This window comes from Homo sapiens, chromosome 3 (assembly GCF_000001405.40).
Source record: "Homo sapiens chromosome 3, GRCh38.p14 Primary Assembly".
Lineage (NCBI taxonomy): Eukaryota > Metazoa > Chordata > Mammalia > Primates > Hominidae > Homo > Homo sapiens.
The window spans coordinates 103,904,768-104,048,946 of NC_000003.12; the positions used below are offsets into that span (position 1 = coordinate 103,904,768).

Genomic DNA, 144,179 nt, shown 5'->3' on the forward strand with positions numbered 1-144,179 from the left:
GTCTGGCCAATAATCCTGAAGAACTTAACTGAGATTGGACAGTTATGTAAGATACGGAAAAAGAGGCAAAAATTTAAAATGGGTATACCTTTTTCAGACTTACTGATAAATTACATGTGGATGAGAATGGACACAAGAAGAGTAAATGGTTTTGAATTTTGAGTTTAGGCAACCAGAGAAGAATCATACCAGTGACAGAAAAAGGAAAAGTAAGAAGGGCAATATCTAGATCAGAACTTCTTACGGGAAATAGGGCAGATTCAATTTTAAATGTCAATGTTAAGGTTTAACAGCATGTTAAAATTAAACTAACATCCTGACTGAGAAAAAAATATAAACAGAAACTAGTAATGATGTATATGAGGGAAGATAAAACCTGTCTTCCTGTCCATAAACCTCCAGGCAAATCAAACTGTCTGGCTGTCCATTACCATTATCTTCCTTTTAAGCCACATTTTTATTTCATTACAGGATATCAGATATGTGCTAAGTACTCTTCGGCACTCTTAAAAATGTATTTAACTTACTAAGGACACCATTTTGCTAGTAATTTTATTATGTACGTGAGCTACAGTACAGTAATGAGGTAGTTGCTGTGTCCAGTCACTGCCTCCTTTCTCATCATAAGCAAAGTTGTAGGCTTCAGGACTATTCCTCTTCAAACAGCTTGGCTTTCCTTTAAAACACCATTTTATTTTATCAGAATTCAGAAATCACCGTGCTTCTCCCTTATTTCTTGCTGCCAAATTCTGAAGCATCCCCTAAATCAGTGTTTTCATGAGTATTGATAAAAAAAATCACCGTTTAACAAAAGGAAGATGATTTTGTCTAGATATTTCTGTTTTAAGTGTTTAGATTTTGACTCATAAATTTAGGATTTTGAATGTTTTAATCTTTGAGATTTTGATTCATTCAGATGCTCACACATACACCCATATACAGCATAACACAGATAAATATTTTATCATAGAACTACAAAGTGATTGACTTTAGAAAAGAACAAAAAATCTAAAGCAATGGAACAGTATACAGTATACATGAAACAGTAAACAGCTCTCCATATTTGCAGGTTCTGAGTGGTGGATCCAATCACAATAGAAATAAATAAAAATTAAAATGAAAAATAAAACAATAAAGTATAACGCAAGTTTTAAAGCAACATACTATAACAACTATTTATATATCATATACATTGTATTAGGTATTATAAGAAATATAGAGATGAATTAAAGTATATGAAAAATATAAGTTATATGCAAATACTATATTACTTTATGTAAGGGAGTAGAGCATCCACAAATTTTAGTATTTCTATGGGGGTCTTGGAACTAATCCCTCTGTGATACCAAGGGATGACTATGTTTACTCTGAGATTTTGTTGGAAATTCAGTACATAAAGCAAAAATTGCACTTAGTTTAAATGATACTCAAAAATCTCTCAGAGTCCATGTTTCTTACCAACACAATTTTTTATTTAGTGTATCTAATCATTATTTCTTTATTTGGCAATCCAATGTTTTTGTTGCTTTATATTTAGATATTTATCTGAAATCCATTTTTAATTATTCAACATTTTATGCATAATAAACACAAACTTTTTATAACCAAGATAAAAAACGCCAGTCTGCACAGATGGTTTCTCTCCATGATCTGTACTGTATTCTGTGATTCATGGGTTACATGCCCCAGAGAAAAGTGCTTTTTATAAACACTGGATTAACACCATAATTGCACTTAGTTTGGAGAAATGCTGATGTCATGGAGGTAAAAGATAGCTATGACAACTGATAAAATAGGAGATCCAGAGATTCCATCTCACATACTGGGGGATAAGCTTATTTAATAAAGGGTCAGGTAAAGTCAATGGCATTGCATACATTATTCTCTTTTCCTCTTTCTCTTCGTCAAGGGTATCAGGTTAAATTTACATTATTTACCTCCTTGTAATTTTGGTTTCCCATTTTCCCAAATCAAGCTATTGTATATTATGACAATATATTTCAATCTATTCTTAAAAGACCAATAACATATTAGAGGATGGAATTTGGGAAAAGTAGAAGATATTATTTAGATAACTAGAGAAACTTTAGAACCAGAGAGCGATATGGAACTGTTGAGTCAGGCAAGCTATAAAATTCCCCAGATTCAAGAGATGTTGTGGGTGTTTATGGAAATCATTTCCTGTAGTGCATGAGAAACAATGCATAGAAAGACAGACACATTCAGTCCATGTTCTAATGAAAGGAGGGTCACTATATCACTCCTCACTTCCTTTCCCTTTCATGTTATGCTTTGTACACTCATTCACTATTGATTTATTGATCCGATTATGCTCCTTACACTGATGCTTGCAACATGAATATGTTTGTATCCTGACCTTGAGTAGTTTTCAGTCTACTCAGGGAATATGGAATGTAAACTAATAACTGCACTTAAATATGAAAAGTTTAAATGGCTTTGGAAACAGGGGGTTTGGGTGATATTTGTCCAACTGAAGTGCCTCTAGTTGTGAGAATTGGCACTTGAAAATCCAGGAGAGAGAATGAGTAATTTACTATTAAGGGCTGACTAAAATTGGTGATTTGAAGAATTATTCTAAGAATTTTATACCAAATATTTCCCCTGGTATTAGGTTCCCCTAGAAAGAACTATTTTTGTTTAATAAAAGAGAGTATCTGTGTATAAAAAGATAGATCTTGGATCAGGGACTGGGAACTCATAGGAGAGGTCAAAACTGAAAGAGAGGTGGGTTCTTCTCTAAACAAATAAAATAAATGTTAGAAAAATTATTTCTTTTTTCTCTCTCTCTCTTTTATATTTGAAATGTCAAAGAGATAAAAGGTAAAGAGACAGACTGATAAAGAAATATGAAGACACTGATGCCCAAATTTTGTCATTTCAGAAGTTTGGATGTGAAATATTCAATTTTAAGTTATTTGTGTTGCTGCAAGCCATAGGTTGCAAAATGGACTGACAACGATCTGCTTGCACAAATGCCGTAAGCAAATACAGTTGGCCCTTGGTATATATGCGGGCTGAGTCTGAGATCCCCCTAACTACTGGAGATACCAAAGTCCATAAATGCTTGACTTATTTATATTAAATATTTTGGTGTTTGCATGCAGCCTATGAACATCAATCCATAACTTTAAATCATCTCTAGATTATTTATATTTTCTAAAGCAATATAAATGCTATATAGTTGTTATGCTGTATTATTTAGAGAACAACAACCCACCCCCCCTCAAAAAAAAAAAAAAGTTTGTAGATGTTCGGTAAAGACAGAACCATCCGTTTTTTTTCCCCAAATATTTATGATATGCGGTTTGTTGAATCTAAAGATGCAGAACTCACAGATATGGAGAGACAACTACTTTGTTTTGTGTAAGAAAGAAGAAGGTCCTGGGATAGAAGCAGAAGCAGCAGTTTCAAGATGAGATTTCCATACATTTGTCTAAAACCAATGGAAGCAGGATATCAGACCCAATGGTGACACAAGAACACAAATCTTCTGAAAATTTACACTGTATTTGTTACAGGATATTGTATTGGGTATGAGCTTATCTTCTCTAGATATTAAAGTATGGAGTGACTCCAACTTGTATCTACATTGTTACTGTTGACCATTAAAAATATAATTTAGGTCACACCTCTATAGCTCCTGAAATTAAAATGTTAATACAAGCAGTTACTTAGTACTTGTCTTGATGTTATTATGCCCCAGCTATACTTTTTTGTATTTCATTTCTAAACCTTCCAAGTAGTAGAGCACAAAGATTGCATCTATCTAATCTCTGCCTACATTGCCCTTAATTTTTTCTCTCACACCATGTTATCTACTCTCACAAAAGTAAACAATGTTATCGTAATTACCAAATATAACAATCTCTATTAGACCTCAATTTCTACAGCTTTGACACCCTTCTAGATAAAGGAAAAGACAGAAAGTTTAGCCTTCAGGGACCACCATAATCTGTCCTCAAATTATTTTACCTCTGATCAGTCTCCTACATGAACTATTAATATCTGTTCCAAACATATTTTATGCTCACTATTGGCCAAAACACATTGTTTATGGTTTTTTTTGTTTTTTTTTTTTTGTGTTTTTGCTGTCCACTCATTGTTTTATTCCATTGCCTTTCTTTACCATTGTCCCTATCAAATACATTCTCTTTACTCCAAACATCCAAATATTCTCTGATCTTTCAAATATATCTACAAAACATTTTATAAAATATGTCATTGTCATCTCTGAAGCTAGAGCACTTAAGATTCTGACTACTTGGATTCTTCATCATATCCATCCAATAAAATTATATTGATTAATAAATATAAGTTGATTTTATAAATATTTTGGATAACTTCAATGTGAGTGAGTTTGAAGGAGTTTAGAAGAATGCTTTTTTTTTCTTTTATTCCCAGAAACCACTACCAAATACTTTTCTAAAACACTAATCCAAACCTAGAAGAAAATCTAAAACTTAAATCAATTAATTCAAATTTTCCTCAAATTATGAAAGATTCAAAACAAGGATAAATATCCTCAATGTTTATAAACACAAAAAATTCAAAAAAATGAACTCAGTATATGATGAAGAACATAAAGCATTTAATTTTTTACTTTATAAACAATTGCGTCACTAAAAAAAAAAAAAAGAGAATTTATTGTGAAAATATGTTTCTGCAATGTTAAGTGGTTTTTATGTTTACAAAATCATCAAAGCCTAATTTTCTTTATGGAGAATATGTCACCCTTTCATATCATCAGCCAACCACTTTTACAATTCCTATTGCTTTGATGTTGTCACAGCATTTTGATATATAAGAAGATTTCTAACTTGACAGAAAATTCCTAACAAATTGCTAAATGTTAAATGGAAAAAAAAATCAGTATTTGACAGATGAGTATATAAAAAGCACTCTCCTGGCATGCCTCACCTTATAGCATTTGAAAAAATGACTAATTGGGCTATAAATTAAATCATCAGTAAAATTATATGAAATGGAAATTCTAAGAAGCAAGCTTCATATAATCATTCTGTCACATCTGAAATCATATTGAAATCATTGCAAATAAAATCTGATCTTTCACAAACCTTCATTACTGATTTTCTCATTTAATATCATTTAATTCTCATCTGTGATAATCATTATGGTTTTCTCTGATTAAATGTCAAATCTATAGACAAATATAAATACCTTAAAATGTTGTCCTTTAAAAAGTGACAATTATCTCAGTGTTGATTCTTTATATACGTAGTCCAAAGAAAATATAAATACTAACTCACATATCGACAAAGTTTCTATGTAACAAAGAAATAACAATTATACCTATTAATATTATTGTTTTCAATTTTACTTTGTTCAAGTAGCATTTTGTAAAACATTTTCTTCCTTAAATAATTCTGTCTTTACCAAGCTCATGCAATCTTTCCAATCTGTCATTAGTTATGGCTGATTTGAACACAGATAGTGAAATAATAAATGTGTTATATGCTTTCCTTTAGAATGATGATAGAAATGATCATGACAATAAAACCAACAGCCTAAAATGTTAAATATGCATTGTTATGTTGTGTGCTATAATCCAAGTTTATCTGGCTTTCAATTATTTTATCCTAGTTATATTTTTCCAGGTTAGTATTTATATGCATCAATAATTAAAACTGATTATTAACATATTCATAAATTTTAAGAGATATCTGGTTACTCTGCTTTAAGCTGGTGACATATTCTTGTAAATTCTACAATTTATGCTTCAAGTCTGAGTTTTTATTATATCTTCATATATTTAGTATTTTAAAATTTGGAGTATAAAAAATGTGTTTCAGGAACAACCTGGACAAAAATGATTTTACCTTTAGGATCACATTTTTTAAAGGAAATTTAAAAGCCGTTTTTATTGCTGTTAATTATTTGGCTTATGCAATTACAAAATTTGCTTTTTACCAGATGTTACTAAATAGAGATCCATTCGAAGAATAGATGGGGAGAATGTCATTTGTTTGTTTATTTATTTATTTGTGACAACCGCACAAAAGGCCAGTGTTGGTTTTCTGTTCTTTCAATGGTTTGTGACCTTGGGCAAGCCACAGAAAGATTCAGCAGCTTGCCCCGTAATTAAAGGATACTAGGGCCTTCACTTCGCATCTTACTTATGACAATACTGAATGGAGTGATACAAAGCTATGAAAGTAGGGCAGTCACTCACTGAGAGCATGTCACCAGTCTTTACACATCTTTTTTTGGTGCTCTTCTTGAAAGAGAATATCTCTTGTGATACAAAAATCGAGGTGTCCTGTTTATTCTTGTTCCTGTTATTGTTATCTTGTCAGTCTCTCTGGAACTTGCATTGATTCTCTCTTGTCTATAGCAAAAACATTAAAATTCCAAGTAATGGTCTTCTAAATGATTAATAAAATGTCTTCCTCATTTCATAGCTATTTACCTGTACTCTCAATTTACAATCAAATTATTGAGATAAAGTAGTTCATCTTGGGAAAGACCCCTTCCTTTATATTCATTAAATTTTTATTTCTAGACAATCCATCCAAGATTCCTGTTAATCAGCAAGTATTTACTGGGAAGGTACTAGATTTTTATACCTATGAAGTCATTAAAGAAGATAGGAAGATATTTAAGATGGCCCCTATAGCTTAAAATCCTGATTGGTAAAATCAGATTATACAGAAAACCCCCAAATGACAGTGTAAATAAATTCTGAGTTATTATAGACATAATAGGACTTGAGTTGTGCTCATAAAAAAACACGGTCTGCATAAAGAATAAGGAAGAGGAGAGCATTCTAAACATTTAGAATAGCAAAATATGCTCAGGGTACAAAGAGAACAATAAGAGAGAAGCTGTCTGGAGCTAGTGCAGGGAGAACAGGCAGAGGTGATGAAAAAGACCTGAGTTCCAGTTGCATAGATGTTTTTTAATTCATATTTTAAAAACTGCATTGACTCAGAATAATTAAACTTTTTCATGATAATCCTATACTCCTTATTTGAAAGTATTTTTCCCACATAACAAATTATGTCATATTACCCTTCAGCTCAAAAGCACCATTTGATTTCTTATTATATCTTTGTTTAAGCTACTTAAAATATGAAATTTTCCTTATTTATTAGATAACCTAGCAGGCTTTCAGATAGAAATGTATCAAACTGAATTCGTCCATCATATTACCTCTTATCTATTTTCTCTTCTTGTCTTTGCTACATATAATTCTGCATGTAATGCTTTATAGAATTACATTACCATTCCCCATGTAACCCAAACCAGAAATAATAAGCCTCTTAGTTTTGGCTCCTAACTTTGTTTATTCAAATTTCAGTTGCATTTCAAGTCTTCCTCAGTCTATTTGTTAAATATTTTCCAGGTTATCACATATGTTTTTGTTTGTATGTTTGTCTGTTTACCGAACTCTACTACCTTTTTTGGTGGGCCTTCATCAGTTATTACCAGAATCTATAAATCCTAGTAATAAAATTATTAAACTATTGAACTATTAAAACTATTCAATTACTACTTTTAATTTTTACAATAAAACAAATCCTCATCCTAGTATACTCTTTCAGGATCCCTTCCCAGCCCTCCTGTTCAGCCTCCTCTCCTGCAGCTCTCTTTCTCTAACCATTCAGAATTAATCATATGTCCCATAATGAGTTCTTTATGGATCTATGAATTTGCCCATGCCATCTTTACATATTACAACTTAATCATTTTCCCATTTTCAACTAACAACCAACTCTGGTTCTTCAAGACCTCTCACATATTTACCTTCTCAAAGCCTTTTGTGAAAATGTCAACCTGAGGTGAGTTTCTCAACTTCGTTTGTTTATTAGATTATGGCATACTCATTAGCATGGCACCTTCAACCTTGTGTCATACTAAAATCATCAATTTACTTATTTGATTTACCCACATTCTGCAAGCTTGAGTTCAAAGACTCACCTTATCCTCTGCTTCTAGTAGAGCCATGAGGCCTACTTGTCACATATGCTCAATAATTGTTTCCTAAATAAGAAAACCTTATTCAGTTTCTCTGAAGTTTTCATAAGAAAAAAGAGGATGGTATTCAATCAGGATGAAAAATAATATTTGATTAACAATCCATAACTCTAAAGTATTGAGCAAGTCATGTTATGAGGAATCAGAGTAAATATCTGATAATTAGAAGCTGCATATACTAATCCAATGAAAGGCCGATTAGAAAGAGCAATTACTTATAACCAGAGGAGTTCAAGAAAGAGTGTACTAACTTCTTGGTTTTAGAAAGATAATTCGTGCTTCAGACAACACTTAGATTCTACTTTTGAACCTCAAGTGTTTAGATTTTGTATCCTAATCAAATTCGAGGAATACTTTTGAGTTTGATCATGTGTCAGGAACCATGTTATTCTATGAAATGCCCAACATACCTATGAGTTTTTCTGATTCCAGATTCAACATTTTAGTTGCAGATTGGAAGGTCAGTGGAAGTGCAAGGGAAATAACTTTAAGGAACAGATCCTAAGGTAGTGATTTCTAAATACTGAAATAAAAATAAAGAAACAATAATAACAGGGAAGAATAACAGAATTTTTATATTAGACTATAAAAACCATGGAGAGTTAGATTTTTTTAAATCACTTCAGACAGTTTTGTGTGCCCACTCTATGAAACAAAAGCTTGAAAGTGAGATTATGCTGTTGGAACAGGCAGGCAGCCATGCTTATTTTGTGGAAAATGCTCTGAAAACAAGAATCAATTAAACAAAACCTAATCATGCTCACCATGGAAAAAAAGAAGTTTTGCAATTTAAACAAATAACTACTTTGCATTTTTATCATTTGCATGATTAGTCCTACTTTGTCAGATTTGGCATGGGTCAGAAAGGTACAGAAAGTAGCCATCTTTTCCTTCATTCTAAAGGGTTAATTATCTTTAGAGTCCTTTTCTTTTTATTATATAAAAAATAAAATTATATATTAATAAAATATTATATAAAAGATTATCATTTTCCCTGAAAACTTCATAGCATGCCTCATCAGAAGACAATTGGAAAGCTACTTGCAGTAGGTATAATATTATAATTTGTATGTATAAACCTGAGTATTGTTGATTTCATACTCATCCAGCAAATAGCTACTGTTCTGTAATGTAGTCAAAATGAGGTAATTGATAGTTTCTCAGTATTGACTGGAATTTTCTTGTGAGTCTAATATGCATAAATACTCTGAGACAATCATTTAATTGATTTACACATTTCAGAATCAAATAGTTTTCCCTTGAATTATTTATAGGAAAAACAAAATTTAAACAAATAAAATTAAATATGACAAAGCAATAGTATACTGCATATACATAGGGTAGTTATTCCATTTTAATACTGACCTGCCTGTACCTCAAACTGATTTCTCCTTATACACGACACTAGTAATGACAGCTTTATTTACTATCCCCACTAAAAGAGCCAATGGAATTTTTTCTAAGTGCCTATTGCACAAAGTTGTATGAACAAGTTAAAGAGATATGTTTATGAAATAATGGCTATATGTTTACCTATTAATTAATCAAATAATAAAACAAAACTATATCTTGAGTGCACAAAGATTTCCCAGTCTAAACTAGTTACCAAGAGAGGCATACAGAAATGTTGAATAATTTCTCCAAAGTGGCAAATCGCTTAGCAAATAGAAAAAATAATAGCAATCTATTTTTTTGTTAAGAATATCCATATAATTTTGTTAGTTTTCATTTTACCACATCTATACAATTTACAGTGCTCATAATAGATATATCAGTCTTTACAAAAAATAATGATTGACTTATTCCTTTACTAAAATTGACTTGCAAAACTAAGTGGTGACATAGGTCTTAGGTTTCACCAACTCATTCATTTTCCCGAACAATAACAAATGTACATTGAATGGCAAAAATGAAAGGAAATTATATGCCTGTCAATAAATAAAATTATGTAATTGTTTGTGGTTCTTTTAATCCCTTTATTGCTTTAATTGTGTTTTCTTCTACATACTGCCAAATTTTTTAAAAAATTCAGTAATCTACAAATTGTTTCTCCAGTAACTAGTACAGTGGCCAAGTTTTCTTGGATTTTCCAGCTGACCTTTTAGTCACAGTATCCTTCAAAATAAGTTTAAGTTTTGAGCTTACAATCACTTAACAGGCCTGAAAACTGCACAAGAAACTAAATTGCACCCACGTGCAACTAAATGCCTAAGAAGCCACTGGAACTTCACACCAAGAGTATAATTAGAAACTCAATTTGCACCTGCAAGTAGACATCTGCAGGCTCTATTAGACACAAACTTAATTTTGCCTGGACAATACATATCTGTCACAAAACAGCTGACATACAGTTTTATACTAGGAATAGGCACTTGGACTTTTAGAACTTCACTGAAGAACTCAGCCTTGGAATGTTTTCTTATGTCCAGACCTTGTCTGCTCTCAGGCAGCATTCTCCAAACATTTCTAAAATATAACAAATTAGCTCTATCCTTTCCTTTTTCATATCACTTGTTTATTCTGTTGGGCCACACAGAGTTGTAGCAGTCTTTGATTCTGTATTTCTGAGATTTGTTGCATCTAAGTATCTGTGTTCTACAGAATTATGCATGCTATTCTTCAACACAAACCAACTAGTAATCACCAATGTTTGCTCAGCTAACACTGGGGTTTTCTAAACATAATACTTTTTATAGAAAATTTATGTATTCTTGAGGAATCATTTTTATTTCAAGAAGAAGCTTAAAGGAAGAGAGTGTTAATGAATGTTCTAATTTCTTCATTAGATTTTATTATGCTATCACTGAACTCATTGGTAGAACACATATTTCTTGTTTCTGGGATAACTCTTCTCTTCTTTTAAAGGTTTAAAAAGAAACATGATAACTCATATTTCAGGAAAAAACATCTAAAAAACGGTGAAGTAATTTATTTGTGCCTTTCAAAAAATGTGTTGTAAGACATAAAGATATCATAGGCAACAAACTGACGATGTAACATCTTTTCTGTCTGTGCAATCAAATCAACTAAGGTGCTTTGAAGAATTATCAAAACAGGAAAATAGACAAAGAAATCACTTCATATTAACTTCATATCTTTTATGTGAATCTAGATGTGTCTCTCTGTTTGGCTTGCTATTTTCCACTGATTAGGATATTTTTGCCTCTCTGTAAAGAAAGATGTTAACTTGTAGAAAACTAGTAACAATGCAAATAATCCTGGACCAAACTTATTTGGCAAAGGTGTAAATGAAATAGAGAACGAAATAACTCCAAAGTTTATAGTGTTATTGTTTTGTAGCACATACACCAGTTTTTACCTAAATTAGTAATCCTATTCAAATTTAGTTTTCAGTGACTGTAAATACTTTCATCTTTCTCTTTGAACCAGCCATTCTACCTTGCTGGATCTCTCTTAAATGAGCAAATTCAGTCTGACACAAAAATCTCAACTTATGCTTTTAAAAGTCATTTCTTAACACTTTCTAGTAGTTTTTGATTTACAAAAAAGTCAGGGAGATAGAACAGAAAATTCTGATATACCTCTCACCCACTTCCCCTTGTTAAAATCTTACATTAGTATGGTACATTTGTCACAACTAATGAAGCAGTTCTGAAACATTAATATTAACTAGAATTCACACTTCATTCAGATTTGCTTATTTTTTCCTTAATGCTCTTTTCCCATTTCAAGATTTCATCCAGGATATATATTACATTTAATTATCATATATTTTATGCACCTCTAAACTGTGACCATTTCCCTAACTCTTCTTGATTGTAATGAACTCGGCAGTTTTGAGGGATACTAGTCAGATATTTTGTAGAATATCCCACAACTGTTATGTTTATTTCTCTCATAATTACACTGGGGTTATGGGTTTTTGCCGGAAAGACTACTGAGGTAAAGTGAAATTCTCATCACATCATATCAAAGGGAAATTCTATCAACCTACCTTACTATTATTGATGTAAACCTTAATCACTTGGCTGAGGGAGTCTGTCAGTTTTCTCCCCTGTATAGTTACTCCCATACCCCGTCATACTGTATTTTTGGGACAATGTGCACACCACATGTAAATAGTAGGAAGTTATTCTCCACCTTTTTCATGGAAAGTATCTATTAAAATTATTTGGAATTCTTTTGCACAGGAATTTGTTAGCTCTCTCCCATTGTTTATTAATTCAATCACTTATTTATATTCCAATGGAGTTATGAATATTTATTTAATACCTTGAGGTAAAATCTAATATTACTTTATTTATTTTTCTGCTCAAATTCTTCTAACTTAGCCATTGGGAGACTTTTCAGTTTGCTCCCTTTGACATACTGTGTGTGCATGTGTGTGTGTGTGTGTGTGCACTTTCTTATTCTCTGGTACAAGATGCTCCAGACTCATCTTACATATTACCCCTCTCCCAGTCCCCAAATCAATCATTTTCCTTTAATGGAGAATAAGATTAGAAACTAAATCTGTGCACTAGTTGAAGAGCCTTTTTTTGCTTTTACTCTTACAAATTATACTTTGACACAATTAAATAGATTTTATCGAGGCCACAGATTATTTACAGCAATCTGTTTTCCAAGCTTATTCTTTGTGGTTAACTAAAACGTATGTTATCATTTTTGACAGAAGAGCAGACTGCCTTCAAGGAACCATCAGAATAGAATGTGAGCAATGCTTGATGAATCCCTCATATTATCCATGGATTTTATAATAAACTAAAATATAGCAATGGAATAAATCTAGCATAGATACAGGGAGATAGAGATACCTACTCCAAATTTCTTCCTTTCCCATTATTTCATTCTTATTTTACTTTGAAATACTGCAAAATTTAAAAGAAACATTGGCATCAGGTGAGAGATTTGAAGAAACAAAGTATTATATAACTCCATCTAAATACATTGAAGTCGTACATTTAATATAATATCTCGGTTGGTAAATCATCTGCTTCTTCAGATTTCAATTTGTAACCATTGTAAATCTCTACTTTAGAATATACTTTTGATTAAACTTGTTTCAGTTTATCACCTGGAGAGGGCTTTGTAGAGTTAGCATCACAGTTGATATTTACTAATACTATTAATGCACTATCCTACAATTTGTCCATAAATATGTGGAAAAGACATACTGCCTCTGCCATGACAGATGCAAATTGAAAATGCATTAGAATTTAATTACATCCCAGGATGAATATTCTATGAGAATGTGAGAGCAAGAATAAGCTTAGATGTCAGGGGTCAAATATCAATAATTTTACACATAAGATATACATTCAATTATAACCTCCATTCTACTCATTTATTTAATTTTTAAACCCAGCTCAGTTCCACTTTGAAAGTACAAAAGAGAAATTTATTTTCTCATTCACCATGGGATATAATGAATACTGTATATGTATTTTTTCTTCATCATAATAATTATTTTCAGTTACCAGGACTATGCTATATATACTTTTTTTATACATTAAGTACAGAACTTGAAAATTTGAAGCAGTGTAATCCATAAGTAAATTTCTGACTTTTAATTCACAAAATGGAAGCGGAAAACTTCAAGATCACTATAAATAATTTTTTACTTCCTTTTAGGGATATTCAATGCCATGCAGTCAGTAAAAGTATGATAAACTGTGCCATATTTACTAGTAGTGGTAGTAAATTGTTTAACAACTTCACTACTTCTGTTATAAAACTCACATGGCTTAGAGTCCATAGAAACCCACTTTAAAAAGAAATATAGCTTTCAACCATCTGCTATTCCCTCTAAGTGCCCATAATGTACTCTTGGGACCCTTGTAGAGGCAGGAGGTTTACTGAATCTATTCACTTCCCTCAGGGGAGAAACTTGATAATGAGCATGCATTTCTTTATCAGCTATCATATAGCTTGATTCTTTTATAATGTATGAAGTGAGATTGAGTGCCATCTTATGTATACCTCTTCACATTGTAGCTTTCCTGTTAGTGGCAGAGCCAGACTTATTTTCAGGAAAGCTACTGGTTGTAGCAGCTCAATGTGACACCTGGAATTTGCTCTTTTAAAGTAAGATAGCTAATTGAGTCTAATGCCCCTAACAGGAAAAAGAGAACGGATGTCTGCTTTTCTAAATTTCAACATTCCAAGTCTTTTTCAAGTACCTATTGACATTTCTAAAGTATACTTTCTTTTTCTCTTTTTAAAGAACATTAAGATTTTTGAAGCCTTGCAGTTTAGCGTAGGACAGAAAACACCCTACTTATAGCCACTCAGTCACGTATAAATTACTCTGGTCTAGAAAAAAGATCTCTTCTTACAAACACTTTCAAAATCTAGTGACAATCTAGTCCTGCCCACAAGCTGAAAGTTGTTTCTCACATATATTAGGAGGTAAACATCCTTTTTAGGGCTTTGCCTCCTATTATCCTTCATGTTCTACTTTTTTATTATTCCTAGATGCTCTTGCAGACTTCTGTAAATAAACCAAGCTTATGGTTATTAATATAGAAAGTTTTTCTGATTTGCTTCTTATACATCTCTATTGGTTTTTCTAGTACATTTTATTGAGCTTGCCAAGAACAATTTTTATATTCAAACATATTTCATCCAGTCATATTTAAGGTTACACTATATTTCTAGCACTCATACTGATATTTTATCCTCTCCCAATATAAAAATAAAAAAGGAAAGACTACCTAGAGGTTTTAAATTCCTAAAATTACATAGTCAAAATATTGGTGTTACTTTATTTAGACAGCAGAGAGCAGTATAAATCTAACCCTATGCAAATAAATGGTTTCATCTTAGCGTGCATTAATGCAACCAGGACAAAAATCCGGGGAATGCATAAAATCCACATTTTCTGTTTAATAACTCTCGCTGCATTCTTTCCTTTTTCCTTTTTTAACAGAGAGTAACTAATTGGGAGAATTAAACAATACTATAAGAATGGGACCATCATATTTCTCTTAGGAAACTACCAAGTGCATGGAATAGAATTCAATTCAGAGAACTAATCAACAGAATTTGTTTTCACATTTAAAATATCTTAAAGAAAAACTTTTTTTCAATCCTATTCAGAGATACTTATTCCAACTTTCAAGCCAATGGAATTTCTCTCTAATAATCTGGAATGTGGCCAAACTACATCAATCAGAGACCAATTATATTTAAGCTCTGGTGTTATTTCACTACTGGAGATTTTAGTATGAGGTTTTAGTTTACTTGAGCTTTTACGTCTATTCCTTAATGAGGAATAGCTTCTTGAAAGTCAACATACTGAAAGTCGTAATTAGATACTTCCACATGAGTTTTTCCCCATGTTTTTTTTTGAAGTATGAAATGCTGCTTCTAAGGTTTAGAAGAGATAGAGCACTCAGAGTTCATTTAAAGTTTGAATTTTTAATAACTCAAAATACATATGATAAACAGATATTGTTACTTCATATAAATGAAATTCGTGTGTTTGATTTAGAAGTAGTATCTGAATTCAACAAGCAAAAAAAAAATTAAAAAGTGAGCAAAAGACATGAACAGGCACTTTTGAAAGAAGGCATACAACAGCCAATAAATATATGAAAAAATGCTCAACATCACCAATCATCAGAAAAATGCAAATCAAAACCACAATGAGACACCATCTCAAACCAGTTCAGAAAGGCTATTATTAAAAAGTCAAAAAACACAAGATACTGATGAAGTGGCAGAAAAACGGAATGCTTATACTCTGCTGGTGGGTAGCCACTGTGGAAAGCAGTTTGGAGACTTCCCAAAGAACTTAAAACATAACTGCCATTCAACTCAGCAAACCCATTATTTGGTTTATACCCAAAGGAAAATAAATTGTTCTACCAAAAAGACACATTAATTCATATATTCATAACGACATCATTCACAATAGCAAAGATGTGAAGTCAACCTAGATATCTATGAATGGGGGATTCAATAAAGAAAATGTAGTACATATACACCGTGGAATACTATGCAGCCGTAAAAAGAACAAAATTGTGTTCTTTGTATCAACATGGATGCAGCTGTTCTAAGCAATTCACAGGAATGGAAACCAAATAGCACATGTTCCCACTTATAAGTAGGAGCTAAGCATTGGGTACACATGGACATCAAAATAGTGACAACAGACACCAGGGATTACTAGGGTGGGGAGAGAGGCAGGGGAGCAAGGCCTGAAAAACTAACTATTGGGTACTATGCTTACTACCTGGGTGACGGGATCATTTGTACTCCAAACCTGAGTGTCACACAATATACTCATGTAACAAACCTGTACCTGTACCCGTGAATCTAAAATAAAAGTAAAAATTATATATATTATATATAATATATATAATTGTGTGTGTGTATATATATATAATTGTGTGTGTGTATATATATATAATTGTGTGCATGTATATATATATAAAATTGTGTGTGTGTACATATATATTTAATATATGTAATATAAAATATATATAATATATATTATATATAACATATAACATCTGAAGGTCCTCCATATGGGATATGAGTTGGAGTCTTAATTATATTCTTCTTCGGTTTATTCTTTTGCTTTTTCTTCATTTTATCCTACTTCATTTTTTTATCTTATTCTGAATTTGCTATAGCAAGTATTTAAAAACTTCTACAAGATATTACATCTGTCAATTCCAGACTCCCAAATAGGCATAATTAAGAAAACTTATAAAAAAAAAAAGCATGTTTTAGCTCTATTTATAGAAATTAGTTTGGGCATAAATTACCTCATGTCTTTTTAGTACCTATACTATTGTCACCTGAGGTTATTTAGAAAGTAAAACTGGTGAAGGCAAACCTGAGCAAACAGGCTTCTGTAAGAAAGAGCTGGATTTGATAGACACAAGCAGGCAACCTCCCAGAATGTCACCACGTTCACTTATATTTCACATTCTTGATCTTTTGAAAGTTCAACTAATTCACTTTCTTCTCTTTGGCAACAAGGCATAGTAGCAAAAGCATAGGTTTTAAACACAGAAAGGATTTGTCCTTGGTCTATTGTCTACTATTTTTAAACAATATGATATTTACTCTTCTCTGAGTCTTAATTTTCTCTCAATAAAATTAAGAAATGAATACTTTCTTCCCATGAATGCCATGAAAGTTAAATGATACGATCTTAATGAGGTATACAGCTCACAGTAGATACTCAAAAATGTTGTTTCTTTTTTCCCTTTTCTTAAATGTATAAATTAATAATTGAAAAGTGAATAGCATTTTCCTCTCTGAAGGATATTTGGTATAAGATATATTGACCTAATATTGTGGCTTTTCCACAGCATTTTCTTTATGAAGTATACATTGAACGGAGAACTCATAACATATCTCAATATGATAAAATTATCCAAATTATTTTTATTTGTATGCCTCTAAATCATTTTTCTCAGCTGTTGAATTCAAACTATTAAGGGTGCTGTAATTCTGAGTTGACAAAACTTCTATCTCCAAATCCTGGACTGTGATAGACTGTGATTTTGGGTACCTCAATGAACCACACTCTATTATTCACATCCCCCACCCCCCACATTGATTCTAGCCTTGACATATGATTAACTTTGATCAGTGGAATGTTAGTATGATGTAGGCAGACTCAATAAGCACTTGCACTTGAAGGCAGTTTCTCTTAGAATACTCCTTGAAACCCATGTTAAAATAATGCCTATGCAACTATTAAAGAGGTCTCCATGAAAAACAACCCAAGGCTTATACCCTATGTAAATTCCCGAGTGGTGGCCAGCCCAAACATAGCTAGCCATGTGAGAAGATGATTCGGACCCTTCAGTTATTTCAGTAGCTCACCCAAGACCACATGAAGTGGAACCATCCAGTCAATCTATAGAATTATTAGGAATAATAATTTATAAATGGACCGGGCACGGTGGCTCATGCCTGTAATCCCAGCACTTTGGGAGGCCGAGGCGGGCAGATCACCTGAGGTCAGGAGTTCGAGACCAGCCTGACCAACATGGAGAAACCCCGTCTCTACTAAAAATGCAAAATTAGCCAGGTGTGGTGACACATGCCTGTAATCCCAGCTACTAGGGAGGCTGAGGCAGGAGAATTGCTTGAACTCGGGAGGGGGAGGTTGCAGTGAGCCGAGAGTGAAACTCTGTCTCAAAAAAAAAAAAAAAAAAAAAAAAAAATATATATATATATATATAACTGATATTTTCTGCACCAATAGAATATAAAAGACCATATAATGAGTCTTGAAACATATATTTTTAAGGATAGTTATCAAGTCTACGTTTCAGATAAAATCAGGGAGAAACAAAAAGTAAAAAGAAGTTCTATCTGTGGTAAAAGAAAAAAGAGAGAGAACAAGAAATAGGATTAATATGTAACAAACAGAAAAGAAATCAGTACATTTTGAGTAAAGCTTCACTTTTTTTTCTTAGTGATGAGGGAAATAAAAGATAGTACTATAAATGTGAATGCACACTTTAAAAGAATAAAGACCTATAAAACTCACTGGCTTTTGATTTTTTTAAAATTTGAATATTCATTTACAACGTTAGGTCTTGAGAAAATAAACATAAATAAGATAAGGTATATATTCTCACGGAATTCACAGATTTAAAACTGTCCAAAATTCCAGTGCCACAGATAATCTGCTCCTAATGTTTTTTACAAAATTAAAAATCCATTTTAATTCTAATTCCATCATCTAAAACAAAGCCTCAATGCAACTACAGACTTAGGCCAAACAATATTGATAATTTTTTCATCTTATAGTTGTACATTTTCACCAATCCAGAAAACAACCAAGTATGTGTCTAAAATAACAAAATATAGTGTTTTGAAAATTGATTATAGTGAATTACCTGTGGCTTATTTTGAATCAATGACATTTCCTGTTTTATTCATTTATATAAGATTTACATTCCCTTCCCTAGGACCCATGAGCCAGACCACAAATCCTAACTCATTAAAAAGTATCATTTGTAGCTGATAAACTCCATCTACATTTAAGGATTGTAGCTTTACACAGTCAATGTTCGACCCGAGATGAGGTATGAGTGGAATTTCTTGTAATTCTGCAGCTTTTTACATGTTTAAAAATCAATAAGACTTTATTCAGCCACACTGTATCTTTCTTGTGCTTCTTAAGCCAATACATAATCACAAATTACAGAGTTAGGAGAGTTTAGTCATGTGGGATTTAAAACAATGTGCTGTGTATTTTAGTAGTAAATGCAAATAAAAATTTCAAAATTATTTCTGGAAAAGGTTTTGGAGTGTCATATATATTGCATGTTAAATGATATTAATTGACAATATAGATGATTATTTTAATGGAGAATTTAAATAAAATGTAATAATTTAATAAAATAAAAATTCTTAATAAAACAAAACAGTAAATTTGAGAATAAAAATAGAATTTCTTGGCCTGGCACAGTGGCTCATGCCTGTAATCCCAGCCCTTTGGGATGTCAAGGTGGGTAGATCACCTGAGGTTAGGAATTCAAGACCAGCCTGGCCAACATGGTGAAACCCTGTCTCTACTAAAAATAAAAAAAGAATAGTCAGGTGTGGTGGCACATGGCTGTAATCCCAGCTATTCGGGAGGCTGAGACATGAGAATCACTTGAACCTGGGAGATGGAGGTTGCAGTGAGCCAAGATCATGCCACTGCACTCCAGCCAGGGTGAAAGAGCAAGACTTTGCCTCAAAAAAAAGAAAAATAAAATAAAGAATTTCTTTAAAGTAGTAAAATTGAAATATTACAATGATATTTTAATCTATATGTATATATTTATGCATATACATATATATACAAATGTATACATGTTTTTTTCTTGAGAGTTTATGCATGCACTCTACTATAAAGATTTATGTCTGTGCAATTGGTATAATACCTTGTTTTTATGTGGCCTCCTCTCAAACAAGTGGCAATAAAATCTTTATAGCATCTAATACTGACATATTTTATTTATGTCTCTTGGTTTCTCTCCATTTTCCTTTTTAAACCACATAAATCAGCATCTTAGAAACAATGAGGTCATTGATAAGAGCTCAAAAAGACAGACTCAATTCAGAGCGTTTAACTTGAAAAAAAAAAATCAAGGGACTTAAGAAATGAAGTAATATGTAACATTATCCCCCAATAGAAGATTACCCATACAAAACTCAATACAGAAAAATGTTATTACATGTAGAATTTTGAGAGTATATTTCAATATCTGTATGTATTACTCTTAGATTGACAAAAGGGGCTGTGAGAGAAAGTTTGACAATCCTGGTAGGAAATACATTTTGGATTAAGAAGACTAGTGAACTTCCACAGGTTATGATCCACCCTCATCTTATTTAACTCTTCATATTTTACCAATTATTCCACGTTGGCCTCATAATGAACCCTCAGAAGGAATTAAATAATGAATCAGATTTTCTCTTATGAGTTACTTGAACTCACAGTTTTGCTTTACAATCTTTTCTTTATCACCACCCATAACTATCTACTTCTCCAGGTTAATTTGTTTTAGTCAATTCCAGCTTCTATAACAAACTACCATAGACTGGGTGGCTTAAACCACAAACATTTATTTCTGACAGTTATGGAGGGTACAGAATTCCAGATTAAAGCTGCAGCAAATCCAATGTCGGGTGAGGGCCCTCTTCCTGGTTTATAGTCTTCTTTTTCTATCCTCACAAGGTAGGTGGTGAGCAGAGAGGACGCAAGTTCTCATTTCTTATCCTAAGTGCACTAATCCTATTAATGAGGGCTCCACTCCCATAATCTAGTTACATATCAAAGGGTCCACCTCCTAATGCCATCACATTAGTGGTTAGAATTTCAAAATATGACTTTTTGGAGACATTCAGTTGAGAACATCAGTGTATTTTAATTCTTAGAAAATTGTATATTAAAATCTCAAATCCCTCTACCTCAAATGCCACCACTCTACTTTAGGTCTTGTCATTTCTTTCCTAGATATGTGATAGAACTGTAATTTGTCTTCAAATATGTAAGCAGGAAAAATGTAACTTTTGTGTGAATTAAGATGACTGCTCAATCTTTCACAGTTCCTTTTCCTAAATCAGAAATAACTCTCCAGTAATTGCAAATTGGTGTGATATCAGCAAAGCTACACCCCAAATAGAGCTACAAGGCCACAGCAAGTGCCATTAGCCATATCTAGAGAATAAGAAGTGGTTTTATTAGTTATCATGAAGAATGTCAAAATGTGTTTGTTAATTGGCACAATGGATGCTAGAAATTGGCTCTTATTAGTAAATGTAAAGTGATAATGATAACATATATTTTTTGTAGTAGCATTGTTACAGCTATACGTTACATGAGCTGGTCCTGTGTACAATGCCTCCAAGCCACCGTGGACACATCAGTAAAGTGAATCTATCTATTATTGTACACAGTGCAGAAACAGAATCACCCTGAATTTCAAACAGATGACTGAGAATCTGAAACCCAGTCTCTACTAAAAATACAACAACAACAACAAAAAATCAGCTGGGCGTGGTGGCGGGCGCCTGTAGTCCCAGCTACAGGCTGAGGCAGGAGAATGGCGTGAACCGTGAACCCCGGAGACGGAACTTGCAGTGAGCCGAGATCGCGCCATTGCACTCCAGCCTGGGCGACAGAGCAAGACTTCGTCAAAAAACAAACAAACAAAAAAACCCCACTCATTTTTGTATTAAAAAATTGCCAGCCCTTGAGAGGCAGAGCACCAAAAATACCCAAGGACATGCCACTGAGTGCCTTCTCTGGAAGGCTGACGGCCAGCCACATGTGGCCAGATCTGTCCTCACTTTTAAAGCTTATGTGAAACACTCCAGCTGTTCCTCTTTTAAGTCCTTCTATCTCAAGATTTTCCTCCTCTACTATTTGTAATTTCTTAAGCATGTCAGCAAACAATGAGCCAGCCTTCATGAGTTCTAAGTGTGAAGACTGGAGACTTTCCCTTTGTAAGGCTTAAATCTGAGTGCAGCAAAGAATGAAGAAACCGAACACCAGAATGTTAAATGATAGCGGAGCCGGTGCCAATTGAGGGAAACACTCCTACCCTCCCTTAGAGCTCACTTTGGTAATATTAATGTTTAACCGGTTAGCAAAATTAACACCATTATTTCAATAGCTACTCTGTTGTGCATAGTAAATGCTGCAAGATGAACATCACATTTGGTGAAGCTGGTTTGAGAAACTTTTGGGGGAAATTGTGCCTGGCCCTCAACAGGACCCTAAGCTCAGAGAAATGAACAGAGGCCCCTGAAACTGCTGTGTCTGCGACCATGCGTGTGCAGCTGGATCCCGTGGTAGCCAGCGAGACTCCACTTCCAGCAGATGAGGTGGACAATGAAGACAATGAGGATCAGGTCTGTCAGGGCGCTGCCCATGGAAACGGGGATCAGCATGTTTTTCCTCCTCCAGGAGACATTCCTCCGCGGATCAGACCATGCTCCTTCCACATTGAAAGCCTGTGCTCACACTTTGAATATGTTGACTGAAAGACCTTCATGAGCCGGACACGCTCCTTGGTGTTACACTTGCAGGAGTTGCCGATGGAGGCCTGCAGTACTCTCGGAGTTGTTGGCAGCTTTAAAGGTAGGGTCCAGAAGAGTCATATATATTTTTATAATCTATGGATTATAAAATTGATAACAAGATAATGTCCTAGGAATTATAAGCACCCCAAAGGTGGGGTTTTTTTAGAAACCCAATTGTTTAGAAAAAAAAAAGTTCTTTCTTTTTGTGAATAGGATATAAGAATTTAATGAATCTTATATCCTATATCTTTGAAAATGTTCTCAAAACTTGATTCCCAGGTAGGACTACACAAACAGTGGTAGAGAGAATTGCATATTGCCATTTGATAACAATATCATAAAACAATCCTGTCTCTGAAATTTTGTCACAGTGGCCTTATAAACCTATCAGTGGCAGTAGATGGATCAAAAAACAAAATAAAAAGGTGTGCAATTGACAATGTTTGTGCCCCCAACCCCAAATCCATACATCAAGCCCTTAATCCCAATGTGTTGATATTTGCACAGTGTATCCTTTGAAAGGTAATCAGGTCATGAAGGTGGAGCATGTGTGCATGAAATTAATGCCTTCATAAGGATACAAAATGTTTTGTATACTCATACTGATATAGGTGAATTCTTAACCACACCTGCAGTATCATCATTTTTCTTGTACCCACTGTGTTTCTTTTTATTTTATTCACCACACAAGCTTTAGAATATTTTTATATTACTCTCTTGCTTAAATTATATCAAATACTTCTGAAGGCTCTCAGAACATTTTCCAAGATCTTTCATGGGGCCGATTGATGACATCATCACCTCCTCTTCACACTAATTCTAGGCCATTCTCTCCTTCAATCACTATTCAATCACTACTTTTTGCCCATATTTACTTCCATCTTTGGGGTTCTTTCAACTCCTGGAACATTATTATCTTTTTTCAACTATTATTTCTTTTTAGGTTTCTCTTCAACATATACATATATGCCTAAAATACCTAAAAAAAAATCACCAAATAAGAGGTTTGCGGGGCCTAATAATCAGATACAAAGAATAAGTGTTTATTCTTTCAATGACCAAAATCAGAACTCACATAGTTTTGAAAGATACATTTTGATGGTAGAAATCTTCTTCTTCTTTGGTATTATAACACACATGCCCAAAACATTAGTAGCTTATAGCAGCAAACATACATTTCTCACCCACATTACAATATTATGTGAACATCTGTGGTTGACTGTTGTGACCCTTCTCCACATGTATTCTTATTCTGCAATCAAGGTTGAGAGTATTGTCCCTATCTTGGACATGACATTCTTATGGCAGAGGAAAAGAGCAAGAGAGCTGGTAGAAATAAGTAATGACTCGAAACCTTTGCTCAAAATTACCATATATTACTTTCTCTCATGCTGCATTGCAAAAAGTAAGTAACTATCCAAGACAATGAAATAAGAATTACATCCCTCAAACAAAAAGACTAACAGGGACCATGGCAAGGGGTGAGAATATATTTGCCTCGTGTAGGGGTGGCATATGATTACGTTTTGAACAATAATAAGATCTACGACAGAAACATAGCTACAAACGACTTTTCTGAGAAACCAGGCTTACATGACTTCAGAATAATAAGGTGTGGCATGTAATTAAATTAATATTATAAATCTATGAGAGCGAGGGGGGGACAGAAGTCTAAAGGCAGAAACACATGAAAAAAAAATTGATTTCTGAAACTTCTAAGAAATCTGAAATGAGTCCCAGTAAATTTCTAGGACATATTTTCCGAAGCATATTTAAAGAACACTGAGAAACAGAAAGACTAATCATCTGGAACCAGCATGGTTCACGAAGAACAAGTCATGCCAAAGCTTGTTGATAGAGTGCATCAGAATTTCAAAAGGCATCTAGGAGATTTTCTCATGATAATTTTGGATTCAAATCCAATGAGATAAACTGTCATTCATTCACTTCTCCCATGTTTTCATCTGTTCTACAATAATTTCATGAGAAAGACAGGCGGATTCCTTTTGAAATTCTGATACATGATTTCAAAAAAACTTGAAATAGGGAAATAAGAGAAGCAAAAGCAAACTCAAAAAAGAGAGGCAACAATAACTTCAATGTTAAGTACCAGAGTATTAGGCTACATAGTATTAAAGTCTCCCCTTTCAAAACATCCTGGAGATTTGTACTAAGGCTATAAGTGGAGCAAACTGACTCTAGGGAGAAGGCAACCTTGATGACTCAGGACAGAGAGTCTGAGAATCTTCAAAATAACCACAGTCTGATCTTACCAAAATTCCACATTTAAGAGTACATTAGCAGTAATTAGACATTATGAGATGAAGAATTTCAGATAATTTAGCCTAATCCACATCCTTATTGATTAGCTACACTGAAGATCAATTTGTTCAGAAGTCATTTCCTCTTCAAGATTCCATAAAACTGTAATTTGTTTGTATTAATCTAACCCTTTTATCATCTCCTCCACTGTTTCCTTTTCTATGTCCTTACTCTAACTGTTACCATTTTACAAATGATTATTTTTTATATTGCATCTATTTACTTGCTTTGTTTCCCTAATCGATAATGACTCCATTTCCAATTCTGGATACTCGCCTTTTATTTACTATCCCCCACCCCATCAATCTCCTTATAGATGACTTTGATTAATTTAGTAGGATGCCTTTGTGATGGTGGACACATTAAATTTTTTAAAAATGTTATTTTCCTCCTCTTCCAACATTTTTCAGGCTTCTAAACTAATAACAAGTCTGCTTTCAAATTTCACCAATTTTACAAAAATAATTTAAAATAAAACTTTTTAAAACTGATTTTTGTATCCTACTACTTTCCTGAATTCATTTATTAGTTCTAACAGGTTTCTTTCTTAGAGTCTTTAGGGATATATATATACACACACACATATACTTTAAGTTCTGGGATACATATTCATAACGTGCACGTTTGTTACATAGGTATACACGTGCCACGGTGGTTTGCTCCACCCATCAACCCATCATCTACATTAGGTATTTCTCCTAATGTTATCCCTCCCCTATCCCCCCACACCCTGACAGGCCCTGGTGTGTGATGTTCCCCTCCGTGTGTCCATGTGTTCTCATTGATCAACTCCCACTTATGAGTGAGAACATATGGTGTTTGGTTTTCTGTTCCTGTGTTAGGTTGCTGAGAATGATGGTTTCCCATGTCATCCACGTCCTTGCAAAGGACATGAACTCATCCTTTTTTATGGCTTCATAGTATTCCATAGTGTATATGTGCCACATTTTCTTGATCCAGTGTATTATTGATGGGCACTTGGGTTGGTTCTGAGACTTTGCTATTGTGAACAGTGCTGAAATAAACATACATGTGCATGTGTCTGTATAGCAGAATAATTTATAATCCTTTGCGTATATACCCAGTAATGGGATGGCTGGGTCAAATGGTATTTCTGGTTCTAGATCCTTGAGGAATCGTCACACTGTCTTCCACAATGGTTGAACTAGTTTACAGTCCCACCAACAGTGTAAAAGTGTTCCTATTTCTCCACATCCTCTCCAGTATCTATTGTTTCCTGAATTTTTAATGATCAGCATTCTAACTGGCATGAGATGGCATCTCATTGTGGTTTTGATTTGCATTTCTCTAATGACCAGTGATGATGAGCTTTTTTCATGTTTGTTGGCTGCATAAATGTCTTCTTTCTGTTCATATCCTTCACCCACTTTTTGATGGGGCGAAGTGTCTGTTCATATCCTTTGCCCACTTTTTGATGGGGTTGTTTTATTCTTGTAAATTTATGTTCTTTGTGGATTCTGGATATATTAGCTGTATGTCAGATGGATAGATTGCAAAAATTTTCTCCTAATCTGTAGGTTGCCTATTCACTCTGATGATAGTTTTTTTTGCTGTGCAGAAGCTCTTTAATTAGATCGCATTTGTCATTTTGGCTTCAGTTGCCATTGCTTTTGGTGTTTTAGTCATGAAATATTTGTCCATGCCTATGTCCTGAAAGGTATTGCCTAGGTTTTCTTCTAGGGTGTTTATGGTTTTAGGTCTTACGTTTAAGTCTTTAATCCAATTTGAGTTAATTTTTGTATAAAGTGTAAGGAAGGGGCCCAGTTTCAGTTTTCCACATATGGCTAGCCAGTTTTCCCAACACCATTTGTTAAATAGGGAATCCTTTCCCTGTTGTTTGTTTTTGTTAGGTTTGTCAAAGATCAGATGGTTGTAGATGTGTGGCATTATTACTGAGGCCGCTGTTCTGTTCCATTGGTCTATATATCTGTTTTTGAATCAGTACCATGTTGTTTTGGTTACTGCAGCCTTGTAGTATAGTTTGAAGTCGGGTAGCATGAAAATTTTTTCATCAAAAATTACTTCCATAAATGTTAATGAGTCTAATCCCACTGTATTTGTACTGATGATTCATATAGATCAACATTAATAAAGCAAGTGTCCAGCAGTGGAGGAAGCATATATGTAAACAAATAAATAATAATGTTGTTACTATATTAAGCAAACAGAATTCATTAAACGGGAACTGTGTTGATGTAGGAAGTTTTTGAAAGTCTTCCAAAAGAAGGCACATTTTAGCTTTCTATAATTGCTAAGCTATATTGAATGTTAAGTATGTAGAAGATGTAGATATAGGCCTTTTTAATGCTCTTTTTAATTGCCACAATAATCCTATAGGTTATTTTATCATTAATTTAAAGAAGGTGACACTGAGCATAATGCTAAACAGCTAGACCAATGACACATTACTAGCACTAATGATACGAGGAATAAGACAAAGACGAAGTGACTCTAGAGTCAAAGATGTTTCACTTTAGGAACATCACAGAAGGACAAATTGTGAGATGGTTTCAAATACGGAATGAAACATTTATTTATTTTTTCATTTAGACCAATATCCCTGATGCACATTGATGCAAAAATCCTCAATATAATAGTGGCAAGCCGAATCCAGCAGCACAGCAAAAAGCTTATCCACCATGATCAAGTGGGCTTCATCCCTGGGATGCAAGGCTGGTTCAACATGAAAATAAATAAACGTAATCCAGCATATAAACAGAACCAAAGACAAAAACCACATGATTATCTCAATAAATGCAGAAAAGAACTTTGACAAAATTCAACAGCACTTCGTGCTAAAAACTCTCAATAAATTAGGTATTGATGGGACATATCTCAAAATAATAAGAGCTATTTATGACAAACTCACAGCCAATATCACACTGAATGGACAAAAACTAGAAGCATTCCCTTTGAAAATGGGCACAAGACAGGGATGCCCTCTCTCACCACTCCTATTCAACATAGTGTTGGAAGTTCTGGCCAGGGCAATTAGGCAAGAGAAAGAAATAAAAGGTATTCAATTAGGAAAAGAGGAAGTCAAATTGTCCCTGTTTGCAAATGACATGATTGTATATTTAGAAAACCCCATCGTTACAGCCCAAAATCTCCTTAAGCTAATAAGCTAATTCAGCAGTCTCAGGATACAAAATCAATGTGCAAAAATCAAAAGCATTCTTATACACCAATAACAGACAAACAGAGAGCCAAATCATGGGTGAACTCCCATTCACAATTGCTTCAAAGAGAGGAAAATACCTAGGAATCCAACTTGCAAGGGATGTGAAGGACCTCTTCAAGGAGAACTACAAACCACTGCTCAAGGAAATAAAGAGGACACAAACAAATGGAAGAACATTCCATGCTCATGGATAGGAAGAATCAATATCATGAAAATTGCCATACTGCTCAAGATAATTTATAGATTCAATGCCATCCCCATCAAGCTACCATTGTCTTTCTTCACAGAATTGGAAAAACTACTTTAAAGTTCATATGGAACCAAAAAAGAGCCCGCATTGCCAAGACAATCCTAAGCCAAAAGAACAAAGCTGGAGGCATCACGCTACCTTACTTCAAACTATACTACAAGGCTACAGTAAACAAAACAGCATGACACTGGTACCAAAACAGAGATATAGACCAATGGAACAGAACAGAGCCCTCAGAAATAATACCACACATCTACAACCATCTTATCTTTGATAAATCTGACAAAAACAAGAAATGGGGAAATGATTCCCTATTTAGTAAATGGTGCTGGGAAAACTGGCTAGCCCTATGTAGAAAGCTGAAACTGGGTCCCTTCCTTACAACTTATACAAAAATTAATTCAAGATAGATTAAAGACTTAAATGTTAGACCTAAAACCATAAAAACCCTAGAAGAAAACCTAGGCAATACCACTCAGGACATAGGCATGAGCAAGGATTTCATGTCTGAAACACCAAAAGCAATGGCAACAAAAGCCAAAATTGACAAATGGGATCTAATTAAACTAAAGAGCTTCTTCACAGCAAAAGAAACTACCATCAGAGTGAACAGGCAACCTACAGAATGGAAGAAAATTTTTGCAATCTACTCATCTGACAAAGGGCTAATATCCAGAATCTACAAAGAACTCAAACAAATTTACAAGGAAAAAAACAACCCCATCGAAAAGTGGGCAAAGGATATGAATAGACATTTCTCAAAAGAAGACATTTATGCAGCCAACAGACACATGGAAAAATGCTCGTCATCACTGGCCATCAGAGAAATGCAAATCAAAACCACAATGTGATACCACCTCACACCAGTTAGAATGGCGATCATTAAAAAGTCAGGAAACAACAGGTGCTGGAGAGGATGTGGAGAAATAGGAACACTTTTACACTGTTGGTGGGACCTTAAACTAGTTCAACCATTGTGGAAGACAGTATGGCAATTCCTCAAGGATCTAGAACCATAACTACCATTTGACCCAGCCATCCCATTACTGGGTATATACCCAAAGGATTATAAATCATGCTGCTATGAAGACACATGCATATGTATGTTTATTGCGGCACTATTCACAATAGCAAAGACTTGGAACCAAACCAAATGTCCATCAACAATAGACTGGATTAAGAAAATGTGGCACATATACACCATGGAATACTATGCAGCCATAAAAGATGATGAGTTCATGTCCTTTGTAGGGACATGGATAAAGCTGGAAGCCATCATTCTCAGCAAACTATCGCAAGGACAAAAAACCAAACACCACATGTTCTCACTCATAGGTGGGAATTGAACAATGAGAACAACTGGACACAGGAAGGGGAACATCACACACTGGGGCCTGTTGTGGGGTGGGGGAAGAGGGGAGGGATAGTGTTAGGAGATATACCTAATATAAATGACGAGTTAATATGTGCAGCACACCAACATGGCACATGTATACATATGTAATAAGCCTGCACATTGTGCACATGTACCCTAGAACTTAAAGTATAATAAAAAATTATTTTTTCATTCCATAAATATTTTACCCTCTCTTAAGCTCCAGGCTCATGGATTTGAAGATATATAAACGTCAAACCTGTCTTACATTCATGGATAAATTCCACTTAGTCATGGTACATAATTTTAACATTTTATTTATTTTATACAATGTTGTATTTAATTCCCAAAGTTTTGTTTAGAATTTTTGCATATGTGTTCACTAAGGATGTTGATATGTAGATCTGTGTTTTATCTGATTTTCTTCTCTTTTTTTTTTTTTCAAATTTTCATATAATGGTAATTTACTAATAGAATGAGTGAGAAGAATACCTTCATTTTAAATCTTCTGGAAGAATTTCTGTATAATTAATATTATTTTTTCTATATTATATTTGTTAGAAATTACAAGGGGAAACATCCAGACCTGGGGTTTTTCTTATGAGAGGATCTTAGCTATAATTTCAATTTATTGTATAAAAGTGTGTTATACAGGTTATTTATTTCCTCTTGAGGGAGCTTTTGCAACTTCTGTCTTTCAATGACTTGTTCATTTAATATAAATTGTAAATTTATTTTCTTGAGGAAGCTTTTACAATTTTTGTCTTTCAATGACTTGTTCATTAATCTAAATTGTTAATGTGTTTTCTTTCATTCTCTATCTCACTTAAGGGAATTAAGTATGTTTTTATATCTATTTCATCTTCAAACTTTTGTTGTGGTTTTTGTAACCTTTAAGACTTATAGTATATACTATCATCAAATTAGTTATAATAGCCCTTTGTTAACCTCTTAATAGCTTTAGAACATGTATTGAAGCCATCGCTCTCATTTTGGATATTAGTCACAGAGTCTCTGTAATTTCTTGTTAGTTGCTCTCATCAACGCTTTGTGAATATATTTTTATTAAGTCAAATAACCAGGATTAACTTCTGATTTTCTGTTTTTCTGTTATTTCACTGATTTACAATCTAATCTTTATCATTTTCTCTTTTTAATTTTGTTTATAATAGACACAAAGAAACTGTACATATTTAAGGGATTGAGAATGGTGTTTCAATCCATGTGTACATTGCAGAGTAATCAAAGCAGAGTAGTGAGCATATCTGTAACCTCAAATCTTTATCATTTCTTTTTGGTGATAATTTTCAAGATCCTCTTTTTTAGCTATCTTGAAATATACAATGCATTGTTAGTTATAGTCATTCTACTGTGTAACAGAACAACAGAACTTATTCTTCCTATTAATCTTTAACTTTGTACTCTTTAACAAACCTCTCCTCATCCCTTTACCCAGACTCGCCCAGACTCTGATAACCATTATTCTACTCTCTACTTCTATGTGATCAGCTTTTAAAGATTCAACATATGAGTAAGATCATGTAGTATTTACCTTTCTGTACGTGGCTTATTTCTCTTAACATTTTTTCTTCCAGTTTTAGCTATGTTCCCATGAATGACAGGTTTTATTCTTTTTATTAATAGTATTCCATTGTGTATCTGTACCACAATTGCTTTATCTATTCATCTTTTGATGAACATTTAGGTTGATTCCATCTCTTGCTATCGTGGATAGTGCTGCAATAAACAGGATGCAGATATCTCAACTTACTGATTTTAATTCCTTTGGATTTATATACAGTAGTGAAATTGCTGGATCATACAGCAGTTCTATTTTTAGTTTTTTGAGGAAACTTCATACTATTATCCTTAATGGCTTTGCTGAAATACATCCTACCAACAATATTTAAGAGTTTCTCTTTCTGATCTTTATCATTTTCTTTCTTCTACTTACCTTGGATTTAGTGTGCTCTTCTTCTTGTAGATACTTAAAATTGAAGCTGCAGTTACCTATTTGAGACCTTCTTCTCTAGTTGAGAGATTTATTGCTATAAAATTTCTTGTAAATACCACAATAGTTAGTGGCTTCTCACAAATTTATATCAAAATTTCTATTTCCACTAACGTTACATTAAAATACCTGTGTTTCACTAACATACTGTTCAAAATACTATCTACTATCCCTTTTTGTTTCTTCTTTAACTTGTGAGTTCTTTAGAAATATTTTATTTGGTTTCCAAATATCTTAGAATTTTACAAATAGCTTTTTAAATTTATTTCTAATCAATAACATTTTCATCGTGATCAGAGAACATATTATGATGTGACTTTAAAAAATCTATTGAGACATGTTTTGTGTCCCAGAATATGATCTGATTTATTATAGTTACAAGTGCACTTAAGAAGAATACATATTCTTCTGTCGTTGGGTAGAGTGTTCTACAAAGGCCAATTACGTAAATAGCTTGATAGTGTTCCTAGCTTCTATATCCTAACTGACTTTCTTTTTTTAATTATACTTATTCCATAATTTATTGATATACTGATATTGAAAACCAAATAAGATTATTAATTATTAAATTTCCCTTTGCAAGTCTATGTCTTATGTATTTATATTTGCTTTATGTGTTTTATAATTCATAAAGACATAAATGTTTAGCATTTTTATGTACTCTTGGGTAATTGATCTTTTTATCATTATGAAATACCCCTTTACCCTGGTGATATTATTTGCTGTTAAATCTACTTTGTCTGATATTAATGTAGCCACACCAGTTTTCATTAGATTACTGTTAGCATGGCATATGTTTTGTCACATTCTTTACTTTTGACCTACTTTTTTTTTCTTTGCATTCAACATAGTCAGCATTATGCTACTACTATTTACCTACAACTGCTATCTATTATATACTACCTAATGTATGTAGGCAGCATACAGTTGGGTCTTGCTTTTCATTCTACCTGACCATCTTTGCCTTTTAATTTAGGTGTGCAGATCATTTATAGTTAAATACATAGGTTTAAGATTATCATCTTACTATTTGTTTTCAATGTTTCATCTCCTTTTTGTTTCCTTCCTCTTATTACTCTCTCCATTTCCTTCCTTCCTTCCTTTTTTTATTTCTTTTTTTATCTCTCTCTCTCAAATAAATTAAGTATATTTTCATATCTATTTCATCTTCAAACTTTTGTTGTGTTTTTTAATCTTTAAGATTTATACTATACATCTTTGTGCTTTGGAACATTCCAGTGGAAGACTGTAGCATCTCAATAGCTGCAGGTAATGTTCTTACACTCAGAAATGTATTAGCTGAAGATATATTTCAAATGTTTATCTTGTTCCATTCATTCAATTGAATACCAGTTTCTGTTAGTTTTATCTATAATCTATACTTTTAGTTATTATTTCAGGTATTATTCCTGCACAATAATTTAATTTCAAACTTTGTGTCCTAATGTTATTGATTGATTTGTGTTTCCTTATTCTCAAATTCATATATTGAATTCTTAATGCCAAGTACTTCATAATGTCACTGTATTTGGAGATAGGGCCTTTAAAGAAGTAATTAAATTAAAGTGAGTCAAGGTTGAACCCTGATTCGGTCTGACTATTGTCCTTGTAAGGAGAGGAGATTAGGACATGCAGAGAAATACCAGGTACATGTGTGCACAGAGGGACAAGCTTATGAAGAGGTAGCGAGAGATCAACTGTCTGCAGACTAAGGAGAGAGTCCTCAGAGAAAACTAATCCTGTCAGCACCTTGATCTTGGACTTCCATCCTAAAGAACTGTAAAAACATAAATTTCTGTTGTATACACCTCCCAGTTTGTGTTAGTTATCAAATCCCTAGCAAACTAATACAATTAGAAAACAACAATTGATTATTTCTCACAACACTAGATAATAAACTTAGAAATTGCTTGCCTGGTAGTTTTCTGCTATGTGTATTCTTGTCTGGGGTCGCTTAAACAGCTGGCAGCTGGCAGCTGGGCTTAACTGAAAAGTCAATCATAATTTTGCTCACATGTCTGGTGCTTTGATATTCCTTCAATTTCCCTTTCTATTTCCATGCGTTTTCTCCCTATTCAGTATTACAATTTAATTTTCTTCAGAGCATGGTCACTGGATTTCCCAGAATGAAAGCATAAGCTACTAGGTATCTAAAGTCACAAACCCTGAACTAGGACAACAGCACTTTCGCCATATTTTCTTGGTTAAGGCAAGTCATCAACTTAGCTAAGAGGCAAGGGCCAGGTGATAGGCTCTACTTGATTGTTGATGTGGCATTACAAGGAGAGAAGGAATGTATGGTGGTGTTCTTTAAAAACTATGTTACACAATCACACTTTTCATTTATTTTCTTTGTGCATAGCAACATTTAATGCTATTTCTAAAGAAGACTCAAGAAAAATATATTATTCTCCATTTACATAAAAAGCATTCCAAATTTAGTTATTTAGAAATGCTAATTCCTGAAGTAGCAGCACACATTATTAATACTCTAGTAGTTCATTCCAGAAAATTCTAGGATGTTAAACAATTAAGACTCACTCTCTAAGTATCTCTTCACATAAAACCTCACCATTCAGTAGGTAACATGTTTGTCATTTCTGATCTTTTTCCTCTGTTGTGATGTGAAGCTTAGTTTATATTTCTCTCTTATTTGCAACCCACCCACATAAAAATAAATTGTCCTTTTTTCTTTCACTTTTAGTTGTCATGTAACAATTGTACAAATTTATGAAAACACTGAGTGATATTTTCCTACATGCATACCATGTGTAATGATTAAATCAGGATAATTAGCATATCCATCGCTTAAAATATTTATCATTTCTTTTAGTGAACATTCAAAATCCTCTCTTCTAGCTTTTTGAAGTTATACAATAAATTATTGTTAACTATGTTCATGCTGGAGTGCTATAGACCATTAGAACTTATTGCTTCTTTCTTGCTTTAATTTTGTGTCTGTCAATCAATGTCTCCCTGCCCTCCCCTCCTCCCTACCCTTCCAAAACTCTAATAACCACAATTTTATTCTCTATTTCTGTGAGATCAAATTTATTTTTGCACCCCCATAAGAGTGAGAACATGGATACTTATCTTTCGGTGCTTGAATTATTTCACTTACTATGATGTCTTCCAGGCTTATCCATGTTATCACAAACAATGGGATTTCAAGCATTTTTATGGTTGAATATTATTTCACAGTGTGTGTGTATGTGTGTGTGTGTGTGTGTTTGTGTGTATTTTTTCTTAACATCACATTTTTCCATCCATTCATCTGTTGATAAATATTTAGGTTTGTTTCCTATCTTGGCTACTGTGAATAGTGCTGCAATAAACATGGAAATGCATATATATCTTTGATATACTGATTTCCTTGTCTTTGGATAAATATCCAGTTATAGGATTTCTGGGTTATATGGTAGTTATCTTTTAATTTTTTTAGAAATCTCCATACTGTTTTCCATAATAAATGTACTAACTTACATTCCAACCAACAGTGTATAAGAGTTCTCTTTTCTCTGAATCCTAACCAGTATTTGTTATTTTTTGTCTTTTTGATGATAGCCGTTCTAACCAGGGTGAAACATTCTCATTATGGTTTTAATTTTCATTTCCCTGATAACGTGATGTTGAGCATTTTTTTCATATATTTGTTGGTCATTTGAATGTCCTTTTTTAAGAAATGTCTATTCAGATCACTTGCCTACTTTTAAATTAGATTATTGGTTTTTGTTGTTGTTGTCGTCACTGTTTTTGCTGTTGAGTCCCATATACATTCTGGATATAGGTTCTTTATTGGATGGATAGTTCGCAAATGTTTTCTTTTATTCTTCAGACTGTCTCTTCACTCTGTTGATTGTTTCCATTTCTGAGCAGAAACTTTTTAGTTTGATATAGTCTCATTTGTCTATTTTTAGTTTTGTTGCCTATGCTTTTGAAGTCTTGCCAATAAAGTATTCACACAGTCCTGTGTCCTAAATCACTTCTGCTATGTTTTTTTCCTAGTAGTTTTATAGTTTGGGGTATCATATTTGTCTTAATTCATATTGAGTTGATTTTTGTATATGGTGGTATACAGTAGTCTAGTTTCTTTTTTGCATATTTATATCCTGTTTCTCAGTACCATTTATTGATAAGGCCACCTTTTTCCAATGTATGTTCTTGGCACCTTTGTCAAAAATTAGTTGAGTATCAATACATAGATTTATTTCTGCATTCTCTATTCCATCCCATTGCTTTCTGTGTTTTTATACCAATAGCATCATGCTTTGGTTACTATAGCCTGTAGAATATTTTGAAAACAGGTGGGGTGATGCTTTCAGCTGTGTTATTTTTGTTAAGTATTGCTTGAACTATTCAGGGTCTTTTGTCACTCCATACAAATTGTAGGATTCCTTTTTATTCTAGTTATTTGAAAGATGCCATAGGTATTTTGACCGGGATTGTATTGAATCTGTGCATTGCTTTGGTTAGTATCTCATTTTAACAATATTAATTCTTCCAATTCATGAGCGTGGGATGTCTTCTGATTTGTGTGTGTGTGTGTGTGTGTGTGTGTGTGTGTTTCCCCTTAGATTTCTTTCATCAGCGTTTGTAAAGGTTTTCATCTCTTTGAGCAAATTTACTTTTAAGTATTTTATTTCATGTACCTATTGTAAATCAATTGCTTTATTTTTCGGCTAGTTCATTATTAATGTACAGAAACATTACCGATTTTTATATGCTGATTATGTATTCTACATCTTTACTGAATTTGTTTATCTGTTCTAAGAGTCTTTGGTGGAGTCTTTAGGTTTTTCTATATTTAATATCATATTATCTACAATGAAATAGAATTTTGTCTCATCCTTTCTAATTTAAAATCCTCTTATTTCTTTCTCTTGCCTAATTGCTCTATGATTTCCAGTACTATGTTGAATAAGAGTGGTAAAAGTGACCATCCTTATCTTGTTCAAGTTCTTAGATACAAAGCTTTTAGCTTTTCGCTGTTAAGTACAATGTTAGCTGTGCATTTGTTATATACCCCCCTCATTGTGTTAAGGAATGTTCCTTCTGTATCTAATTTATTGAGAATTTTTGTCACAAAGGATATTGAATTTTATTGAATTCTTATGCTGCATCTATGGAGATGATCATCTGTTTTTTGTTCTTCATCATGTTTATGTAATGCAATAAATTTACTGGTTTGCGTATGTTGAATAATCTTTGCATCACTGGGATAAATCTCACTTGTTCATGATGTACTTTTTTTTTATGCTGTTGGATTCAGTTTGATTGCCCATATTTTGTTGAAGATTTTCCTATGTTCACCAAGGATATTGACCTGTAGTTTTATTTTTGCTGTGTCCTTATCTGGTTTTGTTATCAGGGTAATGCTGGCCTCATAGAATAAAAAGGAATCCCTCCTCTTAGCTTTATGAGAGTTTGAGAACTGCTATAAATTATTCTTTAACAGTTTGATAGAATTCAATCGAAATGCCATTTGGTATTGGGCTTTTCTTTGTTGGGAGCCTTCTTATTTCTGATTCAGTTTTGGTACTTGTTCTGTTAGGTTTTCTATTTATTTTTGGTTAGTCTTGAAAGATTATATGTATTATCCATTTTCTCTACATTTTCAAATTTGTTGGTGTATAGTTGTTCATAATAGTTTCAAATAATCTTTTATATTTCTGTGGTATCAATTGTAATGTTTACTCTTTAACTTCTGATTTTGCTTGGTTCTCTCTCTCTCTCTCTCTTTTTTTTAGACTAGCTGATGGTTTATGAATTTGTTTATGCTTTCAAAAAGCCAACTTTTTGTTCTGTTGATATTTTCTATTTTTTACCTCTATCTTGTTTACTTCTTCTCTGGTCTTTATTATTTATTCCTTTATATGAATTTTGGGCTTGGTTTGTTCTTGCTTTCTTTCTACCCTTTTCATGTAGGGATTTATCACAGTAAAATTCCCTCTCAGTACTGACTTAGCTATATCCCATAGGTTGTAGTGTGTTCTGTTTCTATTTTTATGTGTTTTAATTTCTAAATTTCCTCTGAATTTCTTCATGGACAAGTTTGTCCTTCGGGTATATGTTGTTTAATTTTTTATTTACTTGTACAGTTTCTAGTTTCTCTCATTATTAATTTCTAATAGTATTGCACTGTGGTCTGAGAAGACACATGACATAATTTTAACTTTAAAAATGTCATTGAGATTTGTTTTATGGCCTAACGTATTATCTTTCTTGGACAATGTTTCATATACTGTTGAAAATAATGCAGATTCTGCAGCTGTTAGATGAAATGCTCTGTAAATATCTGTTAGGTCCATTTGGTCTATGGCACAGTTTAAGTCTAAGGTTTATTTGTTGATTTTCTTGTTAGATGATCTTTCTAAAGCTAAAAGTCAGATATTGTAGTGCCCAGCTATTATTGTATTGGAGTTGATATCTCTCTATGGCCCTAGTAATACTATTTTTATATATCTGGATGCTCTGTGTGTTGGGTTCATATACCTCAACAATTTTTACATCCTCTTTGTCCATGACCTTTTTTCTCTATTTTTATATTTTTCTTTTTTTTATTATTATTATACTTTAAGTTTTAGGGTACATGTGCACAATGTGCACGTTAGTTACATATGTATACATGTGCCATGCTGGTGTGCTGCACCTACTAACTCGTTCTTTTTATATTTTTCAACTTAAGGTATATTTTGTCTAAGTGCAGCCACTCCTGCATTTCTTTGGTTTCCATTTGTGGAGAATATCTTTTTCCATTCCTTTACTTTCAGTCTATGTGTGTTTTTCTGAGCAAAATGAGTATCTTTTAGGCAGTCTATAGTTGGGTCATAATTTTTTATTCATTCAGCCAGTCTGTATATTTAACTGGAGAATTTACATTATTCACTTTCAAGGTTGTTATTAAGTGTTAAGGATTACCACTTTCATTTAGTTAATTGAACTGTGATTGTTTAGAATATCCTTTTTTCCTCTCTTCCTCTCTAATCATTGATATTTGCAGTGTGGTGGGGTTTTCTTTAACAATAATGTTTGATTCCTTTCTCTTTCTTATTTGTGTATCTGTTCTTTCATTGAAACACAAAAATGTAAAACTCATATCTTTCTGTGGCATCTCTAATTACATACAGCAAAACATATAAAATGGGTGTTTATTTCTGACATTTATAATTCAAAACTTTGGTAAAAAGCTACACTTAAAAATTTTACTTGAGATAACAAAAAATAACTAACATCAGAAATTTCTTATAAAAATAATAAATACGATTTTATTTTAAAGTGCTGTATATTGTATGAATGAACAATTTAGAAGAGAAAAGTAGTTCTTCTGAATTGCTACATCCATTATTTTACAGCATGAATGTTTTCTTTAAAAAGTGAAACTACCGAATAAAACAAAAAAGGCTACATCTCCTCTAAAATTTTGTCATATTTTGTTTATGTCTAACAGAAAAAAAAGACAAGTGAAAGTTACAGACTTCCTTCAATAATAAGAATTAAAATACAATCAAAATGTTTAAATAGTATTAAGAGTCCAAAATTTAAAACAATACACTTCCATAATATTCTCTCTTAAGACAATATTTAATGAAATGAGGCACTGAAATGAGAAATAGCCTGTGAATTCTTTTTGTTTTTTAGAACTAATCTTTAAATATTGAAAACACATCAAGATAAACATAAAATATACAAAATTTGTAGCTGCTGCTCTCAAATACTTGACCCCTAATGCTCTGTACCTCCCAAGCGCTACAGAATACAGAAAAGCTCTATAGATGTTTCCAGGAAAAAAAAATAGTTTTATTTATTGACAGTAACTATAAACCCAAGTCATAATGAATATTAAGTATATAAGAATTTAATCTTGGAGGTAGTTTAAGAGAATCATTATCATTATTGTTGTTATTATTATTTTCTAAATGACCTGAATTCTTAATTAATAATTAAACTAGGCATGTATTGGGTTTTATAATTTATATGTTATTTAATCATTTGTTCAATGATATATGTGGCTGCTACAATGTTAAGAAAAATCATATTTGTCTTCCATGCTATTTTAACTGAGGTAATCTTGACATTACGTTAGTTAATACCATCTGTGTCAAAGAAAAAGCCTATAAAATAAGAAAAGACAAGTTACTAAATATAGAGTATTGCAGCTATTTCACAAGGTCAGGTGATTGAAAGGACTCTTAATACTTCATAGGATGTATTCATATCCATATAAAAGTTGAATAAAGGTAAATAATATGGTATAGGAAGAGAAACAATGTATGCATAATCATCAGGGGCCTTTGTCATCCTGGTATAGTTACCTAGAGTCTTTTTTTAATTGTATAACATACGCTTAGTATTTAGATTATGAACTCCAAAATAATAGGCAAGGAAGATTGGTTCAGGAAAGCCAAACTCAACATTTACAGTGGGGCCTTTTATAGCCTATTGGTCACATAGACAAATCTGGCTGTACAGCCAGTTAAATCAGGTTTATACCATCAATCTTTATATTCTTAACATGGAAAAGCTAGCCGTAATTCCCTGAAGAAGAGCTTCAAACTTTAAAAGCATATCAATTAATCAATTGTTATTCCTTCTCATACTCATTTTGATCAAAGTTTAGCTTTAGCCTTTTAATTTGTGTCCTGGATAAAGAAAGAGAAACTTAGACTGGGACAACATTTGAGGACATATTTACTGAGACCTTCCTTCCAGAAATTACAAAGGAAAGCAATTCAAAAGACATGAGTCCAACAAATTCTGAGTAGGATTCATATGATTTTTTTTAAAATCAACTTGAATACAAATCACAGTAAAACCAAAAGGTCATGAAAAACTAGAACAATAGATCATTTAAAACAGAGAAAAAGATTATTTTCAAAGTAGCAATATTTATTGACAGAAGACTTACCAATAACTGCAACAAACTTCAGAAGAAAATGGAATGTGTTGAAGGAAAATAACTTCCATATTCAAATTTTATGCCCAGCAAAATGGCTTAAGAATAAAAATAAAATTATTTCCACAAAAAACAAACATGAAAAAAATTAAACTGAGTGTAACACTACCAAAATCATAAAGGCAATTATTAAGGACACAACTCAGACAAAATGAATGTCATCCTAGAGAGTACGTCTATGATGGGACAACTTCTGAGGTACAAAGAAAATGGTAATTACATGAGTGAATCTAATATGCACCAATGTTTTAAGCAGTACTAATAATTTATAACATATAACAATACTTTTTTTTTAATTGACAAAATAACATGGAAGTCAAGAACTAGGTAAGCAGAGTGCAATTACTTTAGGGTCCTAGTATTTGTGCAATTGCTGGATAGATGAAGGGATTATATTCAGATTTGATAAATTATATTTTCACATTATAATCTATACGAACATATTTTAAATGGTTAAGAACATCATATGTGACTCCCAATTATAGAAAACCACAATATATTCAAAGAATTACAAGAAAGGAGAGAAAAATAAATATGAATAAATGCAGTTCAAAAGTGTAGGAAAAAAAGATAAATATTAATTATTAAATATGTCAATGATTACATTGAACATAAACTCAGTATTTTAAAAGCAAAAGGTGTCAAATTTGACTAACGAATCCAAGCATACGCTTTTATAAGACACAGTTCAATCATAAAGACAAAGAATATTTTTAAAAAGCAGAAAAAATTTAACGGTGGCTCACGCCTGTAATCCCAGCACTTTGGGAGGCCAAGGAGGCAGATCACGAGGTCAGGAGATCGAGACCATCCTGGCTAAAACAGTGAAACCCCGTCTCTACTAAAAATACAAAAAATTAGCTGGGCGTGGTGGCGGGCGCCTGTAGTCCCAGCTACTCGGGAGGCTGAGGCAGGAGAATGGCGTGAACCCGGGAGGCGGAGCTTGCAGTGAGCCGAGATCCAGCCACTGCACTCCAGCCTGGGCAACAGAGCAAGACTCCGTCTCAAAAAAAAAAAAAAAAAAAAAAAAAGGCGGGGGTGCGTAATTTTAAAAAACTACTCAAAGGAAAGTAATTACTGCAGCCATAATATAATCTTGCAAAACAAATGCTAAGGGGGAAAGTTGTTCTAGGCATAAAGAATTTCATTTATAAAGATTAAATATTTAATTTTCCAGAAAGCTAAGTCCATTTTAATTTCATATACATCGTTAATAGAGGATTCATCTTTATAAAGGAAGTTTTCAAAACTACACATAGAAATAGACAAGACTAACATAATAGTGAAATATCTTAAAGTACTGCCCCAATAATTGAGGTATACAAAATATCAATAAGGATATTGAAAACGGAAACAAAATTATTGAGTCTGACATTTATTGGATATATCCGTAAAGAACACCATACCTCAAAACTGCAGACTAGAAATGTTTTCCAAATAAAGCAAGTTTCAACAAATTCTATATATTTGACATAATACACCATATATCTCTGACAATAATGCAATTAAGCTAGAAATCAAAACAATGACACTAACAATAAAAATTTAGACAACTTTCATGCTTGAAAATGTAAAAACACATTTCTCAATGATCTATGATTGAATAAACAATTAAATATATGTGTAACTTGACTTTTGCTTCAACTAAGTTTGTAGAAAGCCACAGGAGAATGTCACTTCTACCCTAACAAGCTCTAGCTACAAAAATGTACAAAATCTAGACTCCATCTAAGAGCTAGCTAACAAGGTAAATCGAATTCCAAACATCACAGTGGCAAGTTCCTCCAAAGAGAGAGAACACAAACACTATTCCACCTTTGACAGACTTCAAAGAGAGAGGGAACTGCCATAAAGCAGATAACAAGAAAATGACTGAATGTTTACCAAGACCTGAAAGGCTGAGCATTTTGTCCAGACATAACCAGTCTGTACTCATCAGCGCTTTTCTATTGGCTTTTGCAGAGCACTGATGAGAAGATGGAGAAGGACAGGAAAAAGACAGATTCAACCTGTGGCAGAGAGACACCACATAGATTTTAGTTTCTCTATTCCTGGAATTTCACTTTGCCCCAGCTCCCCACGAAGACCAGACAAAGACTTACTGTCTCTGGAAAAGGAGTAGAAGCAAAAAGGCAATGCTACTGGAGGAGGCCCAGAAAAGCGCTTCCTGCATGTGCTCCTGCTTGAGTCCTAAATTGCACAAGGCAGATTTTTATTACCTTGGACTTTTGGGTCTGTGTAGGGTGGGGATGAGTGGTAGGCAGGAAAGCTAATAAGGCTTTGAAAGTAATCCCAGGTGCATAAGGCCCGTCTGAGACCCGAGGCTGAAGGAGAACAGGGAAAGCTCCCCTCTACCTTAATCTTTACATCGCACCTTAAATATTTGTAAAACACATATCCAACTAAGGACTTGAAGCCAGATTATCTAAAGAACTATTACAAAAATAATAAAAATAACAAAATATTAAAAACTCAATACAAGGTACCAAGATTTGATTGGCTGCTCCCTCACAAATGATGCATAAACAGATACAAGCACATGAAAACATACTTCATATCTTGCATTAAGAAAACCCAAGTGAAATCAATGGGATAGTGCTACAGGCTTACTTGAATGGCTAAAATTAAAAAAAAAAAAAAGATTACCAATGTGAATACTGAGGAGGAGGTAAAGCAACTGGAACTTTTTAGACACCATCGGTGTAAATGCAAGTAGTACAACTACTTAGGAAGACACCACAGTTTCTTGAAAAATTTAATACATAGCTCTCAATATAACCCAGGCATTTTACTTCTAAGTATTTACCCAAGAAAAATGAAAACATACCTTTACACAAAGGCCTCTATTTGTATCAACTTTCTCATAATCTATTATAAACAATTTCCAGACTAGAAATAAATGAACAAATTGCAATTATCTATTTAATGGAATAGTGTTAACTCATTAATAAAATTAATATGCAACAACAACGATCTTATAACTGAAAGAAGACAGAGAAAAGGCTACATAGTAGATGCTTCATTTATATAACATTCTGAAAGTGGCAAAGAGCAAGGGAAATGAATCAAATCAGGAGTTGCCAGTGGCTAGAGATTAGGGGACACTATGGACTATCCAGGGCACCAGGGACCACTTTAAAGTTCAGGAAACATTTGACATCTTCAAATGGGTAGTCACATAGCTACATATTTGAGAAATTTATTGAATTATATACTTAAAAATTATGAACTTAATTGCATTTAAATTGTACCTCAATAAAACTGACTCTTAAAAAACTGTATTGAGGAGGATCTTGATATAAATTTGTTTGATGTGATTATATAGATGGGAAACATTGGCATATTCTATTAATATCAGTGTATTTCAATATTCTATTAAAAATTCTGATTCTGACACTTCAAAAATATGTTGAATTAAAGAATAACGAAAATCCAAATTTTATGTCACAAGATGCAGATATAGCAATGAGTAGAACAAAGGAATAGCCTTAAAATGCATATGCTAGAGAAGAAATGAGCTAATTGTCTGTCTCAAGATATTAGAAAAAAAATAGCAAAGTAATCTCAAGAGATTAGAAGCAAAGAAATAATAATCACACAAGAAATGATGTAGAAAACACTCATAATAGAGAGAATCAATAAACTTAAAATTTGGTTCTTGAACAGACTTACCAAATTCGAAATGGCTGTTAAAATGGATTAGAAAAGAAAGAAAGAGAACACTAGTCAAAAATAACTTAATCTAGTCAACACTGCAGACACTATATACATTGAAAATATAAGTAGTTGTGAATAACTTTTTAATGGATCTATTCTCCAGTACAATAAAATTTATCAATATTAAGTGTTTTGCTAATTTTATACAACCATATTAGCACTAATGCAATCAATAAATAGGAATCAATAAATAGAAAACACTTCAGCCTAAAAGATTTCCTCAAGCTCCTTTACATAGATCCTCTCCTCCACACCCTGCCTTAACTATCCACTAATCTGCTTTCTGTCAGTTTTGCAGTTCTAAAATTTCTATAAATGGAATCATACAGAAATTTCATTTTATTTGGTTTATTTCAATTAATGCAATTTTTATAATGTAATGTTAATCTATGTTTTCTGTACATTAATATTTAATTTCTCTTTTAGCTGAATAATATTTTATGCCATGGATAAATTCAAATGTATCTGTTCACCAATTGGGTTTCTTCCAGTTGAGGGCTGTGACAAAGAATATTGTTGTAAACTTTTGTGTATGTGTGTCTTTGCTGAATTGTTTTCTGTTGTGTTTGTCCCTAGCACTAGAATTTTGCTAGAACACAGTAAGGTTTATTACATATCTTTGAAATTAATTATGCTCCTAAAGTGGCATAGCATACAGAAAAAAATGAGAGGATATTTTTCTAAAAGACAAAGAGAGCTTGCTGACTGTTCCAATGACACTTTGCATTTCCTTAGGTGAGTCACTTAAAACCTCAATTCAACCTCCACTTGTCAAATGAGAAAAATAATGAGTCCCTGCCTCGGAGGGATGATGTGAGGATTTATGACATTATACTGTGCATAAAATTGCTCTGTGCTTCTAGCAAAAAGAATGCAATTTAAATACAACAAATTATTTTCATATTTTATATCAGCTTGCATCTGTTTTTGTTGTGGTCTGATTAAATCAGTTTTAACAAAAGTTAAAAAAATTCTAGTGCTTTTCTAATGTTATATAATAATCCTAATGACTCTGAAAAAAAGTACATCCTGAAGCTAAGTCAATAATTACACAGTAAAATTGTTTTACAATTGAAATAATACTAAACATGTCCAAAAAATATTTCCATAATTCATAAACCTCAGCTTCTTACTGTGACCTAGAGGTCTTGTTGTATATAGAACAAAATGACTCCTGCAGGCCACGCTTGCTGTATATTTGTATGCATACAAAATAATCCTTGAGAAGTGCATTAGTTAGATGTATGGCATAATTGCATATAATTGAATTCACATGCTTCTCTGCAATAAAGTGGAAATGTCCAAAAAACAAGTTATACATTAATTTTCTTTTAGTTACAATGATAAATTGGAACTTCATTTTAGCACTAAATAATCTTCTGCAGCCTAAAAGATGGCCAATTGGAAGGGAAAGAGAAAGAGAAAAATATCAGTTAGAAGTGATTTGGATCACAGCAAATAGTATGGTTGGAGAATATTAAAGTTCGAGCATCTTAAAATTATAATAGCTGAAATTTAATAGAATATAGACACAACTTTGGATAATTAAAAGTGGAGATGGTAGATATAGCAAACAGTAATGGTATTAAAATATACATTGTGGATTCACAAAAATACTGAAATCATGAGAATTTCAACAGATTGCACATTAACTATAGTCACACATCACATAATAACATTGTGGTGAATGGTGAACCACATACACTTATGAAGCTATTTACTTTGTAGCTGTCATAATGTCATAGAGCAAGACATCACTCAGGTGTTTGTGGAGATGGTATAAATAAACCTACTATGCTGTCAGTCATATAGATGTATGGAACATACGATTACGTACAGTACCTAATACTTGATAATAACAATAAATGACTATGTTACCAGTTTATATATTTACTATAATACACTTTTTATCATTATTTGGAGTGTACGCCTTCTACTTATTAAAAAAAAAAAAAGTCAACTGTAAAACAATCTCAGGCAGGCCCTTCAGAAGACTTTCCAGAAGAAGGCACTGGTATTATAAAGGATGACAGCTCCATGCATGTAATTTCCCCTGAAGACTTTCCAGTGGTAAAACATGTGGAGGTAGAAGATAGTGATATTGATGTTCCTGACCCTGTGTAAATCTAGACTAATATGTGTGTTTGTGTCTTCATTTTAAACAAAATTTAAAAAGTAAAAAAAAAAATTAAATTAAATTAAAAATAGAAAAAAGCTTATAAAGTAATGATATAAAAAATATTTTTCTAAAGCTATACAAAATGTGTTTTAAGTTAAGCATTATTTAAAAAGTCCCAAAGTTAAAAAAAGAAAAAGTTAATAAAGCAAAATTTTTAGAGTAAGCTCAGATTAATTTATTACTGAAGAAAGAAATTTGTAAATACATTTAATGTAGCCTAACTAGGCAGTGTTGATAAAGTCTGCAGTAGGGTACAGTAATGTCTTAAGCCTTCATATTCACTCACCACTCATTCACTGGCTCACTCAGAGCAACATCCAATCCTGCAAGCTCCATTCAGTGTAAGTGCCCTACACAGGTGTACCATTTATTATCTTTTACACAGTATGTTTACTGCCACTTTTCAATGTTTAGATACACTAATATTAACATTGTGTTACAATTGCCTACAGTATTCAGTATGGTAACATGCTGTACAGGTTTGTAGTCTAAGAGAAATAGGCTATACCATTTAGCTTAGATGTTTAGTAGGCTATGCCAGCTAGGTTTGTGTAATTAACACTCTATGATGTTGACCCAATGACAAAATCCCCTACCAACACAGTTCTCAGAATGTGTCCCTGTCATTAAGCAATGCATGACTATAGAAAGCAAAATTAACATAGCAATTATATTCACTAAAATGCAATTAAAATAATGGCTTACACTTATGTTAAATCAGTATGGCTTCATTTATATTAAAGGAATTCAGCTCATAAATTTACTAGAGCAATGTTTCTTAGTAAAAGTTACACATTAAAATCACCTGGGAAGTATCCCCCCAAATTACCAATGTCTAGACACCACCTGGGATATTAGAATAATTTGATTCACAGTGGGGCACAGGTATCAGTAATTTTTAGCACCCTCTCCCCATTGAAATACGTAGGATGGTAGAATCACAGAATACTGGAGATAGATTGAACTTTAAAGAAAACACGACTTGACATTCTCCTGTGATTTATGTTTCACGATTAAGTCCCATGATACTTAAAGTGGTGCTTAAAGTTATGTAGTGTAAAGGTGACTCAGCCATAAAGAAAATGGAGCTCATATTCAGGAGTCAATTTACCTGAAATCAAACCAATATTGAGTGGTAAAACTAGATTAACAGCCAAGATCCTGGTTTCAAAATCTTTACACTTAATCTTCTGGCACTACCTAGTCTCTTAATAATACATCTTAATTTGGGCACTTAATTGATGAAACTAATAAAAACATTGCTAGACTAAGAATTTCTTAGATCTTTGAAATGATTCATGTTAAAAACAAACTTTTTCAAAACCAAAAGGTGAATAACAATAAGTAAGAACCATTCATAAAATATCTTAGAATAGTGCATTTGACATTATGAGCAGGTCACTGTAAAGAGACAAATAATAATGATCAAAGATAAAAAGATCTATCCCGAAAAATTCATGAGAGTGTCAATGTGTTTGAATGCTATCATAAATCACTGCATTGCTTCTTATTCTTGGAAAGTATCACCTCACAGAACAAGAAGCTGAAAGTCAGGGGGAAAGAAAAAAGAAAGAGAGAGGGAGAGAGGGAGGGAGGAAGGAAGGAATTAGATTTCACCCCAAAGTCACCTAAAAATATAAATATTTTCATTTTTATACCATCTGGCTATAGATGGTGCTATGCCATAGTTAGATCTTTTATCAGGTAAAGACCCTGGTGAGCGTTTTCCCTAAGGGAGTGAGGATTAAATAGGAAAATGTCAGTGCCCTATTCAGATAACACCAATTTGCTGGGAAATCTGATAGCATTTTAAGCACGTGGCATTGAGAGGAGCTGCTATGTATGCTGTTTTATTAAAAAAAGAAAAAAGACCAAATCAATATTACAGCAAGATGGGAAGAAGATTATAAAAGAAAACCAAGAAGTATACACGATAGTGAAATGAATACTTGACCAATATATATTGAGTTTATCTCAATTTTTAAAGAATAAGAATGCAAGCTATTAAAGGTGGCAAGAAACCTGTATAGGGCCAGGCACTATGGCTCATGCCTGTAATCACAGCAATTTAAGAAGCTGAGGTGGGAGGATCCCTTGAGGCCAGGAGCTCAAGACCAGCTTGGGTAATTAAGCGAGACCTCATTACTTCAAAAAAATAAAAGTAATTAGCTGTGTGTGGTGGTGCACACCTGAAGTCTCAGTTACTTGGGAGGCTGATGCAGGAGGATAGCTTGAGCCCAGGAGTTCAAGGTTTCAGTGAGCTATGATTGCGCTTCTGTGTTCCAGTCTGTGTGACAGAGGAAGACCCTGTCTCAAAACAGAAAAAAAAAAAAAAAAAAAAAAAAAAAAAAACAAGAGGAAAAAATAAACAAAACCTGACTCTCCCTGCAATTTGCAATCTGAGTTTGTCAGCATCTACTCAGGTCGAATTCTTATAAATTTAGGTCTCTGCTGCTGCAGCTATTGCCCTGGATCAAGCAAAAATATTCCAGGAGGCTGTGGTATCTCCTCCTTCCTTTAATCCTCTGGATACTCATCAACCTGCTGAGGTTGCTCCATGCAGAAGGATGTCTAAGAGGGTCAGATTTCAGGTCAATGTTCTGGCTTCATCGCTTTAATGCACAATATCCAAAACAGTAATATGAGCAGTTGCTAATGCTTGAGAAGAAGTAACTCACAAGGCAGATTTGCTTCATTAATTATCTGCTATTGAGCTGTTGAAGTACAAGAACATGAGCTGTGGCTCAACCATTGCTCCCCGCTGTGGAGTATGTCATGATTTTAAGAGTAGAAGTAGGAGGAAGAGCCTGAGTGTGTGGTTAATAATGCATTAAATAGAGGTGTTGTGTCCTTGCTACCTATGCTTTCTATGCCAAATAGGATAAGAAAAATGTATTGAAACCAAGAAGGGATAAGAATAACAATACAAAAAGGGAATGGCAAAAGGACAAGGAATGTAAACTGTTAGTGAAAGCATACTCTCTATGAAGAATCTTTTGAAATAATGCAAAATTCCTCAGGCAGTAAGTCAAAATAAATCAATGTTTCTCAACAGAGGAGTGATGCTCTCTCAGGGTATTTTTCAAAGGCTTTTTTGCTGTTGTTGTTACCAGACCTGAATAGGTGCTAATGGCATCCAGTTGTTAGAGACCAAAGTTCTTCTAAGTATCGAACAATTCACAACACAGTCCATAACAACTAGGAATTATCTCATCCAAAATGCTAATACTGCTGAGGTTGAGGAAACCTGGTATAAAGTAAATTATTATATGACAGGTGGTAATAAAATTCTTTTAAAGAATAATCACATTCAAAAGAGTTATTTCAGAAAATTTAGCATGGAAAAGTGCCATGCAGAAATGTATTTTCTACCAAATGAGCCTCTATCGTATTATACAATCTGCCTGGGTGTATAAGTTTCATACATTTTTAATACTGAAATTTAAATGCACAAGTTTTAAGGAAATGTAAAACAAGTCCACTGACCTTAATTTTTATCTTCTACTTTGCCATTTCTATAAATTTTAGTCTATAAACTTATGCCTGGCCTCAATTGACATGAGGGCTACAAAGGCTATGAACAGTTTCTTTTGATATTTATACTTTGAAATTAAATGTAAGTGGTCTCAAATTTGATAAAGAATTTAGCTTTATCAAATAAGAACTATTACCTGGAAAAACCACCAGTTTCTCAGTCTCTTCTAACCACACTTCTTGTAACTAACTCATAGAAACAAAAATCTGCATGTATTTTGCATTCTTATGTCCGTTTTCTTGTGTCATTTCACTCTTACTTTCTAAGTCCTCCACAAAAAAAAAAAAAAAAAAAGTGTGTGCCTGCCACTTTGCTAACTATAGCTACTTCTACATAATTGCCACCATTTGGGGTCATCCTGTACTATTCTCAAAACTGCTCTGTTGTGGTACCTTTGTCTGGAATTCTGGAATTAAAATCTGCTGTGACTGTAAATGTCAAAATGGAAATATTTAAGAAAAAAGGAACAAACCATTCTCAACAAAAATGGGTCAAGATAACACTGACACTCTCAAGTGGGTAATTAAGTTAATTTTCTGTATCATTCAAGCCCAAACTATAAATTTAAATAAAACATACAATTAAACATTATTTAGCACATTTTCTGTACAAATAATGTATAATATGCTTCGCAGTATAATAAGATAATCAATACACAGTCTTTCTCAACTCTAGAGGCAGAATGCTGGTTTGAAATCCAGATTTATGTTCAAGTCCAAATTGTTTAACCTCTTCAAGCTTTAGTTTCAACATTTGTAAAATGGAAATAGTCACAGTACATATGTTTATTTTATTTTATTTTTTGGTGGTAGTGAGGATAAAATGCTTAAAATAATCAATGGCATGCAACAAACCATCAAAAAAATGCTATTTTATAAATACAATTTTACTAAGTGAGAAGGAAGTTCCAGATTCATAGAACAGTATAAGCAAAAGTCCAGAAATAGAGAAGTTCAGGCTATGTCAAAAAATGATGAATGATAGTGAACTTGTAAATGCAGGATTCGTTAGAAGATACAGTCAAATTCTAAGCAGAAAAGTGAAGATATGGCCAAAATACCCAAGAGGTTTGAATGCCATGCTAATGAGTTCACATTTGGTAGTGTGCATGGGTGGAGGGGAAGCTGGGTATGTGTGGGTGGTGGGAGGCATAATTAAAGTTTTGAATGAAGACTTTAGGTTTTGAAAAGAAACTCCAATCGCAGTGTGAAGTCTATATTGGAAGATAAAAATTGTAGGATGGAGAACTTAGGAACCATTTCCATAAATTAGGTAAGACATAGTAATGTCTGAACTAAAGTAATGGGATTAATAATGGAAAGGGTTGATATTGGCAACATTAGAGGGGAAAAATGAACAAATTGTTTTGCTTGTGTGAGTAGGGTGGTATGGAGAGTCAGCCCTCTGTATTGTTTAGCCTATATTTTCTATTGTTCCCTGCCAATACGTAGTCCCACATTCTCCAGAAATAGTAGATGTGAACTCTGAAATTACACGGGTCTTCTCTTGGTATCCAAAAGTCTGCATAAACTCTGTTTTGATTGCCTACAAAGAGACAGGTTTTTTTCATCATCTCAAGAGAAATATTGAAAAATTACAACTAGTCTGTCTGTTATGTTTCTGGGCACATATAGACCTTGCTCTTTTGGCTCACGGCCTATTAGAGGTTGTTAGGGAACATAAACAATGCTTAGCCAAGTTATAGATGAAGTATCTGAAAATGTGACACGATTTCCCAGTGCAGAGGTACAAAGGTGATCCCTTTCCGTCTCATCATAAAGGTCACAGCCAATACTCCTATAATAAAAGACAGGTAGCCAAAAGAAAAACACAACAAATTAACATAGTCATAGTATTACATGACATGGGAGACTTCAGAAATTAAGACCTAAAGATACAGGGAAAAAAGGATGCATTTTTATTCTTAGTTTCAATGGAGAATGAACAGCCATGTAGAACTATAATTAGACACAAACGGTTATGACCTAATGGGAATAGACTGAATAGGAAAACAGCAAGGCTTGTCTATTTGGCTTCATCTTGGCCTGTCTGTGCAGTATTTCTTTCTTCCAGGTTATGGGGCAGGACCTCTTCTGGGATAGGGGTCTTATGACCTAGTGTCAAGCAAAGTAGGTAAGAGAATTTCTTTATGGTCAGCTCTTACACAGAAAGGCAGGAGAAGGTAAGAGTAATGTTTTTAGGCTGTATGACTGTCTTGGGGAAGAGGAATTCTGATTCCCATAGCCTGCCTTGTGGAAGAGGTATTCTAGTTTCTACGGCTAGGCTCAGGAGAATGAAGACCGTGAGACAGAAGGGCAGGAAAAGGTCAGAGAGAGACTTTGCTTCTAAGGCCTACACTTGGGTATATCATTTTCTAAGCCCCAACACCAAGATCGATGAAACAGAGTTGATATTACAGAATTTGTATCAGTTTCAAAATCTTATGCATACAAAGCTCACTTTATGACAATTTTCTTTCTAACCAATTGCAGATTTGGGACGTACAAGCCAATATTTTATACGGGAAACAAGTTTGTTTCAGGAATAGTAATTTTACTGCATACCATTATTAATTTCTATTATCTTAAGAAATATGATCGAAACAATTTTATGATCAATGAAGCCTAAAACACAAGTAGGCAAGAATGCTCCACTGTTCACTTAACAATTCAAGTAGATCAGGAAGGTTAATATTACAAAGCACCAGACACGAACGTAATTGAGTTTTTGTATGGCTCCTAGTGCTACTGATAGAAATCTATGAAAAATTTCCAAGTCAATACAAATTCAGCAGCACCAAAATGGAATGCCATGGTCTCAAATGAATAGTGGTCTAAACGTGTCTATAAATCAATAAGGAAAAGACTAATCCCTCAATATGAAAAATAAAGTATGGGCCAGGTGCGGTGGCTCACGCCTGTAATCCCAGCACTTTGGAAGGCCGAGGCGGGCGGATCACGACGGTCAGGAAATAGAGACAATCCTGGCTAACACGGTGAAACCCTGTCTCTACTAAAAATGCAAAAAATTGGCCGGGCATGGTGGTCGCAGGTACTCCAGAGGCTGAGGCAGGAGAATGGCGTGAACCCGAGAGGCGGAGCTTGCAGTGAGCCTAGATCGCGCCACTGCACACTCAAGCCTGGGGGACAGAACGAGACTCTGTCTCCAAAAAAAAAAAAAAAAAAAAAAAGAAAAAAGAAGAAAGAAAGAGAGAGAGAAAAAAAGTATGATCATAAACATTTGAGAAGACATTCAGCTTACTTGTATAAGAATCATGAAACATCTAACCACACCAAGCAACAGGTTTTTTCCCCTATCAGATTGTCAAATAATTAAAAGATAATAATAAAAAAACTGGGGGGAGAATAGACAGTCTCATATATTACTTATGGGATTAAATTTTATGGTGTATTTTATAGGACAATTTGGAAATATCTATCAAGTTTAAAATGTACATTACTCTCTAGGATGTTTATCCTAGAAGTATACTACCAATATGTACCTGAATATTTAGTGTATAATCATTTGCAACACCAAGTGCTGAGAAACAATTTATATGCTGATCAATTGGGGGACTATTAAGTATATTGTGATCAATATTCCGTAGCATAATTGGCAGGCATTTGAATGATGAGGTAGTTCTGCATGCACTAATATGAAATCATTTATAAGATATATTTTTAAGTGAATAAATAGGGCCAGATTTATGTGCATACAAACAAATATTGATGTGAAAAATAAGTAATGGTTTTACATACATTTGTATTTAAATAGAATATTTATGGATGGAATCACAAAAAGTCAGTAACAGCAAGTATGTTTCAGAGGGAGGATTGAGTGTTAAGAGGACAGAGTAGAATGGGGTCTTTAGTATTCAGGGTGTAAGCTTATGTCTATTTGAATTCCCTATAATATGCCTGACTTATTCAAAACACATGTTAAATCATAATGTTCATGAAAACATAAAGGAATAATAAATGCTACCTCTTCAGAGTCCTTGTAACTGTGAATTGCTACAAATAAGAAAGATTTGTAATTGTCATCAGATTCTCAAAGGAATCTCTCTCAAGTATTAAAAAACAATGCTTTCTGTTTTCTTCAAACTCCATGAATTTATATATGCCTGCAACTCCTTCTGTGTCTGCAGATTCTGTTAAAGATTTTTTTTTTCCATTTTCCTTTTTATTTCTTAACCACAGCACAGCCTTGTCTTATGGTGAGACGAACCTCAATGAATGTCTTAGAATACTTAACAGTAGACACATGGACTTTCTTATCATGTAAATATCACCCTATTCCCTTTATGATGAAAAGGACAACAGTGAGACTTAATCAGAAAACATGTATAGTGTATTGTGAGATGTAAGGAAAAAGATAATTTTGTAACTTCAAATAGTTATAATATCTACATCTATTTTTCCATTCATGTATTTTCTTAGAATTCTTACAGTTGCACAGAGAAATGGGGATCAGTAATGGGTAAATGGCAATTCAGTAAAAATTGACTGCTAGTGTTATGTTAGATTTTATAACACCAATAATTTTGTAAATAAAATTGCAGTAATATAAAATTCAAAATATGCTTTTAAAGGTGTGAATAGAATGCTCATGGGTGAAAATAACAATAAGTGACAATTTTGTGGGTCTAAAATGTATGCTACTGAAAAGCCATCAAGTAATTTCTGTAAAGTGTATATTTAAAAGGTAGAGGGAAAGTTGGCCAGATGGATTCACATCTTTTACTCTGCTAAGGTAAAATCATCTGAATTAAATTACAATTTTTTCCTTGTGTACCTGAGGTTTTACCTGGAGTCCACTGAGGCTTGTACCTGTGCATATGGAAAACAGATGCTCTCCTTCCAGATTACTGTATCCTCAATAAAACTTTGTTGCCTACAATCCAGAGTTCTAATCTAACTTTTCACATGATTACTGCTATGATTTGGATGATGATGCCTTTTCTCAGGATAGCCAAAATCAAAGCAACCTAAATGTCTTCTAGCATGTTTGTTGGGTTGAAGTTTTGCTTATTTGTTTGTCTTTTTATAAAGTTTTTATGCCCATAGACATATGTTTCATTTTTCTGATATGTGTCTTGTCCTTCAAGTCTTTTACGAGAAAGACATCCCTTCTCACCAAAACTCTCATTTGAAAATGGGCCCTAAAGCTAGAGCCTGACTCTATTTAATTTCTGTAGTCGTTAGAACTATTGAAATTTAATCTGTTTGATAAGTGCTCCCAAAGTTCTCTCACGACAAAAATTAGAGGTTCTTATTTTTTAATTGCATTCAGAACTAGTATAGTTTGTTTAAACCAATTTATCACGAAAAAAATTCTGTTACTTGGCACACAAAGTAAATTAAAAATGTTATTTGAAAAAGAATGATTATACATGTTTAGAATAAACTACATTTTTAGTTACATATGTAAAAACAAAAATACACATGTATAAGGAGGCGTGATGCCAATTATATATGTGTATTTTATATACAATATTATTTTTATTTTTTCTAATATAAATTATTTTCAAATATAAATTATGTTTGTTTTTTCAAATATTTCTGTTGCTTTATTCTTTCTTTTCACTCTGAAATTACAATTCTGTGTACGATACACCACTTAATATCATGGATTAAATTCTCCACTTTTTAAAAAAGCAATTACATTAATTTTCGCATTTTAATTGGAGTGATTTTGATTGATTTATCTTCTAATTTATTAAATTTTTCCTTTGTTGTATTGAGTCTACTGATGAGTCTGCCAAAAAAATTCTTTATTTATGTTACTGCGATTGATTTCTAGGATTTCCATTTTGTTCCTATAGTTTTCATCTCTCTGCTGAATGTATTTATTTGATCTTGCATATTGTCTATTTTTCTGATTATATCATTTGACATATTAATCATAGCTATTGTAAAGGCTCAATCTGAATATCCACATCTGTGGAATATCTAATTCTGGTTCTGATAATTTCTTTCTCTCATTAGAATCTCTTTTTTTTTCTTCTTTTGTGGTACCTCTTAGAATCTTTTTGCCAAATCCAGACATGTACAGGATGGTAGGGAATATGGTAAATATTCTTTTTTACATGTATAAGTTATAAACTTTTCTTTCTGGTAAGCCTTCATTGTGGGAGTTCACTAATTTAGCAATGAATTTGGCTGGGTTCAAAGTTTATGTTGATATGATTGCCAAATTAAAGGTCTTTTGTTTTTGTGGGCACAAAATACTTCAAAATCCTTCAGTAAAATAATGTTTTTGTTTTCTCACTTAGATTTAGGTCTACTCATTGCTCTGCTCTCCAAAGAAATTCTATTTCTTTCTTAGGCCTTGGCTATATCCCTCTATTATTTTTAATAAAGTCTTGTTACCAGAAGTGTTTGAAATGGGCTTGTCTTCTCTGATGTTCTGATTAAACCTCAGTCTCAGGCAGGACTATGAAACAGAGTCCCTTGGGTATGGCCATCACAAGTATCCCTAACCTTTCTTCACATAGAGCTTTATTTCCCTTTATTCCACTAACATACTACAATAGGTATCAATGTGTTCAAGCTATGAAACAGGTACTCTTTACAGTTTTATTTTAAGGCATGTTATTACCTAAGTGAGGTAGGGAAGATGACTCTGGGTAGATACTGTAGTGGGGCCTTACATTTGTCTCCCAACAGCTGTAGAAATTTTTTCAGTGCCCAAGAATACAGGTTTTTAATTCCTCTGTTGTTTTTTCCTATAACAAATATTGCTTAGATGGGTCTGAGCAGATTTCAGCAGCGACTGTTCTTTCCCTTCTCCAACAAGTACCATGGTGGCGGAGGTGGGCGGGGTGGGGGAGGGGGTTGTGTGAATTCCACTCAGTTCTCTCTTTGAGATATTGATGGTGTTCATGGAAGAAAGGCTACAAGAGATGGGGCTGATCCTATGTCTGTGGAACCCATGGGCCTCAGATTTTCAATCTAGATCATGCTGGGCTTTAAGCAATCAATTAAATATTTTTAGTTTAATCTTCCTATCAGGTTATATGACATGCTATAACGTCTACCTCAGGTAAGCAGATGCTTAGATTCTGTTTATTTTTCCAGATACCTATTTCTCTTCAAGTTGTGTAATCACAGTTCTCTGACTAGTTCATGAAAAACTGCTAATTTGTAGTTTGTTAAGATTTTGTCCTCAAATTAGAATTTAAAAATGTTCTTTCCAGCTGTTCACATCTGAGCTAAAACTGCACTTACAGATCAACTTTTATACTCCATAAAAGTTACTGTCATAAGACTACACTAAGGATCTTGCCATTTTTTATTTAGGGAAACTTGTGTTTGTTAACTAGTTTTCAAAGCCTTATTTGTTTATCTACAAAATGGTGACAATATTCCTTGCAGAAGACAGAGATTGAAATACCCTGTGGATAATAAAATAAACAAAGTATAAATGTCAGCTGGGAATCTCTGTCTTTTGACATTTGGTTAAAATTGCCCTGAATGTCTAACCTTCTCATGTATGGAAACATAACCTCTTACTAACAGCTATGTAAATTCCAAGAGGTCTTTCTATTGCTATTTTTCCACTGAAGTATGTCATACCAAATGTGAGATTTGACTTTGTTTCAAAATTCTTCTAAATTGGAGTTCTACTTAAAGTACAATGGAATAAAGTTCCTAACAAAATGATTCTCCTGAAAATAACATCTAAAATTCTGGACAAAGTACAAAATATAATTATGATTGTTATGGAGATCAAACAAAAACAAGCAGAGTTTTCAAAAGAGTCAGAACATCAGGCAAGAGATTGTAAGGTGAGGCAAAACTTTACCTCTACTCTCTTAGGGTCCTGCTGGGCCTGAGTAAATTGACATAAGATAGATTAACAGGAGAAAACACACTAATTTAATGTAAGTATTATGTGACAGGAGAGCCCTCATACAAAAAAAAAAAAAGAAAATGAAGACCTTAAAAAGTGACTAAACCTAAATGCTCTTTTATGAGGTTGAACAAAGGAAGGCAATTACAGAAAAGTAAATAAATCCTGAGGGAAGGCATAAGGAAAGCAAAAATTATTTTAGCAAATTCTGTTTGAACAGAATTATCTCAGCTATGACTCCCCATTGAAAAATATTTCTTTTCTGCTGGTACAGAGAGGATATCTTTTACAGGGAAGTTATCTACTGTGTTCAGAAAGAAGTGGGAAGATCAGAGTATCCTTCATGTATTTGGTATTTTTCAGGTGCTTTTAAATGAAAATGATTCCATACCAAGGTGGGGGATATTCTGACAAAATTCAAGACCATAGCGAAAAAACACAAAAACAAAAACAAAAAACAAAAAAACCTTTTACTGTTTTGTTTTGAGTTTTAGAGCAGGAGGGCAAAAGGTGGCTAAAAGTTTGATAGTACACCCTGTCTCTTTTCTGCACAGAGGAGCTTAGGGAAGTAGACTGAAGAAATCGGAGCCACTGGATACCTAGGACACATCTGAAAAAAAAGTACCAGAGAAAGGGCGCTTCTGATTCTCAGTAAAAGGAAACATCTTTGGTCTGATAAAGGCATCTGTACGTATATGGTACAAACAAAATTTAACTAATATCTATGGCATAAAAATTTTAAGTGCGCTAAAACAGAAGTTCCGGTTCAAGATGACTAACTAGAAGCAGCTAGTCGACACTTCTAAGGAGATGAATCAAAATAGTGAGTAAATATTTATACTTTGAATAGATCACTTAAGATAGCACAATGGAGTGCATCAGAGAAGTAATGAGAATCATGAAAAGCAATGAAGAATAAAGCAAGGATGTCTAGTGAGCTGGGATCTTGGGAAGCCAGGAGGAGATGCAGTGTGTGAGTGAGTGATTGATCTCCCTGAGCTCCACAGACTTTTAAATCCTAGCAATTGAAGAGCTCCCTCGACACACCCCCGACTTCTGACCTGCAGTCAAACACAGGGAGCTGCCTAGAGATGGGGCAGAGGCATTACTCAAGCCCATGTGGAATTCTACAGGCTTTTGATTCTTGAACAGCTGCTACTGTTACAGTGCCAGGGGAGAGAGCAGGAAGGCCAGGCATGTTTGTGCACCTCAAAGATGGATACTGCTACTGCTGCTGTGGAACAGAGGAGCCAGAAGACTGTGTACCTTACAACTGCCAGCCTTTGCTACTCCTACTAAGGCAGTGGGGAGGGGGGTTGGTGAGGGGCTGCCTTCCATTGGGGTAGGGCTGCAGCCAAAATGTTCAGGCAGGAGAAGAGTGGCTGTGCTGCAGTTAAATTCAATAAATGTTGCCGGAAAACTTTGATATGTATATGCAGAAGACTGAAACTAGATGTCTATCTCTCACCCTATACAAAAAATTAACTCTAGATGGATTAAAGACATAAATATAAGACCTGAAACTATAAAAGTACAAAATGGAAGTGAAGGAAGAGCTCTTCAGGACATTGGCCTAGACAAAGAATTTATGGCTAAAACTTCAAAAGCAAATGCAACAAAAACAAAAATAGAAAAATGGGACTTAATTAAACTAAAAAGCCTCTGCACAGCAAAAGAAATAATCAATAGAGTAAACAGCCTACAGGGTGGGAGAAAGTATTTGCAAACTAGGGACTAATGAACAGAATATACAAGGAACTCAAACAATTCAACAGTAAAAGACAAAAACAAAAACAAACCAACAAGCATTAAAAAGTGGGCAAAGGACACGAACAGGTATTTCTCAAAACAAGACAAATAAATGGCCAATAAACATGAAAAAATACTCAACATCATGAATTGTAAGTATAAGGAAAATGTAATTTAGAACCACAAGGATATATTGTCTCATATTAGTCAAGATGACTATTATTAAAAAGTCAAAAACAGGGCAGACACAGTAGCTCACGCCTGCAATCCCAGCGCTTTGGGAGGCTAAGGTAGGTGGATCACAAGGTCAGGAGTTCGAGACCAGCCTGGCCAATATGGTGAAACCCCGTCTCTACTAAAAATACAAAAATTAGCTGGATGTGTTGGTGGGCACCTGTAGTCCCAGCTACCCAGGAGGCTGAGGCTAGAGAATCACTTGAACCCAGAAGGCGGAGGTTGCAGTGAGCCAATATCGCACCACTGCACTCCAGCCTGAGTGAGAGAGCAAGACTCCATCTCAATAAATAAATAAATAAATAAATAAATAAATAAATAAATAAATAAAAAATAAAAAAGTAAAAAAACAGTCGGTGGTGAGGACGTAGAGAAAAGGGAATGCTTATACACTGTTAGTGAGAATATAAATTAGTATAACATATTTGGAAAACAGCAGTATGGAGATTTCTCAAAGAACTAAAAATAGAACTACCATTCGACCCAGCAACCCCACTACTGGGTATGTACCCAAAGGAAAAGAAATTGTTACATAAAAAAAAAAAAAATCTCCCCATGTATATTATTATTGCAGCACTATTCACAATAGCAAAGTCATATAATCAACCTAAGTATCCATCATCAATGGATACTTGGATAAAGAAAACATACATATACAACATGGAATACTACACAGTCATAGAATACTATCCATTCATGTGGCATCAATATGGATGGAGCTGGAGGCCATTATTTTAAGTGAAATAACTAAGAAACAGACAATCAAACACCACATTTTCTAAGTGGGAGCTAAACAATGGGTATACATGGATATAAATAGGGAAATAATAGGCACTAGCAACTCCAAAAGGGCAAAGGCTGGGACAGGAGTGAGGTTTGAAAAAAATTATCTACTGGATACAATTGATGGTAGCTGCAGCCCATCTGGAGTGGCTGCTGTGAAGACACTGGCTGCAGTGGAGGAGGTGGTGCTAGGGCTGTGCACTCCAGGGAGAAGAAGGCAGGAGTCAGAAATGGGTGGAAGCCACACCCTATTCTGAGTTGAAGAGGTGGGATCCCTGCCATTCTTGGGGCAGCTGCGGCCACTCAGCCATGGCTGTGGACCTGGGCATGCCTGTGATCTCTGGGGCCTGAGAAGCCGCCTCCCCCACAGGACGGAAGATGCCTGCTCTTGCTTCCTGGCCTCTCCCAGCTCCCAGCGCCCACTCAGATTTCAGAGAAAAGTTGAGGCCGAGCCTGGGCACTGTTGCAAGCCCGCAATGTGTGCACATTATTCAGGAAGTGCTGACATACCAGCCCCTTGTCACCACAGCCTCCTCCAGATTTTGGGCACCAATGAGCGTGAGAGGGAGGCTTAGTGGGGGGCTTAGGACAGCTCAGTGTGGGCCTGCAGGTGCCCCTTGGCACGAACAGCCTGGGTGCTGTGGGCACAGTGGATGGCACGTTGATGGCTGCAGGAGACAGTCTCCTGGGCAGAAAGGCGCCGGTCCTGGGGAAACCCCACCTTCAAGCCAGGGACAGCCTGAAGCCTGGGGGTCTGGCTGCAACTTCTGCAGACCGGACGGAGAACTTATGGTGCTTTTTTAAGGTCCACTCATGGCCACCCATGAACCAAACAGCATGTACTTCATTGCCTCTGAAGCTCATATAAATCTTGGCCTCAACCAGTCTCGGGCAGACAAGAGGATACCCTGCCTGCGGATAGGAGCTACCCACTCCTGGTCTCCTTTCAGCTGATGGCTGCAGAAGATGGGATGACCTGCCTGCAAATAGGAGCTACCCACTTTGGGTCTCCTGAGAGCTGTACTGTCACTCAGTAAAGCACCTCTTTGCCTTGCTTATGCTCCAGTTGTCCGCGTACCTCATTCTTCCTAGATGTAGGATAAAGGCTTAGGACCTGACAAATGATGAGAATGAAAGAGCTGTAACAAAAACAGGGCTTAAACATGCTTCTACCGTTGCTCACCACATTACGAGCCATGAGAAGGAAATAAGAGCTGTGGCCCTTTGGGGAGCATAGGCCTAGGGGCTGGGCCAGTGGTGTGACACCCTCTTTAGGACTCTGCAGTTTCTGGTGTCTCCAAGCTTCCAGGCACCACCGCATTTCTCTTGTCCAGATGTGGGTCCCCACAGCAGAAATCACTTGTGGTGCATCAGATCCAGCTGCAGGCTTCTGTGGAGCCAGTGCCTGGAGCTGCCTGCCCCACTGCAGCAGCTGGAGTGGTTGGCTCTACACAGTGACCAGGACCTGCGCTTGCTTGCTCATGTACCCCTTGCCACTCTGTGACTGGCTTGCCTTTGGCAGGCATAGGATCTGGGCTAGGAGTGCAAGTGTGAGCGGAGTGCAGCCACCAGGCCAAGTCACTGGAACAAGCCCAGTGGGCCCAGGGACAACTCAGGGAAAGGTGCCCCTGGCCATAGAGGTTTCTTGCTGAAAAAGTGACTCCCAAGGATCCCCTGAGACAATGTTCATGTTTGTGTGATGGGTACACTAGAAGCCCAAACACCCCACTAAGCAAAGACCTAAATAAGTTGAGATGACAATTTTCCCAAATTTATATATAAATGTATTATAATTTCTGTTAAAATTCTAATTGGCATTTTTATACAAATTGACAAAGTGATTTTAAAATTTATACAGAAATTTAAATAAACTAGAAGAGTTTACGTCATTTATTTTTGAAAGACAAAGCCAGAGAACTTACACTACCTGATTTTGAAGTGATTATACCGGTGCAGTAATCAAGAAAACGTGCTGTAGGTTAAAGTATAAAATACATAGATCAATGCAACGAGAGTTCACAAATAGCTTTACACATACATAGTTGCTGATTTTTTGACAATGTTTCCAAGGTATTCAATGGAGTAAAGAAAAATCATTTCAATAAATGGAGCTGGAAAATCTGTATATCCATATGGAAAAATTGAAACTCAAATTGTATCTTCCTCCGTGTACAAAAATTAACATGAAATGCATCATAGACTTAAATATAAAGGCTAAAATTGTAAAACTACTAGATGAAAATGTAGGAGAAAATCTTTTGCTACAGAGAGTAGGCATAGATTTCTTAGACAGAACCCCTAAAACACCAAGAATAAAAATAAAAAGTTGATAAAAACAGCAAGAATAAAAACAAAAAAATGAATAAATTAACTTTTTTTCTAAATTAAAAGCTTTTGCTCTTCAAAATGCACTGTCAAGGAAATTTTATAAAAAGATAATCCACAGAGTGAGAGAAAATATTTGCAATTTATATACCTTATAAATGACTTATTTACTGAATCTATCTATCTAGGGTTCTTATAACTCAATACAAAGTACTAGTATAATTTTTAACTAAGAAAAACAATTATAGTGGATAAAATAGTTCAATAGATAATTCATGCAAGAAGATATATGGATGGCAAGTGAGCACATAAAATGGTGTTCAACAGCCTTTCTATTAGAAAATGAAAATTAAAATCACAAATATCACTACAAGAATGGTAAAATAAAAATGACTGATAATTGTTGACAAGAATGTAAAACCACTGGCATTTCCATACATTGTTTATGGATATATATAACTATAAAGTTGAAAATGGAAGTTTCTTAAGTTAAACACCCACTTTCATAAAACTTGTCACTGTGCTAAGTCATATATGTCAAAACTAGAATTACGTTAATCATTAACAGTTGAAAATTAGTCATTCATTTGTAATATATGGGTATCATAATATCTTTCCTGTCATCTTACATTGCTTTTGTAAAAATTAAACAGGATAATGTATATAAAAGTGTTTATGAAGTCTAAGATGCTGGAAAACGCAGTATTAATGTAATTTATTGCAAAGCATACAGTATGGATAATAAAATGGATACTTGCTTGAGAAAGTATAATGATGTCTCAAAGTCTGGTTACAAACTGAAATATGCTCAAGGAAAAGTATTCATCAAGTGGCACTGCATTCGCAGATGAAAACAAATTGCTTATTTGAAGCAAATTATTATTATTTTCAGTATTTTTATGGTACTTTTCTCACTTACTGCTTCATAATATTTGAAAATGAAGAGAAATGCTGCTATACTCCACATAACATAATCTTAAAACTTTTTAGCTTCTTTAACTTTTTGAACTCAATTTAAAATACCTTAGTTTATTCCTCATTAAGTACCTTTTCATCTCAGTCACTCTGCTCATCTGAATCTCTACACCACAACAATTGCTGATAGATCCAGGCTGTCACCTGGCAGATTGGAAAAAGCACAGCTGTGATGGAGTAGAACAGAAACAGGAAGCTGAGCCCAGTAAACCAAGTTTCTGTGTTAGTTTCTTAGTCGATGAAGCACACTCTGCAGGCTTATTTATATGCATCTTAGTCTTTTCATTTTTAAGACAAAGTGATTGAACTAGGTGATCCCAGATGTACTTTTTAGTTCTTTCTTTAATTACCTATTGTCTAGGATAAAAAATAAAGAGAAGAGTGTAAACGTTTCATTTTCACTTGTGTCTGATACTTGTTTTTTTGTCCTATGATTTATAAGCTTTAGTTTTAATCATTAATATGGATCTTTATTTTGAAATTTGACACACATGCAGAAATGTCATCATTTTAAGACAGTATGCATTTATTCTGTTAATGCTGAAATTTCTCATTGATATTTTTATTGTTTTATTCATGTATAAGAACTTTCTTCATAGTCAGTATTTCTTGTATTTTTAAGAATTATATAGTATTAACTTATCTATTTATTAACAAAGCAAGATGTAATGGACTACTGTATTCATTGAATCTAAGTCATTATTGTTTGTGTGATAAACCATTACATTTTTAGACCACTATGAAATTCAAAACAAAACAAAACAAAACACTGCCAAATGTAGTGGCCATACCATTTATTGTAAGATATGTCACAGTTTCAGAGATGTTAAAAAATTAAAAGCATGTGCCTTAGAATCAAGAAAATAACTTTTTATTAAAACATACATCAATTTACTTTTTATTTGATAAAGTTGTAACAAAACCAGTCTAAATGTATGTTATTACTCTTCTTTTAACATTATCAGTATTTCACTCCCAGTCATGAAAACACTTGAAATGAGTTTTTAAATTAGGTCTCCAAAATGTCATTTTAAAAGAATCTTCTACAGTTTTTTTTTTTTTTAATGTACTCAAGGCGATTCCATAATATGTGTAATTTTTTAAGTGGTCTGACATATACTAAAGACTCTGTAGTGATGTCTTAACCAGTTACTTCTACTTGTTCTACACAGTTCCATGTCCACATAAATGAGAAATAGATTTCTAACTGTTCTTTTCCTGAGAGGCAATGCCTAATATATAAGGTGTGAAACTGCCTAAAAGATTTAATTCTTGTACAACTCCAATCAGGCCCAGAGACAAAAAAATTTAAAAGACATTCTGCTCATAACCCAATATTCCTTGAGATTTTTCACTCTTCAATTCTCTATAGACATATGCTTCTAAAATTGCCAACAGATCTCAAAACTCTTCTCTTTTATCTCAGCTAATCAATTCTCCTTTAAATTACTTTCTTTCCTACACATGGAGGCAACTTAAAAATACTTCTGCCTAAAATTCATTTATTTCCCATATCCCCTTAGCTAAATTGTACTCATGTTTTAATATTCTACTTTATCCTGCCTGTGAAGCTTTTTAAAAAATTTCTAAAACTTTGTTTTTGCCTTCAATTTATGATTTATTCTTCAAATTACAACATTCATCAAAATATATTACCATTATTGCTTCAAAGTAAAGAGTATTTGTTTTCTCTTATTACTGTAACAAATTACCATGAAATCAATGGCTTTTGACAACACAACTGTACTGTCTAACAGTTATGGAGGTGAGAAGTCCAGAATGGGCCAGAAGGACTGTATTCATTCGAGAGCCTCTAGGAAATAATTAATTCCCCTGTCTTTTCCAGGTTCTGGAGGCTACCTACATTCCTTGACTCATGGCCATGCATAAATCTCACCTTTGTTTCTGCTGTTCCATCTCCTTCTTCAACTGACCTTTCTGCCTCCCTCTTATAACGACTCTCATGGTTACATTGGGCCCACCCAGATCGTCAAGAATACCCTCCCCATCTCAAGATCAGTAACTTGAGCACATTGGAAAAGTCTTTTTATGCTATGTAAGGTAACATACTAGTAGATTGTGGGGATTAGAATGTGAACATCCTAGTGGGGCCACTATTCTACCTGTCACATTAACTTTCCCTATTGAACTTTGAGATTTAGAACGTCTTATGGCCTAAATTTTGTCCCCATAAAATATATGTGCTGAAGCTTTATCCCTAATGTGACCATATTCAGAAATAGGCCAATTGAAAAGGTAATTAAACTTAAACAGGATCATGAAAGTGGGGCCCTAATCTGGTAGGACTGTGTCGTTGTAACAAGTGGAAGAGACACTACAAGCATGTATACATGGAAGAAAAACCACGTGAGGACACAGCCATCTACAAGCCAAGGAAAGAGGCTTTAAGAGAAATCAACTAGCTAACACCTTAATCTTGAACTTCCCGTCTCCATAATTGTGAAAAAATAAATTTATGTTCTTGAAGCCACCCAGTTCATGGTATGTTGTAATGGCAGACCTAGCTGACTAATAAAATATGTTTACTCATTTTTTTTAAATTTTAGCATTTAGCTTAGTGACTACGCTAAAATAATAGGCAACAGATATGAAATCTATAGAAACAAACATATTTGCAAAGAAGTATCTTTAAGAAAACTTAAAATGATTTTAGATTGGCACTGAACATTTAATCTAATGCTTAAGCTGGTCATTTATTTTAATTACTTATGGTGAAAACCTTTTCCTATTTAGGGTAAATATTTATTCAGATGCAAGGTTCTTACCATTCTGTATCCTTTACAGAATGACAGGTTAAGGGAAATATTCCCTCCTATGCTATCAATTCAGGAATTTTGTGCATGTGGGTCTTGGGTCCTGGCTGTGCTCATTGCTGTAAGTGACTTCATGAGAGCTGGACCATAGAAATGAGTTGTTTTTCTGTGAAATGTTCTGACTACTAATTTTAACTGCTGTCACGGTCTCCGAAAAAAGTTATGCAAGCAGAGGCCGTGTTTAAATTTACCAAGGCTTCCTGGCATGGAGGACTTCAAGAGGGCCTGTTTCCCTTTCTTTCTTCCAGAATACAGTAAAAGGACTTTCAGGACAGTGGCACAGCCTCTCAGATAAGCGCAGGGTCTTCTTGCTTGGGGCTAACGTATTGGATTCAGCCTGTGTCCACCTGATAGAGCTGGGGAACTGGGAGAAGTTGAGAATGTGTCTGCCATCCCTCATCTAGATTTATTTTCTCTTTTTGAGACGGAGTCTCGCTCTGTCACCCAGGCTGGAGTGCAGTGGCGCAATCTCGGCTCACCGCAAGCTCCGCGGGACTACAGGTGTTCGCCACCACGCCCGGCTAATTTTTTGTATTTTCAATAGAGACAGGGTCTCGCCCTGTTAGCCAGGATGGTCTCGATCTCCTGAACTCATGATCCACCCACCTTGCCTCCCAAAGTACTGGGATTGCAGGCGTGAGCCACCACACTCGGCCCCCCACCTAGATTTCTTTAACCTATTGTTGTCTCTGGATACCCAAGAGACCACCAACAATCATAAACACAAAAAGAGAAAAACATTTCTAATCTCACATTTTCAAAATTGCTCCCATAAATCACAGATGATAATCTTTCTTCTTCATACCCTCTCCCCAGATCAAATTGATATGCGGTATGCACACTCTCCCTCTCACCATTAACCATTCTGCTCTGTAAAACTTCTCTTCATGTTGTCTTTCTGACCTGCGACATAGTCTACCTTCTGCACTGGGGCAGGGGTGGAGGGGCGGAATGAACATGAAATTTTTGTTTTAAGTAAGGATTCTTCAACCTGAAGATATGTTTGCTAAAACTCGCATTCATAAATATTGAGGGAACTTGCATGAGTATAATGTGGGAGACACTTATGAGAATGGGAAAGGAAAAATTGAACTCATCATTCTCTTTCATTTGTTTCAAAACAAGTAAATATTTTAAGTGTTTGTGAAATGAATGAATGAATAAATTAACTTCTAATTATCATAAAATTTAGTTGAAAAATTTCTAAAATTATCTCCCTGAAGTATATGTAGAAATCAGCTGCAGAATGGAAGTTTGATAAAAACATCTAGAGATACTTGATAGAGTAGTACATTCCTGTTATCTTCACCTTCAACTTTTTGTCTCAGAATTTTGCTTCTTCCATTAGATGTTTTATTCCTATGCCCTGATCTCTCCAACTTGAATCTAATAAATATGAAGCAGCTTGCATTTTAGAACACAACAAAATATTTTAAACTCTTTCAGAATAAAGTCAAGGAGAGGCAAGATGCTCCTTCTCATGTTCAAAGCACCAACATTCAGCCTTTTGAAATTACTTTATCTCTGTATTTCTTTACATTCAATTTGTCCAACATGCCTATAACTTATGATTTTGAAAAATAGGCTTACCTTTCATTTTCAATTTATTCTGAAATCTTAATTAATTGGATCATTATTTTATTTATTAATGGTTTGTAAATGTATACCCATAGCTTCCATGATTTCATTGCAATTCCATTCTTCACCATTTGATTCCTTTATTATTGTTATTATTATTATTATTATTATACTTTAAATTCTGGGATACATGCACAGAGCGTGCAGGTTTGTTACATAGGTATACACCTGCTGGGCTGGTTTGCTGCACCCATCAACCCATCATCTACATTAGGTATTTCTCATAATGCTATCCCTCCCCTAGCATCCCACCCCCAAACAGGCCCCATTGTGTGATGTTCCCCTCCCTGTCTCCATGAGCTCTCATTGTTCATCTCCCACTTATGAGTGAGAACATGCAGTGTTTGGATTTCTGTTCCTGTGTTAGTTTGCTGAAAATGATGGTTTCCAGCTTCATCCATGTCCCTGCAAAAGACATAAACTCATCCTTTTTTATGGCTGCATATATTCCACAGTGTACATGTGCCACATTTTCTTTACCCAGTCTATCATTGATAGACATTTGGGTCGGTTCCAAGTCTTTGCTATTGTGAGTAATGCTTCGATAAACATATGTGTGCATGTGTCTGTATAGTAGAATGATTTATAATTCTTTGGGTATATACCCAGTAATGGGATGGCTGGGTCAAATGGTATTTCTGGTTCTAGATCCTTGAGGAATCGCCACACTGTCTTCCACAATGGTTGAACTAATTTACACTTCCAACAACAGTGTAAAAACATTCCTATTTCTCCCCATCCTCTCCAGCATCTGTTGTTTGTTGACTTTTTAATGATCGCCATTCTAACTGGTATGAGATGGTATCTCATTGTGGTTTTGATTTGCATTTCCGAAATGACGAGTAATGACAAGGTTTTTCATGTTTCTTGGCTGCATAAATGCCTTCGTTTGAGAAGTGTCTGTTCATATCCTTCACCCACTTTTTGATGGGGTTGTTTTTTCCTTGTAAATTTGTTTAAATTCGTTGTAGATTCTGGATATTAGCCCTTTGTCAGATGGATAGATTCCAAAAATGTTCTCCCATTCTGTAGGTTGCCTGTTCACTCTAATGCTAGTTTCTTTTGCTGTGAGAAGCTCTTTAGTTTAATTAGATCACATTTGTCAATGTTGGCTTTTGTTGCCATTGCTTTTGGTGTTTTAGTCATGATGTCTTTGCCCATGCCTATGTCCTGAATGGTATTGCCGAGGTTTTCTTCTAGAGTATTTACGGTTTGGGGTTTTACATTTAAGTCTTTAATTCACATTGAGTTAATTTTTGTATAAGGTGTAAGGCAGGGATCCAGTTTCAGTTTTCTGCATAGGGCCAGCCAGTTTTCCCAATACTATTTATTAAATAGAGAATCTTTCCCCATTGCTTGATTTTTGTCAGGTTTGTCAAAGATCAGATGGTTGTATATATGGGGTCTTATTTCTGAGGCCTCTGTTCTATTCCACTGGTCTATATATCTGTTTTGGTACCAGTACCATGCTCTTTTGGTTACTGTAGCCTTGTAGTATAGTTTGAAGACTGGTAGCGTCATGCCTCCAGCTTTGTTCTTTTTGCTTAGGATTGTCTTGGCTATATGGGTTCTTTTTTGGTTCCATATGAAATTTAAAGTAGTTTTTTTCTAATTCTGTGAAGACAGACAATGGTAGCTTGATGGGGATAGCATTAAATCTATAAATTACTTTGGGCAGTATGACCATTTTCACGATATTGATTCTTTCTATCCATGAGCATGGAATTTGTTTCTGTTTATTTGTGTCCTCTCTTATTTCCTTGAGCATTGATTTTTAGTTCTCCTTGAAGAGGTCCTTCCCGTCCCTTGTAAGTTGTATTCCTAGGTATTTTATTCTGTTTGTAGCAATTATGAATAGTAATAAACTAGAAAATCTAGAAGAAATGGATAAATTCCTGGACACATACACCCTCCCAAGACTAAACCAGGAATAAGTCGAATCTCTGAATACACCAATAACCAATTATGAAATTGAGGCAATAATTAATATCCTACCAATCAAAAAAAAAAAAAAAAAAGCCCAGGACCAGATGGATTCACAGGCAAATTCTCCCAGAGGTTCAAAAAGAGCTGGTACCATTCCTTCTGAAACTATTCCAAACAATAGAAATAGAGGGACTCCTCCATAACTCATTTTATGTGGCCAGCATTATCCCGATGCCAAAACCTGACAGAGACACAACAGCAAAAAAAGAAAATTTTGGGCCAATATCCCTGATGAACATCGACGCAAAAATCCTCAATAAAATAGTGGCAAACCGAATCCAGCAGCACGTCAAAAAGCTTATCTACCAAGATCAAGTCCTCCTCATCCCTGGGATGCAAGGCTGATTCAACTTACACAAATCAATAAACATAATCCATCACATAAACAGAACCAATGACAAAAACACATAATTATCTCAATAGATGCAGAAAAGGCCTTCGATAAAACTCAACACCCCTTCATGCTAAAAACTGTCAATAAACTAGGTATTGATGGAACGTATCTCAAAATAATAAGAGCTATTTATGACAAACCCACAGCCAATATCATACTGAATGGGCAAAAGCTGGAAGCATTCCCATTGAAAACTAGCACAAGACAAGGATGCCTTCTCTCACCACTCCTGTTCAACACAGTATTGGAATTTCTGGCCAGGGCAATCAGGCAAGAGAAAGAAATAAAAAAATAGGAAGAGAGGAAGTCACATTGTCTCTCTTTGCAAATGACATGATTGTATGTTTAGAAATACCCATCATCTCAGCCCCAAATCTTCTTAAGCTGATAGGAAACCTCAGCAAAGTCTCAGGATACAAAATCAATGCGCAAAAATCACAAGCATTGCTATACACCAATAATAAACAGAGAGTCCCACTAATTCTTACATTTCAGGAACTTAACTAATATACCCTACTTCTGTGTTATTTATTTAGTAGGAAGTGCTTGTGTGAAAGATGTCATGTAAAAACTAAAGCAAGTATGAAATATGAAGATAGCAAAATATATTTATATAGTCAGCTGAAAGTTAACATAATTTATTTCTTGCTTATTAGAAATGGCAAACAAGGCCAACAAGCATATTTCTACAAACTATGACATAAATTGTAACACTTAAAAAATAGCAGTGCATTCTTGTGTCATCTGTTAAATGCTGTGCATCAATACAATTTTGATCAATCAAAAAGAATCACAGTAACTTTCCAACTAAGGTAACAACCATAAATAGTTTTACTAACACATGTTACTTCAATTTGAAATATTAAAAATAAATATATCTCTGCTTCACAAGGTAACTTTTTACTTATTACACTGTGTGTTAAGCTACGTTTGCAGAGAATTTTCATATAGTTCCAAATTTTCAGCAAAGCACATATGGAGTAAATTCTAATTTTAAAACCTTATTTTAAACACAGAGGATCTATTTTTAGGGTTTCATTCAGCTTTTTAAATTATAATTCTTAAAATTTATAAGTTCTAAATGTTAGAAGCTGAACAAATTAAGCACAATATTGAAATAGATAAATCGATAGCTAAAGCATAAGGATACTTCAAACAGATCTATAAAATATGCACAATTTAAACATTACTATTGAAAATAGAGTAGGATTAAGGTACTCTGAAACAGAACTCAATTTGGGAGACACATTAATCTCAGCTTGATTAAGAACGTCAAATGCTTCACCTTACTTTGTCTTTTTTCTGCCTAAACGACTGTAACCATTTATCAGTAAAACATTTCCACTCAGAAATTGGTATTTTAAAAATAGTTCTGAGAGTCACAAGACAAATACAATGTTAGAAAATATTAACTCCTAGGATGGACTTAAAGGGCAAAGTTCCTGTCCTTTACAAAGAAAAAAACAAGGGTGAAAGCTAACAGGACACGAAGAGGTAAAGGCTTTCTTGCAATGACTGAAGTGACAATGAATAGCTGACTTCCTGTTCACTCACTTCAAAGAATAAACACTGTAGTCATACAAGTCAGTGCAAATTCATATGCCCAAAGTCAAAACATACCATAACACTGGATGACTTAAGGCAAATATGAAATGCTTTTCAAAAATACTTATGTAAATCATTTTTATGATATCTTGAAAATAATAAACATTTAATAAGATGGTCAGTTTCCTCACATTTCACATTGTACAATTAGAATGCAGACCAAACCCCTAAGAAAGACTTCAGGTATTTTCATGCAATAAATTGTACAACTTTGTCATTATTTTCATAGTTTTAATATTCTATTTTAACCATTTTCAGCTATGTGATTTTTATGCAGTGAATTTGTGAGATCACTGCTTGCTAGTATAACTTTCTCTGACTTTCTCCACCTCTTTCTCTCCTTGTGTCTTCTCTCTTTTCTCTGTTTCTCTCTCTCTCTCTTTCCACATACATAGGTATATATACACACACATGCAGGGCTACTCAAATAAGTCAGTGTATTAATACGTTTCTATGTTGTATGACTCACCTAAACTCTGGATGGTTATTTCAAGCTTTAACTTCAGGCTCTGATTGTACTGAACTCTCTCTCTCGTGGTAAATAACCACTAAACTAAAAAATAAAAATAATAATAAAAAGAAACAGTACAGATGGAATAAAAAATAAAAATTGTTAAAGTCTGCTAACCATAAGAGAAAGGCAGAAACTATTCAAATACCAGACCATTAGAGGTCTTGTATGTGTGGAGGAGGGTCAGAGTCACTGAGAAAGCCTCAAATGTGAGACTCAGGGACAGAAGCTCAGCTTAATGTTGAGGCTGAAAGAGGATAACAGAGGATGCCATCACTGAACCACACGCCCAGGCTAACAAGTAGCTATAACAAGTACATGACAGAAGTTTTATTGGGGTAAGGATAAGAGTTTAAAGATACTAGCTCTCTGAGGCACAGAGCCACTAGGATTATCTAAAGCTGGAAGAAAAAATAGAAACATTGAACAAAAACCTCTGGGAATCTAGCCTCACTATAAGCATGGGGCAGTCAAGGAATTTGAGGTCAGTAGAGTAATTATTACAGCACAAGCAAAAATAAAACACTAAGCCAGCTTGGTTCCTGATTATGTTTACAAAAGCCTCCATACTAATGACTTGGCAAAAGAAGAAGCATGCCCATTTTGAGGCATAAACACTACTTAGCTCTCTCTTATTCATGTGATAAACAGCTTTCATCCAAAAAGTATGAAACAAAGTAAGAAATAATAACATATGGGAGGCTGGGCGTGGTGGCTCACACCTGTGATCCCAGCACTTTGGGAGGCTGAGGTGGGTGGATCATGAGGTCAGGAGTTCGAGACCAGCCTGACCAACATTGTGAAACCCCGTCTCTACTAAAAATACAAAAATTAGCTGGGCGTGGTGGTACGTGCCTGTAGTCCCAGCTACCCGGGAGGCTGAGGCAGGAGAATCACTCAAACCCGGGAGGTGGAGGTTGTGTTAGCCAAGATCGCACCACTGCACTCCAGCCTGGGCAACAGAGCAAGACTCTGTCTCAAAATAGTAATAAAAATATTAATAACATATGGGACACAAGTGATGAGAAATCAACTAAAGCAGACTCAGATATGATCAAGATATTGGGGCTTTCATACAGGGAATTTAAAATACTATGACTAATACATCAAAGTCTATAGTGAAAAAGATAACCAATGTGTAAAAAAAGATAGGAAATATCAAAAAGTAATGGAAACTATAAGTAGTGATAAAAATTACATGCTGGAAAAAAATTATGTGCTATAAAATTTTTAAATGCAATGGTACAGAAATGTAGAATGCTTTCAATGGGATTGTTAGTAGACTTGACACTCAATCTCAGGTGAACTTAAAGATTTAGAAATAGTATGCAAACTGAACACAAAGAGGGAAAAATGTGAAAATAAAACACAAAGAAAAGAGTACACAAGAACTTCAGGAAAACACCAAGGAGTGTAACGTACATGTAGTTAGAATATTGAGATGAAAGCAACAGAGCAGGGAAGAAAAAGTATCTGAAAAGATATTGGTCAAGAATTTTCCCCATAAGGAAGGTGTTAGGCAACAGGTCTATGAAGCTGAGAGCACATAATTAACATTAAATATAAACCAAGAAACAATCACAACTTACAGATACATGCTACATGGAATTTGCTGAAGTCCAGTGATAAAGAGGAACTCTCTAAGAATAACAGAGAAAAAAAGGACAGAATTCATCACACAGAGGAATACAGATAAAATTAATAGTAGATTTTGTGTCAGAAGCCATGCAAGCAAGAATAAAATGGAATAACATCATTATTTAAGTGCTGGATAAAAAGGACAAACTAGAATTCAATTCAGAGAAAAAATGTATATTTCAAAAATAAACAGGCTATTTCTCTGATAAATAAAAATTGAGAGATGTTATTTACAAAAGACATTCTCTAAAAAAAAGCTCATTAGGTAGAATACTAGATACTGGACAAAAACTAAATCTATAAAATATATGAAGAACACTGAAATGGTTTAATTCATAAGTATAAATCATTTCTATGCTTAATTGTTCTCAAGATAATCATCTTTCTAAAACACAATAGAATTAATTATGGGTTTGTAGCATATAAAAATACAATATGCTAGATAATTAACACAAAATATAGAAGGTAAGAATTGGGAGTATAATATTGGGTGACACATATTACTTAAAGGTAGATTGTGATTAATTAATGATGATTTTCATAAACTCTAGGATGGCAACTGAAATAAAAGAAGAATAAAAATCAAGTAATAGAGGATGAAAAATGAATATTTTTATATGTCATTGCCAATACAGAACTGGAGTGTGTGTATGTAATGTTAAGAAATTTTTTCTCTTGGTTCGAGAAGAAATGCATAGACAGTTTAGATAATCAGTACTTTTGCAATAAATCAGATCTCTGAAGAGAAGGATAGAAAACACATAGGGTAGAAGTTCAAGTACTTAGTGTTTAGTCTACTTTTTGTGTGTGTTTGTATGTGTAGATTATGGAAGTAAGAAAAAAAAACTAAAGAAAGAAAGAGGATACAGAAACATCGGGTTTTACACAACTGTTATAGGCAAGGAAAGAACATTTGAGACAGAAAGTATTCCTTTTTGTGATGTAAATATAATTTACACAAATAATTTTCTATTGGGACTATGAGTAGGTTATATATATGGTGGAAACTCTATGTTAGCATTATAAATGAGGATGAGAATTAGCTCATCGACTGACCGTGGATTAAACCAATTTTTCTAGATAAAATGGTGATGGAAGTTAGAGTCATATGAAACAGCTGTGTTTGCATCGAGAATACATCAAATAATTTATATGTTGACCTTAGATATCACTCTTATTCCTGACCCACTCAGGTCATCATACCTCTTAAATAGTAATTAAAATTTATTGAAAATGTCATTTTTTTCTTTTGTCTTTTTATTTGAACCTGAATGTCTCTAAGTCTCTGGCTGGGATGCATGCATCAGACTTTTACATGGCTTATATTAGTTTATATACCATGTCTTCTGTACACCGTTTTGGCCTGTTCTATCAGTTACCTCTAATTTGGACGAAAGGGTTCAAGGGAAGAAACAATATGAGAGGAGGCCTATTCTAGGATATTAACTGACAAATAATGGGAATTCAAAAAAATGTAAGAAAGACAAAATGGAGCAGGAATAACAGCTGAAGAAATAATATATTTGGGATACTTATATTTTTAATGAAACATTCATATGTTGATTTATGTAATTTGAAAGTTTTTTTCCAATAAACAGCAAATGAAAAGAAAACAATGAAAGTTTTCTAATCCAAATAAAGATCTCTGCTTGAAAATTAAAAATTCACATTCTAACCCTATTAATAAGAAGAGATTCATAAGTAAGTTGCACGTACACACGCAGAGGAAATATTCAAATAACACAGATGGAAGGAATCCAATAGCCATTCAAGGGGAGAAAAACATAAATAAATCTATAAACAAACAAAATATGCTACAGCTTTAAAATTTTCCTCTCTAACATTAAACTTTAGAAGACTACTGAGCAAGACCACCAAATTCCAAATAAGTGTTTACCATTTAAGAATTGTGCTCACGCCTGTAATCCCAGCACTTTGGGAGCCCGAGGCAGGCGGATCACGAAGTCAGGAGATCGAGACCATCCTAGCTAACACGGTGAAACCCCGTCTCTACTAAAAATACAAAAAATATTAGCCGGTCTTGGTGGCGGGCGCCTGTAGTCCCAGCTACTCAGGAGGCTGAGGCAGGAGAATGGTGGGAACCCGGGAGGCGGAGCTTGCAGTGAGCCGAGATAGCGCCACTGCACTCCAGCCTGGGCAAAAGAACGAGACTCCGTCTCAAAAAAAAAAAAAAAAAAAAATTGTGTCCAGCAAAATTATTATTTATGAATTTAGGCATATAAAATCTTTCTTTATGGAAACAAATGGAAAATATGATACACAGGTACCATTTGTGATTTAGGTTCTAAAAAACATGTAACAAAAACAATAAAAAAATCAAAATCATGACATCTCTGAGGAAACTATAGAAATGTCAGTAAAGAGAAGAAAACTTTGAAATATGTTAGTTTTGTTCATAACTCTTAAGTATTTTAAAAATAGCTACAAATATAAGCTTTAAGTTTTTTTCAGTAGTAACGAATATTGTAAAAAGTTTGTGATGAAATTTAAATTCTACATCATATGTTTAAAAATAGAAAAGCACATAGGAATATAGATATACCTTTGAAAAACCATAAATTTGAATAAAATATTGTTTTCCTTTTACCTTGAGGATTTAATACCTGCTTAAGAATATTTCTAGAAAGAGTTGAAGTAGGTTATAGGTAGAATTAAAGGAAAATTACTATACTCAGGAAAAAACATTATATATAAATAAAAAGTAATATATCTTTTCTTTAAAAAAGAGAAATAAAACATAACAAAATAAGAACTTTTTTAAAAAACAAAAATGCTATATTAAATATAGTAAAAGTATTTCTATTTCACTCTCCTCTCTGACAATAAGAATAAAAACAATAAATAGAAGTATGTATGTTGGGACAAAGGGGAAAGAGAGAGATTAATCTTAACAAAATTAGTGAAAATTAAATTCCAAAAGCAATTTATGAAGAACATAGTTAAATATACTTTTGCCTAATGGAAAAGGGTTATCATAAGCACAGCCATAGCTGTGTCCATCTATCTGTGTAACTATCTATCTTCTATCTATCAATGAATTAATAAACAATGTTTATTAATATTAAGGAAGAGATCAGTCTTGAAGAGGTGAAATCCACAACCCTTTGCAACAGCTAAGTTTAGATACAAAGGCAAGACCAAGGCATATTCCTGTGAACTTTATAGTATAGGAGATATAAGGAATTCAGGGTTAGGTGGGAACTGTAGAGACTGACCATTTTACCAAGACATGAGATTTCTGCCAGCTTGGGAGAAGGTAGCTGGAGTGTCAAAACTCAGCAGTTCAGTCACCACAGAAGACTAAGAGAGATGAAGGGAAGAAATGAGTTAGGGGGATAAAAACAGAAAACCTGTGATATATAGAGTGCTGCTGCCTGTCACAAATTTCTTCCCAATTCTGTAGGGGAAAAAAAAAAAATGATAATGCTGTGAACACCAAGCCAAATTTGAGCCCAGATTTGATAGAATTGGGAGAAATTACTTTTAATACAATTGAGAAATACAGACTTTTTTTGAACAAAATGACCAAAAAAATCCCTTAATATATAATATTTACTGACCAGAAATCCACAACATTAAAAATGTGTCATGAAAAGATAATTCTAGACACTATTTTTATGCCTATATTTAATATTCTGAGTAATTAATGTTCTTACATGATTATAACATCACTGAAAAGGTTTCTTCTTCCTTACCTACCACTTGCTTCCTTAGCTACTTTAGACACATTGTCCTCCATGCTATTCCTCAGAAATCTTAGGTCCTTCACACTTGCTACTCTTTCTGCCTGAATAAGTTATCTCTGCCTGGACTGCGAGAAAAAAGCAAGAGAAAATCAGAACAAAACTTCAGAGACTTTGCACTTCTTTCATTCACATACATTTTTCTAATTTGCGCTTAATGTACTTGATCATATAAACTTTCATGATCACCCTGTGTAATACAGAAACAATCTTCATAATTCTTTATTTTCTAATAGCACTTATTACTCTGTATGCATATGTGTATGTGTGCGTATTTGTAGAGGGTTGTGAGTCCATGTTTCTCATGCAGAATGTCAACTTTGAAAGAAGTTTTGTTCTGTTTTGTTCATTATTTGTTGCCTAGAAAAATGACAACATAGTGATTGTTCAGAAAATGTGTATGAATGGAGTAAAATAAAAATAAATAAAATAAAATAAAAATGTAAAGTACATACCATTAAAAATTAACAATAAAAACAAAATATAAATCACCATAAGAATAATTTGTGGGAGCACCTAAATCTGTTCTCAGAAGAAAATTTTATCCTAAAATGTTTTATTGGAAAATAGGATTAAAAAGTTAGCAAACTTTTCATTGTCATAAGCTAAAAATATATATATATAAATCTGTAATGAAAAAGCAGAAAATAAAGATACAGAGCAACAATAAGGAAATCGACAATTAAAACAGCATAAAAATGATTAAGGAAATAAAAACACAGTGAAAACAATACATTTTGGAAAACTTTTGAGTAAATCATGAGTAAAAAGAAAAAAGTGACAAAGAGCAATAGACAACCATAAGCCCAAAACCATCATCAAGAAAGAAAGGAGATAGAAAAGGAATAAAGATAAGGTTTAGAAATATTAGAAAATACTGTGAATTGCATAGTTCTAATAAATTTAAAAGCCTACTTGGTATTAGTAGTTTTAAAAGAAATATAAAAATTGTCAAGTTTGATCTAAAAATAAGAAACCATGTAGAAATCAAAATGATGAAGAAAATACATCAAGGCACATTCTCATTAAAGATCAATGAGATCTAGGTGGTTTCGTAGGTGAGTGTGAGCAAATATGCCATAAATCGTATAAATTTTATCTTAGAAAACATGTTTCAGATCACAGAAAAAAGATGAAAGACTAATTCATTTACTTTATGGCCCTGGCATAATTATGTTACCAAAACTAGCAAGAGCATTATTGCAAAAAAGGAAATCATAGTTCTTAGGAGCCAAGACATCCAACTCTCAGTAATGTATCATTAAATAAACTTCATCAATGATTTTTAATATATATATAAAATAAATATAACTTATCTTCAGGATAAAACTCTTAATATAAATAATAACAGGATATCTTTTTTATTTGATAAATGACTTCTACCACAAACCAAAATCAAATGTTATACATAATTAAGATACAATTTTTACTAATGCTAAGGTCAAAACAAGCATGTTCAATAAATTGGAGTTCTTTATAATTTTCAGTATGCTTCTTGAATATATTGATGATATATGAATACTTTATAGAAAATCTGGACAAAATAACAATGAGATGGTGAAGGGCTGTTAACATTAAGTAATAAACAATAATCTTTGACAGATTCTGGCTTGGGAAAAGCAGGTTCACAGTCATCCTATTTTTAGAGATTATTTCAGTTTCCCACTGAACAAATCCAAGCATAATATTAGACATCAAGTTGTTATAAGCTGCACAATAAAGTGAGATTAGATAATTTTACAATGAGAGCACTCCATTGCTAATTAATATGAATATGAGATATAAACAAATTGAATGGCTGGGAAATGAAGACTAGAAGTAAACATATGTTGGACTAAGTACTTATTTAAGTAGATTGGGCCTGGTATATGGAAATCCAACCCTGTACTAGAAAGGAACAGAAGGACGTCAGATGCTGATGCAGAAATATGGGTCTTTCAAAGCCTAATGGGTAGAGTGGTATGAAGAAGGCAAGGCTGAGATAGGTAAATAAATAAAGAGACCAGGAAGCTTTAATTCAATTTGAGGTAAACCTAACAATGGGGGAAGCCTACCCAAATCAAGGCAAAAGACTAATAATTTTTCCAGATATATGAACCCTCTAAGAATGGTAAATGTTCAATCTAAGGGCTCCCTAGGTACCCTGATTTGTCATGTGTTTTCTAAAATAGGACAGAATGTTTTACAGATATTCTACTGATGTTTTAATATCCCAATTTTAAAGCTTGTGTCCTTACAGTTTTCTAACTTCAGTGCTGGCCCATAAATGTTTGTATACTGAGAAATAAACAATTCTACCATCAGAACTATGAAGCCATTGATCAATTTTGAAAATGGAAGCTGACTTTCTCAGACAATTTAGGAAGCCCAAAACGTATAAAATCTAATTTTTCAGATAAATTTTCATTCAAAAATACTCCTTTAATATATGAAGCCATGGGCTTGAGAGGCTTGATCAGGGTTTGAAAGCATTTTTAAGGGCCAGATAGTAAATATTTTAGGCTTTGCAGGCCTTATAGTTTCCTATGCAGATACTCTGCTCCAGGCTGAAAGCAGCAATAGATAATACATAAACAAATGGTGTGTTTATATGCTAATAAAACTTTATTTACAAAAATGTAGCTGTCTTTGGTCCATGGGTCATAGTTTACTGAGAACACCTGAATTTTTTGTTTGTTGGTTGGTTTTGGTTGATTGCTTTCTATGAAAAAGAAAGTTTTTGCTGGATTTTTTTCTATATTTTTTCTTAAAGATAGAGTTATCTTCTGACAAATTCAGTTGCCTGAAATATAACACGGAAAGCCAGAAATAAAGCCACTCTTCCCAGTTCTCTCAGACTTCTGCTCTGCATCTCTGTGAATATCATATTCTGGTTTTGGGGTAGATAAAATTTTCTCAAGATTCTGTTTACTATTTCTTCTTAAAGCCTACAGTGTGGAAAGAACCCTAAGCAACTGAGCAATGTTTCTTTTTAGGAACTCTAATGACACCTTTTTAACTCTCCACAGCTGAAAGATTTTGTAAACAGAAAATAGTCTCAGCCTTGAATGTCTCTAATTCTTACCTATCACTTGATAAAACTCCAACAAGAGGAAATGATTTATACAAGTGATAGAATCAGTAAATAATTTCCAGATTGAGTACAGTGAAAACTAAGGATTATCAAAAGAAAAAATATCTACAATTTTCCAGACCCAAGTAAAGATCATGCACTTGTTGTCATTAAATTGTTGCTGCCGTTGAGACGACAGTATTTTTACTGAAATTATTGAACCGAGGGGAAAAAAACTATAAGATAATAAACTCCATTCCTCTACAATAAGTCAGAGAAAACAATAGAGTGGAAAAAAGCATCGAGTAATGAAGAGTCAACAAATTCTATTTAAAAAAATCTGGAAGTCTTGATATTGAAATCTTGCAAAAAAGAAAATGATCATATAAGGAAAAAAGTTAAGGTGAAAATGAAAGAGTAGAAGGGAAGAATAATCTCTTGGGAAGTGAGGGTGACTATAGTGTTATTGCTAGGTTATCTTACGAGTCAATATGTATTGTTTTTTAAACTAGGGAGAAAAAGCTAGATGTAAGTATAATGTAAACAAGATTACAAACTGATCAAATATGACTGACAGCCACAGTTGTGTCTTTAATTTTAGCCATCATTGTGGGTACATAGTGGCATCCAATTTATGATTTTAATTGGCTTGTCACTAATTAATAATAATTTAAAGCATTTTTCTTGTGTTTAGAAGTCATTTACATATCTTATCAACTGTCTATTCTTTTGCCCATATTTTAATTGGTTTCTATGGGTTTTTTATAATTTTAAAATTTTAAAAGAAACACAAACTTTTTTATGCACACATATATACTCATATAAGAAATTTACTTCAGAGTATAATTGTCTTTATTTTTTAAATATACTTTAATGAACTAAAATATTTAATGTAGATAAACTCTAGTTTATCAATTTTGTAAATAGTCCTTAAAACAGGACAAAATCCTTTATAAGGAATATGCCCTATTAAAAAGTCATGCAAACCTTTGATTACTTTTTCCTCTAAATAGAAGTTTTGGCTTTATATTATCATTTATGAGGCCCACAAATTTATTTTTTAGGTGGTATGAGGTAGAAGTAAAAGACAAATTTTTCCCACATCGATACACAATTGTTCCAATAATATTTGCTGAAAGATGGTGCTCTTTTCTATTTAATTGCTTTATTTTTAATTTTTTATCCATTTAACCAATACCACATGGTCTTAATTACTATAAATTGACAGTAAGTCTTAAGGTGAGATGTTTTTTCTAATTGCTTACCTGTATTTTATGCATGTGATAGGTATTATACATTATTTGCTTTTTTCTCATAAATTAGAATTAGACTTTAAATTCCTACCAACAAAAAAAGCTTGCTGTGATTTAAGTTGAGATTGTGTTAAATCTATACATTAATTGTGGAATTTGACATTTTTTAAGTCTTTCGATCCATGAACAAGTCTTTCCATTTGTTTTAAAGTTTCCTTAGTTTGTTTCAAAAGTATTTTGTAATTTTTTTTCTTGAACATCTTATATTAAAATAATTCCTAGATATACATTTTAAATGCTATTACAAATAATATTTTTATAATTTGGTTTTCCAAATATTTATTAATATTTATAGAAATATATTGTTTAATATTAGATTTATATACTATGGTCTTATTAAATTCACTTTAACTTCTCTGTTTGTGTATTCTTAGGAATCTCTGTGTAAATTATTATGCCATTTTAAATAAAGACAATTTTATGCCTCTTTTTCAGTTTTTCTTTCTTCCTCCTTCCCTTTTCTACTGTAAAAGGCCTCTTGTACAATGTTAATTATTAACGGTGATTCTATTTTCCAGTCTTACGGAAAACCGTTTAGCATCCCATCATTAAGTATGCTTTAGGTTTTTACAGATACTTTATACAGACTAGGAGTTTCTTTCTGCTTCATGTTTACTGAGAGGTATTTTTTCTCTCATAGTATCAAATTTTTTTCTGTATCACTTTTAATAATATTACAAAATTTTTACATGTTCTATCAATGTGGTGAAATAGATGGATCAAGTTCTAATAGCATTATTAATGTATACATATGATAAAGTTTATATATTTAAAGTGTACAATGTGACAAGTTTTGACATATGTATAAGCCTATAAAATTGTCATCAAGCTAATGAAATAACTGGAAAGAGTTCCTTATTTCTCCTCTGAAAAATATTCCCACATCTTCTTTGCTTCCTTTTCCCAAACACCTGTCTAAAGGCAGTAACTAATCAGCTTCCTGTCACTATAAATTCATTTACATTTTCTAATGTTTGATATAAATGAGGTCATACAATATATACTCTTTTTATCTGGTTCTTTTACCCAGAAAAAGTATTTTCAGATTCATCTATGTTGCTGCATTTATCAATAATTACTTTCTGCATATTACTGAGTAAAATTGCATTATATAAATTTAATGAATTTTCTAAAAATAAGCATATATCTTCTATACATTATGTAATCTATAATTAATTTATAATGTAAAATGTTAAGATATCCTGCTTGGTATTTATTGAACTTTTATGAGTGTAGCAATAATTTTAATTAAATTTGGAAAATTGTTATTCACAATGTTTAATTTTTTTACTATCCCTTTTTTTTTCCATTCTCCTTGTGGGATTCTTATTTTTCATGCAGTGTGCCTCTTGGTATTATTAGACATGTCTTTGAGTCTGTTCATTTTTTATCTCCTTATTGTGTCAACCAGCTCAGTGGACTCTCTGCCTTTTTGCAAGGGCAGGGGGACCAGTGTGACAGCTTTCTGTATCCCAAGCTCTTGTCCAGCATCTTGGAAAAATCAGGTCACACACAGACTTGAAGGATGAATGCAGGACTTTTATTGAGTGGTAGAGGTGGCTCTCAGTGGGATGGGTGAGGAGCTGGAAGTAGGATGGAGTGGGAAGATGGTCTTCTTCTGGAGTTTGGTCATCCCCAGCTAAACTCCTCTCTGCATTCAGATGTTCCTTCTTTTCTCTCCTCTGTGTGCCATTCTGCTGTTTGTCTGCTCATGTCCTTGCCTTCTCATCTGCTTTTGGACCCTGGGGTTCGGGGTTCATATGGGTACAGGATGAAGGCATGGTGGGCCAAAAGGCAACTGTCGGGGACGAAAACAGGAATGCCGGTTCTCATTTAGGTCCCTGGGTATTCAGGCATGAGGGTGGAGACTCTGCCAGAAAATTGCCCTCTCCTACCCAGTATTTCCCTGTCTCTTGTCTGTATCATTTCCCCGTTCTGAAGAGGAACATCTAACCGCTATTAGAATATGGACAATGACCAATCTTAGCTACTTTCTCCTGACAGGGGGCATTTTTTGGGGGGAAATGGCAGTCAGCATTCTCCCAGAAGTCTATCTAAGGGTTCCTGGCAAAAGGGAGCCATTGTCTGAGGCTCCAGTTGCCTGACTGTTTGGAGTTTGATGGCCTGTATGTGAGAGAGAATAAAACAAGTTTTATGTATCCATGGTTAAACGTGTATTATACAAGGAAAGAATCTAGTGCCAAAGGAAAGAATCTAGTGCCAAAGATTACAGAAATAAGAAGTGAAATATACTAACAACATTGTGCCCTAAGCTGTTTCACTCTGGTGAAAGAAATTAAAACTTGTATGGAAATGGTTAAACTTTAGAAGAGAGATAACTGTTCTTGCCACATCTGTAGCAGTTAACAAGTGTATCCTGGGAATTCTGGGGTTTGTGGGCTTGCATGGTTGCCATTAAAGCTTCTGCCTCTTTCGTGTGTCCCCCTATCTCTATTGTAAAAAACCAAGGTGGCTACTTTCAGGAGGTCCTCTAAAATAGTATCTGGTCCCAGGCCCCATTTCTGCAACTTCCTCCTGATATCAGGGACTGGCTGACTAATACGTTTATCCTTTAGGATTAGTTGCCCCTCAATGGAATTATGAGATGGAGAGATGTGCTTTACCAAGGCCCCTCTTAGCCTCTCCAGGAAGTCAGTGAGGTTTTTTTTTAATTAAATCCTTGGTCTATCATGGATAACTTAGTATAATTGAGAGGCATGTATCTAATCCTACATAAGCCCTCAATTACGCACATCTCAAAGTGTCTCCTCCTCCAGTCTCCCATCTCACTGATATCCATTCAGGCTCATTTATTGGTACTGCTTCTCTTCCAGCTGGTTAAAGTTCAGCCCTTTCTCTGATGCTATATGGGATATGAAGCTCATCCCCAAATCTCTCTGTGCTTGCAGAGAAGCTTGCTTCTTAGTGTCCATCAGAGACTAATTCAAAAGTAACATAATGTCTTTCCAGGAGGTTCAAACACTTGAGTGAAATTCAGGAAAGCCTGTATATATCTGTCAGGGTCATCTGAAAAATTGCCAAGATCCTCCTTAAATTGCTTTAAGTCCTGTAGAGAGAAGAAGACCTGGACCTTACTGGGGCCAAATTAACCAGGCATATGTTGGAGGGGCAAGAGTGAGACTGGGGCTTGTCTAGAGTGATAATTTCTAGAAGGAGGCAAGCAAGAGACTCAAGGTGGAAAGGGAGGTTGGGGTGGACCTGGAGAAGGAGAGCTGGAGGGAGCTGGCGCCTCTGCTACAGTGCCTCTGAGATTTGTATCTTTAATTCCCTGGAATTGCCCCTTGCAGCCTTTCCTGAGATGGCAAAAAGGAGGGCTAGATTAATCCTACACTGTTGCCAATGTCTGGATTGCCCTGCAAGGTATAGAAAGCCTGCACATATGGAGCCTCAGACCATCAGTCCTCATGCTTACAGTAAAGGTTGTAGGATGGTATCAAAATGAATGGTTCCTTCCTGAGGCCAAGCCAGTCCTTTATAATTTGGCCAAACCTTTCTGCAGAGGGCTATCTGGCATTTTTCCTCCAGATTCTGAATGTCAAGGTAGTCCCAGTGATTCAGGATTACACTCCAGAGGAGTATAAGCTGGAGGTGTTGAAGACAGCTCGTTGCCCATTCTGAAAGACAGGGAATAGAGGCATCCCTCATTTCCTTTTCTTCTTTCAACAAAAACTTGAAGTGTGAGAGAGGGAGGACACAAGCACCCCGTTTTTCTCTTCTGTCTTTTCATCCCCGAGTCCTGGTGATCTTGGCAGGTGCTACCCATGGGTGCCAATGCGGCATGCACCCATAAAGCAGGGAATTCCTAGAGAATAGGAATTATCTGCCCTCACCTATACCTCTGTTTCCCCTCCTGTCGACAATCTTTGAGTTCCCGGAACCTCATTTATGCCATGGAGCTTGGCCACCTTCCATGAAATGGGGGTTTAGTTGGCAGGAATTGGTTCTTCCCAATTACATTATGCCTGTTGCCTGGTTTTGGATCCTCAGATCTGGTTTTCCTTTTTAGAGCCTCAGACTGAAGCTTGGAATCCAGTTTGAGACCAAAAAACTATTTCAGGGGCTGTTTGTTCTGTTTAGATCAAATCTCAAATGAGCCCTATCGAATTTGCAGTTATCAGCCAGCAGGGGACGCTCCTTCATTATTTTCCCTATCATGAGCAGCATGTAGGGGAAAGAAAACCCCTTGCTTAGTAAAGGAAAAAAAAAAAAAAAAAAGGAAAAGACAGCTTAAGGGGTGAAACGGGGAGGTCATGGGAGAAGAACCCCTTGCTCAGTACAAATGGGTTCTTTTCATCCTTGTATCCTTCTCTGGTTCAAACTGGGTTGAACTCCTTGGCCAGGGGAGGAAAAGTTCTACTGGCGCAGCACCTAGGAGGTGCTGGCCATCCGGTTGCATGGGTCCCCAGCGGCATCTGTGGTTTTCTCCCACCCCTTATAGCCATTGGTTCTGGCTTGTACATGCTGCAGACACGCTCAGGCACCCCAGCTACCAGCCACGAGGAGAGGAGGTAAGGAGGGGAACTGTCGCATGCGGGACACTGCAGTGGGGTGGGGGTGGAGATGGCACCTCTAAAAATAAATGGAAACCACATTGTTCTGAATTGCATTTCTAATGGCTGAACCAAGCACTCATTCTATTTAATATCATTGCCTCACTGTGTAGTAAACCTTTAACATTATACAAGAAGAGATAGGAGCCATTTCAAACTATGAAAGACGAGAGAGCACAGCAAAGTCTGGGGGTGTTGGCTGATGGAATTCAGTCTTGGGGCCTTCCAAAAACAAAAGATGCCTTTGATTGCCCCAGGGCTTTACTCCGGTCTCAGGTGATGGCTAGACCTCCATAAAGGAAAATAGAGTCAACATTCTCTTTACCGGAAGGAAAGAGATAGGTGGCAGGGTCTTGGAAAAGAAGCAGATCTGCATTTTAACTCACCCTTCTTTGTATCCCACCTGGAACCCCAAATGAAATGAGAAAGTTCCTTGATCCCCCTCAGTGCACATGTGACAGGGGTGTGGCTCGTCTGTTCAGTTGACACAGCTACTCAAACCCATTACGGGAAGGGGAGCACACAGATTGACAGGTGCAGGAGCTGGAGAGAGCGCCCCTAGCCTCCAGCTATATGGCAGCACCCAGGGGCGGGAGCATTCAACTCCCAAAGCCCAAATAGGCATGTGGTACAGTGCAGTCTTTTAGCCTTGCCATCCGTGGACAGCTTAAGTGTTAACTGGCTCAGTGGACCCACTACCTTTTTGCAAGGGCAGGGGGCAGTGTGATGGCTTTCTGTATCCTGAGCTCTTGTCCAGCATCTTAGAAGAATCAGATCACACATAGACTTGAAGGTTGAATGCGGGGGTTTTATTGAGTGGTGGAGGAGGCTCTTAATGGGATGGATAGGGAGCTGGAGGTGGGATGGAGTGGGAAGATGGTCTTCGCCTGGAGTTTGGCCTTCCACTGGCTGATCTCCTTTCCAATTGTCCCCAGCCAAATTCCTCTTGGCATTCATATGCTCCTTCTCTTCTTTCCTTCTTTGCCACACCTGTATGCCGTTCGTCTGCTCGTCTTCTTGTCTCCTTGTCTGTTTGTCTGCTTCTGGAGCATGGGGTTCAAGCTTATTTGGGTAGAGGATAAGGGCGTGGTGGGCCTAAAGGCAACTTTTGGGTGTAAAGAAAGGAATGCCTGTCTTAATTTAGGGCTGCGGGTATTCAGGCTTGAGGGTGGGGCCTTTGCCAGGGAACAACCCTCTTCTACCCAGTATTTTCCTGTCTCCTGTCTGTATCAGTTTCACAGCCTTTTATAAGCTATTCTCAGTCCATCCTTTTTGGAGTTTCAGCATATATAAGCACAGCTTACTAAAAGAACGAATACTTAAATATAGCCCTAAGCACATTTTCAGAGCTTTTACTTTGCAACTCCTTCTGTAGTAACTGCCCCTTAAATCTTCCTCATCCTCGAAAAAACAGTATCTCTTTTCTTCATACTCAGTGAGTTTGTGGCTTTCTGTTAGGATCTCCTTCTCTGTGCCATATTCTGGAAAGTTCTCTATGGTCTCTGGGGAGCATGTTCAGTTCACTTTGCAAGTTATTCTTTGTCAAGGATCAGAACTCTTTATTGTTGATTACCAGAACCCTATTTTATATATACTTTGTGCGATTTGATTGTTATTTATAAAAATAGTAACTCTGTCATGGCTATCTCATTGTTTCTTATATCTACAAATTTTTGAAAGAAAATACTAGATTCCCAAGAACCCCATTTGAAAGAAAGGTATATTTACTTCCCAGAGTGAATTCTGTTTTCATATTGTAAAAATTTATATTAAATCGTTTTAGAAGGTATCCTAAACAAATAAGAAATGCATCATAATTACTATTTTCAAAGGGAAAATGAAAGAAGAGTGAACCATAGTGGGAAAAAAATAGTTATAGGCTACCAGAGATTGTGTAATAAATTTGCAAGTAAAGTTTATTTAAACAAAAAAGATACATTGCAATGTAAATATTAATGAGTCTTAAACTAAAAGTACTATATAATCCTAACACTTTGGGAGGTCAAGGCAGGTGGATTACCTGAGGTCAGGAGATCAAGACCAGCCTGGCCAACATGGTGAAACCCCATCTCTACTAAAAATACAAAAAATTAGCTGGGCATGGTGGCAGGTGCCTGTAATCCCAGCTACTCGAACGGCTGAGGCAGAAGAATTGCTTGAACCCAGGAGGTAGAGGTTGCAATGAGCCAAGATCGTGCCATTGCACTCCACCCTCAATAATAAGAGCAAAACTCCATCTAAAAAAAATACAAATCTTTATAAATGTTTAATTTCAAAAGGGTTGATAGAAGTGAAAGTGTTCTGAAAGTCTTGGGAAAATGGGATTGGATAGGAATTACAGGATGATGATTTTTGTCTGTCTGCGCTTACATGCACACACACAAATTTGTTATTCTTTACTTATTTAACATATGCATATGTTATATATATGTGTGTGTGTGTTTATGTGTGTATATCTGGGTTGAGGTCAGTGAAATAGTGGTAGACCTACTTGTTATTTGCATTTGTTTGTGTTAGAGGTGCTGGTTTTTAGATAGCTTTAATTTTTGTTTCTGTATATATATATATATATACACACACACAGAATGTATATATTTACATATATGTACAGAATGTATATATTTATATATACAGGAATATATATTTATATATGTTTATGTTTTTATATATATATATGTTAACAGAAACAAAAATTAAAGATATCTAAAAACCAGCAGCTCTAACACAAACAAATGCAAATAACAAGTAGGTCTACCACTATTTCACTGACCTCAACCCATGGCACTTTAATGCACATTGTCTATGATCTCTAATTCCAAAGCAGTGTTGTTACATTGAATATTTTAAAATATGTATAAGTAACATATATTTTTAATGTAATAGAAATTTATAAAATGTGAAACAAGGTAAATGCTATGAACAAAATATATATGTAAATATGCCAATTTAAAATTTTGTTTAAGTGAATGTGATCACAAGGAGGCTCAGATAAGCTTTATTTAACAGAAGTATATCACTGTTCAATTTTAATTAAAAAAATCAACAAGCTCAGCTAATCTGTTTGCAGCATTTCACTCTAGCTCTGTATTCACAAGTTTATTTCATTTATCAACTTCCTTTTTGTAACAGCAAACATGCATTGATTTATCTCATATGCAGCAGTTTTCTATGAGAATCTCTTACAGGTGCCATAGGTAGGTATGGACTTCCTCGTTAGTAGAACCAAACAGAGCCACTACTTTGCTATATGCTACAGATTAAGAATATGAAAAGAGGAAATAGAAACATCATGATATTTTTCACACATTATGTGAAATATTTAGAAAAAGCTATTAAAAATAGCTCTTTGCATATTTTAAGGAGAGTAGTAAGTGTGCATGTGTGTGAAAATGGATTAAACTGGCAGTTTGCTATTAGAAGTGACAGCTCAAATTCTTACTTAGATAATAAATAAAAAAAGTTTCAGTTGCCTATCGATATACAATACTGACACAATAGAGCTCACCATTGTTTAATAGCAGAGGTATTCATATTTGTTTCATGTGAGTCTCTTGGGTTTCAGATGAAGTTACTAAAGCAGTTTCCAATAGTAAACTTGTTCACACATGATGTATTCTTTCTTCCATAGGTAAAAGGTTTAAATCAATATTTCCCCACTACCAATGAAAACAATTTTATGGACAATGGGTTACATCCCCATTATCTAAATTAGTAATAAAGCCCTTCTCTAAAACAGTAAGAACTCAAAAACTTTCATTTTTAAAATGCTATATATGCAAATATAATAATTGTACTTAAAAAGTTTTAATTATAAATACGAAGTCAAAATAATTGGTCTAGGAAGGAAATAAACTACGTGGTGAAGACTTGCTGTTAACAAGCAAAATAAAATAGATTTCTAATCTGACATTTGTTTTCCCTTGCATTGACATAAATACAGGGAAATATTTATTTTGAATATACGAAGGAAAAAGCTTTTGTTTGTAATTAATAATTACAAAAATTATCTTAAATACAGTTGGAATGGTAAGGAAATATAGCAACAAGGTTTTAACTTTAATTTATTCCTCTCATTTAAAAGTTCCCCTGAAGAATAGTTGTACTCATCATTGCTACTTTACTGTTTTAAAACTTAGCAAATTAGGGTCCTAACCTATTGCTAGCTTCTCTGCTTAACTCAGAGATTTAAAAATTCATATTTTTTTCTACTTTGATTTCTGTGACCGCTAGTTTTGACATTTTTCCTATACATTTCTCACTGCACGTTCACAATGGCAAATTTCTTGGAAGTATGAGAAATAAGTAAATGCCGTTAAAAGGATTACATTGGTTTAGAACTTTACCTTTTGCAGCAATTTATTCCATCGTAATTTGTGCAAACCTGTGAAATAAGTAGTGACAGTGAGACTGAACTGTAGACAAACTTCTCAGTTTTCCTCACTGGAAATTATATTTTAAAAATTGAGTATTTTTAATCTGTTCATATAATTTGTTACTCCTCTGTAGTCATGAAAATCTCACAGGCAACATACATTTAATCTGTCTTCCTTATATTAGTTTTTTTTTTTTTTAAGAAAAATTCTGTTGGGAAAGGAAATTGTGACTAGTTCTCTAGAGGCAAACCAAAGAGGCAAGAAATAAGAAAATTGATAATTAAAGGAAAAAGTGAGATCAAATGCCTTCAGTTTCTTAATTGTAAAATTGAGCTCTGATGAAGCCAGCTGGTGACAAGTATCTTTTTGTTCACTGAGTACTTCATAGGAAGATGAATATTTTTATAAACCTAGAGGTTTTGTTGTTAAATATTGGCAAGGTTGAATTTTAGCTCACAAATTTTCATTTATGCCATCCTTTTGGTTTTGCTACTAGATCTTCTATAACATGTCCTTCTAACTCCTCATAAAAACCCATTTAGATTATAGTCATTAATGTGAGAATCCTTAATTCATTCACCTAAATCTTAAAGAAACTTTAATCATTTCCTACTAGTTATTTTTAAGGCAACTAACAGTTTCCCATTTATGTTTCTCACAATAAGCTACAAAATAGATATTTATATGTATATGTATCCCAAAGAGTTTTGAGCTATAGAAAAATTAATATGTTATGTTACTGGAAATATATATCACATGTGTGTATAATTTTGGAACTCAAAAGAGCATCCAATATGTTAGAGGAGTGTCTAATACAGCTGAGCGTGAAAATAGATGTAATATTTGTAGCTTTCTCAGTGCAGAGAGAAGGCAGAAGGAGAGAAGAAAGAAAAGGTGTTACCATTTTGAATTTTATGATTGAATTGAATTCAACAATTAAGTAAATTTGAAATAGTGCTTTTATTTATGGTGGCTCCGTTCTAGGAGTAACCTGTTCTTCATAATTTAACCTAAATTGTATTTAATCCTCTGACATCCCTTCTACCTCTCCAAGACAAAAAACTAAACTGTCATTAATTAGTCATTGTTCATTAGTTAATTCAATAATACTTATATAAGTAAAACTATTAATGTTTGATAAATGTACAAAAGAGAGAAATAGAACATTGAATGTATTTGGATTCTTATTTGATTCCAAGAGAAAAGAAGGGTAAGTTGATAAATAATTGTGATTCCTATAAGAAAATACCTAAAAGACTCCAGACCCAAAACATAATAGAACATTAAATTGAAGCTATCAAATTAATTAGTACAGCCATTATGAAAAATAGTATAGAGGTGTCTTAGAAAATTAAAAACTTAACTATAAAAATTAAATCTATGGCCATATGATCCAGCAATTCCATTATTGGGTATATATCCAAAGGAAATGAAACCAGTATGTTGAAGAGATACTTACATATTTGTTTTAACACTATTCACAATATCCAAAATATGTGATCAACATAGTGTCCATCTACAGATGAATGACTAAAGAACAATGAAATACTGTTCAGCCATAAAACAGAATGAAATCCTGTCATTTGTGGTAACATGGATGAATCTGGTGGGATATGATATCAAGTGAAATAAGCCACACATAGAAAGACAAACACTGCCTTATCTATCTCACTCATGTGGAATCTAAAAAAGTTGATTTCATATAATTAGAGAGTACAATAGCTGTTACTAGAGGCTGAGGAGGGCAAGAGAGGTGAAGGGGCAAGGAAATATTTGTCAACAGATACAAAGTTACAGTTAGACAGGAAGAATAAGTTCTAGCATTCTATTACACAGTAGGATGATTATAGCAAGTAATGTAGTGTGTATTTCATGATAACTAGAAAAGAAGATTTGGAATGTTATCACCACAAAGAAATGATGGTGGTTAAAGATGGTTATGGTAATTATCCTTATTTGATCATTATGCAATATATGTATGCATTGAAACATCACATTGTACGTCAATTATATGTCAATTATAAATTTAAAAATTGTGTGTTTACTATTATTATGTGTCAAATACAAATCTAAAAATTAATTAATAAAAATGGAAACTATAGGCCAGGCACAGTGGCTCATGCCTGTAATCCCAGCACTTTTTGGGAGGCCGAGGCCAGCGGATCACCTGAGATCGGGAGTTTGAGACCAGCCTGACTAACATGAAACCCTGTCTGTACTAAAAATACAAAAATTAGCTGGGCTTAGTGGTGGGCACCTGTAATCACGGCTACTCGGGAGGCTGAGGGAGGAGAATCGCTTGAACCCAGGAAGCAGAGGTTGCAGTGAGCTGAGATCGTGTCATTGCACTCCAGCCTGGGTGACAGAGTGAGACTCAGTCTCAAAAAAAATAAAAATTAAAAAAACCCTGGAAACTATATATTATGATCACTGTAGATATAATACCTGTGCTGATTAATTTATGGCCATTTACTCTGATTTATAATACCTAATTAAATTAATGAGAAATTACCTACTCTCCTTTTATCCAACTCTTAACATTTTCTCAAAGATGACATTTGTTTCTGACTAATGTGCTGTATTAGCTCTTTATGATTTTCTAAGCCATTTAATTTTACTTTTATCTTTTGTAATATTGTTTTACTATATTTTTCTTTGGACCAAGTAACTGAAACAGATTGTTGTTGGTAATTTCACATATAGAAATTAAAGTCAAATTATATTGTATTGAGAATTTAAAATTCTTTTCACCCACTTTCTTTTTCCAGAATAAGATTTCTAGGTCAGCATTATGTTCTTGTGATTTTTATTCATACTAAATATACCTCTAATGAAATGTTTCAGATTGATAACTTTGCACAGCAAAATACCACTATATTCAAATAAACCATTATTCACTTGTAAAATGATTTTCATTGTATGTAGTTTGTGTAGGCCTCTGATTGTAATTTAAATGAATTGATGAAAGGGAATTGTTTAATGCTGTTGTAATAGAAATTGTATTACTGGATTGGTTTAAATTTAAATTTTTCATTTATTTTTAGGAATATTGGCTTTCTAATAATGAGTCTCCCAACAAATACTTTAGTTAGTTATGCACTATTGTATTGGCAACCTAGTTTGAAAGAGAGGGAGGTATTCTGCAATTGGTTACTTCCTTAATATGATAAAACAGTTTTACTTGGATAACCCTAAGAAAAAGGGATTCATTTAAGAAAGTTGTTTTCGATTACTCAGTATCATCTTTCATTTTCAGTTATAGTATCTTCCCTAACCTCATTTCTACAGATTGTCTTATGGTTAATTTTCTTCATATAGCCAAATGTAAACCAAACAACCTTTTATTTTATTTCTCCTTCTTCTAAAATTAATTTAACTTTCTATTTTATGCAATTACATTCTTATTAATGTGTCTTTAAAAATCCAGACACATATATATTGGCTAGAGTCATGGTTTCACCTTTTTAGAAGGTTTCAATAGCTATCTTTGATTATTTGAAATTACTAATAAATAGAATAGAAGAAAATAATAAAGTCCTACCCAGATAGCAACAAAAAAGTAATCAAATTATTTTTCTAAACCATGAATATTAGACATTGATTATAAAACCCACAAACAATTTAAGAATGGAGCAATAAGATCACTTACATGTCAAGTTTAATCGCTTCATAAGTTTCCATTTATAATCTGTGCATTTATATGGTGAAATTTCAATATTCACAAAAGATTGAATCCACATACTTCAAAATCTTTGATGAGAACAGAATAAAATTGAAAACCTCTTATTGCTTTTTCCCACTCTGGGGGATAAAACTATTCCAACACTGAAAATTAAGGTTTTTATAACCTGTCATATCTTTTGCTTGATCAAAGAGCTATTATTTTATCATCTATTGTGAAACACTAATATTGTGAAAATATATTTCAAAGATATTCACTGTACTCATTTGGTCCTAAGTATCTTTTTTGGGCACATAGAGAAAAATGACTCTTCTCACTCACTTCTGGAGAAATCTCTATCTTGGTGAAAATATCAAATTAAGTGTTTCTGCTACTCTTTCAGCTAGCATAGGATTTCCATTACAATTTGTGAAATGATATTTTTTGCAAACATGTAAGAAATAATTAGTATTTAGGAAAATCTCCAATCTGAGCATTCATTGGCTGCTCTGAACCGCATTATACTTATTTATTTCCAAAAAATACTAGAATACTGCCCACAGTACAATTATGTGGTCCCAAAAATCTGACCCTAAAATATATCTAATAAAAGTCTTCATCTCATAATGATGGTATGCACTGGGGATCTATGATTCCACTGATTTCCCACAATGCAAGCAAGCAATCTTTTTTTTTTTTTTAAAGGAATGTCCCCCAAAACATATTTTTGCAATATTGGAAGTAATCAAAGAAAAGAGCAGCAGTAGCTGTAAGCCAAAACAAGGAAACATTTCAGCAGATTGAACATTCAAATAAACATTTTCAGGTAGAAATTTCTGTATTGAAGAAGCAGCTCAGTGCTATCATTGAACTGGTTAGATATTTCATCAAATAAATCTAGGTTTAATTTGCAAAATCACCACCATCATCGTTGTGGACTAAATTGCCATTTTTCTTTTTTTTTGCCATTATGTCAACTTAAATATTAAACACATAATTTTTCTTGTATTATGGAGATCAGGTAAAATTATCTATACTAGGGAAACTTTTAGTTGCCTTTAGTCATTTTTCTAAAGAGGAAGAAACAAGATTTTCAAAGAATTTTGAATATGTGACTCTCCCATTATGGGAAGGGAAAGTAAAGGGTCATATAAACATTTGTGATGACTTTCAGTAAGTCCTCTTATCTCCCAAAAAATGACCCAAGATGAACTCATTGATATCTCAAGTTATAAATTAGATGCTTACTCTTTTGGTTTTGGCTCAGTGCTTTGACTTTCATTTTCATTAAAATGCAAATCCTAAGGATGAAGCTTACTATTTTATTCACTCATTTAAGCCTTCCTGTAAACAATGGATATACAATCAATATTTGTTAATTCACACTGTCAGGTGATTTATTAAGAGAGAACATGATTGATTTTTAGAGGAAAAGAGAGAAATAATCAATTTATAGTAAGGCAAATCGTGCAGAAGGAGAAAATAAGTAAAATTGGAAAGGACACTCATAAAGACAAGTTAACTTATTTCACAACTTTGATCTTGATTCCAGAGAAAACAGAAGGACAACGTAAACTAAGTTCTGTATTATAGTACACTTTGTGATAAAAATGAGTATCAGAGATGGTTAACACTAGAATATATTTTTTATATATTGGTTACTAAATATTTCGAATGAAATATAAGAAGACACTTTTTTGTTGGACAGTTATATGAATTTATATGCATACATAGACTCTTATAACCTCTATCACTCAAAGGAGCTGAACAATTCCAACACATAAAGAATGCTTTGCATTCAGACTCTTTTCCTCCCCCATCCAGTGCAACCATTTATCTGCTCTATGACACTATGTTTTTACCTTTTTCCACTTAGTTATAAGTGGAATCATACTTATAATTGGCCTTTTTCATTTTAGCACAACACAGTTGAGATTTATCCGTGTTGTTGCCTGTGTACATAATTTTTTCCTTTTTGTTGTTGAATAGTATTTCACTGTGCAATGTTAAAGAACATAGTACACATGACATGTGTTAAAAACAGTAGGAAAGACTTTATTCCAGGGGAGCCCATTATGATATATATAGGAGAAACTGTAATGAGGTATTGTAGTAGGGAAGAAAGATAGGGTTTGCCTCTGAATATAGCAAAGACAAGTAGAGATGTATAGTCAAGGAGCCGGGATGGAGTCAGTGGATGGAAAATTACTAAGAGCAAACATTAGGGGTAAGGAGAATTTTAGCTAAACCAACTTGACAAGATTCTTGCTGAAGGTAGATGAGAGTGATTAGATATCAAGGATGAGGGATTGGGAATTTGAGCAGACATCAAGGATGGTCAGTTACCAACAGTGGGGCATTTTTGCTAAACTGACCAAGCAAGATTCTTGCTGAAACTGGATTAAAGAAATAGAGCCACCGGAAGCAGGATTGGAGCCTTGCCAGAAAGAGGATTCTGAGGAGCCTGACAAATGTTCTCGTCAATGGAAAGGGTCTTTGTCAGTAGATGTACCAAAGTCTATCCATTCACCCACTGAAGGACATCTAGACCTACAATTTTTAGCAATGATGGATAATACTACTAAGAACACTTATTTAAAGGATTTTGTGTGCATGTAATTTTCATTTGTCTAGGATAAATAACTAGAAGTAGGATTGCTAGGTCAATTAATTTGTAAGTCAATCAATGTTATCAATTGATTATCAGTGTCTATATGAATAACCAAAAGATGAATAAAACATTGTAATATTAATTCATGTATAGAAAGCACTTGACAAAATTTATTATTTATTTATTACACACAATCCCAGTGAATTAGAAGTCTCTCATTACATCAGAATCTACTAAGTGTAGCCTTTCTTTTATAAGAAGACATGGGTAGCTCTCTGGAGATGATGTATTTCCACTCATATTTTTATTTTTGTCCCATGTATCCTGATGTGCATCCAGTAGTTCAGATTCAAATTTGTTGTAATACAGGTTATAATACAAGTTAAATAAATAAAGGAGTAATAACAGAATATTAGCTCTTGTTCAGTTATTCCCAGGCTTTGCTGGCTTGGGATATATCTTTAAAAAAAGGCAAAACAGGAAGAAATTGAATTTGATGTTTTGAGCTATATAATGAAATAGACTTTTGATCTATCTCTTTTCAAAAGAATATATATTTTGCTTGTTTAGAAAGTCAGAGCTAAGACGATGCTCTATTTACTTAGCTGTATGACTCCAGGCTCTTACTCCATGAAACCCTAAAATTCAGCACCCAGCCACATAGTACTGAAAATGTAAAATTCTATTTTTGGTAGTTTAAACAGAAAAAAAAATCACAATAGCATGCTATTTAGAATTAGGGTATTCATTTCAACCATTCACTTAACAAATATTATTGATCATCTCATATGTGGCAAGAATATCATAAAGACTAGCATATTGTTTTTTGAATGTAAGCCATTTGATATTACTTTCCCCAATTAGTTGTTTAGAGCCTTCAACACCATTGTTATGCTGGTTATTACAGGATAAGCCAATTAAATATGTGTTAGTTCTGTAAATATTTTTAAAAATACAGTTGAATTTGCTAACCAATGGGTATATATTAGAGATACTTGGTACTATGCCGTTTTTCTTCTTCATTAATATGCACTCAATTTCACTCCTATCATCCATTGTTCTGCTCTATATTAAAGGAATCTGGAATCCTGAACACTTAAAAATTGAATTTTCTAGACCCTCCTGCCAAATGACTTTCCTGTCAACTGAATTTTAGTTAGTGTTAGCAGTGGGAGAATTTATTCACTTATGTATTTATATGTTTATTACTTTTATTTTAAAATAATTATATTTCACAGTAATTTGCAAAAAATAGCACAGAGAAGCCCAGTGTAGTCTTTACTCATTTTTTTCCAATTATCTCACTTTACATAATTCTGGTACAATATCAAAACCAGAGATTTGACGTTTATAAAATGTGTATATAGCTCCATTTCATGTTATCACATATGTAGATTTATGCAACAATCACAGGATGAAAATAAAATACAATTTCATCACCACCAAGATCACCCTCATTTTATCTGTGTATAGTCACTCCTCATTCACTCCTTCCTCCACCGTCCCCAACTCCCTCAACAATGAATATATTTGTCATATCTATCATTTTGTCATTTCAAGAATGGTATCTTAATGGAATTGTACATAATGTGACTTTTTAGAATTTGTTTACTTCACTCAGAATGAAGCCTTTAAAATCACTGATAGGATTTTGAGAGGAGAGAATGACTTCAGTGCCTTTGGTGTTCCAGAAGCACTCTCAAGGGGTGATTGCCAGAAGCTGCTGGCTACAGTGGCTTTCAGTAGCTCTGAAGGCTGGAAAAGAGAGCAGTTGCAGGCCTCAGAAGCCTTTGGAGGTTCTGATGCTGGCAGTTTCCAGCAGGGTCAGTGTCACATGTACCTTGAATTCTGGAAACACCGTCTTCCTTCCTCTGTTTTTTCTAGCCATCTTGGATGGGATAAACATCTTGAAATTATATCTTAGTTGAATATCTCCCTTTTTCTCCTTCTACTTTTCTAATACCTTTGTAACAAGCATTTAATATTTTTTGTATTAATTTCTTAGCATGACTTATCTTTCCCTGGGGGCCCTGATAGTGCATCATCAAACAGTACTGATGTTAAGGAGCTAACCATATACAGTACTGTAAAAGCATACTGATGGCAGCCATAGTGTTGCTAATATTAATAAAATAGTTGTCTTTATTGGGAATATATTTTATGCTAGGCATTTTGTATAATAGCTACCTTTCATATAGCTTACACACATAAGAGGCAATAAAAAAGTGAAGAAGAGCAATGTTATGCCAGCTTTGAACATAGCCTTTGGTAACTGTAGAAAAGCATTTTCCATGTGAATTTGATGAATAAAAAATTAAAGTCAATGCTGTAAGTCAAGTCTTTTGAAGCTAATCTGTCTCACATGACAACTCACTTAGAAGTCCAATGGCCATCCAACTGTCAATATGGTTAAGTTTTTGATGTTTAGTGATGGAAGCAAAACATGCTGCCAATCAAATGGCCTGGTGCTATAGTGCTCACATTGTAAAATGCTGCCTTGTCAGGAATTTCAGATGCCAAGTCCAATTCAATATTCTTTAACTTGTGAAAAATACTTTTGGCACTATACTTTATGTGCGCTGAAAAGTCATTCTCAATATGAATAGTTTGGTGTTGCCATTTGAGGGCTTGTGCAGCTGGCAACATTTGTTTCCTACACAGCTTAGAATGACAATGATGCCAGTGGCCTAGTTTAATAATGGATTACCTTCTTGAAAGAAACTTTATGTTTCGCTTTGAATTGCTACATTTTTTACAAAGCCTTCTCTAAAAGAAAGAAAATTGCATAAGAAGTCCCCTGATTTAATAAAAAACAAAGTTTTATTCCTCTGGAAAAAAAATTGTGTATTTCTGAATAACCTTTAGTTACCTAAATCTTATTAATCTGTTACTGTGATTATTACTTACTAATTTCTTCATGAATTTTAAGTGATAACTCTAGCCTAGACCTTTCTAACAGTAATTGTACTTCATAATAATTGTATCATATATTTTATATTTATATTTTACATCATTTTTGTTTTTGACATTGGTTAAGTAATGTTGAATATGTATATTTTATATTCTAACCATGTGTATAAATTTCTTAAAGACAAATATTATAAATATATTGGTACTTGCATATACAAACTCTTGCACTAATAAAATCTTACACTAACTTGTATCTTTCTGTGTTTAAATATTCAAAATTAGAAATTTAATAATGAATTGAGAAAGCATTCCTGCTTGGACTAGAGAATTATGCATCATCAAAATATTCAAGCTCCTTTGATCGTGGATTCCATCTGGTTTAGGTGTTCTCTTTAGCTAGTTTCATCACTAGCTAAACTGGATGATATTTATTCAACAAACACTGAGTCTGTACTAATCCCCAGGAGGAAACAAAGCACTCAAAGTGACAAAGAAGGTCCCTACCCTCATAAAACTTTGATTCAAAAGATTATATATATATGAAAATATTAAATGAACAGATAATTGTTGTCTTATTTTAAATCTTAAAAATATATTTACCTTTATATATTTTATATAAAAAATAAAATTTATCATGAAAATGTCAAAGTCACAGAAGTATAATGATTTGAGGAAGAGTGATTTTAAATCAGTTAATAAGTATATCCTCTTTAGAAGACATAATATTTAAGCTGAGAACTGAATTAATTTTTAAATAACCAGCACATTACCAGCACAAAGTCCTGGAGGAAGGAATATGCTTGAATGACTTGGAAAAGGCAAGTGGGCATTGTTTGTGAGTGTGTGTGTGTGTGTGTGTGTGTGTGTGTCTGTTTTGTTTTTGAGTTAGAGTTAGTAGTTTGGATTTTATACCAAGAGCAATATGAATAATTTTTTTTTGGTTTTGTATAAGGAAGTCATCTTTTCTTATTTAAATTTATAATAAAGGATCTGTGTGGTGTTGTGAAAAAAGAATTGGAAGTGGCAAAATAAAGATTTCTTTAGTCCTGTAAAGAAGTAATGGTCGTTTAGAATGGTACCAATGAATATAAAGGAAACAGGCTCCTAAAAATATTTGCTGATGATAAGAGATAGAAAGGCGGGGGTGTTAATAAATACTTTAGGCAAACCTAATGGGAAAGCTCCTTAACAACGTTCAGAAAATTTCCATTTATGTCAAGCTTTACTAATTATAACTCAAATCTTGCTTAATGAAATCATCTCAACATTTACATGAAACAGTTATTCTCACCCTACTCTGTAGATGAATTCACTGAACTTCAAGAATATTAAGCCAATGTCTAAAGATCACAGAAATTTCTTTAAGGCAGAGTTTGTAATATAAGATAAAGTTTTAAAACCTGTGTTGACCATGTGGTAGACATACTACCAAACACAATTTGGATCAAGTGTTTTGGCAACTGGAGATTACCGAGATGGAAGATATTTTTAACATTTAAGTTGCTTCTAACTATGTGTAACTAAAATAAAATATTTTTGCTTTATGATACCAAGTAGCAAATTCCCATTTAAAAAAAAAACTTTCATAAAATCATTTTATATGTTTTTTTTTTATGTAGAAGCTTTAATTTTATTTATTTATTTATTTTTTGAGACGGAGTCTCGCTCTGTTGCCCAGGCTGGAGTGCAGTGGCCTGATCTCGGCTCACTGCAAGCTCCGCCTCCTGGGTTCATGCCATTTTCCTGCCTCAGCCTCCTGAGAAGCTGGGACTACAGGCGCCCGCCACCACGCCCAGCTGATTTTGTTTTTGTATTTTTAGTAGAGACGGGGTTTCACCTTGTTAGCCAGGATGGTCTTGATCTCCTGACCTCCTGATCTGCCCACCTCGCTCTCCCAAAGTGCTGGGATTACAGGCGTGAGTCACCGCGCCCGGCCTAAATTTTTTTAAATGACCAGAAAAACTCATTCTTCATCACCACATAATTTAATGCTATGAAAATTTGAGGTTTAACAAAATGTTCAGCAAGGGATTAATTAGCAAGTTAACCTTGGATAGTATTGATAATATTATTATATATGTTAGTTATTAATTATCAAGTACTTATTAAGCACTAGTTACTTTCCACAGTTCTTGCATTTAATTTTTAAAATTATACTATGAGATAGAAAATATATTGATTTTCTAATGAGGATATTAAGGCAAAAGCTCAAGAAACTTGGTTAAGATCACAAAGTTATACTTTGATTAACAGAGATGTGATTCCCAACTATATTTACTTCTTATTCATCATAAATACATTTTAAGCACAAACTAATATTTCAGCATTAATCTATATCCCATGGAAAGAGTTATAGTGGTTAGATTCATATTTGCTTTGAGTTGTTGAAAAATACATTTTTCTTATATATGCTTAATTCATTTTATTCATGCAAATATACTCACACCCTATTTAATAATACTTGTGGTATCATGTCTAATAGTGCCTCTTTTTTGTGGAATATAGAAAACCTAAAACTTTTTAGATGTATAGTCATAAAACAACAAAACTTAGTATCCAGAGCTATAAATGTTAAATTACTCATAGAAACTATATTTTGAAAAATGCACAAATTCTAAGTGTACAACCCAACAAATTTTTCCCAAGTTAATACACTCCTGTGACTGCCACCCAAGTCAAAAAATGAAATACTGCTATCAAACTGGAAGCCTCTGCCTCTCTGCCTCCCTTTCAACATCTGCATCTTCACTTAAAAATTTTATGGTTAGTTTTGCTTATTCTGGGTCTCTACATAAATATAACCATTTAGCATTCACTATTTTGTTATGGCTTATTTCACCCAACATTATGTTTGTGAGACCATTCAAGTAGTGCATATTCGTTTAGTTCATTCTCATATACAGTTTTTTAAATACGTGGCAATTCAAGCTCATATTCTACTTTAATTAACCATTTAGGTTGTGTCCAATTTGGGCCTGCTACAGATAATTTTCTATATGGCAACCCAACTGACAAAACAACATTTATAAAATAGTTTATTCTCTACTGCTCTGCTGCATCATCTTTGCATGAATGAAATGTTCACGTGAGGCATTTCAGGCTCACCATTCCATCTGATGGTTCTATTTTTTTTTTCATTCCATCTGATGGTTCTATTATTTTTTTAACCTTGTATGAATACTACACTGTCATAATAACTTTTCTTTTATATTAAGTGTTGATATTCAGTAGAATAACTTTATACCTTTTTTCCCTTTCCTTTCAAAGATATACTATTCTTGGCCTTTGGGTTTCTAATAATTTAGATGTTTGCCAATTTTAATAAAAGTTATGCACACATTTGCTCGGGTGTTCCTTGATTCTATAGACCAATATTAAAGAACTGTTATCTCTCCAATGCTAAGTCTTTCAATCTATAGATGTGGCATATTTCCCTATGGGTTTAATTCTTTAAAATAAATGTCCTCAATATTTTATATTTTCAGAAGTCTTTCACATCTTATCCTTATTTATATATTTCTAGGCATTTGATCTTTTAATGCTGCTCCAAATGGATGTGTGTGTGTGTGTGTGTGTGTGTGTGTGTATGTGTGAATGTGTGTATTCTTGTTTGGTTAGAACCTAGAAATGCAATCAAGATTTTATTGATCTTATATCTTGAAATATTGTAAAACTCATTTTTTAGACCTAATGATTTTATAGGACGTTTGGATCAGCTATATATAGAATCATCTGAACTATTAATTATGGCATTTTAATCTTTATTAATACCTTTGTTGTGTTTTTCTTATTATTCCACTGGCTAGCACCGCCAATACAATATCAAGTAAAAATGATGACAATAGGCTTTCATGTTCATTCCTAATCTTAGAGGAAATGATTTCATAATTTCATCATGCAGAGTAATGTTTGCTGTAATATTATGCTATCTATAGAATAGCATTTGCCTAGCATTTCTTGAATAAGGCAATTTTTGTGTGTTGTGCATTTTATTTGTCAGTATATTTAATTTACATTTTGTTTGGATTTTGTAACTATGCTTGTGATAATAAAATAATTTTTAAATGATGTCTTCAGATTTTTTTTATCAAGGAAATACTGTCCTTAGAAAGACTGTATTGTGAGGAATACTGAATGTCTTCTCTGAAATAGTTCATGTGGGTTGGCCATTGTTTATTTCTTCTATTTGAAATTGTTACCTACTCTAATACCTTAACCTTAATTTATCTTTGTGGCTTCATTTTCAGGTCAAGATTCTGTTACATTAATATGTAACAGTTCAAATCAGAATGTCCCTTTTTTCTTCTGACATTTTTATTGTTATGTCTTTATTCTTATACGAGTTTTTACTTTTTAATTTTAAAATTTGTTGGCATTAGTTTTTTTGCAAGATTCCTTTTTGATTTTTTAAAATATCTCTAAAATCCATAGTCATATCCCTTATTCCTTATTGATATTGTCTATTTCATCTCCAGTCTTTGTCTTAGTCTCTCTCTCCCTCTCTCTTCATTCCTAGAAACTCATCAATTTTTCCCTGTCTATTAAAAAAAATAACTTTTCTTAAGCATTTCTTTTTATAAATTTGTTGCATTTTTCCTTTTGTTTATTCTCAATTCTTTTGTTGAGTTAAATTTGATCTCTTTTTTCTACTATTTTGAGATGGATTCCTACATAATCTATTTCATGGCTTTCTTGTTTTTAATACATTCATTTCAATCTAACATAACTTTAGTTGCACCCCATAATTTGAATATATTATATATTTTTGTACTATTTAGTAGAAAATATTTTCTAATTACCATTATGACTTTTTCCTTGAGCTACGGACTATTTAGAAGAAAGCATTTACATTCTTAAACATATGGTAGTTCTTAAGTTATATTTAGTTATGCCTTTCTATCTTCCATTGTTCTGTAATTAGAATAATTATGAAAGATTTAAATCTTTGAACTATGTCAACATTTGCTTACTGGAATAACATATGGTAATGTTTTATTAATGTTTCATGAGCACATAAAAAAGGTGTGTTTTCTGCAATTGTTGAAGTAGGCTACTATAGATAAAAATTGTATTGATTTTTATTCAATGTGTTCAAATATTTATATTCCCACACATTTTTGGTATAATTGCCATACCAGCTACTGAAAAAGGTATGTTAAGTCTCCCACTATAATTGTAGGTTTTTATATTTATCTATTTTTTGTCAAACTTTATCTGTCGTGATAGTATGATATTATACGAATACAGATTTAAAACTGTTTTTACTTTCTTGATTAAACAGTTTATCATAATGAAATTTCCCTCTATCTTTACTCTTTTATTTAAATTCAACTGTATCTGATATACCACTCTATCAATTTCCTTTGGTTAATGTCTTAGTTTGTTCAGGAAGCTATAATTAAATATCTTAAGACCGGGTAGTTTATAAAAAAAACAGAAATTTATTTCTTACAGTTGGAGGGTGAAAAGTCCAAGATTAAAGTGCCAGCAGCTTTGGTGTCTGGTGAAGGCTTGCCCTCTGCTTCACAGATAGCATCTTTTGCTGTACTCTTATGTGATAGAAGAGGGGATGGAACAAGTTTAAGTCTCTTTTATAAGGTCACTAATCAGCTTCATGAGAGTGGAGCTCTTATGACTTCAATTCCCAAAGACACCACCTCTTAACAATATCACATTGGGAATTAGGTCCCTGTATATGAATTTTGGAAGCACACCAACATTCAGACTATAGCAGGTAGTATTTGCAAGGTATTGGATTTTCTGTTTTTACTTTTAAATGTTATTATTTTATATTATATATTTATCTTAATAAAATAAAATTGATTCTCTTAAGTCTGATAATTAGTTTCTGTTAATTGAACCATAAATTTATATTTTATTTAATGTAATTTCTGATATTTTCAGGTTTATATAAACCATTTTAATATATTTTATTTATTCTCTTTCTTGTATATTTATCTTAAGTTTAGGACTTGACCAATTGGATCTAACAGACATCTACAGAAAATTCCACCCAGCAATTACAGAATATACATTGTTCTCAACTGCATGTGGAGCATATTCTAAGATAAAATAGTCATAAATCAAGCCTCAATAAATTCGAAAAAATGAAATCATATCATACCAAGCACAATCTTGAACCACAGTGCAATAAGAAAAGAAATCAATGCCAGGCCAGGCATGGTGGCTCATGCCTGTAATCCCAGTGCTTTGGGAGGCTGAGATGGGTGGATCACTAGGTCAAGAGATCAAGACCATCCTGGCCAACATGGTGAAATCCCATCTCTACTAAAAATACAAAAACTAGCTGGGCATGGTGGCACATGCCTATAATCCCAGCTATTCAGGAAACTGAGGCCAGAGAATCACTTGAACCTGGGAGGCGGGGGTTGTGGTGAGCCGAGATCGTGCCACTGCACTCCAGCCTGGTGACAGGGCAAGACTCCATCTCAAAAATAAATAAATAAAATCAATACCAAGCTATCTAAAAACTACACAAATACATGGAAGTTAGACAACTGACTCCTGAGTAACTCCTGGATGAACATCAAAATTAAGGCAGGAGTTTAAAAATACTTTGAAATTAATGAAGGAGAGAGGAAATTTACTAAAATTTCTTGGATACAGCCAAAGCAGTGTTAAGAGGAAAGTTTGTAGACCAGCCTAAATGACTTCATTAAGAATTTATAAAGGTCTTAAATTAACAGTGTAACTTTACACCTAAAGGAAGTAGAAAAAAGAGCAAACCAACCTCAAAGCTAGTAGAAGAAATAAAATTAGAGAAGAACTTAGTGATATCGCTATGCGCTATGCAAAAATCTGTACAAAAGATCAATAAAACCAAGAGTTTGTTCTTTGACAAAAGTAAATAAGGTTGAATAGGCCCATAGCTAGATTAGCAAAGAAAAAGAAAGATCCAAATATCTAAATAAGCACAATCAGAATCAACAAAGGTAATATTACAATTGATCCAACAGAAATACAAAAGAATCTCCGTGACTGCTGTGAACAATGTTATGCACATAATCTAGGATATTTAGAAGAAAAGGATAAATTTGTGGAAGCACAAAATCTCCCAAAATTGAATCAGGAAGAGAATGAAATCCTGAATAGACTAATATCAACTTCTAAAATTGACTCAGTGATAAAGAACCCATAAACCAACCAAAAAAAGCCCTGGACCAGATGGATTCACAGTGCTGCATTCTACTAGACTTACAAGGAAGAACTGATACCAATTATATTAAACATTTCAAAAAAACAAGTTGAGGAAGAAGGGCCTCTTCCTAATTCATCCTATGAAGTTAGCATCAGTCTGATACCAAAATCTGGCAAAGACACAATGAAAAAAGACAATTTCAGACCAATAATTCTCATGAACCTAGACACAAAAATCTGCAGCAAAATACAGGCAAAATAAATCCAGTAGCACATCAAGAAGTTAATACAACACAATCAAGTAAGCAAGTTGGCTGTATTCCTGGGATGCAAGGCTGTTTCAACATATGCAAATCAATAAATGTGATTCACTACATAAACAGGATCAAAAGCAAAAATCATACTATCATCCCAATAAATGCAGAAAACATTTCTGATACAATTTAACATATCTTTTAGATAAAAACCCTCCAAAGAGTAGGCATCGAAGGAGTATACCTAAAAATAATAAGAGCATTCTATGACAGCCAATGTCATACTGAACTGGCAAAAGCTCAAACCAGTTCTCTTGAAAACTGGAACAAGACAAGGATGTCCACTCAATTCACTTCTATTCAATATAGTACTGGAAGTCCTTGATAGAGCAATCAGGCAAGAGAAAAAATTAAAAGGCATCGAAATAGGAAAAGAAGAAGTCAAACTATCTCTTGTCGCTGCTAGGAAATACTAAAGACTCTGTGAAAGGGCTCCTAGAATAGATAAATTACTTTAGTAAAGTTTCAGAATACAAAATAAATGTACAAAAATCAGTAGCATTTCTATACACCAACAATATTCACACTGAAAGTGCAATCAGTATCACAATTTAACTTACAATAGTCTCAAAGAAAATGAAATATCTAAGAATACAGATAACAAAGGAAGAAGAAAAAGATCTCTACAAAGAAAACTACAAAATGCTGCTGAAAGAAATCAGATATGATACAAATAAATGCAAAATCATTCTATGCTAATGGATAGGAAAAATCAATATTATAAAATGGCCATAATGCCCAAGGCAATTTACAGATTCAACGCTATTCCCATCAAACTAGTGATGTCATTCTTCACAGAATTAGAAAAAGTTATTCTAAAATTCATATGGAATAAAAAATGAGGCTGGATAGCCAAAGCAATCCTAAGCAAAAAGAACAAAGCTGGAGGCATCACACTACTCAACATCAAACTATACTATAAGGCCACAGTTACTAAATCAGCATGGTACCAGAAGAGAAAGATAGACCAATGGAACAGAATAGAAAACTCAGTCATAAAGCCACACACCTACAACAATCTGATCTTTGATGAGGCCAACAAAGACAAGCAATGGTGGAAGGACTCCGTATTCAATAAACAGTGCTGGAATAACTGACTAGCCATATGCAGAAGACTGAAGCTTGACCCCTACCTTTCATCATATAAAAAATTAAATGAATTAAAGATTTAAATGTTAGACCTCAAAGTATACAAATCCTGGAAGACAACCTAGAAAATACTCTTCAACATTGGCCTTGGTAAAGAATCTTTGCCTAAGTCCCCAAAAGCAATTGCAAAAAAATAAATAAGTAAATAAATAAATACATAAATAAATAAGAAATAAATAGAGACTTAAACCAAACAGCTTCTGCACATCAAAAGAAACTGTCAACAGAACAAACGACCTACAGATATTTGAAAACTATGTATCTGAAAAAGGCCTAAAATCTAGAATCTGTAGGAAACTTTAACAAATCCACATGTGAAAAACAACCCCATTAAAAAATGGACAGAGGACATGAAGACACTTCTTAAAATGGGATATATAAGTGTCCAACAAACATAAGAAAAAATGCTCAGCTTCACTAATCATAAGAGAAATGCAATTCAAAACCACAATAAGGTACCATCTCAAACCGTCAGCATATCTATTATTAAAAAGACAAAAAATAACAGATGTTGGAGAGGCTGCAGATAAAAGGAAATGCTTATACATTTTTGATGGGCATGTAAATTAGTTCAGTCACTGTGGAAAGCAGTTTGGAGATTTATCAGAGTACTTAAAACAGAATTATCACTCAACCCAGCAATCCCATTACTGAATATATATCTAAAAGAGAATAAATAACTACCCAAAAGACACATGCATTTGCATGTTCACTGTAGCACAAACATGGAATCAACCCAGCTGCCCATCAATGGTAGATTGGATAAGGAAAATGTGGTACATATACACCATGGAATACTATGCAGCCATAAAAAGGCATAAAATCATGTCCTTTGCAAGAACATGGATGGAGCTGGAGGCCATGATCTTAAGCAAATTAACACAGGAACAGTAAATCAAATACCACATGATGTCACTTATAAGTGGGAGCTAAACACTGAGCACATATTGACATAAATATGGGGACAATAGACACTGTGGACTACTAGAGTAGTGGGAGGTGGGGAAGTGGGTTAGAAAAACTACCTATCAGGTACTGTGCTCATTACCTGGATGACAGGATCCATACTCCAAACCTCAGCAACACACAATATTCCCATGTAACAAATCTGCACATGTACTCCAAGTATCAAAAATAAATCTTGAAATAAAAATATATATTTTTCATTTCCATACTAGTCCTTTTATAGTTACCTCTTCTTTTAGCAGTATTTTTGTAGTTACCACAATAGATTGTATACTGTTGTCTTATCAAAGTCTAATAAAAATATTTATATCTTAATCTGAAAATTGCAAGACCTTAGATCATTACCTTTCTCTTTCTCTGAACTTATACTATCTTGCTCTCGTGTGCTTTAAGTTCTATCAGATGTCACTCTTATTGTTTTAAGCAGTTAATCCATTTAGATTTACCAAAATATTTATCTTTTATGTATTATTCATTTTTTCCTAAATGTATTGTCTGATTTTTTTCACGTATAGATCTCTCATATAAATATGTATGTTTATCAGATACAGATATATATGTGTATATGTATGTCTTATTTTACGTTTATTTTTTGAAACAATTTGCTAAAATTCTAAGCTGCAAGTTTCTTCCCTGTTAACCTTTTGAATATCATATTCAATCATGTTCATGTCTATCATTTTCCTTTGAAAAGTTGTATGTTAATATCGTCATTGAATGCATGGGGCAAATCAAACGGGGTGTTAAAACTAAATCTTCCATTTAGATATAATTACTTATACCAACTCAATTTTAAGATAAGTGTAAAGTTTTTCATTCACCTGTGACAAGTAAAAACATACACATAAACAAACACACACACGCAGACTTTTATAATACAGCAGCTCTGTGAAATGCAGATTTAAAATTAAATAGAAATAAAAATAATTTTACATACATTGCACTTTAAAATATTCTTAAGTGATTCTGTTTCTTGTTAAGATCTAGAGTGATGGTAAGGCCTGTGTTCTCATGGTAGCAAAAAGAAATAAAAATGAATGAAATAAGTATTATCCTTTTAAATCAGAAGAGTAGTGGCTTCAAGGTAGCCCAAGGTTCTGAATTCCAGAGAGGAACACATCTTCATAGGTGAACACAGAGTAGCAGCTACTTTCATAGCTGAGGAAAATAACTATTTTTCTTATAGGTAGTTCAGATAGGTAGTGGAGTATGCAGAAATTGTAGTAAAAATTTGAAATAGCCAGAGAGATTAGAGTACAAAAAGCTTCAAAAATAAAATAAAATTATTCAGTCTAAATTTCCCCCTTCCCTGAATTTGGCTGAAAAAGTAGCAGTGGCTGGAAATCAGAGAGAATTTATGAAGTCTTGATGATTTTCAGAGAGATTCATCCATAGACCCTGATACAATGTTCTATGAGAGCTCTCCAATAACATTCCAGTTCAAATATTTACAAGATTAAAAAGATCAGTCCCAGCAACTATAATGTGAGAGAACGGGATTTGTGCTATCAATGGGTAAAAGTAATCTAATGAAGGCAGCTCCTAAATGGTAAAATCTGAAGGTTTAGCTCTGCATTGTAGCTGCCACATAGAAGAGAAGGCTTAGGAGTTCCGGAATGCCTATTTTTAGAAGTCATATATTAGTTTCCTTTATACTTTCATTTTATACCCATTTCCAGGAAAAAAAGTAGAAAGTGAGAAGTATGGAAAAATGGGAAATTTGATACATAATTAGGAGAAAAAATATTCCACAGAAGCAGACCCACAGATGACCCAGATAGTGGCATTAACTTTTAGACAATGATTATAAAATATTAATTATATTTTAATTCATATTAAATATATGTTATAGCCTCAAGGAGGAAAGCAAACTGGGTGTTTTCACAACTGGGCAATGTGGTACATTTAATGCTTTTTCCCTCAGCAGTAAACTTTTTCCTCCTTACCCCATTTTCAATTATATTGCTACAGAAAAGAACAGAGTGAAGACCATTTTGGTAGGGAATAGAACATGAGATAGAAAGTTCCTTTAAAACCAGAAGAAGCAAAATTGCTTCTTTCATCACTTTTCAAGTACTGAAGGAGGACAGAAGTTGTAGTAGCGCGAGAGAGTCAGATGGGACTATGGTCCTAATCTCCAGGATTTGAAAATGTTGTACTCCAAATGTATGTGTTTGTTTGGAGGAAATACAACTGGGTTAGTGCCCTTCATCACTGGCAGATTTACCACTACTTAGCTCCATGTAGCATGAAGTGGGCACTATTGTGCAGAAAGAGTAAGGTAAGGTAATTTTACTAATTCCCCTTATTTGCAAGTGGTTAAAGTTGATCAAGAAATTCCTAAAGCTGTGAGAAGGAAGCATGGAATTCTAAGGTTAAAGGGGCCATAATGTGAAGGTCCTTTGAATCCAGAAGCAAATTTCTACGCTTCCAGGCTTCAGTAATCAATGTCATCATCTCAAAGGTTTGCTAAAACTAATCATAACTTGGCAAACATGAATTAAGGAATCAAAACTGATCAGCCATTTTGCATCAGAGAAGAGCAAGAAATTATGAAGTTCCTAACTGATTACAGTTCATCTTTCCCTGGCTTCTGTGGAGTTACATAAATCATTCTAGGTAACTAGTGCCCATGCAGAGAAGACTATGGTAGAAATATGGAAAATCTGAGACTGTTAACTTGAAGAGACCAAGATACCATTAATGGACAATTTTTTAGTTGTTTGTTTGTTTGCTTGTTTTTAAACCACCAATCCATACTTGGGAGTTATGAACAAGACCAATCCAGTTATTGGAAAACCAACAAACCAAACAAGTACACAGCAAAAATGTACCACATTATCCTTGCCTATTTGTGAAGTAGAAAATTGGTGTCAGTAACTTTATAATGTATTATTCAAACAACTGCAGCAGAATCTTATAAAATAATTTTATTTTTTAACACATGTAGGACTGCCTTTCAAGAAGTAGATAGTCTAAAAAGGACAGCTCTAAAATGGCAGTAAGTTGTTTTTGATGTTTAGCAAGTAAGACAAAAATGCAAAAAGAAAAACTATGCCTTTAATAAAATCTCTAGCTTTGTCCCAGTCTCCTAGTGTAAAATTGAGAATTGGATAAGTAGACTTCCAGTGAGTTTGTTTCCATCACATCATCAGGAGAAAGACATTCAGTGAAAAACCAAAGCAGACTCTCAGTAATGCAGGGCTCAGGGCAAGGACACATTTTACCCAGGCGTATGGATAGTACTATCTCTTCAGCAGTACAATGCTTCTATGATAATATTAATGGGCACTGGAGGGTAGAAAAATGAAGATGCTTAAAAAGAAGAATCAGTAGCATCTCAGCTAGGAATGTGAGACATATTAGACTTTTATAACACAGAGTAAAGCCAAAGGCAGAAGAATATTAATTCTGTGAGTTTGCAGCTGGGATGATTCAAGTTTATAAATGCTTCTTATTAGGCCACTGGCAATCCAAAGTTATAAAATTATGTGGCTTTAACATCAAATAGTACACTACTACTAATAACATATTTTCATAATTTCTCACCAACTTATGAGTCATCACATTTTTCATATTTCTAAGGTGAATTTATTAACATGTGAATGCTTCTCTCTCAAAAGAAAGTGAAACCTATGATAAGATACTCTTCTAACAGAAAATATGATAAACTGAATTTTATTTAATCAGTCTTGAAAAAACTGAGCCTTATCTCATCCTGCCTTGTTTTCTGCATATATTAAAAATATAATTCATTTTTTAACCTCTCAGATTACTGAGGTATAAAGAGATTCAATCATTTACTCTAGTTAACAAAGCAAACCAATGATGTGATTTTTAATCCAAAGTGAGCTTTTCTAATTTTCATAGTTATTTTACCACCAATAAAAATAATCACATTCCAGCCTGCAAGCTCTGGAGAGTCCAGCTGGTCTGAATGAGGAGATGTCCCCCATAATACAGCACAGCTGCTGTACCAAAAAGCAGCCAGGCTACTTCTTTAAGTGGGTCCCTGATCCTGTTCCTCATGACTAGCTGAGTCTTCCCAGCAGGGGTCTCCATACACTTCGTACAGGAGTGTTTGGGCCAGCAACAGGTCAGTACCCTCCTGAAATGGAGCTCCTAGAGGATGGAGCAGGGTGCCATCTTTTCTGTTCCACAGACTTCACTGGTGATACCTCCAGGTATGGGAAAAAACAAGGCAACCATGGTCTGGAAAAAACAAGTCAACCAGCAAACCACAGGAGACCTACGGAAGACTGGCCTGATTGTTAAAAGAGAAAAAAACAAACAGAAAATAACAATAATATTAACAAACAAACAAAAAACACAAAAACTCATTTAAAGGTCAGCAATCTCGAAGATCAAAGGCAGATAAGCCTACCAAGTTGAGAAAGAATCAATGCAAAAATGCTGAAAACTAAAAAAGCCAGAGTGCCTCTTCTCTTCCAAATGACTGTAACACATCTCCAGCAAGGTCGAAGGACTAGACTGAGGCAAAGATGGCAGAACTGGCAGAAGTAGGCTTCAGAAGGTGGGTAATAAGGAACTTCACTGAGCTAAAGGAGCATGTTGTAATCCAAAGCAAAGAAGCTAAGCATCATGATAAAACAATACAGGAGATGATAACCAGAATAGGCAGAATAGAGAGGAGAATAACCAACTTGATGGAATTGAAAAACACAAAATAAGAACATCAAAGGTGATCACGAGTATCAATAGCAGAATAGGCCAAGTGGAGGAATCTCAGAGCCTGAAGACTATCTTTCTGAAATAAAACAGGCAGACAATAATAGGGAATAAAGAATGAAAAGAAATAAACAAAACCTCAGAGAAATTTGGGATTATGTTTAAAAAAAAAATGAAACTGTGACTGATTGGGGCACCTGAAAAGGACAGGAAGACCAGAACCAAGTTGAAAAACATGCTTAAGGATATCATCCAGGAGACCTTCCTCAACCTATCAAGACAGACCGACATAAATTCAGGAAATCCAGAGAATCCCAGTAAGATATTCTGCAAGAAGATGAACCCTAAGACACATAATCATCAGATTCTCCAAGGTGGAAATAAAAGAAAAAATGGTAGGATCAGCCAGAGGGAAAGGCCAGGTAACCTACAAAGGGAAGCCTATTAGACTAACAGTGGACATCTTAGAAGAAACCCTACAAGCCAGAAGAGATTGGCAGCCAATATTCAGCATTCTTAAGAAAAGAATTTCTAACCAAGAAATTCATATCTGGTCAAACTAAGCTTCGTAAGAGAAGGAGAAATAAGATTCTTTTAAGATAAGCAAATGCTGAGGGAATTCACCATCACCATCCCTGCCTTGCAAGAGCTACTGAAGGGATATGGAAACAAAACCCATTATCAGCAACTACAAGAACACACTGAAGTTCACAGAGCAGTGACACTATGCAGCAGCCAAATAAACCAGTCTGCACAATAAGCAGCTAGCATCATGATGGCAGGATCAAAATTACACATAACAATACTAACCTTAAATGTAAATGGGCTAAATGCCCCAATTAAAAGACAAAATGGCAAGCTGGATAAAGAGCCAAGACTTATCAGTATGCTCTCTTCAAGAGACCCATCTCACATGTAAAGACCCACATAGGCTCAAAATAAAAAGATTGAGGAAAACTTACAAAGCAAATGGAAAACAGAAAAAAGCAGGCATCTTAATCCTAGTTTCTGACAGAATATACTTTAGACCAAAAAAAAAAAAAAAAAAAAAAAAAGACAAAGCAGAGCATTACATAACGGTGAAGTGTTCAGTTTAACAGGAAGAGCTAACTATTCTAAATATATATGCACCCAATACAGAAGCACTCCTGTTTATAAAGCAAGTTCCTAGAGACCTACAAAGAGACTTAGACTTCCATACAATAATATTGGGAGACTTTAACACCCCACTGACAATATTAGACAGATCATAAAGACAGAAAATTAACAAAGATATTCAGGACCTGAACTGAGTTCTGGATCAAGCGGACCTGATAGATATCTACAGAATTTTCCATTCAAAAACAACAGAATATATATTCTTCACATTGCCACATGGCATTTCCTCTAAAATTGATCTCACAATCAAAAGTAAAACACTCCTCAGAAAATGCAAAAGAACTGAAATCATAAAAAAACAGTCTCCCGGACCACAGGATAATCAAATTAGAACTCAAGATTAAAAAATTCACTCACAACCACACAACTACATGGAATTTGAACAACCTGCTCCTGAATGACTCCTGGGTAAATAATGAAAATCAGGCTGAAATCAAGAACTTCTCTGAAACTAATGCACACAAAGACAACATACCAGGATCTCTGTGATCCCCCTAAAGCAGTGTTAAGAGGGAAATTTATGGCACTAAATGCCCACATCCAAAAGCTAGAAAGATCTCAAATTAACAACATCACATCATAACTAAAAGAACTAGAGAGCTAAGAGAAAACAAATCCTAAAGCTAGCAGAAAACAAGAAATAGCCAAGATCAGAGTGTAACTGAAGAAGGTAGAGACACAAAAAAAACCTTCAAAAATCAATGAATCCAGGAGATTTTTTGAAAAAATTAATAAAATTGATCACTAGCTAGACTTATAAAGGAGAAAACAGAAAACAATCAAATAAACAAAATCAGAATCGACAAGGGGGATATCACAACTAACCCACCAGAAATACAAACAACCATAAGAGAATACTATAAATGCCTCTATGCACATGAACTAGAAAATCTAGAAGAAATGGATAAATTCCTGGACACATACACCCTACCAAGACTAAAACAAGAAGACATTGAATCTCTGAATAGACCAATAATGAGTTCTGAAATTAATTAAGGCAGTAATAAATAGCCTAACAACCAGAAAAAGTCCAGGACCAGAAGGATTTATGGCTGAATTCTACCAGAGTTACAAAGAAGAGCTGGTACTATTTCTACTGAAAGGATTCCAAACAATTGAAAAGGAAGGACTCCACCCTAACTTATGAGACCAGCATCATCGTAATGCAAAAACTTGGCAGAGAAACAACAACAACAAAAAACTTCAGGCCAATATCCCTGATGGACATCAATACAAAAATCCTCAATAGAATACTGGCAAACTGAATCCAGCAGCATGTAAAAAGCTTTTCCACCATGATCAAGTTTGGTTTCATCCCCAGCATGCAAGGTTGGTTCAACATACACAAACTGAAAAATTTAATTCAACATATAAACAGAACTAAAGATGAAAACCACATGATCAACTCAATAGATGTAGAAAAGACCTTCAATGAAATTCAACATCCCTTCATGTTAAAAACTCTCAATAAACTAGGTATTGAAGAAAAATACCTCAAAATATTAAGAGCCATATATGAAAAACCCACAACCAGTATCATAGTGAATGGAAAAAAGCTGAAGCATTCCCCTTGAAAAACAGCACAAGGCAAAGATGCCCTCTCTCACCACCCCTATTTAATGTAGTATTGAAAGTTCTGGCGAGTGAAATCAGGTATGAGAAAAAAATAAAATGTATTTAAATAGGAAGAGAGATAGTCAAATTATCTTTATTTGCAGATGGCATGATCCTATACTTAGAAAACCCCATTGTCTCAGCCCAAAAGCATCTTAGGCTGACAAGCAACTTAAGCAATGTCTCAGGATAAAAAATCAATGTGTAAAAATTGCTATCATTTCTATACATCAACAACAGGCAAACAGCCAAATCATGAATGAAGTTCTATTCACAACTGCTACAAAGAGAATAAAATACCTAGGAATACAGTTAACAAGAGAAATGAAGGACCTCTTCCAGGAGAAATAAAAACCACTTCTCAAAGAAATCAGAGAGGACACAAACAAATGGAAAAACAGTCCATACTCATTGATAGGAAGAATCAATATCATGAAAAGGGCCATACTGCCAAAAGAAACATATAGATTCAATGCTATTCCTATTAAATTACCATTGACATTCCTCACAGAATTAGAAAAAACTATTTTAAAATTCATGTAGAACCAAAAAAGAGCCCGCATAGCCAAGACAATCTTAAGCAAATAGAACAAAGGTGGAGGCATCATGCTACCTAACTTCAAACTATACTGCAAAGCTACAGTAACCAAAACACCATGGTACTGGTAGAAAAACAGACACATAGACCAGTGGAACAGAATAGAGAACTCAGAAATAAGACTGCACACCTACAACCATCTGATCTTCAACAAATCTGACAAAAATAAGCAATGGGGAAAGGACTCCCTATTTAATAAATGGCGCTGGGAGAACTGGCTAGCCATATGCAGAAAATTGAAACTGGACCCCTTCTTTACATCTTATACAAAAATTAACTCAACATGGAGTAAAGACTTAAATGTAAAACACAAAACTATAAAAACCCTAGAAAAAGATCTAGGCAATAACTTTCAGGACATAGGCATGGACAAAAATTTCATAATGAAAACGTCAAAAGCAATTGCAACAAAAACAAAACTTGACAAATGGGATCTAAATAAACTAAAGAACTTCTGCACAGCAAAAGAAACTTGTCAGAATGGAAAAAAAAAATGCAATGTATCCATCTGACAAAGGTCTAATATCCAGTCTACAAGGAACTTAAACAAATTTACAACAAAAAAACAAACAACTCCGTTAAAAAGTGGGCAAAGGACATGAACAGAAACTCCCTAAAAGAAGACATACATGTGGCCAACAAATATATGAAAAAATGCTCAACATCACTGATCATTAGAGAAATACAAATCAAAACCACAGTGAGATACTATCTCTCACCAGTTAGAATGCCAATTATTAACAAGTCCAAAAACAATAGAGGCTGGTGAGATTGCAGAGAAAAGGGAAACTTTTACACTGTTGGTGGGAGTGTAAATTAGTTCAACCGTTGTGGAAGACAGTGTGCCAATTCCTCAAAGATCTAGAGGCAGAAATACCATTTGACTCAGCAATCCCATTTCTGGGTATATGCCCAACGGAATATAAATCATTCTATTACAAAGATAAACGCATGCATATGTTCAATGCAGCACCACTCACAATAGCAAAGACATAGAATCAACCCAAATGCCCATCAATGATAGACAGAATAATAAAAATGTGGTCCATATATACCATGGAATACTGTGAATCCATAAAAGGAAATGAGGTCATGTCCTTTGCAGGGACACAGATGGAGCTGGGAGCCATTATCCTCGGCAAACTAATGCAGGAACAGAAAACCAAACACCACATGTTGTCACTTGTAAGTGGGAGCTGAACGATGAGAACACATGGACACATGACGGGAAAGGGGGTGGGAGTGGGAGGGAGAGCATCTGGAAGAATAACTAATGGATGCTGGCCTTAACACGTAGGTGATAGGATAATCTGTGCAGCAAACCATCATGGCACACATTTACATATGTAACAAACCTTCACATCCTGCATAGGTATCCCAGAACTTAGAATAAAACTTAAGGGAAAAATAAACCTTAAAAAAAAAGAAAAATCACTTTTTGAGTACAACATATGCTATTTGAGTGACGGGTACACTAAAAGCCCAGACATCACCAGTATACAATTCATCCATGTAACCAAAACCACTTGTATTTCTAAAGCTCTTCAAATAAAAATATTTTAAACAAAAAAATAGCAGTTATGGATTCATTTACTATGCATATCATCCCTCTTATTGGCATCAGTATGTTCAAATCACATCAAGACTGAACCCGGAGGAAATGAACAAAAGACATTTTAATAGACTTTGTATAAAATCTCTTCACTAACAATTCTATTCACCTTTATAATTTTAGGGTGCCCTATTGTCCCTGGCTTCCACATTCACATTTAAACTAATTTTGGATTAATGTATTTATAACAAAAGGTAAATTAGTTTGTGACATACTTACTGTCACACATTCTTAAAGTCAAATCTATTTTATTCTTTATAGTACAGAAAATTTGATAGTGTCAGAAGTCTAATTGACTTTTATTTATAATTGTCTTTTGTACTTGCTATTTTTTAAGATAAAGATAGAAAATATAATCAGGTTGTGATGACTTAGTAACATGTAGTACGATCAGTAAAATCAGTTAGATGCTAAAGCTTAATAAACGTTCAGAGAAAATTCCTATAGAAAATAGAAAGTAGCAAATTTAGTAAATTAACTAATCTTTGGTTTCTTGAATATCTAGGGGATTTTCTAAGGTCTTTGGTTAAAAGAGTATTCAAAGAAGAACACAGTCACACATCTTTATTAGTCATACTGATGGAAAACAAAATATTTAAAGAAATGATTACACGTTGTTGGCTGGGTGCGGTATCTCACGACTGTAATCCCAGCACTTTGGTAGGCCGATGGGGGCGAATCACTAGGTCAGTAGATCGAGACCATCTTGGCTAACACGGTGAAACTCCGTCTCTACTAAAAATACAAAAAATTAGCCAGGCGTGGTGGCGGGCGCCTGTAGTTCCAGCTACTCGGGAGGCTGAGGCAGGAGAATGGCGTGAATCCAGGAGGTGGAGGTTTGAGTGAGCCAAGATTGCGCCACTGCACTCCAGCCTGGGCGACAGAGCGAGACTCGGTGGCGGGGGCGCGGGTGGTGGGGGGAAAGAAGAAGAAGGAAGGAAGGAAGGAAGGCAGGGGGCAGGGAGGGAAGGAGGGAAGGAAAAAAGAAATTATTACACGTTGAGGCTGCTATTGTGGAGCCCAAAGCTGGAAGATTGATTGCAAATACAAAGATAAACATCAAACTAATTTTTGTCCACAGTAACTTATGGCACTGGGAAAACAAAGTCAATTGAGTTTAAAGGTGAATCTGTCACAACAGAATCTTTTCTGTATAGTTAGGTCATTTTATGTATCCAAAGATTGCAAAGTATCATATAAAATGATTTTATTTTTTAAATAATGCAAATTTTTTTCATAATTATATATTTTCAATGAAAAATTTGTTAGAAATTAGTAATGTAATTAATTACGATATCTTTTAGATTTACAGAAAAAATGTGAATATAATCATACACCCAGGTCCTCCTGTTATTAACATCTTACATTATTATAATTTGTTAGAATTAAAGGATGATAATGGTACATTTTGATTAACTAATGTCAATATTTTATCAAGATATTCTTAGTTTGTATCTAATTTCCTTCTATTTTCTGTTTCAAGATCCTATTGAAAACACAGTATTGCACTTATTCGTCATGTCTCCTTAGGAAACTCTAGGCTGTGACAGTTTTACAGACTTATCTTTGACCACCATTACAGTTTTGAAGAGTACTGGTCATGTATTCTGTAGACTGTCCCTTTAACTGTGATTTGTCTGATAGCTTTTTTTCAAGATTACACTAAAATTAAGTGTGTGTGTGTGTATATATACATGCATATATATATATATATATATATATATATATATATATATATGGAAGAAGAACCCAGAGGTAAAGTGTTTTCATCACATCACATCCAGAGACTATACTGTAAACATGACTTATCACTGTTGATGTTGATGAATCACATGGCTGAGGTGGTGCTTATCAAACTTCTTTACAGTAAATACATGATTTTTTCATACTCCCACACTTTACCCTTTGGAAGAAAGTCATTTTGCCTAGGTTACTTAAGGAGTGAGAAGTGATGCTCTACTTCCTTGAGGGTGGGACATCTACATAAGTTATTTGGAATTATTTTGCATAGGAGATGTGTGTATTTTTATTCATTTATTTATTTATACAATCATTTTTATATCAGAATAGAATCATGAATACTTATTTTGCACTTTGGGCAATAAAACAATATTACTATATCTACCTTATTGTTGAAATGTTTGCAGATTTAATTACTGAGAGTCTTACAGTTGGCTCTTATGTGAGTGTTATGTTTATTTTAGAACTTTTTCACTTTCTGGCACCAGAAGGTACTCCAGGCTCATCTTATATATTTCTACCCCAGTCCCCTAATCAGTCATTTCTCCTAGGAGCCTAGGTTTCTTTAATTAGAGAATACTGTTATAAATCGAGATCTGGGAACTAGTTGTGCACATCGTTACTGGGGTGCCATTGCTTCTAGACCCTTTCAGATGAAGTCTATGTATATACACTAACCTATGTGTATGCACATATCTCTAAAGTTTTTATACATAACCATCTACAGTTGACCCTTGAATAATGTGGGGGTTAGGAATTCTGAAAAAACCCATGCAGTTGAAAATCCACATTCAACTTTTGACTCCCCCAAATCTTAACTACTGATAACCTACTGTTTTGGAAGCCTTATGGATAGCAGTGGATTAACACATATTTTGTATGCTATATCCATTACATACATTACTCTTACAATAAAGACTAAAGGAGAAGAAGTTGTTCTTGCTGTCTCAGGGGTGGCAGGGGCAGAAGTGGAAAAGGTGGAAGGGAGGCAGAAGAGTTACACTTGGCGTAACTTTTATTTTAAAAAATCTACATGTAAGAGTTCCTTCACAGTTCAACCCTGTTGTTCAATGGTCAACCATACTTAATAGTTCAGTTCAATTGCATATGTATAAAGGTAACAGAATTGTTACCCTGTATCCTCTATGTAAAATAACTTTATCAATACAGTGCATATATACAGTTAGTCTTACTCTAGCCTTATACACTCTGCTCGTTTCTGAAGTTACTTAGGTCACAACCAATTTTCCCCATGCCCTTCAGTGAGGTTGTTTCATACATTACAGTGCTTGGTCACATATTTCATTACATCCTGAAATTCCATAGCCTCCTTAATAATGTGTTTAAGAACTTATGTGCATTAAGGATCAATTTTTATGATATAAGTTTATATAGGACTTGACAAGTGCATTGAGTCATATATTAGCTATCACCCTAAACAGTATCACTGTCCTAAAATTCACCTTTGTTACACCTATCTGACCCTTTCCCCTGTACCCCAGGAGCTCCCAGAAATCATGAGATTCTTATCACTACTATAGTTTTAACATTTTTAGAATTTCATATAGTTGGAATCATACAGTGTGTAGCCTTTTCAGACTAACATTTTTTTCACTTGGAAATGTACATTTAAGATTCATTCATCTCTTTTCATGGCTTCACATCTCATTTCTTTTTATCACTGAGTAATATCCCATTGTATGGTTGTACCACAGTTTGTTGCTCCATTTACCTTGAAAGATACCTTGCTTGCTTCCAGTTTTGGTGATTGTAAATAAAGTTACTACAAAGATTCCTTTGCAATTTTTGTGTAGACATAAAATTTTTAATCAGTTGGTTAAAAACCTAGGAGGGTAAATGTTGTACTGTAATGTAAAACTACATTTACTTTGGAACAAAACTGCCATAATCTCAAAAGGCTATCTCATTTTGCCTTCCCACCTACATCAAATAAATGTTTATGTTATCCTGCAATCTCACCAGTAACTGAATTGTCAGTATTTGGAATTTTTGCCATTCTAATAGGTATATAATGCTAGCTCGTTGGTGTTTTAATTTGCAATTCTCTAACAACAAATTATGTACAGCATCTTTTCATATTTATATTTGCCATATTATATTGTTTTGGTGAGATATCCGTTCAGGTATTTTCCCTGTTTTTAAAATTTGGCTGTTTTCTTTATATTTTGTGTACATATTTTAGATACAAGGATTTATCAAATGTGTTTTTTGCAAGTATTTTCTTCCAGTTTGTGGCTTGTCTTTTGATTCTATTGGGAGAATCTTTCACAAAGAAGAAATTTTAAATTTTCATAAAGTCCAACATCATTTCTTCTTTTATTGATCATTCTTTTATAGCTTTATCTAAAACCTCCTCATCAAACTCAGTATCACCTAAAATTTTTCTGAGTTTTCTTATAAAAGATTTATAATTTTCTGACTTGGATTTATGTTTCCTTATTAAACTTAATTTTTTTTTCTTTTTTTTTGAGATGGAATCTCACTCTGTCATCCAGGCTGGGGTTCAGGGGAGCCATCTCAGCTCACTGCAACTTCTGCTTCGCAGGTTCAAGTGATTCTCCTGCCTCAGCCTCCCAAGTAGCTGGGAGTACAGGTGAGTCTCACCATGCCCATCTAATTTTTTGTATTTTTAGTAGAGATGGAGTTTCACCGTGTTAGCCAGGATGGTCTCGATCTCCTGACCTCGTGATCTGCCTCCCTCAGCATCCCAAAGTGCTGGGATTACAGGCTTGAGCCACCACGCCTAGCCCAGTTAATTTTTATAAAGGGTAAGTTCTGTGTCATGGTTTTATCCACATGGATGTCCAAATTTTTTAGCACCATATGTTTAAACACCATCATTCCCCATGTCCCCATGGAATTGTCTTTTTCCCTTTATCAAAAACCATTTGATTTGATACATGTGGGTCTGTTTTTAGACTCTCTGTTCTATCAATCTACATGTCTGTGTCATTTTTCAGGAATATCACACTGTCTTGCTTACTACAGCTTTATAGTAAGTCTTGAAATTGGGTAATATTAGAGCTCCATCTTTGTTCTTCAGTATTTTCTTAAGTATTCTAGATTTTTTGTTTTTCCACATGAATTTTAGATTATATTTGTGAATATTAAGAAAATAGCTTGCTCAGATTTTGAATGAGATAGTATTGAATGTATTAAGTTGGAAAGAATTGACTTATTAACAACACTGAATCTTCTAACCCACATATTCCCCTCACCCCTTCTTCCACCTGACCAATGCTGGTGCTTCCCTTGTGGCTCTATGTGATGTAGCATGCCCTCTCCTCTTACAAATGTGAATAACAAACTTGCTATTCAATAGCAGTCTTTTCCTGAAGTGTGGGATTCATCTAACTTGCATTATAAAACCTACATTTAAAACATGAGTAAAGATAATTATGAACCCATCTAATAATATATCTAAAATTTTATTAGGCGATGTTGCTCAAAGTTTAAATGTTTTATAAACAAATGTATGTGTGTGTGTATGCACGTTCATATATATGTTTTTAAAACGTGTAATAGAAATTGCCTCGAAACTCTGAAAATGTGAAATAATTTACTCTTTCCTGCACTAATTGAGAGTATGTATTTCCTCACATCGTTGACACTTTAAACATGCTTTTTAAGCATGATTTTAGACATAAAATTGTGATTTTAAAAATACTGTTTAAAAATGAACAGTACTGGTTTTAAGCATGATTTGTTATAATATTTGTCAATATATTAAAGGAAAAGAAGTTTTGTTGTCAAAGTACATATTTTATCAGTTGTGGTACTTAATTTAGTAGCATTTAAAATATGTGTTTCTCTGTAAATTGCATATTTATTTAGCAAATAAATTTAAATTTAAATTTATTTAGCAAATAAATATGCAATTAGTTCTTATGTACTATTCAAGAGTTCTGGGAGGAGTTTTGGCAAGATGGCTGACTAGAGACAGCTGAGAAATGCCTTTTCAATGAAGAGGAACCAAAATATTGAGTAAACTATCAGGCTTTGAACAGATCTTTTGAGGGAAATTACTGAATGTTGATACAGAGGCAACACAGACACCACGGTTGAAAAGAGAGGAAGCTGAGAAGGCTGCTTAAAGTCACTGGGCATCAGGACTGGCCCACGGACCCAAACGAGACTTAAAGAAAGGGTGAGTGAAGGAACCCCTGGGTACCACATTTCCACTGCAGACCTCTGGGATCCCATCTGCAGGAGTTCCTATGACCTCCAAAGACCTTTGAAGTGGCAGGGGAAGCTGCCTGGGGAACAGTCAGGGACACAGCTTGAAACTGCACAGAGCCCGGAAGGTTTTGCTGTGCTGTGAAGCTGCAGGGAAATGCAGCTGTAAGTGCCTATCACATAAGGCTCTCCATCTTGCACTGAGTGGTTGTAGCTCCTGCTGTCTGCAGGGCTGAGAGACAGCAGAGCTACCACAGCCGGAGGACAAAGGTGCATTTGATCCAATTACCCCCTTGTCTGCTGGCTCCTCCCATGACTGCCTTCCTGGCCACTCCTGAAAGAGGATGCCCACAGCACAGCCTCCACTGCCCTGCCTGAGTATGTTGCTGGTAGCCTGGGAGAAGTTTATACACCAGCACAGTCAGTGCTTGACCACAAGGAGCCAGTGGACAAACCCATGGGCTTGGTCCCAATCCCAATTCCCCAGGACTTGAGAACACCACCCAGGAGAGTCAAGCTGAGACCTGTGGCCTAAGCTGAAGCTGGGGAATAGCCCCATACTCAGAGCACAGAGAAGAGGGTGGCATGGGTTCATGTGCTGGCACAGGAGCCGGGCATCCCTTCCTTTGCAAACTGGACTGGGAAGGGTGTAACCTAATAGCCAGCCACGGCTTCTTTACCAGGAAGGCCCCTGGGTTAGAAGATCTGGAATAGCTCAACAATCTGGGCACAGAAGGTGTGGGACAAGCCTAGCAGATCAGGCCTTCTCACAGGGCAGATGGAGAAAGACCCACCAGGTTGGGGGACTATGAGCTGGATGGGTCTCAGAGCCATCTGCTGTGCTAAAAGTCCCAGACCTGTGGAAAACATCCCAGTTGCATACCTGAAGTGCCACTGCCCTGTCCAGGGATCCTCTGCCCTTGACCTACCACATCACCAGAGCAGCCACAGACATACCCCATAACTTGCTCTGATTCCAGCAAGCACAGGGGACTGGTAAGTTGCCAGGGAGTCATGGAACTCTTGACACAGACTGACCCTAAGGGGAGGGGAGCACAGGCTGCCAAATTACCCCTTGGGGCCAAGGAAACATGAGCATGGCACCAATGATTGAAGTGGAAACCATCAAGGCCCAGAAATGGACTTAGAGAGGGAGTCGTCTCTTGCCCCTGCTTTTCCTCTCTAGAGGACTGCTGCAAGAGACACTAAAATACAAAAGGGTGAACTGCAGCTGAGTAGGAGCATATCTGCTGGCTCTTACCCTTAAGCACCATTAATGGACTGCAACCTAAATTACACTACCCAATAAAAATACACTGTTTCAACATATGGTGTCTGTGAAACCCACTTCAGGAACTTATCTACAACCAAGGAACCCCTACAGGGCCTTGGTCCTCTGAAAGCACCTAGATATGAAGCCAATTGACAATACATAGCATAAGCCACAGTCAAATCCTCATGGGGAAAAATAATATAAAATCAAAAAGCCCAATCCAAATGATAGCAAATTCAAAAGAAAAAGTAGCACCAGCTCCCTCAGATAGGAAGGAATCAGCACAAGAACTACAGCAATTCAAAAAGCCAGAGCACTTCCTTATCACCAAAGAATCAACTAGCTCCCTAGCAATGGATTCTAACCAGCTTGAAATGTCTGGAATGACAGGCATGCAATTCAGAATCTGGATGGCAAAGAAATTCAATGAGAGCCAAGAAAAAATTAAAATCCAATCCAATGAAGCCAGAAAAACAATCTAAGATTTGAAAGATGACATAGCTATATTAAGAAAGAACCAAACTGAATTTCTGGAATTGAAAAATTTGCTACAGGAACTTCAAAATGCATCTAGAAGCCTTAACAACAGACTGGACCAAGAAGAGAAAAGAATTTCAAAATCTGAAGACTGTTCCTTTGAATCAACCAAATCAGATAAAAACAAAGAAAAAAATTTAAATGAAAAAAATCCTTCGAGAAATATGGGATTATGTAAAGTAACCAAATCTATAAATAACGCATTGCTCAGAGAGAAGAAAAAAGAGTAAACAAATTGGAAAATATATTTGAGTATATAATCCATGATAATTTCCCCAATCTTGCTGAGAGGTCAACACACTGATTCAAAAAATTGAAAGAACTCCTGTAAGATATGATATAAGATAATACCCAAGCCATATAGTCATCAGACTTTCCAAGGTCAATGCAGAAGAAAAAATCTTAAAGGAAGCTGGAAAAAATATGGTCATATCACCTGTTAGAGGATCCCATCAGACTAACAATGGGCTTTTTAGTAGAAACCTTATAAACCAGAAGAGATAAGGGCTCTATTCTTAGCATCATCAAAGAAAAGAAATTCCAGCCAAAAATTTCATAATGTGCCAAACTAAGCTTCATAAGTGAAGGAGAAATTAAATCTTTCCCCGATAAGCAAGCACTAAGGAAATTCTCTGCCACTAACCCAGCCTTACAAGAGATGCTTAAGGGAGTTCTAAACATGGAACAAAAGAACAATACCTGCTACCACAAAAACACACGTAAGTATATAGCCTACAGACCCTACAGAGCAACCATACAATCAAGAATACAAAGGGACCAGGTAACAACACCATGACAGTAACAAAACCATACATATCAATATTAACCTTGAATGTAAATGGTCAAAGCCCTACACATAAAAGACACAGAGTGGCAAATTGGATTAAAAAACAAGACCCATCCTTCCGCTTTCTTCAAAAAAACCATCTAACATGTAATGAAATCTTTTGGCTCAAAATAAAGGGCTGGAGAAAGATTTATCATGCAAACGGTAAAGAAAAAAGAGCAGGAGTCACTATTCTTGTGTGAGATAAGACAGACTCTAAGCCAACAACAGTAAAAATGGACAAAGAAGGGCATTACAAAGTGATAAAGGGTTTAATTCAACAAGATTTAGCTATCCTAAATTCATAGTATCCCTATGACATTGGAGCACCCAGATTCATAAAACAATTACTTCTAGACCTAGGAAAAGACTTAGCCACACAATAACCGAGGGGTATTTCAACACCCCACTTATAGCATTAGACAGATTACGAATGAAAAAAAAAAAGCTAACAAGTAATACATTCTGGACTTCAATTTGACATTTGACCAATTGGACATAATCGACTTCTACAGAACATTCCGCCCAAAAACCACAGAATATATGTCCTTTCCATCCGCACATGGAACATACTCTAAGATTAATCACATGGTTGGTCATACAGCAAGTCTCAATAAATTTTAAAAAATTGAAATCATAACAAGTATATCCTCAGACCACAGTGGAATAAAAATTGAAATTAACATCAAACCACACAATTACATGAAATATAAACAACTTGCTCCTAAATGACCTTTGAGTAAACAACCACATTAAAGCAGAAATCATTTTAAACAAATGAAAATAAAGCCACTACATTCTAAAACCCCCGAAATGCAGCTAAATCAGTGTTAAGATAAAATGTTATACTGCTAAACACCTACATTAAGACAATAGAGAGGTCTCACATTAATCTAATATCACACTTAAAAGAACTATGAAAAACAGGAGCAAACTATCTCAAACTAGCAGAAAAAAGAAGTAACTAAAATCAGAGCAGAAGTAAACAAAATTGAGACCCCATAAAACCATCCAAAGGATCAATGAAACTAAAAGTTGGTGCTCTGGAAGGGTAACAAGATTGATAAACCACTAGATAGATTAACAAAGAAAATAAGAGAGAAGATCCAAATAAGCAAAATCAAAAATGACAAAGGAGTCATTACAAGGGATCCCACGGGAATACAAAAGATCCTTAGATCCTATTATGAGCATCTCCATGCACATAAACAATCTAGAGCAAGTAGATAAATTCCGGGAAACACACAACCTCTCAAGATTGATCCAGGACAAATTGAAACCCTGAATAGACCAATAACAAGTTCTGAAATTGAATCTGTATTAGAAAAACTACCAACCAAAAAACCCTTAGACTAGGCGGATCCACATCCAAATTCTACCAGATGTAGAAAGAAGAGCTGCTACCAATCCTATGGAAAGTATTATAAAAAGTCAAGGAAAAGGGACTTCTGTCTAACTCATTCTATGAAAAGAGTATCATCCTGATACCAAAACCTAGCAAAGACACAATTAACAAAACCAAAAAAAAAAAAAAACCAACTGTAGACCAATATCTCTAAAGACCAAAGTCAGAAAAATTCTCAACAAAATAGTAAAAAACTATATCAGGTAGCACATCAAAAATTTGATTCACCATGATTAAGTAGGCTTTATTCTTGGGATGCAAGGTTGGTTCAACATACACAAATCAATAAATGTGATTCATCAAATAAACAAATTTTTTTAAGAAATATCATCTCAATAGACACAGAAAAAGTATTTTATAAAATCTAACATCCTTTCTTGACAAACGCCCTCAAAAACTAGGTGTCAAATGAGCATACCTCAAAATAATAAGAGTAGTCTATAACAAACCAACAGCCAGCATTATACTGAATGTGCAAATGCTGGAAGCATTCCTGCTAAGAACTGAAACAAGGCAAGGATGCCCATTTACATGTCTCATCATTTATCACTCACCATTTACCACTCTCATCCAATATAGTACTAGAGAAGTCCTAGCCAGAGAAATCAGACAAGAGAAAGGAATAGAAGGCATTCAAATAGGAAAAGTGGAAGTCAAATTATCTCCCTGTGCTGACAGTATGATTCTATACTTGGAAATTACTGACAGCCGCATCAAAAGGCTCCATAAATAACTTCAGTAAAACTTCAGGATACAAAATTAATGGACAAAATTCAGCAACACTTCTATGTAGGAATAACAGTCAACCCAAGAGCCAGATCAAGAATGGAATCCCATTTACAATAGCCACACACACAAACTAAAATACCTAGGAATGCATACTACCAAGAACTTGAAAGTTCTCTTCAGGGAGAACTTGAAAACACTGCTGAAAGAAATAATAGATGGCACAAACAAATGGAAGAATATTCCATGATTATGGAATGGAAGAACAGATATCTTTAAAATGTTCATACCGCCCAATGCAATTTTCACAGAATTAAAAAAAAATTCCTAAAATTCATATGGAACAAAATGAAAAAAAAAAAAACTGAATAGACAAAACAATCCTAAGCAAAAAGAACAAAGCCAGAAGCATCACATTGCCCCTATTCAAAGTATACTAGAGGGTTACCAAAATAGAATGACACTGGCAGAAAAATAGACACATAGACCTATGAAACAGAATAAAGATCTCAGAAATAAATGCACACACCTACAACCAACGGTTCTTTGACAAAGTCAACAAAAGCAAGCAATGGAAAAGGGATCCCTATTCAATAAACAGTGCTGGGAAAACTGACTAACCATATGCAGAAGAATGAAACTGGATACCTACTTCTCACTATATCCAAAATTATCTCAAGATAGATTAAATACTTAAATATAAGACCTCAAATTACTAAAAATCCTAGAACAAAACCTAGGAAATAATTTTTCTGAATATTGGCCTCAACAAATATAATACAATGAAGTCTCCCAAAGCAATTGCAGTGAAAAGAAAAATGTACACTTGGGACCGAATTAAACTCAAGAGCTTCTTTTTTTTTTTTTTTTTTTTTTTGGCGGTGGGTGGGACAGAATCTTGCTCTGTTGCCCAGGCTGGAGTGCAGTGGCGCAATCTAGGCTCACTGCAAGCTCCACCTCCCGGGTCCACACCATTCCCCTGCCTCAGCCTCCCGAGTAGCTGGGACTACAGGCGTACAGGCGCCCACCACCACACCCAGCTAATTTTTTTTTTTCGTATTTTTAGTAAAGACGGGGGGTTTCACCGTGTTAGCCAGGATGATCTCCATCTCCTGACCTCATGATCTTCCCGCCTCGGCCTCCCAAAGTGCTGGGATTAAAGGCGTGAGCCACCACGCCCGGCCACTAAAGAGCTTCTTCATTTTTTTTTTTAATTATAAGTTTTAGGGTACATGTGCACAATATGCAGGTTTGTTACATATGTATACATGTGCCATGTTGGTGTGCTGCACCCATTAACTTGTCATTTACATTAAGTGTATCTCCTAATGGTTTCCCTCCCCCCTCCCCCCACCACACAACAGGCTCTGGTGTATGATGTTCCCCTTCCTGTGTCCAAGTGTTCTCATTGTTCATTTCCCACCTATGAGTGAGAACATGCGGTGTTTGGTTTTTTGTCCTTGCAATAGGTTGCTGAGAATGATGGTTTCCAGTTTCATCCATGTCCCTACAAAGGACATGAACTCATCCTTTTTTATGGCTGCATAGTATTCTGTGGTGTATATGTGCCACGTTTTCTTAATCCAGTATATCACTGATGGACATTTGGGTTAGTTCCAAGTCTTTGCTATTGTGAATAGTGCTGCAATAAACATACATGTGCATGTGCCTTTATAGCAGCATGTTTTATAATCTTTTGGGTATATACCCAGTAACGGGATAGCTGGGTCAAATGGTATTTCTACTTCTAGATCCTTGAGGAATCGCCACACTGTCTTCCACAATGGTTGAACTAGTTTACAGTCCCACCAACAGTGTAAAACTGTTCCTATTTCTCCACATCCTCTCCAGCACCTGCTGTTTCCCGACTTTTTAATGATCGCCATTCTAACTGGTGTGAGATGGTATCTCATTGTGATTTTGATTTGCATTTCTCTGATGGCCAGTGATAATAAGCATTTTTTCATGTGTCTGTTGGCTGCATAAATGTCTTCTTTTGAGAAGTGTCTGTTCATATCCTTTGCCCACTTGTTGATGGGGTTGGTTTTTTCTTGTAAATTTGTTTGAGTTCTTTGTAGATTCTGGATATTAGCCCTTTGTCAGATGAGTAGATTCCAAAAATTTTCTTCCATTCTGTAGGTGGCCTGTTCACTCTGATGGTAGTTTCTTTTGCTGTGCAGAAGCTCTTTAGTTTAAGTAGATCCCATTTGTCAATTTTGGCTTTTGTTGCCATTGCTTTTGGTGTTTTAGACATGAAGTCCTTGCCCATGCCTATGTCCTGAATGGTAGTGCCTAGGTTTTCTTCTAGGGTTTTTATGGTCTAACATTTGAGTCTTTAATCCATCTAGAATTAATTTTTGTGTAAGGTGTAAGGAAGGGATCCAGTTTCAACTTTCTACATAGGGCCAGACAGTTTTCCCAGCACCATTTATTAAATAGGGAATCCTTTCCCCATTTCTTGTTTTTGTCAGGTTTGTTAAAGATTAGATGTTTGTAGATGTGTGGTATTATTTCTGAGTCCTCTGTTCTGTTCCATTGGTCTATATCTCTGTTTTGGTACCAGTACCGTGCTGTTTTGGTTACTGTAGCCTTGTAGTATAGTCTGAAGTCAGGTAGCATGATGCCTCCAGCTTTGTTCTTTTGCCTTAGGATTGTCTTGGCAATGCAGGCTCTTTTTAGGTTCCATATGAACTTTAAAGTAGTTTTTTCCAATTCTGTGAAGAAAGTCATTGGTAGCTTGATGGGGATGGCATTGAATCTATACATTACCTTGGGCAGTATGGCCATTTTCATGATATTGATTCTTCCTATCCATGAGCATGGAATGTTCTTCCATTTGTTTGTGTCCTCTTTTATTTCATTGAGCAGTGGTTTGTAGTTCTTCTTGAAGAGGTCCTTTACATCCCTTGTAAGTTGGATTCCTAGGTATTTTATTCTCTTTGAAGCAACTGTGAATGGAAGTTCACTCATGATTTGGTTCTCTGTCTGTAAAGAGCTTCTTAACAGCAAAAGAATCGATCAGCAGGGCATACTGACAACTTACAGAATGGGAGAAACTACTTGAAAACTATGCATCCAACACAGGACTAATTATCTAGAATCTGTAAGAAACATGAACAATTGAACAAGCAAAAACCAAATAACTCCATTAAAAAGCAGGCAAAGGACATGAACAGACTCTTCTCAACAACAACAACAAAAGACATACAAGCGGGTAACAAACATGAAAAAGTGCCCAACATCACTAATCATCAGAGAAGTGTGACACAAAATCACTATGAGATACCATCTCACACCAATCAGAATGGCTGTTATTAAACTCAAAAACAACAGAAATTGGCAAGCCTGCAGAGAAAGTGAATGCTTAGTCACTGTTGGTGGTAAAGTTTATTAGTTCAGTCCTTGTGGAAGGCAGTTTAGAAGTTTTTCAAAGGACTAAAAATAGAACTATCATTTGACTCAGGAATCCCATTACTAGGTATGTACCAAAAGAAAATTAATCATTCTCCCAATAAGTTACCTACCCTCATATGTTTATTGCAGCACTATTCACAATAGCAAAGGCATGGGAGCAACCTAGGTGCCCATTAAGAGTTAACTGGATAAAGAAAATTTCATACATACACACTATGAAATACTATGTAGCCATAAAAAATAATGAAATCATGTCCTTTTCAGCCACATGAATGGAGATGGAAACCGTTACCCAAAATGAATTAATGAAGACACAGAAAATCAAATATCACATGTTCTCTCTTATGAGAGGGAGCTAAACCCTGGATAGATATGTATATAAAAATGGCATCAATGGACACTGGGGACTTCAAAAGTAGGGAGGGAGTGGGGAGAGCAATGGCTGAAAAACTCTATTGTGTACTAGGTTCATCAATAAAAGCCAAAATCTCAGTATCACAAACTGTAACAAACCTGCACATGTACCCTCAAATCTAAAATTAAAATTTCAAAAAATAATTCTTATTGTTAAAATGTTTAACTATAGTCTAATAAATATGTAGCATGTAAATATCCTCAGATAAAAACTTTTCTTTCAATAGTGTTTATGTGGTCTGTTACAGCAAATAAGTTTTAAAATCTTATCTTCACAAATATATTATTTTCTTTATATTTTCTCTTTTAGCGCTATGATTACAGAGATCTTCAATATGGAAAACACGTGAGTTTCTAATTTTCTATAATTTCATTTTGTTTTGTATTAAAATTTTTTAATTCACTGAGAATTACCGTCCTTGGACATTGCATCTTTTGAATCAAATTTTCACTCAGGCATAGACAATTATGTAAAACAAACTAAGATAAAAATCAACAAACTAATAAACAAATCTCACATTCCACCAGGGAAAATGGGTTATGACTTCATGTCCTGCTGGTGTAGAAGATACCAAAGTATCTTGGAGGAGGCTGGTGCCTGGAAGGATTTCTATGATTAAGCATAATTGTTTTTCTCTGAATTATAAACATTATTTAAATAACTCTTTTTCTTTCTTCACAGTTGAGAATTATAATTTATCTGGGTTATCTCTGTGCTTTATCCTTTTCATTAATTTTATCTGATACATGGCGACCTCTTTGTTATTTCAGAAGAAAGCCTTTCCTTAATTTTGTCTTTTTTAAATTTTCAACAGAATCTTATGTTTGATTAATTGTATTATTTTGTTCAGATATTATAATTATCCAAAAATGGTACTCTTCAGATTCTGTTCACCATGGGCTTTGGGGTCAAGTTGACCTGCTTTTAAATCAGCCGTTTAATAACTGAACTGCCTTGAACAAATCACTTAACGTCTCACAACATTAGTATCCACATATACTTCAATTCACACTTCATAGAGTTGTGGTAAAAGTAATATGTATTTAAATTTAGTTTATAAATATATTTGAATGTTTACCATAGTACCTGGTATATTTTATTCAGTTGATAAATGGCAGTTAATATGTTTTTGGGCTTCCTTTATGCCCCAGTATATTTCTTCAGAATATTTCCCCACATTGTCTTCTTACCCATATTTTGCATGTATGTGGGTTTGGGTTCATATTTTAGGCTCCGCTAAATGTCTTCTTTGCAGAAAGAACCTTGCTGGCCATCCCATCAAATGAGGGCCCCCTCCTTTTTTCCACCTTACTCCTTCAATTTCTCATTTGGTAGCATATCACAATTTGTAGTCATTTTGTTTATTCTCAAATGCTTTTAAATGCATTTTCACCAAGAATGAAGGCATTATAATAGAATTTTTTTCAATTACTCTTTTTTCCTCCCTCCCTACCTCCCTTTTCCTCTTGTCTCTTTCTTTCCATTAGCTAATATAATGACAAGAACATAGCAGGTGTTTAATAACTATGCAAATTATTTCATCAGTAATTTTTCCATTTATTCTAAAACTTTCTTATTTTGCTGCACAGTAAATTTTGTTTTTGTCAATTCCTAACACTTTCACTCCTCTAAAGCTCTAACTTTTTACCTTGTTTTCATAACTTCTCTTATTTCAGTCTCTGACTTTCACATGGCCTCTTTCATCACTTTCATTTCCTTAAAAGGTTAAGATGATGTCAAAAGCATACCCTTTGATCCTGAGAATGTAGTATATTTTTATCATTTCTCTTCCTATAGGTTTTATATAGTATAATTATTATCCATTTTATTTATTTAACTTTTTCATAGGTTCTATGCTGCCTTTTGTGGTTATTTACTCACTTTTAAGTGAAAGCAAATGTCTCCAGGTCTGAACAAACGGCATGTTTGCAGGACTAAACTGTTTCCATGTCCCCTCACTGCTTATCTGAATGATGTTGAAGACCTCCTGTGACCTTAACCACAGAGGTATAAAATATATCATCTATCTATCTATCTATCTATCTATCTATCTATCTATCTATCTAACAGTTTAATCTTTCATAGGCTAATGGAGTCTAGGAATATAACTAGCATCAAACACATTCAGTAGAGGACACTCTTTGCCTAATTTTCTCTCTCATTATCCCAAGATCTTTCCAAATCTAGGATAACAAGTATTAAAATTTTACATTCTATATATTGTCTTTTAAACAGAAGTATTTTTTCCTATAAGAATCTTGACAAGCTCATATCATTTGACCCAGCCATCCCAATACTGGGTATATACCCAAAGGATTATAAATCATGCTGCTATAAAGACACATGCACACGTATGTTTATTGTGGCACTATTCACAATAGTACAGACTTGGAACCAACCCAAATGTCCAACAATGATAGACTGGATTAAGAAAATGTGGCACATATACTCCATGGATTACTATGCAGCCATAAAAAATGATGAGTTCATGTAGGGACATGGATGAAGCTGGAAACCATCATTCTCAGCAAACTATCGCAAGGACAAAAAACCAAACACCGCATGTTCTCACTCATAGGTGGGAACTGAACAATGAGAACACATGGACACAGGAAGGGGACACACACCGGGGCCTGTTGTGGGGTGGGGTGGGGGGAGGGATAGCATTAGGAGATATAACTAATGTTAAATGAAGAGTTAATGGGTGCAGCACACCAACATGGCACATGTATACATATGTAACAAATCTGCACGTTGTGCACATGTACCCTAAAACTTAAAGTATAATAAAAAAATAAAATAAAAAATAAAAAAAAGAATCTTGACAAGCTCAGAGCTTATATTTCTGCTGATGATAGTATTAAACAAAGCCAAAAGTTAAGAACAAACATAAAGCCTTACAAAGTTGACAAATACATCTTAGTATTTTTTCAGGTTTGTGACAGTTTCAGGGGATCTGAGCTTCCTTTAGGTGCTGTATGTACACCATGTAACCCCCTCTGACCCAATCTCCCTTTTGCTTGCACAACCCTCGGTCTTGGAGACTTATCTGTATGAATTACATAAAAGGAATCACCAGCTCTCCAATTCCTATCTGGGTTTCCAGTTGAGAGCCAAAGAAAAGTTAAAAGAGGGAAGAGTGAAACTGAAGAATTTTATTTTCCTGAGCCCTCCCTACTGTGTCACCTTGGCTCCTTCAATCTGTATTAGTGGGCTTCAACAATGGATTATATTAGTCTGTTCTCATGCTGCTAATAAAGACATACCCAAGGCTGTGTAATTTATAAAAGAAAGAGGTTTAATGGACTCACAGTTCTACATGGCTGGGGAGGGCTCAGAATCATAGTGGAGACCAAAGGGGTAGCAAAAATATGTCTTACATGGTGACAGGCAAGAGTGCTTGTGCACAGGAACTCCCATTTATAAAACCATCAGATCTCATGAGACATATTCACTTCCAGGAGAACACTATGGGGAAGTCACCCCCATAATTCTATTATCTCCACCTGGCCCCATTCTTGACATGTGGGAATTATTACAATTCAAGGTGAGATTTGGGTGGGGACACAGCCAAATCATGTCAGAACCATCTTCTGAAATCTGGTTAACAGCCTCTTTCCTTTGCTTGTTCAGACTACAGCTCATCCTGCGACTTCTGAATTCTCACTGTTTGAGTGGAGTGATTATTTTATGCATATGGTACTTGCTTAAGTTACTATAATATGCTACTGCACACCAGCTGGTAAAAATTGGGATACGGTCTGTAACCAGGGTAGAGAGGAGTACTTGCACTTCCAACTCCCCCACTCAGATACATCCTCCAATTTGGCACTTTTAGCCTGGCAAACAGCTCTGAATCTCACCCATCCTCCATCCAATCTGCAGCTAAGGATGTTCATCAAACAACTTACTATATCTCATCCTTAGCCAGAGTGGCTCTTTGCAGGCCGGCTGTCTGTTGCCAAGAACTTTACTAATTCACCGCGTTGTTGTACACACAATAGTGAGAAGCTGAAGAATTTACATTTGATGGAGGGACATAGTTAGCTTAGAGATACTTGACAAGGTATCTCCTTCTTATCTGTTTCTAAACTATCACCTGACAGGTGCAACCCTGCTCCAGATCTGTAATGAGGGCAAGGGCTTTCCTAAGGAGATTTCAGTTTGGCTGTATCTATAGTTGGCAGAAGAATGTTTCAATGACCTTCACTCCAACCCATTTCTGAGGCTATCATGGTGAAATGTCCACATAAAATATCTATTTTATGGGATAGAAAATTTAAAACTTTACTTTTTATATGTGATTTAAAATATTTGTTACATTGGTTTTCTGTTTAACACAGCCTCTACTTTAGGTAAGTGTCCATGTATAGTCAATTTTCGGAGTTATTTTGCTAGACAATTTGGGAGAAATTCAAATTTTCTCATTTAGCTGAGGTTTAGTTCCTGATTTAGGATCTTTCCTACAGAGACTTGTTTGTGCTATGAGAGGAAAAAAATATTCAGGGACAATCCCTGTCACTTGCAGGTGCTATTGCTTTTTCTGAACATAATTTTTCTTCTATTTTTCTAAAAAAAAAATTGCTTCTTAAGGATAAAGTATCTCCTAGAGTAGGATTGCTTGTATTTTCTGTATTACAAATTACACGTTAAACCTCACTGTGCTAGGTTAGAATACTCCAACTTTGATTTAGAATAGCACTTATGGATTCCTGAATTATTTCAAACCCCTATTGAGAAGCCAGAGTAAAGACCAGCTACTCATAGTTATGACTCATTTGTTGTAACTTCCATTTCCTGCAGTATCAGAATGATGATCTTTCATTGAAGCAAAAGTGGCTTCTATTGGAGGATGCAGAGTTACCATAAAATACCTTCACCACTAACCTACATACCATCAAAATGTTTGCCAACAAATTTTAGAGGTTTTAAAGGGATTTTCTATTAATATTTCACATAACACTGAAATGCTTTTACAAAGATGAGAAGTATGTGTTTGCAATTGAAAAATTATTTCAATATGACACCATTTGTATGTCTGGAAGAAATTCTTGTATGAAACATTGAGTTTCACCATGTTGTAATTTTGATTCTAGAGAAGTTTGCTATTTTTTCCCCTTTGGAATATTCAGTGAGTCCTTGAGATGGTGATTTTGGTGCTATTTTTCTCCTGTCATCTTTTCTGAATGTTCTTGAGCTTGATTGGAGACATAAGAAGAGATTAGGAAAGAGAAGAGAAGTCAGATAATCTTCTAGACAAACAGTAGTAACAAACACATACAAAGACCCCAAAAGTAAATGTTCATGTTAGATAACATGTGCTTTGGTGTGTTCACAGAAACATAATGAAATATTTCAATAACAACTGTATATAGAATTTAAGAAACTGATAGTAATTAACTAGTTTACTATTCATGTAAAAGCAATTTGCAGTATTATAGAATGCTATACACATTTTTTCTAGATTATTTATAAAGTTATACAATTAAAACTTTACTAGCTTTAACATTTATACATGTAGGTAGAAAAACAATCCCTTCAATCTCAGTTGTACTTTTCTAAAATTGTAAATGTTTGTTTTTATAATAATAAGACTTTGCAGAATATGCTAGCCAAAGTAATGAAAAAAGGTTATTTCATAAATTTGTAGGTAAAAATGTGGTGTGGGCTAACATAACAGAGAGGCCAGATTAACATCTAATATTTGAAAGACATCTATTGACGCATTGGGCAAATAATGTGTGCACAATTTCCCTCATTCAATCTCATAAGAAAACTTAAATTTACCATGTAAAAGGATGTAGCTTTCCCAGTATAACTGTATTTTTGAAATCTTGTTATTAAATACTAAAGGGGATTATCTCTTTATAAAGCTCTGATCACTGGCTGAGAACAAACTATTTTACCAAAATAATTTCTAAAATATCATTTTTATTAAATGTTTTGTATGTAATAATCAGGTAATTTGTTTCAATTCATCAACCTTCTCCATTTATCAACCTCCTCTCTACTGTTCTCTATCACTAGACTCATAGCGAGATGAAATAATGAAAGATATATTATTTTTCCAAGTGCGCTGCTTGAAAAATCACATCACTTGCTTTTGGAACTCATGCTGTTTCCCTCATGAGTTTCATTTAATATATTTTACATACATTCCTAACAGGTGTTGAAAACCCCCACTCTTTGCTTATAAAAAGACCATATTTTGCAGCAAGAAATTGGTTGTAAATGAGTTATATTTCACTTGAAGAAATACATATTTAAACTAGTAATTACAATTTATAGTGCTGTCCTTAAAAGCCTAACAGCCCCTTAGCTTTTCTATACCATTCATGCTAATTCTCAGACAGAAGTTTCCAAATGAAAATAAACGTTATAAATCTTTCAAAGTGGTCATGAAGATACATTTTGTGAAACTATAAAAGCCATTAAATTGACAATGATAATATCGTGTGCATGGGCATATCTTAAAACCATGGATCTATATTATTTAGCAACAGGAACTCAATATGCTACATAAGTAGTGAGTACTCTTCAATTATCTCCATTATTAAGAGGGAGAGACAAAGTGCCGGCAAAGTTAAGCAGCTTCTGGGAGTCTAGATGAACAGAACTCATGAATTTCCTAATTTGTCTGACTAAACTATGTTTGCTGTAAATAAAAATATAGTGTTGAAAGGAATTATTAATTATTGAGAGATTAAAGAAATTGCGAATTACTTGGTGTACATAGAATCTCCAGGCTGGATATTTATGGCGCCTTAATTTTAGTCTCAGCCAGTCATATTTCATTATACTATAATGCTACCACCATATTTTATTGCCCCCAAACCTCAATTTTAATGCATATCATATAATTAATCTTATAATTAAAAAGTTATATTCCACCAATCCTTGCTGTACCAAAAATTATTTCCAGTTCCTCCTTTCTCCTACATCATACTTCCCTGGTGAAATTCTCATAATGACTTGATTTGTCCAATAGTATTTACAACATTATTATATGACTAGGATGACTCTTAGGTAATTACCTAGCTCTTTGATCTAGAACATTACATATATACACACACACACACACACATATATATGTATATATATGTGTATATACGTATATATGTGTATATATGTATGTATATGTGTATATATGTATATATGTGTATATATATGTATGTATATATGTAGTGTTCTAGATCAAATATCGAATACATATATATATGTATATATATGTAGTGTTCTATAGCGTTCTATGCACAGTTAAGGAAACTAACTCATACATACATGAGGTGCACACTTCAGGCTCACATTCATTATTATATAATTTAGTTGTCTGAATTATTTTCTCCCTTCTGTGTGAAGCCGTATTAACCCTGTAGTTTCCCAGTCAAAAAAGGAAAAGCAACATTACTCTGTATTGCAAACTCAGATGCTTCTTTCATCACTTTCACAAAGGGGCCAAGTTTTTACTCAACTGACAAGGTTATTTGTATTTGAAAATATAATATATCGAATTAAAAAATTCCAGTGACATAGGTTTACTTCTGAAATATAGTTAGTTCCAGTCAAACCAATTGAACTAACAATGGGAAAGGAAAAGAGGGTTTCTTAAGGAGACGCTGGGCAAGGTAAAAGCGTATATTCCACACTGTGTTTTGGAAACTTAAAAAGAGAAAAGAAAGTCATATTTTGCTGTATGTCCACAATTATAGACTAGCACCATTATAATATTCTAGGAAATATGTGCTATAGAAAGATGAGCCAAATTCCCCACTGTAGAGAACATTTTATTTCTCTAAAAATAATCCAAATCCACTATTATGGCAAGGTGCTTCCTGATGGGATTTTACTGTAATAATAATTTTAAGTTTTATTTTAAGTTTTATTCCTAGAGCATAAAAGAAATAATAGAAATATACTCATTTACAGGCACTAATAGATTTTCTAGTGAATACATCAAAATTTTTATTGTTGTTAGTAAAACAGCACTTACTTTAAGAAAAAGGCATTCATTGCCTTATACAGTTTCACCAATCCCTATGCTCTACAATTTGAATTTCTTTCTGTAAAACTCAGATAATTTAAAAGAACATTTCAGAATAACAATAATTACCATACATTCATCCTTAGAGCCTTCTACATTTTGTAAATATAATTTTATTCCAGGCTTTTCTTTTTCTTTTTGAAAATTGAAGCTTAGCTTATTGATGGGTAAGCAAAAATCCTGAGCAAATATTTGGCCAGGATAATTGGCTTCAGGGAATTGTTTTATATTTTACTGATACTCCAACGAGTTTACCTTGTGCTGTAGCTGCAAAATAGTTTAACATATAATAATTCGTGATAAAGAGTATGTGCTGCCTGCTGGTTAACTAATCAATGACAAAATTATATAACATACCTCCTAAGAGGCATGCATACTTTCTGAGTTTCAGTATAGGTCAATTCATCCAATAAACAGAGAAAGAGGGGGAGGGACGCAGATAGCCTACTAGAAGCAGCAGCAATGGGAGGCTCCCACCAAAAAGATCCAAAACAGCGTATGAATCCTGCACTGGCAACCAAGGTATCCAGGTTCTGTCATTAGGACTGACTAGGCAGCCGGCGTGACCCAAGGAGAAGAGGGAAGAGCAATATGGTATGGGAGCCCACCTGAGAGCCATGTGGGGCAAGGGAGCCCTCATCCCCACCCAGGGGTCATGGTGAGTGAGCATGCTACCCAGCCTAGGAAACTGCTTTTTCCATGGAACTGTGCAACCCATGCATCGGAAGATCCCACTCAGGAGCCAGTGCTCATCAGGGCCTTGGGTCCCCACTATGGAGCCATGCAGCATGGTTAGAACTTGCCTCTAAGCCTGCTGAGTTCCTGGTGGGAGGGGCAGCCATCACCACTTCTGTGGATGCCTGCTGTGTAAGTCATCTGAGCTCCTTGGTGGAGGGGCAGCAGCCAATACTGCAGCTGCAGAGCCTCCCTGCAGAAACTCCAACTCTAGTCAACGGCTCATAAACAGAACTCTGATCTCCCTGGGACTGAGTACCTAGGGGAATGGGTGGCCATAGTCTCCACAGACCAGCAGACTTAGTCTTTCCTCCTGCTAGCTCTGAGGAATCTGGCTTTCCCCCCAGTGCAGCACACCACCTCTACCAAGGGACAGCCAAAGTGCCTCATTAAATGGGTCCAGCTTCCTGTGCCACCCAACTGGGTGAGTCCCACCAACAGGGGTTCTCAGACATCCTATAGAGAAACATTCCTACTGGTATCACATTGGTGCCCCCTCAAGGCCAGAGATCCCAGAGGAAGGAACAGGTACCCCTCTTTGCTGTTCTCTAGCCTACTTGAGTGACATCTCCAGGCATGGGTGCAAACCAGATGAATAGGGCCTGAAGCAAACCCCCAGCAAACTTCAGCAGCCCTACAGAAGGACCTGACTATTGAAAGAAAAACAAATGAACAAATAAATAAACAGAAAGCAACAACAACAGCATCAACAAAAAATTTCCCCACAAAAACTTCATCCAAGGGTCAGCAGCCTCAA

At 34.4% G+C, this 144,179-nt stretch overlaps 1 long non-coding RNA gene across 1 annotated transcript, besides 2 other annotated features; it reads left to right on the top strand.

The window, feature by feature from the left end:
• Positions 1–22,406: 22,406 nt before the first annotated feature.
• Positions 22,407–106,973, top strand: LOC124909491 (uncharacterized). The gene is made up of 2 exons (XR_007096269.1): positions 22,407–22,588; positions 106,825–106,973. It is a non-coding gene; the product is annotated as an uncharacterized LOC124909491 (long non-coding RNA).
• Positions 58,878–59,172: a silencer, noted in NCBI's record as "tiled region #10497; K562 Repressive non-DNase unmatched - State 24:Quies". NCBI's record gives its function as "represses a minimal TATA promoter and a strong SV40 promoter by Sharpr-MPRA in K562 cells {active_cell/tissue: K562}" and the evidence as "EXISTENCE:reporter gene assay evidence [ECO:0000049][PMID:27701403]".
• Positions 126,104–126,628: an enhancer, noted in NCBI's record as "H3K27ac hESC enhancer chr3:103749715-103750239 (GRCh37/hg19 assembly coordinates)". NCBI's record gives its function as "activates a minimal SCP1, AML or CMV promoter by ChIP-STARR-seq in primed H9 embryonic stem cells {active_cell/tissue: H9 hESC(primed)}" and the evidence as "EXISTENCE:reporter gene assay evidence [ECO:0000049][PMID:30033119]".